At 45.2% G+C, this 143,081-nt stretch overlaps 3 protein-coding genes, 2 non-coding genes and 1 pseudogene across 10 annotated transcripts; all 6 read right to left on the bottom strand.

Annotated features, from left to right (window-relative positions):
• Positions 1-9,139: 9,139 nt before the first annotated feature.
• CPA5 (carboxypeptidase A5) lies at positions 9,140-33,260 on the bottom strand. 5 transcript variants are annotated; one of them, XM_055284017.2, is made up of 13 exons: positions 33,116-33,260; positions 32,297-32,316; positions 31,484-31,678; positions 30,239-30,320; positions 27,957-28,091; positions 18,149-18,247; positions 16,593-16,694; positions 15,291-15,392; positions 14,837-14,947; positions 14,323-14,413; positions 10,300-10,499; positions 9,882-9,966; positions 9,140-9,463 (listed from the first exon to the last, which is right to left on the bottom strand). In XM_055284017.2, exons 3-13 carry the CDS (start codon positions 31,597-31,599, stop codon positions 9,276-9,278), a joined length of 1,311 nt encoding a protein of 436 aa, XP_055139992.1. In that variant the 5' UTR covers positions 31,600-31,678; positions 32,297-32,316; positions 33,116-33,260; the 3' UTR covers positions 9,140-9,275. The 5 variants fall into 5 exon arrangements, with proteins under 5 accessions (XP_055139992.1, XP_055139991.1, XP_055139994.1 ...); XM_055284016.2 differs by having other exon boundaries at positions 33,125-33,260; XM_055284019.2 differs by lacking the exon at positions 32,297-32,316 and having other exon boundaries at positions 31,484-31,671; positions 32,876-33,260.
• A 298-nt stretch (positions 33,261-33,558) lies between these two features.
• Positions 33,559-33,662, bottom strand: LOC129485602 (small nucleolar RNA U13). The gene has a single exon (XR_008658738.1). It is a non-coding gene; the product is annotated as a small nucleolar RNA U13 (small nucleolar RNA).
• A 21,813-nt stretch (positions 33,663-55,475) lies between these two features.
• CPA4 (carboxypeptidase A4) lies at positions 55,476-87,635 on the bottom strand. Of its 2 annotated transcripts, XM_055284021.2 has the most exons (11): positions 87,479-87,635; positions 81,897-81,978; positions 81,320-81,454; positions 79,818-79,916; positions 75,541-75,642; positions 74,200-74,304; positions 73,205-73,315; positions 71,695-71,785; positions 69,075-69,274; positions 67,938-68,022; positions 55,476-57,192 (listed from the first exon to the last, which is right to left on the bottom strand). In XM_055284021.2, the coding sequence occupies exons 1-11, from the start codon at positions 87,544-87,546 to the stop codon at positions 57,005-57,007; spliced, it is 1,266 nt and encodes a 421-aa protein (XP_055139996.1). In that variant the 5' UTR covers positions 87,547-87,635; the 3' UTR covers positions 55,476-57,004. The 2 variants fall into 2 exon arrangements, with proteins under 2 accessions (XP_055139996.1, XP_055139997.1); XM_055284022.2 differs by lacking the exon at positions 79,818-79,916 and having other exon boundaries at positions 87,479-87,546.
• LOC129485605 (small nucleolar RNA U13) lies at positions 60,281-60,384 on the bottom strand. Its single transcript, XR_008658741.1, has one exon. It is a non-coding gene; the product is annotated as a small nucleolar RNA U13 (small nucleolar RNA).
• Positions 87,636-90,925: 3,290 nt separating the features above from the next.
• CPA2 (carboxypeptidase A2) lies at positions 90,926-113,333 on the bottom strand. Its single transcript, XM_055281459.2, has 11 exons — positions 113,181-113,333; positions 111,105-111,186; positions 110,312-110,446; positions 109,331-109,426; positions 106,938-107,039; positions 104,876-104,974; positions 103,386-103,496; positions 102,207-102,297; positions 100,446-100,645; positions 97,935-98,019; positions 90,926-91,164 (listed from the first exon to the last, which is right to left on the bottom strand). Exons 1-11 carry the CDS (start codon positions 113,249-113,251, stop codon positions 90,977-90,979), a joined length of 1,260 nt encoding a protein of 419 aa, XP_055137434.1. The 5' UTR covers positions 113,252-113,333; the 3' UTR covers positions 90,926-90,976.
• Positions 113,334-117,349: 4,016 nt separating this feature from the next.
• Positions 117,350-124,198, bottom strand: LOC129484032 (large ribosomal subunit protein eL29-like; annotated as a pseudogene).
• Between the last annotated feature and the right edge of the window lie 18,883 nt (positions 124,199-143,081).

Here is a 143,081-nt window from a genome sequence, read left to right as displayed (position 1 = left end):
CTTCCCACTCCATGTGATGGTTTCACATTGGTCCAAGCAAGGCAAGGGCAAAGATGGAGGCCACTGGGCCGAGGGCTGGGTAAACAGAGCACCAGGACCTATCGCCATGAGAAAGAAGCCACCAGGCTGGGATCTAGATTCAAGAATGAGTCATGGGCAAGTGCCAGAACGCAAACAGTGGGAGGCCTGCAGCAGCCGCGCTGACTGTGGCCCACAGCGTCCCTCCCCATTTCTTCCTTGCTAAATAAACCAGATTGTGTGTCGGCATCCGCCCCCAGAAACACTGCCATTGCCAGCTCAGGGACAAATTCTGACTGGTCTAAGACAATTGAAGAAATCTCATTGGCTTTTGCAAGTCACTGGTTTAAAGGTGGGCACATGACCCAGCTTTGCCAATGAGACATGAGAGGAGGCCTATGAGGAAGCTTCTAGAAAAGGTTTCCCCACTCCCAAAAAGAGGGCACCTTTCTCTGGATACTGTCAGGTCTGTTGCCTCACCTTCAGACTATATATATGTATATATATGTTTATGTATATGTTTAGGTCTATATATATATAGGTGTTATATATATGAAAGAATGTACATTTCTTTTTTGTTAGTTGGAGTTTATGTTGTTGAAAAAAGCATTCTAACTGATGCAGCTATTAAGCTTTTAAAGTGTTTGTATTTTCAGAAAAGGGGACCAATTCTAGCCTATCAGAGCCTTTATGTAAAATGCAGAAAGGCACCTGTTTTGGTCCACGTTCACACTGCTGATGAAGATATACCTCAGACTGGGCAATTTACAAACGAAAGAGGTTTAATTGGACTTACAGTTCCATATGGCTGGGGAAGCCTCACAATCATGGCAGAAGGCAAGGAGGAGCAAGTCACATCTTACATGGATGGCAGCAGGCAAAGGAGAGAGCTTGTGCAGGGAAACTCCCCTTTTTAAAAACCATCAGATCTCATGGGACTTATTCACTATCACAAGAACAGCACGGGAAAGACCTGCCCCCACAATTCAATTACCTCCCACCGGGTCTATCCCATAACATGCGGGAATTCAAGATGAGATTTGGGTGGGGACACAGCCAGCCCATATCAGCACCCCTCCTTGTCTGGGCAGGTATAGTCCCTTTCTCTGTCAGCAGGATGACTTTGAGCAGTGCACAAACTAGACAACTATCCATGACAGCCCTGCTTCCAGAACATCCCCAAACATGGTAGACAGAGGCTCTAAGGCAATGCTTAGAAACCCCCAAACTGAAACTTAGAAAATGGATTGTCAAAGAAGCAAAAGGAGAACTGGTCCCCAGTGTCCACATTAGGGATCAGTAGGGGACAGTGGAGAAAGATCCCTGTAGAGAATATGATGGGTGCTGTCAGAAGGGCCGGATGCAATAGCTAGATGAGACTTCAGCTGCCTCCCTTCGGCAGGCACGTTCAGGGTTGGACATGACACAGTTATGCACATGGAAGGGAAGTCTGAGAAACTGCAGCAGCCGAGTCAGGGACTGCAGTGTATACCTCTCATTACCCTGCCTGGTAGCCTCTTCCATCTGATAACAGGACCTCCATTTTTCCCTGGAGACCACTCCTTGCCCACTCTGAGACCACATAATTCAGGTGGACTTAGACAATCCAGCCCAACCCCAGTTCTCCGGATGGGCCAATGAATTAATTTCTTCTTTTCCTCAAGCTTTTTCAAATTGGTTTTCTGTTACATGTGACTGGGGACAGTGCACAGGTGATACAAAGACATTCTCTAACTTCAGAAGAGAGCAAAATAAAACAGGAATACTTTCTAAGTGGTTTGCCACAAACTCGTTATAGGACTTTGGGCAGGTCACTTCACATCCCTGGGCTTCGGTTTCCTCATCTATTAAATGGGGGAGTTGGTCAGAATAATCTCCGTGGTCCCTTCCAGTGATGACACTTTACAATGCTAGGATATTTGGGTTTTTTTTTTTCTTTTTCTTTCGTTTTCGAGATGGAGTCTTACTCTGTTGCCCAGGCTGGAGTGCAGTGGTGTGATCATAGCTCATTGCTGCCTGGAATTCTTAAGTTCAAGGGATCCTCCTGCCTCAGACTCCCAGGTAGCTGGGACTACAGGTGCATGCCACCACACCCTGCTAATTTTTTTTTTTTTTTGAGACAGAGGCTTGCTGTGTCCCCCAGGTTGGAGTGCAGTGGCACGATCTCGGCTCACTGCAAGCTCCGCCTCCTGGGTTCACGCCATTCTCCTGCCTCAGCCTCCCGAGTAGCTGGGACTACAGGCGCCCGCCAACACGCCCGGCTAATTTTTTTTGTATTTTTAGTAGAGACGGGGTTTCACCGTGTTAGCCAGGATGGTCTCGATCTCCTGACCTTGTGATCCGCCCACCTCGGCCTCCCAAAGTGCTGGGATTACAGGCGTGAGCCACTGTGCCTGGCCACCCTGCTAATTTTTTAAGTTTTTTTTTTTTTTTGTAAAGATGAGGTCTCACCATGGTACCCAGGCTGGTCTCAAACTCCTGGGCCCAAGCAATCCTCCCACCTCAGCCTCCCAAGATGCTGGGATTAGTCATGATCCACTGCACCTGACACACTTAAATTTTTTACCCCAAAACAAATCAAGCCAGGGTGACAGGTCTGGGAAGGGTGGAGAGAGGATGCCATGTTTGCAGGGAGGTAAAGATTGAGCCAGGGAGGGCCTGGGGCTTGCAATAGCTGTGCATGTCCAGGGCAGTGCGGGTTGAGAGGGGCTGCATCCTGCTGAGGCTGTGGTAGTGGGAGGTCACCAAGGCTTGGGGGCATTGTGGGAGGCTGAGAGGATGAGGTCCCGTCAGTGGCCTCCTTAAGTTTTGCTTTTATAACTGAGTGTCCAGCAGAGCCTATTGGTGTGTTTGCTTTGAAGCTGCAGGGCTGTCAAAACTTTAAAGTGGCTAGTGGTATTTTTTCTCTAGAAGTAGAGGCCGAATTTTTCTCTGATGGAAGGGTCCCCTGAAGAGAGAAGCCCCCCAGTGTCCAGGGTCTTTAGACAATGTTGAGAACAGAGCCCCAGTCTCAGAATGGAGATCTGCCACTAAGAGGAACTGGGCCGGGGTGCACCTCGGGTACCGGGAAAGATGGCGGGAGCCTGAGAAGCTTCAGGAGCACCTGGAGGGCATCCGCACTGTGGGAGGGGGTATGGGCCACCCCAGCAGTGTGGGAGCCGGCTGAGGGTCAAGGAGAGTGAAGGCCTATTGGGGTGACCCGTGGTGGAACATGAACCACCAGCTCCAACACCAGAGACATCCAGCGTCCAGCTTCCATGTTTTATTTTCTATATTGTATGTTCCTTCCATATCCCAAGTAAAGTTGTGGGAACTGTTACCCCGTGGTCTAGCCATGCTTTGGGGAATTGAGAGAGGTGGGCTGACAGGGCAGGAAGGTGGAGGGAGAGCCGCAGAGCTTGGCAGAGCTGGTTAGGAGAGAGCAAGAGGTGAACTGCAGGCCCCAGAGCAAGAGCCTGGTAAGGGACGACCAGAGGGAACGGATTCCCACGCTAAGGACATCCTAGAAGCTCAGGGAAGAAGAACCGCAGTCAACCAAGCAGGCTGGAGTTCTTCTTCAGGGGACCCCTCCACAGAAGGACATTTTTTGCCCCCCAAGTTTGAGATGTGGGACAGGCCTGTCCCACACGGGCAGGCCATGCTGGAGGACAGGGCAGGAGAAGTCTGCTACGGAAGGGGTATCAGCAGGACCCAGGGCTGCAACCCAGGAAGTGGACCTGCTGCCTGGGAACATTCCACAGAGCCCAGCCGGCCCGTGTCCCAACATGCCTGGGACTGGGTCTGGGAGCCGCAGCAGACAGGCCTGGCTCTGGAACGTCAACAAAGTGACAGCAATAAATAATGGGCGAGGGAGGCGTCCGGAAGGACAAATCCAGGCAGCCTGTTTGGCCTTCAGGGTTCTCCTACCCCACGTACTTGGGATAGTCCTTGGAAATGATAACACGTTTCCCAAATCCGGTCTGGCTTGCCCGTCCTAGCCTCTGGCCCTGGGACCCCGCAGGCCTTCTCCCGCCTGCTGTTGACTCTGTGCTGGTGTGGTTCCCACCACCAGTCTGGGAAGCTCCAACAGGCCCCATGTTCGCTGCATTCTCTCCCAGCCTGTGCTGACCGGCTGCCTGGGCCTTCTTGTTTTCCTAAAGGAGCATTTTTACATTAAATTAAATGTTCTCAGTAAAGTCTTTTTCTGTCTGGCCCTGTTTCTCCCTGGAGTGGTCAGAGGGGCCATGGAGGAGGATCGGGGTGTGAAGGGCCCCTCACTGCACTCTCTGGATCCCTGCCAGGGCCCAGCCCCCGCGGCCTCCCGGCCAGCCTGGCCTCACACAGGCCCCTCACATTCCAAACTGCCTGCCTGGTTTGTTTTTTTAAGAAAGCAATAACCGCAGCACATTCGCTGTGGTTCTTTATAGCTTTCCATATGTAGAATTGCTCTTTCTCTCTTCAGTTTTTCCAATGCTTTTTTTCTTTTAAATAAATGCTCATAAATTTTGCTGGTGTAAAGGATGAAAAAACATACCTAAAAAGAGCAGTTTGTTGGAAAAAGAAAAAAAAAAAAACACCACCAAGCAGTATGTTGAAAAACGGAGCTGCTGTTTAGCATTATATACTTGAGAAAATGGGGGAAAAAACATTCAGCGTTTATAAACAGGAGAAGGTTCTTCTGTAACAGCTCTACAACTTGCATGTCTACGTCTTGAGCTTTTATTTGATAAACTTAAACCCCCGCCATCATCTCTCTGGGCTTGCTGAGGAGACCCAGAGGGGTGGACCCTCAATCTGTGGCGGAAGGAAGCTGCAGTGGGGCTGGGACTAGAGCATCCCCCTGGCTTTAGTCTTCTCCCAGATGTTAAATTCAAGTGGGGCCTTGTGCAAATCTTGTGATCCAGAGGCCCCTGTCTTCATAACTGCAAAAATGAGCGGGTTGGGCTAAAACATCTGGATAATTATATGGCTTTAGGATTAAGTCCTTGATAAACTAGAGCAAGAAATGAGTTCTGAGGCCTCTTCAGATCCTCCCTGCCCCTCAGAGAAGCTGCTGCAGACTCTGCTGGCTCCTTCCAAATATCCGTTCTTCCCTTCCTCCTTGCCCACAGAACTCCAATTTTCTTTGGGGCAGCAACATGCCCAGCTATGGAGCAATTTCCCAGCCTACCTTGCAGCTAGGCATGGCCACATGACACAGTTTCAACAAATATGGTAAAAGGCGAAGTCTCTGGACCCGCCACCTTGGCTGGCTCACTTGTTTGCCCCTTGCTCTTCCTGCCTGGAATTCCGTCACAAGGGAGGTAGAGCAGCCAGCCGTCTTGAAAGTAGAGGTCAAAATAGATCAGAATGGTGAAGCTCTATTTCTGAAGAGATCAGAAGGGTCTGGGTCCCCAGTATACCCTGGAGTCACTGTCCAGCCCTGGACTGCCCACCTCAGATGACTACTTGTTTTATGACAGAAATAAAACCCCTATCTGGTTAAGCCACAGTAAGGTGGACTTCTGCCACATAGAGTGAAACCTAGTCCTAATTTTACTAGGCTGAGGAGAGACAGTCCTTTAACAAATATAGAGAATCTTCTGTGTGCCCAATGCTGACAGGTACAGAGAGAGTGAGCAACGCACACACGGCCCCTGCCCTCATGTAGCTCGCACATGATGGGGGCGACAGACAACAGTAGACTAAGAAGTCAATTAGTTATTGATTATCATTGCATTGCTCTGAAGGAAATAAATGAAGTCCTGGAAAACAGAATAATAGGAGAAGATCTACTTCCAGTGGGTGGCCCTAGGACTTGTGAGGAAAGGATATTGAAGGGGGAGAGAGGGAGAAAAGAATGTTCCAGGAAAGCAGCACACACAAAGCCGCCGGGCAGGAGCATTGGTGTTGAGGGAACTCAGAGGAGACAGTGAGGTTGGAGCTGATGAGCAGGAAGGCAAAAGGTACTGGCACAAGGCAGGAGATGTAGACAGATCCACCGGGCAGCACCTTGGGCCTTTTAAGAAGACCTCCATCTGGGGCCAGGCACAGTGGCTCATGCCTGTAATCCCAGCACTTTGGGAGGCCGAGGAGGGCAGATCACCTGAGGTCAGGAGTTCAAGACCAGCCTGACCAACATGGAGAAACCCTCTCTACTAAAAATACAAAATTAGCCAGGCGTGGTGGCACATGCCTGTAATCCCGGGTACTCGGGAGGCTGAGGCAGGACAATCTCTTGAACCCGGGAGGCAGAGGTTGTGGTGAGCCAAGATCGCACCATGGGCAACAAGAACAAAACTCCGTCTCAAAAAAAAAAAAAACAAAAAAAAACCCTCCATCTGGACAGCAGTTTCAGCCTCAACTTTTGTGAGCTTGATGGCTGTACAGAGATCTGTCCAAGCTGGCTGTGAGAACAAGTTCCATCCCTGATCCTGCAGAGCCTTGGCCGTGAGTTGGGCTCAGGTTCTGAGGGCAGATGATGAGCTAGCAGCCTGCAGGTCAGCCCCAGCCCTGCCACTCAGGACCTGTGTGCCTTTCAGCGACCATCCTGTCTGAGCCTGAGTCACTTCCTTGGCTGAAAATAAGGACAGTAATAGTCCTGCCTCTGAGAGCTGTGAGGAGGCGACATGTTGAATCCCCTAATGCACTTGGCACCATGCCTGGCACATTGTAAGTGCTAGAAAAGAGTTTATTTCGGCTGTTACTGGGAAGCTCATCAGAGCCCAAGGCCTTCTGCCCCTAGGCCAGTTCTTCTCCAATTTGGCATTTGAATCTCCTAGGTCCCACCCCCCAGAGACTTGGATTTAGTAGGGCTGGGATTAAGCTCCCAGGTGATGTGATGCCTGTGGTCTGCAGACCACACTGCTTTAGGCTAGGGCCAAGGCAGCCCCTAGGAAGTACTCTAGAGAATGAGTGGCCTCCCTCTGTGGCAGCCATCTCCAGCCCCAGTGGACATTGGCAGAGTAGGGAGACCCAAGGCCCAACTCCCCCCGGAAGATTGGAATATATTCTTCCTGGGAGGCAGGGGAACAGGGATCAATGGGTATTTGAAGAGACCTCAGAACTCCTTGGGCAGTTGGTAAAAATGCAGATTTGGGGTGTCTATCCCCAGATATTCTAATTCAGTCTGGAGATGGAACTAAATCCCTTCCTGTTAAACAAGTCTCCATGGATTCTGCTGCAGATGGGCCACTGGCTGTGCTTGGACAAATGGTGACAGTGGTTTTGGAGTTTGACAAACCCAAGTTCAAATCTTTCTCAACCATTTTCTCTCCATGTGGCCTGTATGGCTTTTAAAACATCTCCAAACCTTGCTTTCCTTATCTAAAAAAATGCACTTATTAATACCAGGAATACCCTCCCCAAGAGGATAAAATAAAAATAAAAATATTTGTATAGACAGCATAAAAGTTATAATCACAGACTCCACTGTGCAAAGGTATAACTTGCTTTATTTACCTCTAGCTTGTATTAACTTAGCCCGTGACCTCGAATTTCCACTAGCAGCAGAAAACTTTGGGTTGGAAATTCTAGCTAACTCAGACGAATTCCAGCTTTAAAAAAAAAAAAAAAAGTCTCCTATGGGAAGCTTCAGCTAAAATCAAGATTTTCTCCTCCTCTGCTGCTGGCTGTTCCCCTGAAGATGAGCTGGGTTGTTCAGGGGTTAATTACCCTCACTTCCTCAGGGCTTCCATGTGGCATAGATGGCCTTGGGCATCTACATGCTCAGCCAATGCCCAGCCAGTGCCCGCTGTGCCACCATGGCCACTGACTGCACAGCCCCAGGCTTGGCCTTCTGGCCTCTATCCTAGGCCTCCTCACCTGCCAACCTTCTTTCTTTGCTCAGAGCTCTCCACAGCTGCACCAGCCCCATGGCTGCCTCTAATCTTCTGTCTAGTCTCCTTCTTCAGCCATTAGTCATTTACTGCTTAGACACCATATTGGATATGAACCTTACTTGGAGTTTTGATCATCTCCCATCCCCTTCTTCTACCAAATGGCCCAAGTACAACCAATTTCACAGGTTGAATGGAAAGGGAGGCTAAGTTAATATACACTAGAGATAAATAAAGCAAGTTACACCTTTACACAGTGGAGTCTATGATTATAACTTTTATGCCTTCTACACAAATATTTTTGTTTCACTCTGTTTTCTTCCCTGTCTCCGTGTCCTCCAGGGGTCGGCTAGTGGCCATCCAGTTTTACACACACACACACAGACACACACACGCACATGCACATGCACACACACACACACACGCACACAAACACACAGCCTTGCTCTTGCAAATGCAAGTCTTGCTCTCACGACTAATGTTTCTGCCTCAGACTTACACAACCTCATTTGGCTCTTCCTGTTTCTAGGGGTTATCTGCCTTCCTGAGGGCAGAGCAAACAGCCCTGCTATCCCTGCTGCCCAGTACAGCCTGCCAGTCCCATCATTTCCCAGAAGGCAGCAGGCAGAATGAAGAGGCAAAAGGTACAAGGAAGCCTGGGGCTGGGGGAAGGAGCCTTATTAGTATCTCACGAGTGCCCCTTTAACTCTCTTAGGGGAAGTGCCTACTTAACACAGCTCAGGGATGACAACCAGGATGGTGTCACTGATGATGAGGATGAGGAGAAGTTCTTCTTCCTGGATATGCGGTGCTTTGATGTGCTGGCTTTGACTAGCTCTGACCCTGTGTTCCCAAGACCAAGGGAGCCTTTGAGGACACCTCGGGGGGAGCAGGTCATAAGCCAATGACTCATTCATGTTGGGTTGTGGGGTGAGTGGTAACCTCCAAAATGTGCTCCTGCTCCCTCCCTGCATGGGAAGTAAAGCCAACCGAGGCAGAGGAGGCCTGTCTGGGCCAACCTTTCCCTCAAGGTGGCAGAAATGCCCCCATCAGAAGTGCTCTTTTAGAGCAAACGTCGTCCCCTTCAGGAGCATCTTAAAACGTAAATATGCTGGGACAATGTGTGCCTTCTCTGTTCCGGGCCCTGAAAACACTGCAAGAGGAGAAAAGCTACAGCCTCTACCCCCCTATTTTCCTGAAGGTAGTCTGGAGAGTGAAGAGGCTTCCCCCACATTTCAGGCTCCCCTGCAGCATGAGAAGCAGCCTCTCGTCCCCTTGTCAGTACTGAGCCCATAGGGGTGGTAGCCAACACTAGAGGCAGCGAAGCCTGTTCAAACTTGTATTTATTTTCTAAGAGATCGGGATGAGGGCATGGGGATGGGGATGCATAATGTGTTTCAGGAGGAGCCGCAGACCTTGGGGAGAAGGATGGAGCCTCCTGCCCCGCCTTCAGTCATGCTGCTAGTAAGGGTGATTCAGGGTGTGCTCCATGATGGTCCGAAGCGCCATCCATGTCTCCTGGGCCGTGGGGATGATCTGTGTGGCCGGCAGCAGGAAGCCATAGTGCCCAATGTCCCGGAGCTCAAAGCTGAAGGCGTACTTGATGCCACTGTCATAGGCCCAGTCGACAGTGATCCCACTGGCCACATCTAGAAACAAAAGGTCCAAAATGTGTCCCCAAAAGGAAGAAGGGGATGTGGCTGCAAGGTACAGAGGCATCCTGGGTGGGAAGTGAGCCCTGGGAGCCAAACCCCCACACACCCCAGGCCACACCAGGCTTCCTGCCCAGGCCTCAAACGGGATCACATCTGTGCACCCAGCCCATTCTCTACTCCTGCAAAAAGAAAGCTCCTGCAGGCTACCAGGCTTAAGAACCTTGCAGTAAACCAGGCACTGGGAGCTGTGCACAAAAGCTACCAAGAAACAGCTGCCTGGGTACCACTGTTCACCCTCCTATCCAGTGTGGGAGGCAGTTTTGGGCCAGCCCAGCTAGATCCATGGCACTGCCCTGCAGCCAACGCCAGGCGGATGTGGTGTCTGAAGCAGGGCCAGGGAAGGCTCACTCACAGAGGGTGGTGCTGATGCTGCCAAAAATGTACTTGATCCCATGGACCTTATACAAGGCCTCCACCGCATCCTTGGCAAGATCGTACTGCAAGATGACATTGGTGGGGTGAAAGGCAGGGGCTCCCCGGGGCTCCCACACATTCCCTCACCCTCACCAGCTGGTGAGAAGCATGGATTTAGGAGTCCTAGAAGTTGAAGGTGGAGATGGCCCTTGTGAGAAGGGAGCACAGCATCTCCAGCTTTGAACTTGATCACACGTGAGAACAGCAAGCTCCCCCTACCCATCCCCACACCACGGGGTCTATCAGTCCAGACCGTTGCTTTCAGAGTAACAACCTGAGCCCTCTGGGAGTATGACAGATATGGATTTTCCTGAGAAGCAGTCTTTTCTCCCCAAGCCCTAAGCAGCCAGTCTCACCAACTCCTTCTGATTTGAAACGGGCTCCAGCGATCGGCCATAAGGGTACATGAGCATCTGAGAGTAGCTGTGGATGGAGATCAGAGCCTTGAAGTTGCCATGGGCTGTGATGAAGTTCACTATGGCAGCCACCTCCGGCTCCGACTGAGGGGAGGGCCCATGATAAGTCTCTGAGCAGGGGTTGCTGTTAGAACCATTTCCTGGAAGTAAAATAAAGCCACCCAAAGAGTCAAATCCCCACGTGCAACACAGACGGTGCTCACAAAATACCTGGTGTGTTCCCCTACATTTCCCAGCCTCCTTTGCAGTATGACTGAAGTCATGTGACTACTTTGACCAATGGAAAAGTGAGCAGAAATGACATGGCACTTCTGGGTTGAGATTGTTAAGAGCAAGTGTGACTTCTCCATGCTCTTTTCTGTCTGTGTGGCTGGAAGGAAAAAAAAAATCTAGATAGAAACAGCCTCCTGGATCCCTCTCTCACTGCGGAAGAAAGCTGCCAAGGAGAGTCACCTATTCATGTTGGACTTTGTGTGCATGAAAAACAAACTTTTATTGTGTTAAACCACTGAGATTGGGATGGATATTTGTTACTGCTGCATCCTCTAGTCTAATATGTCAGAGGACTGCAGCCGCACCCTACCCCACAGTTCTGAAGCCCTGCAGGGAGCCCCCTTGGCTTGTCCTGTGGTCCCTTTAGGAAGGTGGGCCTGGCTCAGAAGTTGCATCCAGAGGAAACTGTAAGTCTCTGCCCCAACCCCGGCTTCCCCTGGTGAGCAGCAAATGCCTTTAGGCTGACCCTTCCTGGGTGTGGCATCAGTTGAGGGCTCAGACTCGGTGTCAGCTGAAGCTTTGCCACAGCCATGGCCCCAGGTGCGCCATGAACTTGGGGTCTGGGGATATGGGAAACCGATATGGGAGGATAGTTCCCCATAGTTGCCTGAGGCTGTTCTGGAAGCCAGAGGGTGCAAAGAAGTCTTTGAAAATTCTTCTTGGGGACTTAAGATGAGGGAGAGAACAAAGAGGAGCAGGGCTTTTATTCTTTTCCCAAGTTTCATTTGTTTCCATTTCCCCCGGACTCTTTGCCTTCGCCCCATCTCTCTCTTCCTCTTCCGTTCCTCCTCTGCTTTTCCCTTATTCCTGAGGGGAGGGTTGGGCTGCGCTGAGCTGGTCAAGACTTTGTAGGCTAAGGACACACTTGGAGGGAGTCATCCCAGTTTCCTCTCTCTCTCCTCTTCCCTGGAATGGTGGCACCGTCCAGAGATCAGGGATCGCCTCAACTTCTGAAGTCTCCTGAGGAGGCCACAGCATTCCTCTTGACTCCTGGGGCTGGGGACTGGCCCATGGACCACTTCAGATGATGCTCTAGGAATGCAGCACACAGGTCCTCCCCAGGAATGCGCAGGAGGCCAGGCACGGGCCATTCAATTAAGGCAATAACAAAACCATCAACAAAATCGTCCAGCCTGAGTCACCGACCCAGACACACACTCTTGCTGGCCCCAGGGAGGCCCAGGGAGCGTGACCCCTCTCGGTTTGGTGGTCCTCACCTGGGATGGGGACCCTGGTTGGAAGGGGATGTGCCGGCAGAGCTAGGGGGTGGAAAGGCAGCCCCCAGGCTGGAATCAGCCCATCTAACAGCGGCCTTGTTTGTTATGTCTGCCGGGAGCTCCTGCACCTGCTCCACTTGATGAATGACAAACAGCAACAGATGCGCAGAGCGGGGGAGGTTGAAGGCTTTGTCTGCCTTTGCGGCCCACGCACAGAGAGCGGTTCCCCTGCCAACGACCAGGTGGCTTTGCCCAAATATGGAGAAACACTTCAGGCCATTAGTTCTGGTTTGAGCTAAGCAGAATAAACTAATCTTCCCCTGGCCAAATGGGAATTGGCTGCCTGCATCTCTGACGTTCACAGTCAAGGTCCTCTGAGTCCGCCTGTTTCACAAGTACCTGCTAATGGATTCATTAGCTATTTATTTTTCCTTCTCTAAAAAACGTAATTTGTAGCAAGGGGAAATCTTTGGAAGGACATGGTAAATTATTAAAAGCAGTGATCTTTGAGTGGTGGGATTATGGGAGCTTTTTGCCCCCTCTGGGCTTTTTTTCCATAATTGTTTTGTACATTGTGTGTACACATATTTTTTTTCCTGTGGTGAGACCCACAGAAGTTATTTCCTTTAAGAGGTAATTTATCTTTCTACTAGCCAGCCTATCTTAGGATCCATGGATACTCACTCCAGTCAGTGCTGAGGGGCCACATGGATGCCCCCGCTGAGGCAAGCATCTGTTCATTTGGAGGTGGAAATGCCTAATTTTGCATGGTCTTGTTCCCTTACACAAGCAGTTACAACCCCCACGCTAGGGCCAGGGGCCTCACTCTCAGTGCTTTGGGGCCATCCTTATTTTTCAGTGAGAACAGACCCCAAGAAGTCAGATTTTAAAAGCAATGGGCATCCAGATCTAAAATGTTCTATCTCATTGGTTGGGACACCAGCCTGTAGGTCTGATTATCAACAGCAATGACACCGTCCCCTGTGGAGCCAAACCCTGAGCCCCTGGTGAAGTGCAGATGCCACGTCTGGGGGCCGAGGGCTGTGTCTGTTCTGGAATCTCTGTCATGACTGGACCCATCAAATTGTCCTGCCCATCAAATTGCTATATTTCCAGGGCCCATGGACCTGTCTCTGAGCTTTCTGGAGGCCTCAATTTCCCAATCCCTGTGCCCCTTGCATGGTAAGGGAGATAATCAGGGAAGAACACCAAGGAACTCAGGAGAAAGCTGCCCCTCCCCCTCACTGGGATCAGACAGCTCTGCAGGTATACACCAGGGTCATAAAGTAATGGGTCAAAAATAAAAATCAGGCTCAAGCCAGCCTTGTTGATAAAGAATTGGCTGGAGGCCAGGTGTGGTGGCTTATGCCTGTAATCCCAGCACTTTGGGTGGCCGAGGCGGCTGATTGACTTGAGCCCAAGAGTTCAAGATCAGCTGAGGGAACATGGTGAAACCACGTCTCTACAAAATTTTTTAAAAATACAAAAATTGGCTGGGCGCAGTGGCTCATGCCTATAATTCCGGCACTTTGGGAGGCCGAGGTGAGTGGATCACCTGAAGTCAGGAGTTTGAGAGCAGCCTGACCAATATGGGGAAATTCCATCTCTACTAAAAATACAAAAATTAGCCCAGCGTGGTGGTGGGCGCCTGCAATCCCAGCTACTCAGGAGGCTGAGACAGGAGAATCATTTGAACCCAGGAGGCAGACATTGCAGTGAGCTGAGATCATGCCACTGCACTCCAGCCTGGGCAACGGAGCAAGACTCAGTCTCAAAACAAAAACAAAAATTAGCTGGGTGTGGTGCTGTGCACCTGTGGTCCCGGCTACTTGGGAGGCTGAGGTGGGAGGATCACTTGAGCCCAGGAGGTCACGGCTGCAGTGAGCCATGATCACACCACTGCACTCCAGCCTGGGTGACAGAGTGAGACCTTGTCTCAAAAAAAAGAAAACAAGAAAAAAAAGTGGTTCATTCTATTGGACACTTGAAACTATTGCCCTGGCCTCCCCAAAGGGCAGATTTCAGGTCCTAGCTCTCGGGGAAAGAGTTCAGAGGCATTTCTTCGTGTTGTGCTCCCTTCAGGGCAGGGCTAGGGATATTTTAGGAGCACCATAAACTCTGGATTTTGAACAACAAGCAAGGCTACTTTGTACCTCCTTTAAGCCTTTCTCTGTCATATTTAGGATTTGACTCATGCAGTTAGTCCTCATTTCAGGAGCTGGGGGCTCCCCTAAATGTTTCCCATGAAGGTTTGGCACATGTGTACATTGAACACACACACACAACCTCTCCCATACCCACAGCCAGTCTGAGGTATGTCCTTGCCTGTCCCTGGCTGTGACTCATGCATATTAGCTGACTACATTGTCCCGTGCCTCCCAAGTTGAGTCGACATAATCTGACTGAGTGGGAGAACCTGCCATGGGCCAACACCTCTTCTCCAACCCTGCCCCAGGACAGCAGGTTGCCATACCTCCAAAGCCTGACTTCCAATTCCTGTTGAGATCCACGCCAATGCAGAAGATTCCAGGTCTGATGGACTTGTTCTTCCGCCATAAGCGGTTCTGGGAAAGCCCAGGTCAGGTGACCTCATTCGCTGGGCCCATTCCCAGGGATGGGAGCCTCTGATATCCTGGCCTATGGGGTAGGGGACCCTGGTGGGGCAGGGAGGAGCAAAGGGAAGGAATTGCCAGGACAGGATGACCCTGGCATGGGGCTGGGCCAAGGATGCAGCTCAGATACTGTGCAGTTGAAGTCAGGGTCTGGGGAGAGGCCTGGGCACAGGCTGCCAATTGTGGCCTTCCCTGGGCAGCAAGAAAGAGGTCAGAGGGCAAGAGCCTGCAGGTGCAGTACCTGAGCAGCCCTCCTGCCCTTGGTGAGGGCTTCTGCAAAGAGGCTCTGAAGGGGCTGGTTCCCAAAGCACAGTGACCTTTTCTCCATCCCCCTAGAGCTGACCCCCTCCTTCCATCCTTCCCAGGTGCCCTCACCATGCTGTGGGTAAAAGCAAACCCATCAGGGTTTGTGACGAGCTCTATGAAGATGTCCATGGCATTCAGTATGTCTGTCAGGACACGATCTTTGCCATAATCACTGACAATCTGCAAGAAAGAGTGAGGAGGGATGGGAGGCCCTACTGGGTCTCCTGGGAGGTGGCACAGGACATTTTCACAGCCAGTGGCTGCAGGAAGGGGTGGCATGAAACCCCTGAGGTATATCTTTTATGCAGAACCAAAGGCTTGGATTTTAAACAACTAGAAGGCAGGGGATCAATGTGGGCTCCGTGCTGCAAAAGGTAAGAGTGCATGGTGGCTGCTCCAAAGGGCAGGATGGAGACAGCACCCTGAGTGTAATTGTTCAACTGAAGGTGCCCTTAAATAGTAAGTCCCTGCCCCAGTTGCAGCCCCCATCATGGGTGCACCTTGGCTACAGGTCCATGCTGACCTTATTGGCAGTCCAGATGCCGGTGGCGTGGGTGATCCACTCCCGGGAGTGAATTCCAGTGTCAATCCAGATGGCTGGGTGCCAAGAACCTCCAGTGCTGAACTGAGAAAAAGAAGCGGGCCCCAAACCAAGGTTTGAACTCAGACAGCTACTGTCTCTGGGCTACCTGGAGGGAGGCCCCCGAGGCATCCTCAGTGCCTGGGGAAGCTTTAAGCACTGGGTAAGAGGGTGTGTGTGCAGGTGCCTGTCCATGTGCCCAAAAGTGCACACGTGTGAGGGCCTTTGAAAATATGGTGGTGCCCTTGGGGAGCAAAGTGATCCATCCAGAAGCACAGAATTTCCCAGGGTTGAAAGTATCTTAAGACCAGAGTTTCTCAAACTCTAGTGGGCTACATGAGTCTCCTGGGGATCTTATTCCAGTGCAGATTCTGACTTAGTAGGTCTGGGGATGGGTCTGAGGTTTGGCATTTCTAATAAGCTCCCAGGTGATGTCGATGCTGCCATGCAGGGGCCGTGCTTTGAGTAGCAAAGGCTTCAGACAACATTAGAGAGAGAAGACCACGGCCCTGGAGAAATGGAAGCAGGGACAGGTTAAGTCAAATCCCAAGTTAGGTGGGTTCACTTGGCTTTTCTGAGGAGCCCACTAGAGAATCGTTGAGAGTGGCAGCAGGCACCTGTCCTTCCTGACAGCTGATGCTAAATGCCCTGCAGGGTTCACACTCCCGGGTGCCCTTTTGGGCACAAACTAAGAATTGCTTTCTGATGGGCTCTGCATTCACCTCTCCTATTTCCTTCATGACCCAGGGAACTGCAGGGTCCTGAGCTTGCTTGAATTCTGTTCCAGTGGCTCCTGTGAAGGGCTGGGAGGCTTCTCTATAGACTCAGGCATGTCTGCAGGACTGTCTGAGCCAGGTGACCTCGTTAGCAAATGGGCCTTCTGTGTAACTCTCTTCCCATAGAACAGATGAAGCAACTGAGGTAATAGAATGCCAGCTCACTCACACTCACACCCCAAGTCCAGGGTGACAACTGCCACTCTGCAGCCCCAACTCCTTAGCCATCCATCCTCCCACCTACTTCCTGACCAAGGACAGGCTAGGTCACCACACTGTCACCTCTTCATACCTACAAGGGTGGATCTCTGAATGCCACAACCCCAAAGTTTATGGGTCACCAGGAGACAGGAGTAGACACATTATCCTTCTCCCAAAAACTCCCACCCAGCCACTACCCCATATGAGCTCAATCTTATGCCAGAGGCCCTCAATGTAGAGTCTACAGGTTGATGCTGTTGGCTTTTACCTTCAGGACAAGAATTGACCGGTTTTCAAAACTGTTGCCAATCTGAATTTTTGAGACAATATCGGAATGCTCCGTTACAAAGTTGTCAATCCAGCTATATATCTGAAAGGAAAGAAGTGTGTAAGATTGGCAGTTAAGCAGGAAGAGGGATGAACACCAGGGCCTCTCTGAATGTTCTCCCTGCCCCTTCCCACTCTCTTCAATGCTTTGGATATTTAGACCCTCGAGGGTCTAAAAGAACTCAGATAAAGAATTGCAAAAATAGAGCACTCCCTCAGAGCTAAAGGAAGTGAGTTGTGATCTTGCTGGATTCCCAGGCTCCTTGCTCTGTGCAGAGCTATGCCTTTGCCTGGGAGAACAGTGTGTGCTGAGCCTGCTGAAATCCCCAGGCTTGACCCACATGGCTCTCTCTGGTTAGAAATTCTCTCTTGCCTCCATTCTTTGGCCCATTCAATCCATTTGACAGATCTGACAGACCTTGTAGTGTTTTTTTATCTTCTTGCTCCTTTTAGACTGTAAGCCCCTTGAAGGCAGGGTTCTTGTTTTATTTATCTTTGGCATCAATAAATAGTGACAGACTGTATTATTTCATTCTCTTGTTCTTTCAATACATTTAATTGAATTAAATATGTGAAAGAAAATGGATGCTCTATTGCATGACTTGTGAAGTGGGAAAAGCAATGATGATAATAGATGGATGATATCAAGAATGTCATGTCCTTTGACACGCAAAATGAGACACGTGCCTTGAGTTCTTTTCTGGAGTGGGCATCCCTGCACCCTCTGTGTACATTTTCCTTTATAAACAAGTCACTTGCCCTGGCTGGCTGTAACTGTGATCATGAACTTTCTCCAAGTGAAGGCATCTCCCTTTTATTCTACAAGCATGGCTGTCCAATGTGCCTGGCTTCCTGCTCCTTGTATTATATACCTCAGCACCCATGGCTGGGGCCACTGAATACCAGGACTGGTCACGGAGAGGCTGAGAGCCCTAGGTCCCTAGCTGGAGGATTGGATATGTGTAAGAGTTAAAGAAAGAGGAAAGAAACACAAAATGTGGCTTCACAGTCAATGACAGGTTTATTTTAGAGAAATAAACCCGGGAGGGGCTTCTGGCTGATTTTGTCCTTTTTATAACTATAAGGACTGGATTTGGGCAGTTTTTTAATCAAGGGGAACTTAGAATGGTGGTGTTTGTTCAAGATGGTGATGCTCCTGCTCTGTCAAGATGAAGGTAGCTCCTACCTGCTCTATTCTGGCCCATAATGGGTCCCTGCCTTAGTGTTCTGCCTAGTAGACCCATTACTCTGCACTGTACCTCCCTAGGGCCGTACAGTTGAACTACTGTCCCCTCTATCTGAATTCTGGCTTCCAGATCTCTTTGAATATGACTCTCTGCCTAAGAGACTTTTACCTAATGTCTGCTGTACAGTCCCTAAGTGTCAGTCACAGTTTCCCATAAACCGTGGAGTCCTTCACTAGTTTCTGACTGAGTCAGGAGACCCTAAGGGGCCCAAAGACACAAGAGAGCCCAGAGCTTGACCGGCCATACCTACCTCCTCCAGGGTGTGGTATGAGGAGTAACTGAAGCTGCTGGTGCTGCGCTCCAGCCGGCGGGATTTCGCCATGGCCTCTCTTTCCTCATCCAGCAGCACCTGGGTGATGGGGAACACATATTGGAAAGGAAGGGGAGAGCTGGGCTGGCTATGACTCTTCTGAGCCCTGCCTCCGCTGGCTGTGCATAAAGACAGCAGCAACACAGGAGAATGAGCCACCGTGAGTGTGAACTGCACAACAGAAGGAAGGTCCAGGTTGCTGGCTGATTCTTCTGCCTGGCAAGCTCGCAGTCATGCTTCCATTTCCCAAATGATCACAGGGCAAGGAGTCCAGAGAGCTGGGTTCTAGGTCTGCCTCTGCCACTAACTGGCTGTGGAACTTACTGGGCCTTAGTTTCCTCAGCTTGAGAATTGGCAAAGCAATATCTGCCTTGCCACCTCATAGGATAAAATGCAATAATGGATTTGAAGGTGTTTTGGGGAGAAAAAAGGTGCTCACAGTCTACTGCCAACATTGCTTTTGCACTTAATAAACACTCTGTTGAGTCAGGACCCAAGCTGAACCATGTGCACTGACGCCCCTGGGGGAAGCAGAGGGTTCCCCTGACCCCCAACATTAACTCCACTTCCAGGAAACAGCCTAGACAACTGGCACGCAAGCCATTCAGAAAGCCAGGCATGGCCAAAGTCAGTCCAAATCATTATGATTAATGTGCCAATGGTCTTTCACTTACCTCCTAAACACAAGTGTGGATGAGCCAAAAGCAATGTCCTTGGGTATCAACGTGGAGTCAAGCATTCAAGCCTAACATGGTACTTCCCGCTGCCCGTACAGAGGGCAGTATAATGCCTGGTTGGGTTAACCACTCACTCACTGCTCAGACCACCTACATAATCTTGGGACATTTTTCTCTGCTTGGGTCACAGTGAGATGAGCTAGTGTCCTTCACCCAAGCTCATGCCCTTATAATGGCATCCAGGAGCCAAGGCACCCCAGGATTCGGCACAGACTGTCCAGTGTGGGAAGTACTCAGATCCTCTGCCACAGAGGATACTGAGAAAGCATCCTCATTAACCCAAGTTGCCCTTTGTTTGCAGCACTGGGCCATAACTAAGTCTTGCCAATAACTTATTTGGGGCTAGAGCCTTAGTTGACCAATCTTCTTTATCTTCATGATCTCACTTGATCTAGTCAGATGACCTGATAACAGGACAGAAATGAGCTATTTGTGTTTTAGAGCTAAAGCAGATTGGAGTGGTAAAGGGACTTAATGGCAAAGCTAACAAGTGGTGGAGGTGAGATAAGAACCAGGCATTCTAGTCTGTACCCTTGGGTTCCTTAAGGCCAACTATCAAAACTAAAGGCCAACGGTAATAACACATATGCAGGTTGGGCATGGTGGCTCACACCTGTAAACGCAGCACTTTGGGAGTCCAAAGCAGGAGGGTCGCTGGAGCCCAGGAGTTTGAGACCAGCCTGGGCAACAAAGCAAGGCCCCATCTCTACAAAAAATTAAAATTAAAAAATTAGCCAGGCTTGGTGACGCATGCCCGTAGTCCCAGCTACTTAAGCTGAGGCAGGAGGACTGCCTGAGCCCGGGAGTTGGAGGCTAGAGTGAGCTATGATTGAGAGTGAGTTATGATCGCACCACTGTACTCCAGCCTAGGCAACAGAGCAACACCCTATTTCTAAACACACACACACACACACACACAGAGAGGCACAAAAACACACAAACACAGATATATTTATGTCTGTGAGTATGCATATGTATGTGGACAGAAAGAGCATGCAAATGTTAACAGCTAAAAACTCCATTGTACTATTCTTTCAATTTGAAAGTTTTTACAATAATGAAAAATCACGCTCAGGGGTCTGAGCATAAGAACACAAGACACTAAAATGCCAAAAATATAAACCAAAATGCTCACAATGCCTGCTAAGATAGAAGAAGGCAGATTTGGAGTAAATTTTTTCTATCCTCTATTTTTACATTTTGGCAATGTGCTTATACTACTTCAATAAGATCTTTTTTTTTTTTTTTTTTTTGAGGTGGAATTTCTCTCTTCTTGGCCAGGCTGGAGTGCAGTGGCATGATCTCATCTCACCGCAACCTCCGCCTCCCAGGTTCAAGCGATTCTCCTGCCTCTGCCTCCCGAGTAGCTGGGATTACAGGTATGCACCACCACGCCTGGCTAATTGTTTGTATTTTAGTAGAAACAGGGTTTCTCCATGTTGGTCAGGCTGGTCTCGAACCCCCAACCTCAGGTGATGCACCCACCTCAGCCCAGAACTTTTAAATGAATAAATAATAGCAAAACCAAAAGCCCTAATGGCTACTGTGGAGTCTTCCCCCCCCCCCCCCCCCGTCAGGAAGAGCAGTGTCCCTCCCCCCCCACCTGCCACAGATGAGGCAATGCCTAATGACTCACTCATCCCTGAGGCCTAGTCGGCTCACTCACAACGCTCAGGTTCATAGATTTAAAAATGGGACTGGAAATTGATGTTTGGGGCTCACTTTATTTTTGAGCACCAACTCCATGCGAGGCAATCACAGTTGCGATGTTTTCCAGCTGCACTGGCTGGCCAGGGGCAAAGCCGGGATTGCTGGGTAAGTTAGATACGGCTGGAGGAGCCCCGGTCCTCTCTGGCCCTTCGCAAACACTTCTGGGAAGCTCTAACAAAAGGAATTTGTCTTCTTCCCAGGAAGCCGACCCAAATCTCAACAGCCTACCATGACCAATGTGTGCCCGGTGCCATCAGCTGTGACGAGCAGCTGCAAGGAAGACAGCAGCCTGCCAGCCGTGAGGACAAGGCAAAGGGTCTCCAAGGATCTGGTGGAAGCCTGAAGTTGGGGTGAAAGTGGAGGACAGGGAGGAGAAATCGGGAAAAAAAAAAGGACCAGAAGACCCAATTTTCCCCACACAGCCTGGGACACCCACAGGAAGACAGGACCCAGGAGGCTGTCCTTTGTTCCACACAAGAGCTTGGAGGCAAATGGGAAGTCAGCACCAAACTGCAAACAACTTTCCAGACACCCTCACAGCCTTGTGAATGGAGGTGACACCCTCTTTCAAACTGGGAATTCTCAGCCCTCACAGCTGGCCCCACTTCCAGGAACAGGAATCTGCCTTGGCCTGGAAAATGCACCAGTGTTTGCTCCATTCCTGGGGCTGGGGGAAGGGGATGGGTGACCGAAGAATGCGGTCTGGCCACAGGCTGAGGAATGCCTAATGACAGCCCTGTCAGCCTTCTCAGGAAAAAATAACAAAACAAAGAAACCAACCAACTCAGAAGTAAGCCATCTGCCTCCCTGGAAGCCATAACCTGACAGGGAAAGCAATACCTCGGTGTAAATTAATTTACGATGAGTCAGGAAGGATGAGGGCCCTAAGGGAAGAACAGTCCTCCGGGTTGGGTAGGGGAGGAGGCAGCGGGCCCCCAGTGCTGAAGCTGAGGCAGAGGAGAGCAGGATCTCTCACAGCCGAACTCCAGCCACAGATGCAAAATGGACACAGCTCGTGGAAACAGAGTGGGTTGGGGGCTCTGGGACAGCAGCCGCTGCCTCTCCTCCCAGGTTCCTGGCCTTCTCTTCCAGGTCTAACATCTGCAGTTAGCAGCTCTGTGGCCAGTAGCAACTCCAGTCCCGTGGCACGGGATGTGGGGGGTGGCTGCCCATCTGATGTTTTCAGAATGGACCCCCTCAGAAGTCAAGGCCAAACCACAAGGCTTCCCAAAGAGGCAAAGTTAAAATGCCACACAGACAACAGTGATGACCGCTGAGGGGACAGATGGCTTGAGAGTGGAGTCTGAGGGTGCGGGAGCTCAGATTAAACCCTGATCCTGCCACCAACTCCATCAAATTACTAACTTCTCTGTGCCTCAGTTTCCCCTTTGTAAAATGGCGGACATGTTATCACATACTTTATCATGTACTTTAAAATGTTCTCATGAGAGCCAGGTGCAGTGGCTGACACCTGTAATCCCAGCACTTTGGGATGCCAAGGCAGGTGGATCACTTGAGGCCTCCGGAGTTCGAGACTGGCCTGGCCAACACGGCAAAACCCTGTCTCTACTAAAAATACAAAAATTAGCCGGGCGTGGTGGCACGCGCCTGTAATCCCAGCTACTTGGGAAACTGAGGCAGGAGACTTGCTTGAACCCAGGAGGCGGAGGTTGCAGTTAGTGGCGATTGTGCCACTGCACTCCAGCCTGGGCGACAGAGCAAGTCTCCATCACACACACACACACACACACACACACCAATGTTCTCATGAGGATTAGAACGGTTAATACATGCTAAATGCTTAGACTTTTGCCAGGTATGTAGTAAATGCTAGTGAATGTTAGCTATGATGATGAGGAGGAGGGTGACAATGATAAGGAGGGTGATAATAACTTTGAGGTGACTCCAGGGCTCTGTGATGGAGCATTACAAGGCATGACCAGGAAGTCTGGGTTCTCCAGAGGTAAGATAGCTTCTGTAGGACTTGGAGGGCAGAAAGCCCCCATTAATGGTCATCTGGGTGAGTCAGTCAGCACCTGAATTTCAGTGGCCCAACAGAGGGGCCTGGGTCCTCTTCAGTCCCTACCCCCATGATGCAGGCAGGCTCCACCTCTCTTAGGGTTTTGCCCGTCACTGCTCCTGTCTTCCCTGGCTTCTCCTGCAATCTTTCCTGTTGTCTTCTTCTCCTCTCTGGAGCTGCCACTCACCCTCAGACCAGCCAACAGCATTTCTACCTTTAAAACTCGGCTGTTCAAGCCAGGCATGGTGGTGCACGCCTGCAGTCCCAGCCATTCAGGAGGCTGAGGCAGGAGGATCTCTTGAGCCCAGGCGTTCAAGGCTGCAGTGCGCTATGACTGTACCTGTGAATAGCCACCGCACTCCACCCTGGGCAATATAGCAAGACCCCATCTTAAAAAAAAAAAAAACTCTGGTGGTTCACGCCTATAATCCCAGCACTTTGGGAGGCTGAGGCAGGTGGATCACTTGAGGCCAGGAGTTTGGGACCAGCCTGGCCAACATGGTGAAACCCTGTCTCTACTTAAAAAATAATAATAATACAAAAATTAGCCAGGGGTGGTGGTATATGTCTGTAATCCAAGCTACTCAGGAGGCTGAGGCATGAGAATTGCTTGAGCCTAGGAGGTGGAGGCTGCAGTGAGCCGAGATCATACCACTGGACTCCAGCCTGGGTGAGGGAGTGAGACCCTGTCTCAAAAAGAAAACAAATAAAAAATAAAAACTGTACTCTTCAGCTAGCAAGATAATAATTTAAAGAAGTAAAAAATTATATAGGCAATGAGAAAATGGTAAATGTCAACAAGAGTGAAATGGGAAGGAAAGAGGAAGTTGGGGAAGTGGGGAAGAAGAAGGGTACAATTTAAAATAAGATGAGCAGTCTGGTGTGGTGGCTCACACCTGTAATTTCAGCACTTTGGGAGGTTGAGGTTGGCAGGTTGCCTGAGCCCAGGAGTTCAAGACAAGCCTGGGCAACATAATCAGACCCCATCTCTACAAAAAATACAAAAATTAGCTAGGTGTGGTGACATGGGCCTGTAGTCCCAGCTACTTAGAAGGCTGAGGCGAGAGGATGGAGTGAGCCTGGGAGTTCGAGGCTGCAGTGAGCCATGATTGTGCCACTGCACTTCAGCCTAGACGACAGAGTGAGATCTTGTCTCAAAATAAATAAATACAATAAAATGAAAAGCCTTATGACCATTGCAAGGGCTTTGGCTTTTACTCCAAATTAGTTGGGTTTTTTTTTTTTTTTTTTTTTTGAGACGGAGTCTCGCTCTGTCGCCCAGGCTGGAGTGCAGTGGCGCAATCTCGGCTCACTGCAAGCTCCGCCTCCCGGGTTCACGCCATTCTCCTGCCTCAGCCTCTCCGAGTAGCTGGGACTACAGGCGCCCGCCACCACGCCTGGCTAATTTTTTGTATTTTTAATAGAGACGGGGTTTCACCATTGTCTCGATCTCCTGACCTCGTGATCCGCCCGCCTCAGCCTCCCAAAGTGCTGGGATTACAAGCGTGAGCCACCGCACCCGGCCATTAGTTGGGTTTTAAGCAGAGGAACAACATGCTTGAATTTGCAATAGTTTTAAAGGACACTTCTGGCTGCTGTTTTGAGACTAGGTAATAAGGAATCAAGGTGGGGAATGGGGGAGAGCAGTTAGAAAGCAACTGGAAGAACCAGGTGAGGGATGAGATGGCGCATGGGCCCTAGGGGGTGGTGTGGGATGTGCTAAGATCCATTCTGAAGGCAGCGATAAATCTGTTGTTGATGGGGGGTTTGAGGAAGGGGTGAAGAATGGCTCCCAGCTTCTGATCTGAGTGACTGGAAGGATGGTGTTGCCATTTCCTGAGATAGAGAGGGCTGTGGAGGCACCGATGAAGGGCCAGGGGAACTTGGTCTGGACCTGGAAAGTTGGAGATGTCCATTGGACCCCCAGGTGGAAACACTGAGTAGGCGGTTGGATCCAGGAAAGGAGGTGCTGGCTGGAGACAGAACACAGAAGTCCTGGATGCCAGGAGAAGAGACAGGCTCCAGGAAGGAGAGAGTGACCAGTTGTGCTGTTGGAAGAGGAACACTGAGAGTCGGCCGTCGGGTTGGATCTGGAAGTTGCGTGTGACATTGTCGAGGGAAGCTTTGGTGAAGTGAGGGGGTGGGCAGCCTGCCAGCAGAAAAGGATGGAGATGACAGGGAGAGTCAGTATTTTCAGGAGTTTCAGTCTACGGGGAAGCATAAAAATGGCGTGATGGCTGGAGGGGAGAGGGAAGGGATCAAGAGAGTGTTTGTTTAAATGGGAGAAATAACTGTATTTGCATGGTGATGAGAGTGATCCACTAGGGCGAGGGAAATTGGCAAAGCAGTATTTACACTCAATTGTATTCTGCTCTTGATGGTCAAAGTATGGGTGATTTTTGTTTTCTCCTTGTGCTTTCCACTATTTTCCAAATTATCTAACATGAATATTTATTAATTTTGTAATCAGAAAAAAAGCCATTAAAAGCCACAGAGCTGATTGCTCAAGTGAAGTTTTTCCATGGTGACTCATCCTAGGGAAAAAAAAAAAAAGCCAAAGGGCTGAAAAGAACGAGGAGGTGAAGAAAAATTAAATGCAAATAGAGCTCGCTCGGAATCAGATAATTTCTTGCCTGGCCCACTGCAATTTCCTCACCACCCTCCTGCCTGTCAATCTCTCCTTGGCCCTGTCCCCAACTCAACACTGTCACTGTCAGGGTGGTTTTTCTGAAATGCAAATCTGATCGTGTCAAACCACCTCCCATGACCACCCCCTAGTTGTCAGGATAAAATCCTGACCTCGTCACATGGTGGAGGGCACTCTTTGTGATGGGGTCTGGCTTCATCGCCAATCGGGGTGGGGGCCCCCCTTCCTCTGGCCAGCCCCCCTCACCTGCTCTTCAGCGCACCGTAATTACCGCCTTCTCAGAAGCACGGCGTGCAGTGCCTCTTGTATGCGCTCCCATAGCAACCGCCCTCACTCCATCAGCCGCTCATCCACTCCATTGTAACCACCGATTTACTCCCCTCCATCCCCGGCCCCCGTGACCCTCCAGCTGTCCTGGATACAGGGCCAGGTTTTTTATCTCTGTGTTTCCAGCCCCTTGCCCGATGCACAGCACACAGTAGGGCTCTCTGTGTCTGGGAGTGGAATGAATGGCCCTGCCTCGTGTTTCTCAGGCATCCCTCTGATCACAGGGCAGAGGGAAGGAGAGATTCCAAAATCTCCCCTGCCTCTGGCCAAAGTGAAAACCAGCATCGAGGTTTTCCAGCCTGGTCCTAGCCACCAAACACCACCACTCCTCTTTCCTTTCCTCCTCTTGATGAATGTCCATTAGTTCCACTGACATTTATCAAGCCCCAACGAAGCAGCAGGTCCTGTGGTAGGTGCTGGGATAGGAAGATGGATATGTAGCGTGGAGCTGAACCTTGGCTGAGGGAAGGGGGCCAGAGGAACAAAGACCCACATGTGAATAAGGTCGTGCCTGTCCTGAACTCTCCAACCGAGCAAGCCATTCAGCAGACAACCACCGAGGGCCCACCCTGCAGGGGACATTGCCGAGTACTTGGCTGAGGGGATCCAGAGGACAGGGAGAAAATCAGGCCCGTGAGTCTGTATCTGAAATACAAGACGGGACGCCAACAACCCGAGGGGTGCAAAGTCCTTCCGGTCCTGTTAGCAAATCTCAGCTTCCCTCCTCCTGGACCCCTCCCCATCAACAACCCCTCAACACATCAACACATCAGCCACCCCCACCCCCAGCTCCCTCTAAGCCAAAATATGATCTCAAGTATGGCAGTGAGTGCTTGATCCCTGCAGGAAGAGCGAGTTGGTGAAAATCCTGCCTGGCTGGATCAAGGCTAAGAGGTCAGAGCATTTTCCTGAGAGGGAGGGCAAAGCCCTAGAGGGACTCGGGGCTGCGGATGTGGGGAAAGGACAGGCTAAAGCCAGAGCGGGAGGCTCAGAGGGGACTCTGGGGCCGTCCCTGATGTGCAGAAATCAACAGAAAGTTTTTAGAGACCTCTGTGTGTCTGTTTGCCAAATGCTGGGGAGTTCCCAGGGTGGGGCTGAACCAGGGAAATGGAAACTTCAAAACAGAGGCCTGGGCTAAAAATGAGAATGCAGTTCTATTTCTTTTGATGTGGTAGCCTCTTTTGTCTGCGGGAGTTTCCCCATTTTTGTTTGTGGGGGATTTCATTAGAGAAATATCCCCCCCACACACACGTTGAGCGGGAAACAGATGTGCCTGATGAGGGATAAAGGTCTTTGAAAGGACCAAAGTGCCCCAGCCCTGCGCTCGCATGGGAACGGAATGCTGCCTGATGCGTTGATCCCCTGACATACGGTGTCAAGTGTGTGCGCTCCGGGAGGCTCTGTGTTCCCACAGTCGGAGCCCTTAGGGGAGATTAGCGCCATACAACAAGGTTGGGAATGAATCTTTATGGATACAGTTCCACAGGTACACGGCCAGCAGCAGCAGCTGCAGAAAGATGCAGCCGGGGAGGCTTAACCAATGAGCGGTACCCACAAAGATCTCTAGGAAGGAGGCTGTGCCACCAGCACCTTTCAGGGGCTCTTTAGGATATGCTGGAAAATAGAACAATTGAAACAGAATTTCATGATGTTCAGAAAAGATGCAGGGAAAGCAGCAGGGAGACTGGGGTGTCCAGGATGAAGGCTACCTTTGTCCTACCCAAGAGCAGGTCTGTAGCTGCCTCTCCCAAAGCGGTTCCTCTGGGAGAATCCTGCCTGGGGGAGATGCCCCGTGCAGACAGCCATGCAGTGGAGGTTGGGGGAAGTCAACCACACCAGTGCTCTGTGTGCTTCTTTCACCATTTCCCAATCCTCTGAAGTAAAGCCGTTCCCCCAGGCATTGGATGGCTCAGACACAGCGGGAACAGGAGGGAGTGGTCAGATAAGCAAAGGAAGAAGCTATCCAGAGGCACCTTCCCACGGTGCCTGGGGAAGACCCCGGCTACATCCTCCTGTCTCTCTTCTCCTCGCGCCTTTGCTGTTTATTAGCTGCAAATCCCTCCCCAGGAGGACTCATCACAGGCGCCCTCTTCACTCCCACACTGAGTGCTTCTCCCATGAACTCTGTCCTAGCTTCAGATTCTGAGAAGCGTACAGCTCATTTCCTTCCACAGCATGTTCACAAACACACCGATGGAGACCCAGAAACCACATGTCCACTTTTAGCCCTGAGAACATCTCCTCCATGTTGGGCCCCAACCAGAAAGGAAGGAGGAAGGCAGAGTCCCAGCTGGGGCAGGGCCTCACCTGGATGTCCTTTATCATGATGCTGTAAGCAAGGCCATGGGACTCCAGATAAGCTTTGATGTCGTTCAGTTCGGAGAAAGGAACTCTCATATCCACGGGGAGGCTGGGCCTGGCTGGGCCACGCCAGAAGTCCACCTTGTTCACCAGGGAAAGAGAGAGAGCTGCATTACTCCATGTCCTTCCACACAATCCTGTAGGTGACCACAGAGAGCCAGAGAATCTCTCAGCCAGTAGAGACCCTCTTTCTACGCAGGAGATGGGGAGGGGGTGTGATGTCCCAAGGCCCCCCAGCGGATGCCTGAAACAGCAGATAGTACTGAACCCTAGACTGTGCTCTTTCCTATACATACAGATTTGGGATACAGGTTTTTTTGTAATTTTTAATTTTTGTGGGTACATAGTAGGTGTATATATTTCTGGGGTATATGGGATATTTTGATACAGGTATACAATATGTAATGATCACATCAGGGCAAATGAGGTATCTATCACTCAAGCATGTATTCTTTGTGTTACAGACAATCCAAGTACTCCAAGTACACTCTTTTAGTTATTTTAAAATATACAATTAAATTATTATTGACTATACTCACCCTGTTGTGCTATCAAATACGAGATTTTGTTCACTCTATGTTTTTGACAGACCTATAATAAAGTTTAACTTATAAATTTTTTTTTTTGAGATGGAGTTTTGCCCAGGCTGGGGTGCAATGGCATGATCTCAGCTCACCACAACCTTTGCCTCCTGGGTTCACGCCATTCTTCTACCTCAGCCTCCTGAGTAGCTGGAACTACACTTGTTTGCCACCACGCCTGGCTAATTCTTGTATTTTTAGTAGAGACAGGGGTTTCACCATGTTGGTCAGGCTGGTCTTGAACTCCTGACCTCAGATGATCTGCCCACCTTGGTCTCCCAAAGTGCTGGGATTGCAGGCATGAGCCACCACACCTGGCCCTAACTTATAAATTAGGCACAGTTAAAGATTAAAAACAATAGCTTAATAATAAAATAGAGCAATTATAACAAATGCCAGCATCACTACTCTTGTGTTTTGGGGCCATTATTAAGTCGAATAAGGGTTAGACGAACAGAAGCACTGCAACACCTTGACAGTCGGTCTGATGACCGAGATAGCCACTAAGTGACTCACGGAGGGGAGTGTGGACAGCGTGCAAGTGCGAGACTTCATCACACTACTCAGAACAGCTTGCAATTTAAAACTTATGAGTTGTTTCTTTCTGGAATTTTCCATTTAATGTTTTTGGTTGACTGCCAATCAGCAGGGACTACTGTACACCTAAACAGGCCCCAGTCGCGTAATGAAACCCTAAGACTGAGCGGAAATACTGGGACAAACAAAATCCCCAAGGCACTGAGGTTCCTTCCCTAATTCCAAGTCCTGTTGCCTCCACACCTCACTCATACTCATTGCAACTTCGTCTGGATCCAGAGAGCCCTAAAGAGTCCTCAAGGTGAGGCCACTCATCATCTGGGACATGAACACGGACAAGAACACTGGTCAGGAAAGGGAGGCATCATTGTTCCCATCCCCGCAGAAGTAGGAGAGGCCGAATCTGGGTCTCTAGGTCAGCCTTTTGCAATGCCTATTTTTCAATTAGTAAAATGGAGAGAATGATCATAAAGCATCATGAGTCCCAGTCGACGGGACACTCAGACAAGTAGGAGCAAGGGCTTTGACCACATCCAGGAATATCTGGTAGTTCCAACGGCCCCCTAACAAAACCCTTCTACGTAATAGTCAAAGTCAAAGAAAATGTTTTCCATTGTGAAAACCTGCAGAGGACAAATGTTCTCAGGAAAGATGCTCAGGCTGACAGGGATGAACCCAGATAAAATACAGGTTTGCCAAGCTAAGCCATTTCACTTGGGAGGCCAATGTATCCAATCTCCATGCTACGTGGCATCCCACCCAGAGACATTGTACCCTCCCACCTGTGTGGCTTTAGGAAATTCTGTGTGGCTTTAGGAAATTCCTGCCGTTTGGAGATCGGTGCCCTGATGGGTCATGCAGCAGCTCCCTATCCAGGAGAGAGTGGGTGGCTAGAGGAGACACAGCCTAAAAAGCAGCCCAAATTTCTGGGCAGGTGTCCCTGATTTTTCCCGAAGAGGAGCTGTGCACATGTGATTTCCCACAGATCTGTACTCTTTGCAAGGACCTCAGGAGGGCAGGTTTGGGGTAAAGGGGGGCAGGACAAGGAGCTAAAGGTGTGAGCCACTGAGGAGGGGGTGGGGGGTGTCCTCAAGCCTGAGGAGTCCTCACCTTCTGGGGCTTCAGGCCCTCCAGATCCCTGAGAAGTGAAAGCTGCTTCTCATCTTTGGCCAGGACTCGAAGAACCTGGTGCCTAGAAAAACACAGGAAGGGGCGGAGGAAGCTGCAGAGAAGGATCCCTGGAAGGCTGTGGCACTTGGAAGGGGCAGACTGGAGCAGAGGCCCAGCTGAGGGCCAGGCGGGAAGGCCAGTAGGGACCACATGAGTGGAGGCTGAAAGAGCCCTGAGCAGGCAGGACTCGCAGGCAGCTCTGAGATGCACATGGTCCTTCAGTCTAGAACCAGTGGGCTCTCCAGCCCCAAGGACAGACCCCCCCCGGGGGCTAAATAAAGCCTGTCAGTGCTACTGCTGGACTGAAGGCCAAGCCAGGGGAAGAAGAAAGGGAAAGGAATGGGGAGGGGGGCGGTGTGTCAAACAAAAGGAATGAAGGGGAGAAAGGAATAGACACAGGGGCTGGGGGGACCAGTGTGGCCCCAAGGGCTCTTCGCAAGGGGGCCCCAAGGCCATGGTCTGTCTCAATGCCCGGAAGGTGAGATCAGACAACCTCACCCCACCTGACATGGAGGAAGCTGAGCTCCTTCCCTTCCCGATGGAGGTGGGTGGAATTTTCGTATCCAAGAGGCCTGTGGTGTGGGCTCTGGGGTGCGACACCCGGGGTGGGGTTGGTGCCCTCACAGGCCGGCTCTGAGACCGTGGGTGAGGAACCCCATCTCTACACTAGCTGTGTCTCCTCTTCTCTACTGTGGAGCACTGTGGGGCATCCACCTGTGGACCTTGGAGAGGCTCAAAGTCCATCCACAGAGGGCCTGGTGTGTAATACTAGAACTTCCTGTCATTCGAAGGAGGACAACACCCACATCCATTTTTGGTAGGGGTATGTAGTCTTGTGGGGGCTACAACTTCTCTGAGAATCGGAGGAAAGCTATGAATGCTTCCTCCACGAAGAAGCCCCTGTTGTATAGGAAAATTGTTGCATGTGGTTTCAGGGGATTCTTGGAGCCCTGGGGCTTCCTCCTGGACTCTGGATTAAAACTCCGGATTTGGGGAGGACCACCAACGAGCCAGCCCCGGAGCATGAGAGTGGGAGGCTGCAGAGCTGGAAGTGGGTTCAGGACAGGAACCCACATCCTGACTCTCCGCCTTGATCAGGCACCAGCGGGGCAGCCACCTCCTGCTGGGACATCCAGTCCCCTCCTCCCAGCCAGTCCTCCCTCCCACTGCGGAGCAGCCACTCACCCTGTGAAATTCATTTGGCCCAAAGCTGCTGCCAGGATAAAGCTGAAGACCAGGAGTGTCCGCCTGTCCACAGGGGATGGCCCAGGGCACGTCCCTCCTCCAGGGGTGCCCTGCATACTTCTTCCTCCTGGTGAGCTTCAGGGGCTTTCCTTGGGCACCATGGCCCAGGCCTCAGGACAGCACAGCACCTAGAGGCTGGAAGGCCCGTCCTGAGAATGAGCATTAGGCTGTCTGGGGCACCTAGCATGTGGCTCCCACATGCCAGGCCTTGGGAGAGCTAGGGCTGCCCCTCCCCAACCCAGCACATCCTCTCCTGGGAAGGGGAGAGGGAAGAGAGAAGGAGGAAGACAGGCCCTTAGCTTTTCTTTTCTCTCAGGAGGTTGGCCAGGGCAGCCCCTTGTGAGCATCAAAGCTTCCATCTCTGGAGAAAGAGCAGAGTAGCCAGCAGCCCTGGGATACTCCTCCTTTCCTCCCTCCTCTACAGCATCTTCTCTTTTGCTCTTCTTCTCCCCCTAGCCCACTCATGCTTTCCCTGGGCCATATCCTCCTTACACATAAGGTGTGGATGCCATTGAAAGACCACTGGGCTCAGAGACAGAGACTGGGTGCTCACTTCTCATCTAAAATATCTGGGGCAGCTGCCCTAATCTCTAAATCTCAGTTTACTCATCCATCAAATGGGGTTAATCATACCTCCCCTCCCTACCTCACAGGGTTTGAAGGGGTATAGATGAGACAACTTGAGTGAATTGGCTTGGCAAAGCCTGCAAAATGCAATGTATTATTATTTCAAAGGCATTAACTTTTACTCACAGCTGCATTTGAGATCAGTCCTCCAGTGGCGATGGGGAGAAGGGGAAGAGAATGGAGAGGAGAACAAAGGAAATAACTATATATTGTATGAGAAGGAATTCAATCAAGATTCCCGTTTCTCTGTCTTCAGGTGGTCATCATTGTGCTAGCACAGATAGTGGGTTTTCTGCTAGACATGAAGGTCACCGCAGTCATTATTATAGTTCTCAACAGACAGCAGAGTCAATTTCTCAGTCCTGCTGAAGCCCCACACAGTTCCCTTTATAGTTTGGGAATAGCAGGAGTAAAGCAGGGGCCAGCACACAAAGCAGTCATGTTGGAAGGAGAAAGTGAAAAATGACGCCTGAATGGCAAATGATGAATCTAACAGAAAATCCACAGGGGGTGGGGGTAAGGCAGAAGCTGAATCCAACCAAGTCCTTCAGCAGAGGACGTCAACAATAGGCCACTTAACTGTCACTGGTGATTCTCAGAAGCCCCCCCTCCCCATCCAAACTATCTCAGAATGGCCGATTAACTGGCTATGTGTGCAAAGAAGGGAGCTCTTTTATCAACAGAATGCCCTGCTCCCCCACCCACCTGCCCTACTCCATTATTTTCTAGTTCAGCTGTTCAGACATGCCAGAGTCTCCTAGAACCCTGGCTTTAGGGACTCTCAAACAGTAACATTATCAAAGGGTTTAAGGACGTAGAAAAGAAAGCAGTTATGCTTTCCACTCAAGTAACATTCAGCTTCAGCAGCAATGGAGATAAAAGGGCATACTGGTAAACAATAGCTCAGGAATTTAAAAGGAAAAAAACAGAGATAGTGCTAGTCACCAAAAGTACCCAGCGTCTTCTTGTTCAAAAACATCATTTTAAGCCACCAATAATGAGACAGCTATCCCTGTACTTGGCTTAAGGGTGGGAAAAGAGAGAGAGTGAGAGAGAAAGAATAAGAGCAAAAGAGAGAGAGGGAAGCAGTTAGGAATTTTTGAGAACTCTATGACACAGCTTCCAATAGAACTTTCTGTGATAATGGAAATATTCTATGTCCACACCCCACAATAGGATAGCCACTAACCTCTTGAAATGTGGCTAGTGTGATTGAATATTGATTTTGGAGTTGTATTTAACTTTAATTAATTTAAATAAAATTTAAATAGCCGCATGTGGCTAATGGCTACCATATTGGACAGCAGAGTTCTCTGGGAATTCACCCACCCTGAAAGCACCATCTCCAATGGCTGGATTTGTTTTTGGTTTTGCTTCCTCTAAGTTCATGTTAGACGGGTAACGTGCTGATGTCGTAACAAGGTTTGAGGGTGACACATCTCACACACGCATGCGTGAGCACCCAGTTATCACACTTATGAACTGCAATTATCAGCTTATGGCTGGATTTGAAGCGGAGACACATAGCTATGCTTGACCTAATACCTCATGTTGGCTTTTCACTTATAATTAATTACTCACCTAATCATTTACTCAGTAAATGTCCTCTGAATACCTACTATGTTCCAGGCCCTTGCTAAAGTCTGGAAGCAAAATAGAAAGCAACACATATCTGGCCCTTACATTTCTAAAGGGGTAAGTAGAAAATTAATTTAAATAGCCTGCAGATAATTGGTGACCCCACGACATAATGGTAGCCCATCTCACTCCAGATAAATGTAAAACTATAGATGGTGTTTGTGTTACAAGGGAAAGGCACATTGTACCATGAGGACGGGGAACATGGGCTCCATATAGACTGAAGGAGAGTTTCCCTAAATTAGAAATTTTATTGGAGGACTTTTATTTCCTGCAGGTGGGTGGGTTAGATACCTAAACAATCTTGCCCAAATGAAAGAACTCAAATGCAGGATGAAATATTTTTAGTAACAACTTTTTAAAGCCATCGCCGGGTTAGCACAAAAATAAGAATCTATAGATCCCAAAAAGAAGGACAAGCCAGACAGACACCCAAGAGGTAAGCAAGCTTTGCCTCAGAGAACTTCTCAGAACGCGGGTGTCCTTGATTTTGCTACCGGATGCATGTACCGTGTATCTAGAATCATCTTCCCTCTGCTTCAAATCTATCTTTTCAAACCTTCCTTTAGTGAAGGTTTCTGTTTTTACTTATTTGAAAGTTCTTGGCCAGGTATGGCAGCTCACATCTGTAATCCCAGTGCTTTGGGAGGCCAAGGCAGGAGGATCCTAGGAGTTTGCTTGAGCCCAGGAGTCCGAGACCAGCCTGGGCAAGTCAGGGAGACCCTATCTCTGCAAAAATAAAATAAAATTAGCTGGGCATGGTGAGGCATGCATCTGTAGTCCTAGCTACTCGGGAAGCAAGCAAGCAGATTGATTGAGCCCAGGACTTTGAGGCTGCAGTGAACCATACTCCAGGCTGGGTGACAGAACAAAAACCTATCTCCAAAAAAAAAAAAAGAAAAGAAAGAAGGGAGGGAGGGAGAGAAGAAGGGAGGGAGGGAGAGAAGGAGGGAGGGAGGGAGGGAGGAAAGAAGGAAGGAGAGAAAGAAAAAAAACAGAAAGAAGAAAGAAAGAGAGAGAAAGAGAAAGAAAGGAAGAAAAAGAAAAGAAGAAAGGAAGAGAGAGAGAAAGAAAGAGAAACAAAGGAAGAAAGAAAGAAGGAAAGAGAAAGAAAAAGAAAGAGAGGGAAAGATAAAGGAAGAAAAAGAAAAGAAGAAAAAGAAAGGAAGAAAAGGAAAGAAAAAGAAAAGAAAGAAAGAAGAAAGAAAGGAAAGAAAAAGAAAAGAAAGAAAGAAGAAAGAAAGGAAAGAAAGAAAGAAAGAAAGAAAGAAAGAAAGAAAGAAAGAAAGAAAGAAAGAGAAAGAAAGAAAAGAAAAGAAAAGAAAGAAAGATTATTTTGCTCTCATCCTTGAAAGGGTTTTTTGGGATAGAAATTCTGACTTGATTACTGTTTTCCTCTCAGCACATTGAAAATATTATCCCACAGTCTTCTGGCTTCCATTTTTGCTGCTAAAAGGTAATCAGTTTGTTGACTTACTCTTCTTCAGAAGGTGACCTCTCTTTGTTCCTGGTTTCTTTGAAGAGCTTCTCTTTGTTTTTGATGTTCCGCAGTTTTATCATCATGTATTCTTCAGATACACCATCATAAGTCCAGGTATGGATTTTTTTTGTTTTGTCTTGCTTGAGAATCATTTGAATTCCTGTATCTGAGTGTCACTCACTTTCCATTATTTTCCAAATTTCTCAGTCATTATATTTTTAAACATTGCCCCTTTTCCTCTCTATTACCTTCATCTGGAACTTTTGACTGGATAGATGTTAGACTTCCTCATTCTAGCCCCCAAGACTCGTAAGCATTCTCTTATATTTCCATTGTGTGGTCTCTCTGGGCTACATTCTGGATAATTTATTTGTAAAAAATATTTGTGTCTTTATTCCAGTTACCTGATTCTTTCATTGGCTGAGTTTAATCTGCAATTTAATTGATCTGTGAAGTTTTACATTTCAATTGCTACGGTTCACTGATTCTGCAACCTTTTTTTTTTTTCACATTTTTAACACTGCTAAAATCAGGATACGTCTTACAATTGGTGGCATCTTGCAATGCTAAGGTGGCACATAAAATCATGGTGCATCTTATAAAATCAATCCTGTTTTGTAGTCAATGCAATATGATATTCATTTTTCATTTTTGGAAGTTCTGTTTGATTCTTTTTTTCTGATTCAAGCCCAAATGACTTGAATTTCTTATCTATTGCGGGATCCGGCCAGCAGCCTGCAATGCAACGGGCTCTCTTTGCTCCTAGGCAGATCGGCAGGTTGAGAAATAATAGACACACACAAGATAGTGAAAGCTGGGTCCAGGGGGAGTCACCGCCTTCTGGTCCCGAGGTGCCAACAATGCACTGGATATACCAGCATTTATTATTAAGTTTAGTGAGGGCGGGGGTAGGTTAGTGAGGGATTTAGGGTCATTTGATTATGAGGTGAGACGGTCACATGGGGATGATGTAATTCTTTAACATAACAGTTGTATATAGAAGTACAGTACATTTGTATGTAGAAGTACAGTATACAGAGATAAGAATTTACAATATAGTGTGTGCATCAGTAATTTCTAACAGAGCCTTAGGACAGAAACACAGTCTTTCCATAACCTATGATTAGCAAGATATTAATCAGCAGTAACAATTGCAACAAAAGCTGGTTACAAACAATCCATGGAAGCAGGACGTGAAGCTAGACAACCGGTTAGACCAGAAATTCTCAGAAGGGAGTATGCCTTAACCCTAAAGAGGCCTAGAAGAGCCATGGCAAGATGAGGGCGTTTATAGCCCTGTCTTATCCATATGGACAGGCACCCCCCGGCCCCATGCATCCGTTTATAGGCTTTCCACAAGGGTCGAATTCCATTCCCAGAGCTATGAACATCTGCCTTCCTGGGATAGGAATCTTGGTGATGTGAAACCTCCCTGACTGCACTTCCATTCATAGGCTCCCTGCAGGGGGAAGCACATCATGTGCTGTTGGCTCGTTCTGGCAGTCCAGCCTGGCATTGTCTTTACACAATCCTGCGTGCAATTTTGTATTTACAATAATCAGGAGCATTTCATCTTTTATTCCATAGCAATAGTTTCAGGGGGTCTCCCTACACTTACCTATTTTAGAATTTCTTGATTATTTCTTTAAACGTAAAAGACAGATATTTTATATTCTGTGTTAGATAATTACAATTCCTAGATGTTTTAAGTCTATTTCTGCTGCGTATTCTTTCCGCTGGTTCTCACTCATGGTGCATTTTCTCTCATGCCACGTATCTGTGAACCAATCATTTTCCTTGAACATTTATCTGTGAGAATCACTTGAGGCCTGGGTTGAAGGTGTGTTCTTCCAGAGAAGATTTGCTGGGGACACTGCCAACCTGAGACCACTCTAAATTAAATAATTTAAGATTTTTTTTTTGGACTGCATAGTTAGCACAAACTTAAACCACAAACTCACTTCAGGGGCTTACTTATGGTTATGAAATCTCAGGAAATATTTTTCCCAGCATCATCTAACACCAAAGTTTTAAGTCCTGGACAAGACTAGCATGTTATCTGCAAGTGGGTCATCAGAGTTAAAGTGTCTTTAAGGTCCTGGAATTGTTGGGAGAAAGGAGAGATATTGATAATTTTTTAGATTTTGGTAAATATGCATATTCGAATAGCTAGAGCAACAACTAGAAAAACAGGCCCAGTGCACATAACTTTCAAATAGGTAGAAAGGGTAAAGATGAAAAGAGATGAAGAAGGAAACATAAACCAGAAAAAGATGAGGAAAAAAGGTTTACAAAAAGGAATTTTAAAACGTAGAACATAAAAATACTCCAGAATCTAGAAAAAAAAAAAAAAGTAGAACAAATTGAAAGGGCATAAAAAGAAGAAACTTGCCTAAATATCGTTCCAATAATACTAAATGTAAATGGATTTAACGCTTCAATAAAGGACAAAAATGATCAATATGATTTATTTAAAATACTAGCTATATGGCCAGGCATGGTGACTCAGGCCTGTAATCCCAGCACTTTGGGAGGCCAAGGTGGGTGGATCACCTAAGGTCAGAAGTTCAAGACCAGCTTGGCCAACACGGTGAAACCCCGTCTCTACTGAAAATACAAAAATTAGCTGGGCATGGTGGTGGGAGTCATCCCAGCTACTCGGGAGGCTAAGGTGGGAGAATTGCTTGAACCCAGGAGGCGGAGGTTGCAGTGAGCCAAGATCATGCCACGGCACTCCAACCTGGGCGACAAAGCAAGACTGTCTCAAAAAAAAAAAAAAAAAAAAAAAAAAAAAAACTAGCTATATGGTTTCACAAGAGGCACTCTTAAAACATAAGAACAAAGAGAGACTCAAAGTCCAGGATGGAAAAAAGATATTCCAAGTAAATACTAATAAAAGAAAGCATGTAGCCAGGTGCAGTGTCTCATGCCTGTAATCCCAACACTTTGGGAGGCCAAGGAGGGACGACCACTTGAGGACAGCAGTTCAATACCAGCCCAGGCAATATAGGGAGACCCTGTCCCTACAAAAAATAGAAAAGTTAACCAGGCATAGTGGCATGCACCTGTGGTCTCAGCTACTTGGGACACTCCTTAAAAAAAAAAAAATCAGGAATAATTCTAACAAGCAATGTGCAATCCTCCCTGTTCTGAAGTAAGCAGGTATATGCAAACCTGCCCCCAAAGTCTTAGGAAGCTGAGAGGTCCAAGAAAGAGGCCGACAAATCCGTTTTTTAGAAAGAAACATTTAATAGGGACTTACAAGCAGAAGCCATGTCTGTGTCTCAGGTGTTGGTGAGACAAGCTGGTGGATTCCTGCACCACTACCACCGAGACCCATGGCCCATACACCACAGGGACAGGATAACTCCGAAGGCATGTGTAGGACAGTTGAAGGGTGATAGCATCAAGGCTGTACCAACTCCAGGGCAGGATTCACGGCAAGCACATACTCCACTCAAGGAACAACAGACAAACTGGAAATCCTGAGGCCTTCCCCGATCGGGGGGCAACCAGAAGTCAACATGGCAGATTAGCATCCAAGATGGAGTTGCTTTGGCCTCCACACTTCCTGGAGACAGTTATAAAACTATTGGAAAATGCTAACATTCCAAACGAATTTAATAGTATACTCTATTCTTTTTTTTTTATATACTTTAAGTTTTAGGGTACATGTGCACAATGTGCAGGTTTGTTACATATGTATACATGTGCCATATTGGTGTGCTGCACCCATTAACTCGTCATTTACATTAGGTATATCTCCTAATGCTATCCCTCCCCCTCCCCCCACCCCACAACAGTCCCCAGCGTGTGATGTTCCCCTTCCTGTGTCCATGTGTTCTCATTGTTCAATTCCCACCTAGGAGTGAGAACATGCAGTGTTTGGTTTTTTGTCCTTGCGATAGTTTGCTGAGAATGATGGTTTCCAGTTTCATACATGTCCCTACAAAGGACATGAACTCATCATTTTTTATGGCTGCATAGTACTCCATGGTGTATAAGTGCCACATTTTCTTAATCCAGTCTGTCGTTTTTGGATATTTGGGTTGGTTCCAAGTCTTTGCTATTGTGAATAGTGCCGCAATAAACATACGTGTGCATGTGTCTTTATAGCAGCATGATTTATAATCCTTTGGGTATATACCCAGTAATGGGATGGCTGGGTCAAATGGTATTTCTAGTTCTAGATCCCTGAGGAATCGTCACACTGACTTCCACAATGGTTGAACTAGTTTACAGTCCCACCAACAGTGTAAAAGTGTTCCTATTTCTCCACATCCTCTCCAGCACCTGTTGTTTCCTGACTTTTTAATGATGACCATTCTAACTGGTGTGAGATGGTATCTCATTGTGGTCTTGATTTGCATTTCTCTGATGGCCAGTTATGATGAGCATTTTTTCATGTGTTTTTTGGCTGCATAAATGTCTTCTTTTGAGAAGTGTCTGTTCATATCCTTCTCCCACTTTTTGATGGGGTTGTTTGTTTTTTTTCTTGTAAATTTGTTTGAGTTCATTGTAGATTCTGGATATTAGCCCTTTGTCAGATGAGTAGGTTGTGAAAAGTAAGAAAACTCAATGTCATCACGCCACTGTGCTCCAACCTGGGTGACAGAGTGAGACCCCATCTCTACAAAAAGTTAAAATTAGCCAGGTGTGATGGTGTGCACCTGTGGTCCCAGCTACTTGGGAGGCTGAAGTGGGAGAATGGCCTGCACCGGGGAGGTAGAGGCTGCAGTGAGCTGTCACTGCACCACTGTACTCCAGCCTGGGTGACAGAGTGAGACCCTGTCTCAAAAAAAAAAAAAGAGAGAGAAACTCTTGCACATGTCACCAGAACATATGTACAAGATTGGCTGAATAAATGGAATACAAAGAGCAGAGAAAAGGAGTCAGCTACAGCGCCATACATCCACATGGTTGAAGCTCAAAAAATGTAATGTTGAGCAAAAGAAGCCAAGTCAGAACACACTGTGTTTCCATTTATATACATCCACAAAGCAGTATATTGTTCAGGAATATGTCCATATGTGGTAATTATAAGGAAAAGAAAGAAAATTATTAGCATGATTACTGGTTTTGTCTAGAAAAGGAAAGGAAAGGGAATACATTTGAGGGGCATGTGCAGGCTACTCGAATAATGTTACGTTCTTGTTCTTAAGCTGAATGATAGGGTAAGAGTGTTAATTTAATTTAATTTTTTTTTTTTTGAAATGGAATCTCACTCTGTCACCCAGGCTGGAGTGCAGTGGTGTCATCTTGGCTCACTGCACCCTCTGCCTCCCAAGTTCAAGCGATTCTCCTGCCTCAGCCTCCCAGTAGCTGGGATTTCAGGCTCCTGCCACCACACCCGGCTAATTTTGTATTTTTAGTAGAGATGGGGTTTCACCATGTTGGCTAGGCTGGTCTTGAACTCCTGACCTCATGTGATCTGCCTGCCTCGGCCTCCCAAAGTGCTGGGATTACAGGCGTGATCCACCGCGCTCGGCTGTTAATTTTATTTTTAACAGCCACTGACGTTTTATACGGGATCTTGTATGTATGGTATACTTCACAATAAAACATATTTTAAAGGAAATATGGGGAAGTTAATTTACTTTTTATAGTGAGAATCAATCAAAAATGCCCAAAACTGAAAAATCAAGAAGTAGCACTTTACCTAGTCTTATGAATGCTGAGCAAAAAGGCTGGAAGAACTCAATGTGGTTATTGCCAGAGAGCAAGACCTGGGAAGAAAGCAATGAGCAGGACTCTGTTGCTTTTTCTAACAAGTCTTGTAGAACTCTGACTCTTCATATGATGTGCTGTGTAACCCTTTAAATTAAAGCGAAGTTGTAAAAGTGGCATTTAATACCTACAGTAGTCCAACTTATAGAGACAGCAAGCAGAATGGTGGTTGCCAATGGGCAAACGGGAAGTTATTTAATGAGGATATAGTTTCAGTTTAGGAAGAGGAAAAAGTCCTGGAGATGGATGGTGGTAATGGTTGCATAGCAGTGTAGATATACTTAATGCCACTGAACTCTACACTTAAAAACAAAATGGTACATTTTATGTTATGTGTATTTTATCAGACACACAAAATCAAAGCTAAAAAACCCCAGGCAAACAGTAACATTTGAGCTGAGTTAGGTAAGATGTGAAGGAGTTAACTCGACAAAGCGTGATGGGGAGATTGCAGGAAATCTGATTCTAGCCCTGAATCCCTTCCTCGTTAAAGGTATTAATTCCCATGTCTGGCTGGGGACCACCCTGGGGGTCTCCAGAGATTGAATGAGGTGCTCCAACATCCGCAAACAGAACTTCCAAACTAAATTATGTTTTAGTCTCCAAAAGTCCCCTTTGAGTGTTTTAGGAAAATAAATACATCGAGTGTAATCTTTGAAAAAGAACAACAGGAGCATCATCGCTCCCTTTCTAAAAGGATTCTTTGATTATCGAGAGGATTTGCCACTGTTTCTTAAAATGAAAGCTCCCCTAGTGCACTCAAAATGTGATTTAATTAACAAAAAAACAGGCTTATCCCACCTTTCAGAAATATGCCAAGCAGGTGCTTTCAGGAAAGGGAATATTAAAAATCCAAGAAAACAATGAAACGCCTAAAAGGTAGGTTAATGCCGCTCTGGATTAGAGGTTTGAAATCTACTTTCTCATGCAAAATCCCAGTCTGGGGCCACCCACCGCGGGGAACCTGAGCCTACTGACCACATCTCCCCAGTTTAGCTAATCATGCCTTGCGCCTCCATCACACACCATAGATTCTAATTCTTTACAGGCATCTGCAAACACAGTCTTCGTGGGCTGGAGCTGTGTCATATTCATTTGCGCCATCCCAGGAACCCTTTGTATAGCCAGGCCACTGCCCAGGACCTATTTGTTGACTGATTTGTTGATTCACTCATTCCAATGACTCCCCAAATCTTAGGGGAACAAACCTTCATATCCGGGACCTTCACCCTTGCCTGCTCTGCTCAGCTGTGCCTCCATCAGCCCAGAGCTCCTAAACCTTTGCTCTGAGCTGCTCCCCATGTTTTGTTACTGGACCTCACTCTCAGCCCCACAACCAGCGACCTACCTCTCCTGGGGTCATCCTCAAATGCAGGCCTCTAACACCAAGGTCTTGCCTCCCTCTCCCCCAGGACGTACGTCCCTGCCCAGATGTAGGCCCAGCAGTTGATGATAGACTCTTGGGCAACCCTCTGCCACTTGGCTGCCTCCATCCAGGCACCCAGCTGGCCTCCTTTCAACTGTACTACACCCACACCTTCCCAGCTAGCTGGGTGTCTGGTAAATTGGAGTCGAGAATTAGAAGAATTTTCAATCAAATCCAGTGATTTCCAAAGTGAGGCATTCATTCCTACCAGGGGGTAAAGGAAGAAACTATTAAGACTTATAAGCTATATTTTTATTCTGTCCTTTTTATTTTAATTTTTATGTTTTATAAAATATATGAGTACAGTGGCATTTGTACAGAATTTATAAATACATAATTACATATGTTGGGTATGACAAGCTAGATTTTTAAAAAATTATAGGAGTGCAGGATAAAAAAAATCTGAAGAATTCTGCCTAGAGTTCTTACATCGATTTATTTTGTAAACTTGCACAGCACCGTGCCTTTGTTTCTATAAGTACCTCTTCTCTCACATAGTGCTGGGTGGCAAAATCTGATTTTTAAAATTAAAATTTATTTAAATTCATGTTGATAGATGTTGCAGAATTTCACTGTCCTTGAAAGCTATGTATTATGGAGTGAAAGGTTATTTACTGAGCACCACTATGAGCAAGGTTCTGACTTTGTAACCTCATGTCTGGTTGGGAAAAAGTGGGCAAAAGTTTTACACTTTTTGATCAAAGTTCACTTTTTTTTTTTTTTTTGAGACAAGGTTTTGCTCTTGTTGCCCAGGCTGGAGTGCAATGGTGCGGTGCGATCTCAGCTCACCGCAACCTCCGCCTCCCGGGTTCAAGCGATTCTCCTGCCTCAGCGTCCAGAGTAGCTGGGATTACAGGCATGCGCCACCACACCTGGCTAATTTTGTATTTTTTAGTAGAGACAGAGTTTCTCCATGTTGGTCAGGCTGGTCTATGAACTCCCGACCTTAGGTGATCCCACCCACCTCGGCCTCCCAGTGTTGGCATTACAGGCATGAGCCACCACGCCCGGCCCAAAGTTCGCTTTGAAATAACACTAGACTATTTCACATGTAGTGCAGGCACCTTATAACAAAGTATTCCCAATTTCTTTCTCCTGCCCCTTATGACATCGCTGAAATTTATTTCACTTATTCATATGTTATAATCACACAATATATTGCTACTATTATTGCTTTAAACAAAGTTATCTTTTAGATAAATTAAGAATAAGAAAAATAAGATATTTTATTTTACTTTCATTTATTCCTTCTCCTTCCCTTTCTTTATGTAGATCTGAATTTCTGAGTTACTATTTTCCTACTCACTGAAATGCTTCTTTTAACATTTCTTGTAGAGCAGATAATGCTGGTGATGAATTCCCTCAGTATTTGTCTGTCCGAGAAAATATTTATCCTTCACTCTTTTGTTTTGTTTCGTTTTTGAAGCAGAGTCTCACTCTGTCACCTAGGCTGGGGTGCAGGGGTGCAGTGGCGCGATCTCGGCTCACTGCAACCTCCATCTTCCGGGTTCAAGTGATTCTCCTGCCTCAGCCTCCTGAGTAGCTGGGATTACAGGCGTGTACCACCCTGCCCAGCTAATTTTTGTATTTTTGGTAGAGACGGGGTTTCAGCATGTTGGCCAGGCTGGTCTCAAACTCCTGACCTCAGGTGATCCTCCTGCCTCGGCCCCTCAAAGTGCTAGGATTGCAGGCATGAGCCACTGCACCCAGCCGAGCCTTCATTTTTGAAGGATAATGTCACTGGGTATACAATTCTAGGTTGATAGGTTTTTTTCTTTCACCACTTTAAATATTTCACTTCACTTTCTACTTGCATGCATAGTTTCTGACAAGAAGTCTGCTGCGGTTTTTATTCTTGTTCTCTATAGGTAAAGTGTTCCCTCCGGCTCTTTCAAGACTTCGATTTTTTTTTCAATTTGATTATGTTGTGCCTAGGTATAGTTTCTTGATATTTATCTTTCTTGGTTTTCTCTGAACTTCCTAGATACATGTTTGGTATCTATTTATTTTGGAAAATCCTCAAGCATATTACTTCAAATATTTATTTGGCTCTGTTCTCTCTTCTCCTTCTGGCATTCCAATTATGTGCACATTACGCATATAAAAAAAAGAAAAAAGAAACTGTCCTACAGTTCTTGGGTGTTCTCTTCTGGTTTTTTTCATCTTTTCTCTTTTGCATTTCAATAGGAGAAGTGTTTGTTTTCCCCCTTCAATTTCACTGATTCTTTCCTTGGCTGTGTCCAGTTTACTAATAATGAGCCCATCAAAAGCATTTTTTGTTGCTGTTACAGTGTTTCTAACACTTTCCTTTGATTCTTTCTTAGAGTTTCCATCTTTCTGCTGCTTGCATTACTCATCTGTCTTTTCCCTTAGAACACTTAACACATTAATCATTGTTATTTTCTTTTTATTTATTTTACTTTTTTTCTAGAGACAGGGTCTCACTATGTTGCCCAGACTGGACTCAAACTCCTGGGCTTAAGCAGTCTTCCTGCCTCAGCCTCCCAAGTAGCTGGAACTTAGGCATGAACCACCACACTCAGCTCTAATCATTGTTATTTTTAATTCCCTGTGTGATAATTCCAGAATCTCTACCATGTTCAAGTTTGGTTTCTTTTTCTCTTCAGATAGCTTTTGCTTTGTTTTGTTTTGTTTCTCCAGAGACGAAGTCTTGTTCCGTTGCCCAGGCTGGAGTGCAATGGCACTATCATAGCTCACTGTGGCCTCGAACTCTTGGGCTCAAGTGATCCTCCCCAGCAGCCGGCTGAGTAGCTGGGACTATAGGCACGTGCCACCACACCCAGCTACAGACAATGTTTTTGATTTTGGTTGGGGGTTTTGTTTTGTTTTGCCTTTTAACATACCTTGTAATTTTTTTTTTTGAAAGCTGGACATGATATATTGACTAATAGAAACTGAGGTAAATAGGCTTTCAGTGTGAGACTTTATATTAGTCTGGCTAGGAGTTGGGCTGTGCTTAATGTTTTCTGTAGTTATTGGTGCCAGAGGCTTCCAATTCCTCAGGGGTCTTCGGTTTTGTCTCCCCAGTTGTCTTTTGGCCTCCCTAAGTACTCCTCCTCTGAGAAAGTCAGCATCTTCCAGTTCTTTCAGCTTTAATCCAGTTTCATTACACCTCTTGGTGTGGTGGTAAGATGTGGGAGGAGAAAAATGTTCTATCATCTTATGATTGTGAGATGAGTAGGTCTCTGGGCTGTGACTTTCACGAGTGTTTCTTAGCTTTTTCCTCTCTCTCCAGGGTGAGATAGGAATATTAGAGGGACTGGATTTGGATAATTTCCCTTCCCCCAAGTAGATAAGGCTCTGGTAAAGTCTTCTCCTAGCAGAGTAGGTCTTTGTTATGAAGAATACTCGGACATTTCAGAATGGTTACCTATCCTCCACCCTGCCAGAAACACTAGAGAATTTTTCTTGGTTCTTCATTATGAGAACCTGGTGGAGTTCCTAGGGGTAAGATCCACAAACATATTGGAGGAGCCCCTAAGTCTACAGGCCCCCAGGAGTTTCTCACTCTCAAGCAGGTTCACACTCAGCCTCCAATTACATCAAAATTACCATGTAAGTGTTTTTACCAGCTTATGGCTTTAACAGCTTCTGCTCTCAGAAGGTTGGCCTGTCTCTCCAGATTTGGGGGTGGCAGGTACCTTGGGAGTTCAGTTCTCCGACAGGTCCAAGAAAAGTCATTAACTTTCAGCATATTCCGCTTATTTCTTGTTGAAAGAGTTTCCAAGAGTTTCCAAGCTCTTTACATGTGAGCACTAAAGCCAGAAGTCCCCAAACCTTTTATAATAGGCAGTGAGCCAACTGCCCTTTGCTCTAGAAGGAACATTACTTTTATTATAAGAGACAGTAAAGAAATCTGCCCTTCACTCCAGAGGGAGATATTGTCTATCTTCCAAGGTTGTTTGTTATTCTAACATCCTTGAAAAGATCATCTGGAATAGTCTAGATATGCAGAAATATAAAAGGCCCAAGGAGAACTGTCTCCCAACGGATGTATAAAACATTGGGAAAATGGTGCCGGAAATAGACGTTAAAATGGTAGTCCTCAACCTTGGCAGTCCGTTAGCACCACCTGGACGGATTTTTATAAAACCAATGCCCAGAGATACAGTCTCCATTGGTCCGGGGTAAAGCTCCAAGTGTCAATCGTTATTAAAAGCCCCTGTGTGATTTTAATGTATAGCCAAGGTGGAGACCACCTGTCTAAAAGTTGATGAGGTGAGATATAATTAATAATATATTTTTTAGCTCAGTGCTTTCCAAGCTTTGCTGTGCATGTGAATTACCTGGAATTATGTTCAATGCAGATTCTGATGCAATAAGGTCTGGAGGAGGGCCAGAGATTCCGTTTCTGACAAGCTCCCTGGTTTTGCCTGATACTGTCATTCTATTTGAGAAGCAGGATTTTGGCTCACTGGAAACAGACTTCTCATTATAATCTGTGTCTACTGCTAGACTTGCATACTTAAGGCTTTATATAGATAGATATACATACATACAGATAGATAAATAGGTAGATAGATAGATGATAGATGATGATGATAGATAGATAGATAGATGATAGATAGATAGATGATAGATAGATAGATAGATAGATAGATGATAGATAGAGGTATAGATATGTTCAGGAATGTATCATGTAGGGAAGGAGAAGGTAGCCTGACTCTGGAAGATGATTCTTGCAATGAGAGTAAGGCCAACATGTATACATATGTAACAAACCTGCACGTTGTGCACATGTACCCTAGAACTTAAAGTATAATAAATAAATCAATAAATAAAGAGTAAGGCCTATCCTTTCCCAGGACCACAGAAATGCCCTGGGCATTGAGATCATGAGAAAGTTGAGAGATGCTTCAGGATGTTGAAAACAAAGATTTAGAACACAGTGCCGTCAAGTCCTAAGCAACAACTTCCCTCTGAGCCTTATATTGCTCAAGTATCGATGGTAGCTGTTGGGGAAGAGTATTCGGATCCAAGTATCACAGAAATAAAAAGTAAAATCTTAGTATTGCTGGAGTAAAAGCCGTTTCCAGTATGAGCGGCCTAGAAGAGCACTGATCAATGTTGTTTCTATTTCTTGCATTGGGAGTAAGGGAAACATCTCTGGCCATCTCCCTCCCGATCTCCTGATTTAATTTCCAAAGGTTATGATACGGTTGGCTTCCACGACCGCAGAGCTGGCGTCTGGGCTCTCCCATCTCTCTGCAGTGCTGGCAGCAAGAGGGAAGGCCTCTTCCAGGGCCAGCACTGCTCATGAACAGGCCTTCCACGGCCCAGCAAAATGGTCCACTTTCCAGCTTGAATGAGTCTCTTTCTGGCTACACGTGTCCTTCATTTCTTTTCCAAAGTAAACAGAAGACTCCTAGATAGGAGTCAGGTTCCAGAGAGCCCATAAGGACATGCAGAGACTTGCCTGTTAAATACTGATTGTATTGGTGGCCCTGGCACAGGAGGGAGGGAGGAAGATCTAGTGCCTTCTTCTTTAATGTCTCTTTAACCAAGTTAATACCTGTCCACCCGTCAGCTGCCTCTGGAAGCATTTCAGAAATACCACTTCACAGTGAGGAAACAGGTTATCCTTTCCCACCAGGCCTGGTGTCTCTGAGTTTTCTAATACAGATTTGCTGAAATGGGAACAGAAGGTCTTTGCTTTTCCTGACCTCTGTGCTTCTCACATCCATCAGAAAGAACAATGCCACGGCGAGGTACTCAGAGCTGAGGGAGGAAGATTGCTGCGGCCAGTGAGCCAAGCGGAAAGAATATCCCGGGCTTCCTTGGGATCCGATGTGGACTTGGTCCTGCTGCAGGTAGTCATTCAATACCTCTTTATGATGCACCACTATATGCTTAGGTGCTGAGGATTCTAAATGAATAAAACCTTGGCTCTGCCCATGAAGAGCTTATAAGCCCAAAGCCGATGTTAATGGTAAAGCTAGGCCGAATTGCTTAAATACTCAAACAGAATACATCTATTTGCTTGTTGAGAGAAGTGGACATTTTGTCATCCAAGGATGTGAGAGGCTAAATAAAGATGGGGATAGGTGGTTCTATGGGCTGTGAATCCCTATGAAAAGACATAAAGTCCCTTGGCCAGGCACGGTGGCTCACGCCTGTAATCCCAACAATTTGGGAGGCCAAAGCGGGTGGATCACGAGGTCAAGAGCTCGAGACCATCCTGGCTAACACGGTGAAACCCTGTCTCTACTAAAAATGCAAAAATTAGCCGGGCATGGTGGTGAGCACCTGTAGTCCCAGCTACTCGGGAAGCTGAGGCAGGAAAATCGCTTGAATCCAGGAGGCAGAGGTTGCAGTGAACCGAAATCACACTATTGCACTCCACCCTGGCGACAGAGTGAGACTCCATCTCAAAAAAAAAAAAAGACATAAAGTCCCTAAAGGTTGGAAATAGAATCTTCAGCCCATTCCAGATGTCCATAACTGTCCCGATGGCAAACCTGAGCCCAGACCCATAGTGGGAGAGCCTATAGGAACAGCAGGATGCCCCTCAACCGGCGAGGGAGACCTGGCTTTTGCTCCCTGAATTCCCTCTCATGAGTGCACAATTGAAAGTCAAAAGGTTTCAGGAGCCAGGCACAAAATACAAAAGTATGAGACCAGAAGGACTGCAGGAGCTATGTGTATTTTAAAGACATTCAAATTCAAAACCAAAGTCAGCAAAGCATCTCCTGCCCTCTTGCTACCTTAGCAACAATCTGTAGAGCCGCTCTTGACAATCTGCTTTGCCATTTCCATCGCCTTAAGTCTGGGCATGTTCCTTTGCCTCTTCAGCACTTCAACTGCCTCAACAGTTAAATAAGGATTATAATACCCAGCCTGCATCTATCACTGGGTGATTGGGATAATTTAATTATCCAACAGCTATAAAGCACTTTAAAACTATAAATCACTACAAAGCTGTAAGCAATTTAACCAATATCAAGCCTTCCTTATCTCTGAATATTTAATTTATGCTCTGTCTCTCTTAGAACTTAGGGACATACATTCCAATATATTTTCCAAACTTCCACTGATATATTGATTGGAAAAAGTACTTTTTTCCTGTTGCCCTGACTTGTTGAGAGTATGGCTTCTGCAATTGTTACCTGGCTGCCCTGCAGCAAATCATATCAACAAATATTTACTAGCTGCTGAGCTAAGCCTTGTAGGAGATACAAAAAAGCATGAGATTCACTTTCTACACTAAAGGAGCAAATTGCCCAGCTGAACCACAGAACCTGTGTATTCTAGAGGAGGAAAAACCGCCTGTGCTCCCTGGATGCCCCCAATATACCTGAAGCTTTACTTCAAATACAAGAAACAGCTGGTGTTCGTGATTTAAGGCTCAGTACAAATAGCAGAGAGAACTTATTTTACAAGCTGCCTGGGTTGGCAAAATTCCAGAATTCATTAAACAGAAAGATAAGGATGATGATGATAATGATAAAAATGATTCTGCATAGTCTTTCTATAGTAACATAAAAGAAGTGCAATCTACATAGGACATTCCAGAGTTGGAACAGGCCCTCAACATCACCCCAAACTGATTTACAACAGGGCCTTTCCAAGACCTGTAAAACCCAGTGACCCCCTATGTTTGATGTGTTGTGTTTGGAAGCGCTGGACCTATGAAGGTTTCAGGCAGTGATTCTTTGTCTTAATTTCATATAGGAAACTCGATATCTATAGAACCTGGGAAAGCTCCCAGAGAAAGAACCCCAATATTTCCAAACCCAAATAATACTAAAAATTACTTAACATCCAGCTAGTGTTTTTCTGTGATCTGTTGACATCTTTGTTATTACATTTCATGAACAATCTGAAGCAAATAAGTCTCTCACTTTAGGGAAAATGCTGAAGACCTGATTTATAAATGAATTTCCACCACTCAGTGAGAATAATTCTTTTTTGTTTGCTTGCTTGATTGTTTTTGAGACAGGGTCTCACTCTGTCACCCAAGCTGGAGTGCAGTGGTGTGATCGTGGCTCACTGCAGCCTCAACCTGCTGGGCTCAAGCCATCTTCCCATCTCAGCCTCTTAAGTAGCTAGGACTATAGGCACGTGCCACCACACCTGGCTGTTTGTATTTTTTTGTAGAAACAGGGTCTTGCCCTTTTGCTCAGGCTGGTCTCAAACTCCTGGGCTCAAGCAGACTGCCCACCTTGGCCTCCCCAAATGCGGGCTTACAGGTGTGTGAACCACCAGGCCCAGCTGAGAATAATTCTTTTATTTGTTTATCTTTTTTTAAATTTCACTTTAAGTTCCAGGATACATGTGCAGAACGTTCAGGTTTGTCGCATAGGTAAACGTGTGCCAGCTGAGAATAATTATAACACATACCAAGAGCTTCTACTGCCAGGTAAATAACTGAATGCTTTAATATTCGCTTAGTTAATTCTCTTGTTAAGTCATTGCAGATACTATCGTTATTCTTTTAAAGGTGAGAAACTGAGGAGCCCAAAGGTTATCTCATGAGCCAAAGTCATATGTGTCGGTGAAAAAGTTGGTCCATTCCACGGCTTTCCACCACCTGTGACCCTGAATACAGAAGTGGCTATGGTCTGCTCCCGGCCTCCGGGGGGTTACAGTCCAATGAAAGGCTCTGGTGTCAACTGGACAACAGCTAATCCCAAATATATCCCTCATTCTGTCAGCTACTTCACAAAGATCTTCTTTTGGGCCCCAAGAGAATTGGGTGCAACACCTGGAGGTGGCTCAGAGAAAACCATCCTCCCCATTACTGCAAAAAAGAGAACTCAAGACATTTTTCCCCATTATTGATAGAATATACTTTTTCCATCCTCCTTAATGTCTTACTGGTGGAAAATTCCCTACAGACTGATCTGATGAGGTATGAAAGCCTTTCAAACTTAAATGTGCTTCAGAAATTTAAGTCGCTGCCAGGCACTGTGGCTCATGCCTGTAATCCCAGCACTTTGGGAGGCCAAGGCAGGAGGATCACTTGAGCCCAGGAGTTTGAGACCAGTCTGGGCAACATGGAAAGACCCCATCTCTACAAAAGATTTTTTTTTAATTAGCCTAGCTACTCCAGAGGCTGAGGTAGGAGAACTGCTTGAGCCTAGGAGGTCAAGGTTGTAGTGAGCTGTGGTTGTGCCACTGCACTCCAGTCTGAGTGACAGAGGGGAGATCCTGTCTCAAAATAAAAAATCTAGCCCACCTTTTTTACATGTTTTGGGGAAGGAAACAAAGAATACAAAAAATAAAGTTAAGAATAGTTTATAATACTATCTTCTCTAGCTTTCCAAATCTAGACAGGCTCCCCTACCACCCATCACTCTCCTGACAGTCTGTTTTCTTTTATTTATCGCAGCTCTCCTCACCCAAATTAACTTCTTAATTTAGTTGTTTACTTGAGTACTTCCGGTCTTTCCAACTACAGTGAAATTTCATGCAATAAAAGATTTTGTCTTCTTCTTTGCAATAATAAAATAATAAAACTGTCTCAAGAGCCAGGTGTGGTGGCTCGTGCCTGTAATCCCAGCATTTTGGGAGGCTGAGGTAGGAGGATCGCTTGAGCCCAGGAGTTTGAGGCTACAGTGAGCTATGATTGCCCCACTGAACTCCAGCCTTGGTGACAGAGCCAGACCCTGCCTCTAAAAAAAGAAAAAAAGAAACTGTCTCTGGCACATAGTAGGTACTCAATAAATGCATGTTGAATAGTACAATTTTTGTTTAAAATTAGTATCTTTATAAACATTTTTAAAATTGGTTTTCAAGTCCATAGAAATAGATTAATTACAATCCATGGTTAGTGGCACCCTCATCATTGATCTATGCATGGTCCTCTTATTTTTTGAGACAGAGTCTTGCCCAGTCACCCAGGCTGGAGTGCAGTGGCGCGATCTCGGCTCACTGCAAGCTCCACCTCCCAGGTTCATGCCATTCTCCTGCCTCAGCCTCCCCAGTAGCTGGGACTACAGGCACCCACCACCACACCCGGCTAATTTTTTTTTTTTTTTTGTATTTTTTTAGTAGAGACGGGGTTTCACCATGTTAGCCAGGATGGTGTCAATCTCCTGACCTCATGATCTGCCTGTCTCGGCCTCCCAAAGTGCTGGGATTACAGGCATGAGCCACCATGCCCAGCCACATGGTCCTCTTCTAATTATTTATTTAGCTACTTAATTAGGTTTTAAAAAAAATCATATAATAGGCTGAGTGCAGTGGCTCACACCTATAATCCCAGCACTTTGGGAGGCCAAGGCAGGAGAGTTACTTGAGACCACGAGTTCAAGACCAACCTAAGCTACACAGGGAGACCCTCATCTCTACTTAAAAAAAAAAAAAAAAATCACATAATAAACACCTGAAAAAACAGAATCTAAGACAAAAGCTAAGGTTCGTCCTCTAACCATAGGGCCCTGTCCCTCTCTCATCCTCTACCTCTCCCCATTTGAAGGAATCATCATTCAGGAATCCCAGGTTCTCCATTTCCCGTCGTCTTAGTCTCCCTAGAAGCAGAACGCAAGATGGAGATTCTTATGCAAGTGATATGAAGGGGAGTAGTCTCAGGAAGAGTGAGGAAAACAGGCGGGGCAGGAAAAAAAGCTAAGCAAGGGTGACTTGCCTGAAATCATCTGGAGCTCTAGCCCAACCCCATGGGAGCTCTGGAACATTTGTTGCGCCAAAGTGTTGATCCCACCTTGAAGCAAAGAGCTAGCTGTGTGTACGCCTGAGCCAGTCTGTCATGGGTGGACATTTGGGATGATGGTAAAAGAAAAAACATGTGCACAGCCTCCTAGGTGAAGCAACCCCCATTTGGCCAAGAGCAATTCTTTAGAGAGGGATGTAGCCCTGAACATTGGCAGCCAATACTTAACAGTCGCTGGGATCTGTGCACTCAGCCAGGAAGCGGGGTCTGGACAGGTCCACTATGGCTTGCTTCTCTTTTTATATAGTTTCATCGAAATTTGTATATCTTCTATAAAAGTATGCATAAATTTTTTTCAGGTGTTTGGATCTTTCTAGAAAGGAAATCATACTAAATTTTGTTTTGACTGTAGTATAATATCTCGGTATGTGAATATACCACACCTTTTTCACCCATTCTCCCACTGATGGTCTTCTGAGTTATTTTTAGGTTTTTACTATTGTGAACAATGTTGCTATGAACATTCTCACCTATGTCTCCTGTTGTACGATTGCAAGAATTTTTTGAGGCCATGCCTAGGGTGGAACAGCTGGATCATAAGACGTAAACTTGAGAAGATGTCAAACTGTTTTGTAAAGTAGTTTTACTAATTCAGCTGCCCACCAGTAAGGTATGAGACCCTGCCATTCACATCCTCTCCAACTTTTTGATTTTTGTAAATTGAATGAGTATAAAATGGCATCTCATCTCATTGCAGTCTTGACGTGCATGTCCTCAATCACAAATCATCCTTTCATATGTTGATCAGATATATCTGCTTCTTTTTTTTTTTTTTTTTTTGTTGGAGACAGGGTCTTACTCTGTCACCAAGGCTGAAGTGCAGTGGTTTGATCATAACTCACTGCAGCCTCAAACTCCTGGGATCAAGCAATCCTCCCACCTCAGTCTCCCAAGTAGCTGGGACTACAGGTGCACACCACCACCACACCCAGATAATCTTTTTCCTTTTCTTATACAGACATTGGAGGCGGGGTCTTACTATGTTGCTGAAGCTGGTCTCAAACTCGTGGGCTCAAGTGATCCTTCCACCTCAGCTTCCTGAGTAGCTGAGACTATAGGCGCTTGCCACCACACTCAGCGGATTTTTTATTTTTATTTTGTTTTTATTTTTGTTGAAACAATGGTCTCACTTTGTTGCCCAGGTTGGTCTCTAACTCCTGGGCTCAGGCAGTCTTCCCACCTCGGCCTCCCAGAGTGTTGGGATTAGAAGCATGCGCCACGGTGCACGGCCTGTGCCTCCTATGTGAAATGCTTGGTTATACCTTTGGCGCATTTTTCTATTGGGTTATCTGTGCTTTCTTTATTGATTTGTTGAAGTTCTTCATAAGTTCTTTGTCTGTTGTTTGTATTAGAAATATGGTGAACATCCTCTCCTGGCCTTTAACTTGTTTCTCTGTTTCTATAGTATCTTTTAATGAACAAAAGCTCTTAATTTCATTACAGTATCTGACATTTATGTCTCATTTAAGCAATCTTTCCCTTGGCTGGGTGTGGTGGCTTACACCTGTAATCCCAGCACTTTGGGAGGCCAAGGTAGGAGGATTGCTTGAGGCCAGGAATTCAAGACCAGCCTGGGCAACATAGCAAGGCCCCATCTCTCTATAGAAAGAAATAATAATAAAATTTTAAAATAACTCTTTCCCTTAAGGAATCTGCAATCTGAGGAGAGTGATCACAATTAGGCCCAGGTTAGAGGCCAGTCACAGAGGCAAGCTTGGTTATGCTTACCGAGGCAAAACCCTATCTGAGGCAGTCCTGACCAGCCAGCACAAGTGGCCAGCTGGCTGACTGGCAGGTGTGCTCTGGCTATAGAACTGGATATATCGTGCTATTAGAGCTGGGTGCTATTAAAAATTCTAATCATAGACTTTAATTAACTTTCCTTGCTCTGACGCCCGCTCACTAAGCAACCTTCTGATTATAATTTGGCTTCCCATGTATCTTGCCTACAGGGAGAGAATGTACTGCTCAGGCCGACGTGAGGATCCAATCCACTCACCAGTTACATGCCACGATGTAAATTAATAAATTCACATTCTGATTTTATCATCTGCCTCATCTGAGGTCTGTAGGCGTGAGTCAGCATCCCCTAGTTTAATCAACATGGACACTGAGACGATCAAGCTTTTGAGCTGAAAAGCTAAGAATTAGACCCAGGACCAGAGTGAAATCACCAAGGTAACATTGCCCTGGAGGCCCCTTAGCCTGATGAAGGAAGACTTCTTACATGTCATGCGATACAGACAGGGATTAAAGTCGACTTCTGACATTATAAAGAGTTGCATATTCAGAACCATAGCTTGGTTCCATTCAGGTGAAGGCAAAGAATAGGAGATGATCATGAAACTCACACTGAATATTTATTGGCTTATAAGCACACACCAGATGCTGTACAAATCCTAGGGAGGAGGTTAAGATTTACAGACACGTTTGGAAAAAGCAAAAAAACAAAAACAAAACAACAACAACAAAAGGACAGATGGTACGTGCTGAGGTGAAATGAAACAAGAGGCAGCTGGTTGATGAATTCTTGCTCTACTTAGGAACTCATGGTCCAGGACACAAAATAGACAGACACACACACACACACACACACACACACACACACACACACACACACACAAACCAGGACAAGGAAACACAGGATACACCACAGCACAAACGGGAATGTGCCAGGGCAGTGAGATTATCCAGGCCAGAGCAGTGATTTAGGACCTGTAAGATGAGGCCTAGATCTTTGAAGTGAGTTCAAAAGGCAAAGAGGAGGTGAGCTCATTAGGACAGATGGGGATAATTTCACCACCCTGCAATTTAGATGGTCATTTCACCCAGCCTTCCTGGGTGAGCAGTACCTACAGTGACACAGATCCCCTCCTGCCATGCTGGTCACACTGAATAACAAAGGGAGGAGAGGAGTAAGAACTATAATATCTAGAAATTTTCAGCACAGTGAAGGGAAGTGATCTTCTACTTAGTATTCAGGCCTAAAAAAGGAGGGGAGGGGACCGGCACGGGGGCTCATGCCTGTAATCCCAGCACTTTGGGAGGCCAAGGCGGGCAGATCACCTGAGATTGGGAGTTTGAGACCAGCCTGACCAACATGGAGAAACCCTGTCTCTACTAAAAATACAAAATTAGCCGGACATGGTGGCATGCGCCTGTAATCCCGCCTGCTTAGGAGGCTGAGGCAGGAGAATTGCTTGAACCCAGGAGGCAGAGGTTGTGGTGAGCCAAGATCGAGCCATCGCGCTCCAGCCTGGGCAACAAGAGTGAAACTCTGTCTCAAAAAAAAAAAACAAAAACAAAAACAAAACAAAACAAAACAGGAGAGGAGGGAGGGAGAGACCTTCACTGATATCCCTAAAAGATTTGGTGCTCAAAGGAAAATATTTTCCAGGAAGACTGCGAGAAATTAAAGGAACTTCTATGTCATCTTTGAGACCCACCTGAAGACAAGCGGTGTCTCCCACAGTGCCACCAGAGCAAGGTCACTGGCTTGGCTAGATGTGGATGAGGGTAGAGAATAATCTCAGATGTTCTTTGGTTCTAAAAATGAGGTAGAGAGAGACATGCCGCCCAGGAAGGGGTGATGCTGAGTGCAGCTGCCCAGCCAGCAGGGTGGAAGGAGAAACAGACAAAAGGCTCATCAAAAACAGCGGGACCAAAATCGAGCAGGCTGGCAGAACCACTTCTTGCAGGGACACTGCCAGGACACACGACTCCAGGGAGCTGGCTGAAGAGGGGCAGGCCTGTGTGCTCTACAAACCCAGAGGGCTCTGACTCACACAGGAAGGAATGAGCTCCTTTAACAATGGCCTCAGTGTGTGCACGTGTGGGTACAAATAAATGTAGACAGAGCGGGACCATCGCCTAGTAGAGGTTGTCCCGCACATGCTCCATGATGGTCTTCAGCCCCAGCCAGGTCTCCTCTGCAGTGGGGATGATCTGGTTAGCTGGCAGGAGGAAGCCATAGGTCCCGGTGTCTCTCAACTCAAATGTGAATGCAAATTTGATGCCGTTGTCATACGCCCAGTCGATGCTGCTCCCGCTAGCTGGATCTATAAGTCGGAGGACAAAACACTCTTGAAGCCCAGTTCCCTCCTGGGTTAGATGGGAAGGGGCCAAGAGCTCTGCCTGCCTGGGGTTCCTGTAGGAATCCAGAGTTTGCTCCTCAAGTCATCAGTCCTATGACAAAATCATCAGCCTGATCCCTATGTCTCAGGCCATCCTGCATTGGCCTGAGGTGCACACTGGTCTCAAACCAAGAGATCCAAAACCCCTACTCCCACCTTATTACTAACACTGTGTCCATCCTGTAAGTCCCTCAAAACCAATCTCTATACAGAGTATGGTAGGCAGCCTCCAAGATAGCCCCAGTGATACTTGGATCGCAGAAGTCAGGTCTTTGTGCAGCTCCCTCGCTAGTGTAACTGACAGGATGCTGCAGAAATGAAGCCGTCTGACTTTCAAGGCCAAGTCATAAAAGACACTGTGGCTTCTGCCTTGCTGTCTCTTGGATTACTCACTCTGCATAAGCCAGCTGTCGTGGTGTAAGGACATTCAAGCAGGCCTCTACAGAGGTTCATGATAGTGAGGAACTGAGGTAGTGAATGAAAAATGCAAGCTGATATGGTTTGGCTGTGTCCCCACCCAAATCTCATCTTGAATTGTAGCTCCCATAATTCTCATGTGTTGTGGGAGGGACCCAGTGGGAGATAATTGAATCATGGGAGTGGTTTCCCCCATACTGTTCTCGTGGTAGTGGATAAGTCTCATGAGATCTGATGGTTTTAAAGGGAAAACCCCTTTTGCTTAGTTCTCACTTGCTCTTTGCCCTGCTACCACGTAAGACATGCCTTTTGCCTTCTGCCATGATTGTGAGGCCTCACCAGCCACGTGGAACTGCGAGTCCATTAAACCTCTTTTTCTTTATAAATTACCCAGTCCCAGGTATGTCTTTATCAGCAGCGTGAAAATGGACTAATACACAAGCCTTAGGTTGACTGTGGCCCTGGAAGACATCTTGACTGCAGCCTCATGAAGGATCCTAAGCCAGAGCCATCTAGCTAAACCATTGCATTCCTGCCCTACAGAAACTGTAAGAAAATGTACGTTGATTGTCTTAAGCTGCTAAGTTCTAGGATTTTTTTTTAACATGGCAAGAGATAATGGATACAGAGAAGGGAGCACAGCCCTTGGGACTTACCTTTGCAAAAAGGCTTATGAAGGGCAAGAGGTCCATTTTTCTGCTTCTTACCAGTCAAACTCTACTAGCTTAGAAATTGCCTAAGAGTACAAAGCATAGATAATTTTTTCTTTTTTCTTTTTGAGACGAGGTCTCACTCTGTCACCCAGGCTGGGGTGCAGTGGCATAATGACAGCTTACTGCAGCCTTGACCTCCTAGGCTCAGGTGATCCTCCCACCTCAGTCTCCCAAGTAGCTGGGACTACAGGCACATAACACTATGCCCGGCTAATTTATTTATTTGCAGAGATGGGGTCTTACTATGTTGCCCAGCTGGTGTCAAACTCCTGGACTCAAGTGATCATCCCACCTCAGCCTCCCAATGTGCTTGGATTAAAGGTGTGAATCCCACACCTGGCCTGGATGACATTAAATAATAAAACGATGTCAGTAGCAGCTACCATTTGTTGAGCATCTACCATGAACCCCGCATTATATCAGACACTTCACACTTATGATCTCCTAATCTTCAAAAACTCAGTGAAGTAGGTTTTACTGTCCTTGTTTTACAGATGAGGAAATCCAAGTTCAGAATGGATAATTCACCTAAGGAAATACAGATGGAAAATGGCGAAGCTGCAATCTAAACCCAGGTCCATCTGATAATAAAGCCCAGGCTCTCCTCAACCAACCTCAGATCTAGTGAATATATTAACAAGCCTGTTACATGGAAATATGGGTCCTTTGGCTTTTCCATGGTTCCTGAGAGCTGTGTGATTCCTCAATAGCATTTGTGATTTTTCTAGGGATGCTTCCAGTGAGACTCCGTGCTCCCTCCCTGTGTGGTTCCCATGGCCTTTCTCTACCTTAAGAAAATGCTGAATGAAAAGTAATGGTACCAGAAGTTTCTAGAAGTTACTTATATGGCAAGTGCAAGTATTTCAGAACACATTTGAGATTCAGGAAGGAGGCAAAAAGGCTTCTGCTGAGCAGTCAAAATGACAAAGTTTGTAAACTTCACCTTATTTGGGTCCCTGCTGAAAGTCTACCTACTCTTTAAAAACAACAACAACAACAAAAAATGGGAACACACTATTAACACTGTTCTGCACACGTATTTTTCAATTAACAATTGGTGAGTATTCCCTTTTAGTGCACATAGATCTACCTCATTCACTTAAGGGCTGTGTAGTGCTGCATTGTGTGAACGCACCAAATGTGTATTTATCCTGCATTCTCTAGGTGGACATTTTAGACACTTAACAAGGGTTGGGACTCAGAAAGTGATATCCCAAAGGCTGATGTTTTGACATGCTGAGGGCCCTCAGAAGCCGCCCCCGAATCAAGGTCCCTCTAACTTCTTGTTCCCCATACCTGCCCCACCACCAAACACAGGGAGGGACTGTCTGTCTTTGGATCCAAATTTCCTCATCTGACCGAGAAAGCATCTTTCCAAAAGAAATGCGATTGTCTTAAACACCCTCCCTAGAGGTCTCATCAAATAACCAAGAAAGATAAACCACCAGAAGAGATGAGACTGGGAATCATCACCACACCCAGACAGACGTCATCTATTCTTCTGAGGGCAGCTCTGAGAGATTGCCTGGAGGACTTTATCTGCTTAGTAAGACAACCTTTGTTCCTGTGCAGCTCTGCCCCCTCACCTTCCTGTAATGTCTGCCTCCCACCTCCCCAGTCCATATATCTCCTTCCTCCTGTATGAAAAACGGTATACAAGCTTCTGTGCCCCATTGGGTTATTGGGAAATCATTCTCTTGTGATTCCCCTGTGCCATGCACACTAAGATAAAATTTTGTATGCCTTTTCTCCTATCAATCTGCCTTTGGTCAGTTGATTTTTCAATGAACCTTCAGAAGGCAAAGGGGAAGTTTTCCCTTGGCCCCTATACACGTCTTTTGTGACTATAGATAATGCTGTCATGAACACCCTTTCTTCCCCCAAGTCTGATGGATAATGCACCAACATTGTAACAAGATTGGAGGAAGGCATATGTCACACATGAGCATGAAAACCCAATCACCACGCTTCTGAACTACAAAAAGTAAATGAAACTACCTTATCCACGAGTCAGGTGAACCCAAAGAACTTGTTTCCAAGCTCTTCCTGGAGCAGAATCAGGGAAGAGGAGGGGAAAGCGTTGCTAGAGGCTGTTGGCCTGAAGCAATACAAGCTACTGAGACAGTCTGGCAGGAGAAAGGAGACACAAAACTCTACAAAGCAAGCACAAGAATTAAAGAAGCAAAACAGACCGGGACCATTTAGCAGAAGGTCCAAACAGTCCAAGATGGCAGAGTAGGCCATTAGCATATATGAACTGGGGTTGAGAAGTCCACTTAACCATGAAGAAAGGGGCTTGAATCTCTTCTCCATGCTCCGTTTTAGAAGGCAGAAGAGTGTAAAATCCATTTTAGAATTATTTTCCTCTAAAATGGCGATCTAGGAAAAGGTCCAGCACTTGAAAGGACAAACATCGACTGTGTATGTAGCACACACCATAACCTATGGCGTTGGATAGAGTGCTATTATACAAAAATTGATTGCTTTTTTTGAAAAAACAAGGAGGACAGACAAGGCCTATAAAGAATATGGAAGATGGGCTCTTAGAAAAGGTGGACATTTTGGCTGGGCACCGTGGCTCACGCCTGTAATCCCAGCACTTTGAGAGGCTGAGGCAGGCGGATCACCTGAGGTCGGGAGTTCAAGACCAGACTGACCAACATGGAGAAACCCCGTCTCTACTAAAAATACAAAAATTAGCTGGGCGTGGTGGCACATGCCTATAATCCCAGCAACTCGGGAGGCTGAGGCAGGAGAATTGCTTGAACCTGGGAGGTGGAGGTTGTGATGAGTGGAGATCACGCCATTGCACTCCAGCCTGGGCAACAAGAGCGAAACCAAACTCCATCTCAAAAAAAGAAAAGAAAAGAAAAGGTAGAAATTTTATGTCTCCTGGACAGCCCTCGGGAGAGCCTTCCTCCTCTTCTGTTGGAGCAATCTGATGAGTATCTCCCGGTTTTGGCAGTTTATGCTGTGGAGGAGGGAGAAGAATGTGTCTGATGCAGGAGGACAAGGCCATTATTTAAGCTGGTGTTTGACCCAAAGGCCGGGACCCTGGTGACCCCCAAAGATCTTTGGAGAGGACATCCTCAGAGGGCACCTACCAAGTCTCATTTAACTGTCTTTGGCCCCTCACTCCATTCTAATTAAGCAGAGGATGCAGAAACTCTCCAGGTGTGTTGTCTGAAGAGTTCCCACTTAGCAACACTAATATCAAGAAACCATGAATTATTAATGGATTGTTGCTGCAATTAGCAACACAAACACCAACATCATCTGATGGCATCTGAAACAGAGACAAGACTGTTGAGATGGAGTCCAGAGGAGGGCCCGGGGGGTGGATGGAGGATCTTCCTAAAAGAGGGGGTCTGAAGCAAAGCCAGTTGAGACTGAGTCAAGGTGGAGGGGAGAGTGGTCGGAGAATTGAAGAGGAAAGAAACAGCAGTGAGTATGCAAAGTTCTAAGGGTGGACCAACTATTAAGACACTATTATAGAAAAGCCAACAGAGGAGAAAGAAGGGCGAGGTGGCTCACGCCTGTAATCCGAGCACTTTGGGAGGCTAAGACAGGCAGATTGCTTGAGCCCAGGAGTTTGAGACCAGCCTGAGCAACATAGTGAGACTCTTTCTCTACAAAAAAAAAAAAAAAAAAAAAAAACAAAAATTAGCTGGGCATGTTGGTGTATGCCTGTACTACCAGCTACTCAGGAGGCTGAAGTGGGAGGATCACCTAAGTCTGGGGAAGTCGAGGCTGCAGTGACCTGAGATTGCACCAGTGCACTCCAGACTGGACCAGAGAGTGAGACCCTGTCTCATAAAATTTAGAGAAATAAAAGGAGGGCACCACCTTAAGGGGGATCAGAGTTGCGCCTCCCATGTTTATACAGCCATGCATCACTTCACAATGGAAGTATGTTTTCATCATCGTGCAATGTACTTACACAAACCTAGATGGTATAGCCTACTGCACACCTAGACTATATGGCGTAGCCTATTGCTCCTAGGCTACAAGCCTGCACAGCATGTTACTGTACTGAACACTATTGACAGTTGTAACACAATGGTGAGTATTTGTCTGTCTAAACAAATCTAAACATACGAAAGGTACAACAGGCCAGGTGCACTGGCTCGTGCCTGTCATCTCAACACTTTGGGAAGCTGACAAGAGAGGATTGCTTGAGCCCAGATAAAGATCCCTTCAGGTATTTTCTTCTCACAGTCTACAAGATATGCTCAGCCATAAGGTGTTCACCTCCATCTCATCCTTTCCATGCTCTCGCATGCAAGCCCTATATTCAATACTTTTTCAACCTTCTATCTCCCTTCGTAGATGCTACCCCTCAAATCCCGCCACTCTTTTACCTTCAATTTTTGTTTGTTTGTTTGTTTGAGACAGAGTTTCACTCTTGTAGCCCAGGCTGGAGTGCAACCTCCACCTCCCAGGTTGAAGCGAGTCCCCTGACTCAGCCTTCCAAGTAGCTGGGATTACAGGTGTACATCACAACGCCCAGCTAAAGTATTTTAGTAGAGATGGGGTTTCACCATGTTGGCCAGGCTGGTCTCAAACTCCTGACCTCAGGTGATCCACCTGCCTTGGCCTCCCAAAGTGGGAGGATTACAGGCATGAGCCACTGCGCCCAGCCTCAACACCAATTTTAAACCCCAACCAACACTCATGCTCTGATCTAATTAAAAGTTCTCTCATCATGTTTCACCACCTTACTTCCACTCACATAAAGGGAGACCCAAATTAGTTTATAAATGGCAGCACATCAAAAAACCCTCCCTCCAAGCAAGATATGCCATCATTAAGGGATATCATAATGATACCCACTGTCTCCCACCTAAAAGAGTTGTAGAGGCTGCCCCCTTGCCTTTGGGCACATCCTCCCAACAAACAGAATTAGTTGCCCTAAGAGCACCAACCCTAGCAAAAAACACACAAGTTAATTTATACACCGATTCTAAATATGCCTATAACATCATCCATTCCAATGCCCAAATTTGGAGCGAGCAGGGCTATCTCACGGCTGAGGGAACTCCTATCATTAATGGAAAACTAATCCATCATCTAAAGGCAGCTTTACTTCCAGAAAAGGTTGCAGTTATCCATTGCAAAGGACATCAATCGTATAAAAGCCACATTTCTTTAGGGAACCGTGAGGCTGACTGTTGAGCAAAACATGTCTCAACCAATCATCCAGTTCCCCAATACCTATTTCCCCTCATACAACATATCCCCTCCTTTTATCCTAAACACCAAATACAGCAACTAGTTACGGCAGGGGTACAATTCAAACCCCCATACTGCTTCATACAAAACAAATTAGTCCCACCTAACCCTGAAAAAACAACTCTTTTATGAGACATTCACAATCTCTTCCACAGTAGCCATTTCCCTCCACAACATTTCATAAGTTCTCATATACACATAACCCCAGATATAAAGGAGCAGTTAAAAGCCATTTCCCATCAACGCTCTATTTGCTACAAAGCGTCACCCTATTCCAACACTAAACCCCCTTCTTTCCCAACCCATCGAGCCAGGGGACACCTTTCAGGACAAGACTGGCAAATTAATTTTACCCATATGCCCCAGTAAAAAAGGTTCAATTTCTTTTAGCTCTGGCTAATACCTTTTCGGGATGGGTGGAGGCTTTTTCCATCCAACAATCGAATTTCTATTGTCGCCTCCAAATTAATAACACAAATCATCCCCAGGTTCGGGGTGCCTCTTTCTTTTCAATCTGATAATGGCCCTGAATTCATTTATCAAATTACTCAAATACTTGCACAGGCCCTACTAATCACCTGGAAGCCACACATCCCCTATCACCCTCAATCTTCAGGAAAGGTTAAAAAAATGAGTAACATTCTAAAAAACACCCTCACCAAGTACTCACTCCAAACACATACAAACTGGGTTACACTTTTACCTTTGGCCCTTCTAAAATTCAAGCACTGCTACCTAAACTTCCAATGCTCAGCCCCTTTAAACTCACGTCCAAAAGACCACTCACACCTTTTGTTCCACCTCAGAGTCAAGCCCCCCCTCTACCAACCCCTCTCGTTTCCCCTCTTCTACGTACCATCCACCATTTTATTTGGGAATATGCTAACAAATGCCTGCCACAACCCGTAACTGACTCCTCTAATCCCTTCCTACAGCCAGGAGACTGGGTTCTGGTAAAAGATCCCAGTCCTACCCCCAACTCCCCCCTCACACCTAAATGGAAGGGACCTTACCACATCATCCCTACCACACCCACGGCAGCAAAACTCCAAGGACTCCCCAACTGGTTTCGTTACACTTCTCTCAAGAAAACAGACTTCCCTTCACCACATACCCAAACAACCAAGTCTAAAATCCCTTCAACCTTCTCAGTGTCTCCATAGGACCCATTTCCCTTCACCTCACCCGAATCCTGAAGAAAAAGGAAGAGAAATCCACATAAGCCGCTTACATCTCTTTCTCTCCCAAACTTTCATCGCTTCCTAACCAACCTCATTACAGCCCTTCAGTGGTACCCTTACAGAATTCCCATTATACATCCTGAACAGCTCCTTACTGTGCTATGGGTCTTATGGCTTCAAGGAACTTTCCAGGACTTTACTCCTACCCAAATAACTTTTTTCTCTTTTTCTTGTTTATTTCAGTATAAATTCCCTAATCACATCAACCTTACCAATACAACCACTCCTAACTGCTCTCAAACTAGAACTCTCTATAAACCTTACATGATCCCTCTTGCTGCAAGCTAACTGTTCCTTTGCTCCGGAATGCTGAATGTGCTTATCGCTGTCTTCCTCAGCTTACACAGCTCTTCCTACAACCCTTCATGACCTTTTAACAGGTAACGTAACCCTAATTTATAAATTCCACAAAGGAGCTTCCTTTTTTAAAAGAGCTGACACCCTGGTCAGCGATTATCCTGCTTCCAGGGCCAATCAGGCCAACAAATTATTTCAAACCTATTACAACTCCCTACAACACCTCAAGCCCCAAGGCCCTCCCATTAATGGGCCCATAACTAAACACACCCCCATTTTACAACAAGCCTCACTTTGCTTTTCAGCCTCTAAGGAAAATTTCCCTGTAGGGTCCTTAACACCTAACCAATGCAACCGCACTCATTATTATTAAACACGCTCTGACCATCAAACTAATGAAGTTGACTACCAAAGATCACCAGAAGCAAATGGAGCATTTTTAACTGGCTCTTTTCACAGCCTCTCCCTCAACCAATGCCTCCAGCCCAACTTGTGTTGTCCCTGGTGCCCACCTTTTTCCATGGTTGGATATCAATAGTGCAACATCCGACTGCATTATTGTGTAAAAAATAACTCTTCCTATATCTCTACCATAGTGGGTGTCTCCCTGGCCTCCTCCTTGTCCACCCGGAGTAATGAACCACAGGAAAGAAAAAACATCCCATCTTTAATTCCCTTGTTTTCTTTCCATATCTCCATCTGTATTTACAACAAAGGCTTGTTCTTTTGGTGTGGCACAAACACATATCTTTGTCTCCCCACCAACTAAACTGGAACCTGTGCCCTAGTTTATCTTTCTCCCTCCATTAAACTAGTTCCTCCTAATCAACCTTTACCCATTCCATCTGTCCAATAGGTTTTAAAAAAGAGGGCCATCCACGTCATTCCTTTGATGGAGGCCTTAGGTGTAACCTCTATACTTGGATTGGGAGCAGGCAGATCGGCCACGTCTTTAACATACTTTAAAAAACTCTTTCAACAGAACTACAGGGTTCTTTAAAAAATATAACTGAAGCGTTATAAAAGCCCAAGACCAACTAGACTCCTCAGCTGTAGTCCTCCAAAATAAATGTGGATTACATCTTATAACAGCTGAAAAAGGGGGCCTCTGCCTCTCATTGAGTAAGAATCAGGCCTAGTAAGAAACACTGCTGAAAAACTTTTAAAAAGGGCTAAAAATCTAAAGGAATAGCTAAACAACCAAATAAATTCTTGGTTTGGAAACAAAATCACAACACAGGTCATCCCATTCCTGGGCTCTCTCCTAATAATATGCCTAAGACTAATGTTCTTACCCTGCCTAATCAACCTTTTTCAAAGATATTTAACTGACAGAATCCTGCCCATCTCACAGACTACTACCCAAACATCTACAGACAGCGTTACTCCTACAGTCAGTCCGAGACCAAAAAACTCTCCGTGCCCCCCTCAGCAGGAAGTAACCAAAAGGAACATGCTGCCCTTCATCCTTTTATAACTATGAGGTCTGGATTAACAGAGCAGGAGCATCACCATCTTGGGCAAACACTGCCATTTTAAGTTCCCCTTGACTAAAAACTAGCCCCAGCCGGGCGCGGTGGCTCACGCCTGTAATCCCAGCACTTTGGGAGGCCGAGGCGGGCGGATCACGAGGTCAGGAGATCGAGACCACGGTGAAACCCCGTCTCTACTAAAAATATAAAAAATTAGCCAGGCGCGGTGGCGGGTGCCGGATGCCGGTAGTCCCAGCTACTCCTCAGGCTGAGGCAGGAGAATGGCGTGAACCCGGGAGGCGGAGCTTGCAGTGAGCCGAGATGGCGCCACTGCACTCCAGCCTGGGGGACAGAGTGAGACTCCGTCTCAAAAAATAAAATAAAATAAAATAAAATAAAATAAAATAAAATAAAAATAAAAAATAAAAACTAGCCTCAAACATCAGCCTAATGGGTAATGTCAGCATGACCAGAAACATTCCAACTCTAAGATAAACCTTCCCTCCGACCAGAAACATGCCAACCCCAAGATAATCTCCCCTCTGACCAGAGATATTCCAGCCCCGAAATAAAACTCTCCTTCACACAGAAACATTCCCAGCCTGCGATAAGCTCCCCCTCCCTAAACCTTTAAATACCCTTAGTCTGTAAGAGAGAACACTCCTGACTGAAATTAGCCAGAAACCCCTCTCAGGTTTATTCCCAGAATAAACCTGCCTTTGACTGTTAAGCTGCTTTTTGTGTTTCTTTCCTCTTTCTTTAACTCTTACAAGAAGAGGGCTTGTGCCGGAAAACTCCTCCTTATAATAACCATCAGATCTCATGAGAGTTACTCACTATCATGAGAACAGCACAGGAAAGACCTGCCCCTGTGATTCAATTACCTCCCACCAGGTCCCTCCCACAACGTGTGGGAATTCAAGATGAGATCTGGGTGGGGACACAGCCAAACCATATCAGATGGGGTCTTGCTATGTTGTCCAGGCTCAATGTTTGTCCATCTCCTTTAGGAAGATGAGAGAGTCTCCCCCAACTCCACTACCACCATCAGTTTACCAGCTGAAAGGTGGGTTTCCCTTGAAAATGGACGGATGGGCATGAGGAATTTTTGATATGATGTTGATGAAGGCGACTGCATTGCAACAGCTGTCACCACACAGGTGTGACATAGTTGTCTATTACCAACAACAAAAACAATCAGATGACAAGTAAGTCTAACTTACAGCTCTCCTCCCACTCCATTTCAAGTTTCCTCTCAAAGTGCCTTCTAAATAACTCATAAATAAGCGAGTACTTACAGACAGTGGTGCAGGTGGGACCCACTTGGTACTCAGTGCCAGACACAGAAGCCAGAGCTTTGGCTGCATGCCTTGCCACCTTGTCCTGGGAAGGGGGAATCCATGGAGTGAGAAAAAATGGATCCTGAAGCTTGACCTTCCTCAGCTGCTCTGCTCTGGGATGGTTTGGAAGATTATCGGCCCCTCCCCTGATTTCCTTTCTGGTCCCTTGTTTCCCCTTCACCCAGTCCCAAGGCCCAACTGTAAACTGAGGGAGGTGGCATGGTTCCTTCAACTCCTTCTCCCACCACACCCCCAGTTCTTGACTCCCAGTTTGGGGGAGGAGATGAGGAGGGAAGTGGAAGCCTGTACGTTATGTACTCAAACTGGAAGAGATGGGGGTTCTGGGGCTGCTCACTGACCCACTAGGAATCTGGTAAAGGCACCACCGTCTTCACTTATCCTGAGAAGGGGGACATCATGCACACATGAGGGAAGGCCAAGTATGCTCAAGAGAAAGCTCTCAAAGAGTTGGGTGTTGCAGAGGAGAGGAGGAGAAGGACCACCATAGGTGGATGATCCCTGCGTAGAGTGCCTGCCTGAGAGGCCGGGTGGGGGTGGGGGAGCAGAATCAAGCCCGCACTTTGCCATGAGCCTGGGAGGGGCTGCGTCTGCCTGAGGTTTAAGGGCTGGCTGTGAGCCTGAGCAGCCGCCTGCAGTCACCCTGCAGATGCCAGGCCTGCTCCTGATGGTCCACGTTCCGGACGAGACACAGAGCACCCCAGGCCATGGCCTTCACCCTCCTTAAACTCTTCCTTCACTAGAGTGAGGGGCTCTCCCCCTTGCCCACCCGGGTGCCACCCACAGTCCTTGGCAAGCAGCGGGTCCACAATACATGGCAGTCAGAAAAACAAGGGAGAAGGAAAGGTGGGGCAGGTATGGTTCTGGGAACTCATAGCAGACCCAGAAAAAAGGACACTGTTTTCCTGTCCCCAGCAGACGACAGCATATCCCAAAGGGCAGGGAGAGAAGACTGGACCTTCAATGAAACATGCCTAGGCTCCTGGACCCTCCCTATAAAGCTGCAGAGCTACCACCTTAGCAGCGCCAGGAGGGTCAGGCGGTCCCCAGGCTGGGTGGGAGGCAGCTGTGACTCACCAGTTCCTCGGCATCTGGGGCCTTTTTGACTGAGTACCCATATGGATACATCAGCAGCTGCGAGTAGCTGTGCAGGTCGATGAAGCACTTGAAATTCCCATGTTTCTGGATGAAATCTACCACAGATTTCACCTCCACTTCCGAATTGGCGTGGGGTCCATGGTACACTTCGGAGCAAGGGTTGTCGCTGGCTCCCTTTCCTATTGGGGATAGCCCAAGAAGAAACATTAACTCCTAGTCCAAGAACACAGAAATGCAAGACACTCCACCTAGAGAGGGGCCGAAGGCGTTGGGAATGGGCAGGCCACGGCGAGACGGCCCAGAGCACCTAGTCCACGGTGGGTGTGGACTGCAGAGAAGGCATGGAAGAGGGAGGGTTGGGTGTTGGGTCTACTACAGCTGAGGAGAAAAACTGTTGGAGTTGACCTTGCCTTGTACCAATAGCAGTTGTCATAAATAATTAATATCACCCTTGAGAATGAGTTGTAATTAATAAGTAGTCTAGATAATTAATATGAATACCAATAAATAATGAAAATGACTCCATTTATTCTGATGTCAACTTATTCTCTGGTTCAGATCTTAAAGGCCAAGTGTGCCAGAAATAATCAATTGTTGTGGCTAAAATCTCTTGATTATTTGACAGGTATTTAGAAACACTACCTTCTGTATTACTTCATAATACAGTTCCCTTGGGTTTCTAGGGTGTGTGTGCACACGTGCATATGTGCGTGTGTGCGTGCGTGTGTGTGTGTGTGTGTATGAGGGTGACTGAAACCACCCCAGTGGTGGGAATATCTGACTTAACTTTGAAGCTCTGAGTTCCCACATTTGTATCAGTTCCTTTCCCACAGTCATTATTTTCCCCCAATGGTTTGTGTGGTATTTCTATACAAGTAAAAGAAGTACATTAAAAACAAACCATCAAGGCTGGGCACAGTGCCTCATGCCTATAATCCCAGCACTTTGAGAGGCTGAGGTGGAAGGATCACTTAAGCCCAGAAGTTCAAGACCAGCCTAGGCAACATGGCAAAACCCCATCTTCACAAAAAAATACAAAAATTAGCTCGGCATTGTGGCATGCGCCTATAGTCCCAGCTACTCAGGAGGCTGAGGTGGGAGAATCGCTTAAACCCAGGATGTCGAGGCTGCAGTGAGCCGTGATCACGCCACTGCACTCCAGCCTGGATGACAGAGCACGACCATGTCTCAACAAAACAAAACAAACAAACAACCCATCAGTATAGCCACGGGACAGTGAAAGAGAACTGTCTGGATTTGGAATTGGAAGGTGAGTTTAGATCAGAACTCTGATCACCCGTATCATCTTGAGATTGTCTCTGAGCTTCCACCGTCTCATTTCAGATCATAAAATTCTCTCGCTAGGTGAGAAGAATAAATATGATAAATACTGGAAGGTACTTGGTACACAGTCGGCACTTTTGTGGAGGGTGGGTTTTAAATCGCTGGCACTCAGAGGCCAGGTCTCCTAATTCTCTTTCCCTTTCCATGACGGCCAGCTGCTAAGGTTCATATCTACACATCTAAGGGTACTGGAGTGGAATTTTCACAGCATGGTCTTGCCCATTGGGGTGACAGTGCTAATTCCTCTCTTCTGAGGTGCTGCCAGGAGTCCTTCCGCCTGCTCACAACTTGCCCAGGCAGGGCTGGTAGGGTCAGGGATAAGGAAGCTTCCCTGTTTTGTATGTCTTAGAAGAGAGTGTTTTTAAAATATTAGCATAGATGGCAATCTCAATGTAAGATGCTCTGTCCCACCATTCTCTCAGGAGGACAGACATTACTATCATTCCCTTTCAAAATCACAAAAATATATTTTAAAAAACAACAACCAGGCCAGATGCGATGGCTCATGCCTGTAATCCCAGCACTTTGGGAGGCTGAGGCAGGCAGATAACCTGAGTTCAGGAGTTCAAGACCAGCCTGGCCAACATGGCAAAACCCTGTCTCTACTAAAAATACAAAAATTAGCTGGGCATGGTGGCACGCACCTGTAGTCCCAGGAGGCTGAGGCAGGAGAATCATTTGAACCCAGGAGGCGGAGGTTGCAGTGACAGTGAGCCAAGATCCTGCCACTGCACTCCAGCCTGGGCGAAGGAGCAAGACTCCGTCTCAAAAAAAAAAAAAAAAAAAAAGCTGGGATAGGTGGCCCAAGGCTATACTCCCAGCACTTTGGAAGGCTGAGGCAGGTGGATCATGAGGTCAGGAGATCAAAACCGTCCTGGCCAACATGATGAAACCCCATCTCTACTAAAAAAAAAAAATAATACAAAAAATAGCCGGGCGTGGTGGAGTGCACCTGCAGTCCCAGGTATTCAGGAGGCTAAGGCAGGAGAATCACTTGAACCCAGGAGGCAGAGGTTGCAGTGAGCCAAGATCGCGCCACTGCACTCCAGCCTGGGTGACAGAGCAAGATTCCATCTCAAAACAGCAACAACAAACAAAACACTAAGTCAGAGCCTAAGGAGTGCTCCTCAGTCTCTCAGTGACACAGCAACGGAACCAAAGTGGAAACGGGCTCCGTCCCGGTCAGCTCAGAGCACTGGTAGACCAGGCGAGCCCAGGGACAGCAGGATTTGAGAACTGTCTCCCCACCACCTACCTGCAAAACTAGCGTTCCAGTTTCTATTTGGGTCAGTACCAATGCAGGAGCTTCCAGGATTTCGGGACCGCGTCTTCCTCCATAATCGGTTCTGAAAAAGCCACCAAGGAGGTGACAAACAACCAGAGGCAGATCAGATCACCGAAGAGGGCTAGGGTGGAGATGACATGCAGGCAGGGCAGGCTGCTTGCAGTTCTGCCAGGAGGGCCCTGGGGCTCCTAGTCCTCATTGAGCAGTCGTCTCTCCTCCCGCAGAGAGAGGAGTATTTCCCCTTCTGGCTCTAAAAGAAGGACTTCTTCCAAATGTACTGATGAGACCTTTATATGCTAGAACCAGTCAGATACCACCTGAATCCACTGAATAATTTTTGGCTTTGGCAGAAGTGGGCAAATGGACACTATATGCCTCGATGATAATAGATGTAGCTGGAAGCACACAGCCCCTGTTTCTTGCTTGCCTAAAAAATTCCCCTGAATCCAATCAAGCTCTAGACCTGGCAATCTGTGAACAGGAAATACAGGGGATAAGGGAACAAACTAAATGGCATAACAAAGAAGCCATCAGCCAAATTCAGAATGTGAGACACTGTACAAGACAAATTACTTGGCTTCTCCCCTAAATGAGTGAGACTTTAAAAGGTGTGTGTGGGTGCTGCTGTAGAATAAAAGAGACTGCAGAGACACAGCACCAGGTGCATGTGCAGACCTTGTTGGGTCCTCACTTGAACAAATTGACTCTTAAAAACACTTTTTTTTTTTTGAGACGGAGTCTCGCTCTGTCACTCAGGCTGGAGTGCAGTGGCGCCATCTCGGCTCACTGCAAGCTCCGCCTCCCGGGTTCACGCCATTCTCCTGCCTCAGCTTCCCTAGTAGCTGGGACTACAGGTGCCCGCCACCACACCCAGCTAATTTGTTTGTATTTTTAATAGAGACAGGGTTTCACCGTGTTAGCCAGGATGATCTCGATCTCCTGACCTCATGATCCGCCCACTTCGGCCTCCCCAAGTGCTGGGATTACAGGCGTGAGCCATCGCGCCTGGCCTCGGCCTCCATTTTTAAGATAATTGGGGGTGTTAGATGATATTTAAAAACTTTCATTATTCCTTTAAAAGTGATAGTAGCGCCATAGGGTTTTTTAAGGTGGTTTTTTTTTTTTTTTTTGCTATCATCAGTTAGAGATGCATACTAAAGTAGTTTAGGGTGAAATAACATAATGTGTTGAATTTGTTTTAAATACGTCAGGAAAAAAAATGTGTGGGAGGGCAAGAGATGAAAAGAAGATTGGTAAAATGTTGGTCATTGTTAAGACCCAAGATAGGGAGTTCATTAGACTATTTTCTGTAAGAAAAAATATCCCCTGGTGATTCTCAGCTCTGAGGATGACTAGAAGATGACATCCCAAGGAAGCTCATTAGGTGCACATTTATGGAAATTCTCTCCAAGGTCAGACAATTAGTGGCAAAGCAAGGAATTCAACAGTCCCCAAGCCCAGCCCATTTGGGAATACTCACTTGAGTTTGAGTATACACATATCCATCAGGATTGGCCACAGGCAACAAGAAAATATCCATTTTCTCCAAGATGGAGGTGATAGCTGGATCCCTCTGGTAACCAGATACAATCTAAGCAGAGACAATATGCTTGTCAGCTATCCCACCGCAGGATGGGCCATTAGGGCTGAACCATGTATCTTCTCAAGATGCCTGGCATCCAGCTAGAATGGGTGCTCCTAGAACAGCATCCACCCTCAAAAGCCTCCCTGCCACCCTCAGAGGCTCTGCTCTCTGCAAAGCCCTCTGAGTCCTTCAAAGCCTGGAGAGACACGGCTGCTTGGGGACATGGCTGTTAATGGCATCAACTGCAGTGAGTCCTGGGGTACGTGCTTTATTCCTTCCTTCCAGGAGAAAGGAGCCACACATTGTAATAGTTTTTAGGAATTTGAATCTCCAAGGAAGAGGGAGGGAAGATGTGTCCTCCACATGCACCCCTCCTCCCCTCCCAGCAGACTTTCTTTCTTTCTTTATTTATTTATTTTTTTTTTAGGACAGGGTCTCGCTCTGTTGCCCAGGCTGGAGTGCAGTGGCGTGATCTCGGCTCACCGAAACCTCCGCCTCCTGGGTTCAAGGGATTCTCCTGCCTCAGCCTCCTGAGTAGCTGGCCTCCCAGCAGCCTTTCTAGGAGATGGAGATGGCGTGAGGTCCCCGAGGGCCTGTGGGGCCTCGTCTGGGTGTTGCTCTGCTCCCTTTCTGCGGAGTGGACTGCACTCAGAGGCTCAGGCCCACCTCTGCCGCATATGAGCTTGCGCACCACCAGGAACGCAATCATTTGGCCGCAGTGAGCTGACCAAGGGGTTTTGACCATTTGCTTCTCCAATCTGAAAAGGCCCCCAGCCGACTGGGTCTTAGCAGAGAACCCTCCCACCTCGTGCCCCAGGCCCAGCCACGTGGCATGCTTCAGGGGCACCCCGGCACCATCAGCATTCTTGGCTAATACCATGCGACATGACCTTCCTTGCCGTCCAGATTGCAGTGGCCTGGGAGATCCACTCTCGGGAATGGATGCCTGCATTCAGCCAAACGGCCGGCCGCCGCGCGCCTTTCCCAGTGCTGAACTGCAGAAGGGAGAAAAGGCTCGAAAATGACCGCCTGCCCGCATCTCTGCTCACTTCTCCTCTCTCCAGCTCTCTCCCATTCATTTAATTCATTTAAGATAATTCAGAGACCAAATGTTCCTAAGGGCACCATCTATTTATCGAGCTTATCCGTGACCTGGAAGCTTAACTGGTTGGCTGCGGGGCCAAGCTGCAGCTCCAGGCAGCCTGAACCTCTCCAGCATTAGGAGCAAATGGGAGGGGAAACAATCGTTACTGTGTTTTATGATGCCGGTGCCATTAGAGATAATGTTATGTCTCTTGAAAGACCTCAAATGGTATCCCAACAGCGAGAGACATAAGGGTACACAAACCAGGCTGTTTCGGTCGGCATGATAAATGAATTTGCTTTTAAACTAAGAAGAAGGGGGGCTCGCTATAGCTCTTTGTAAATGGCAGCCATGAATCCTGGCTCCTGCCTTTGCCATCGTGTTGGGCCCCCTCGGGTCAGAGCTTGATGCTAATGAAGCCAGGATCTCCAACAGATTGGCAAAATATTTAAATGTAATTATCCAGCTCCGTGGCAGGTCTCCTCTCCCACTGGTAATTTGCTTAGTGCTATAAGCCTGAGTTCTTTGGGATTTATACGAAGCTGAGGGTTTGGCAAATTCTTAGCACCATCAGTGTTCGGTGGGTTATATGCCCAAATTCCTTCTTATTCGTTCAGCTGGATTTTTATGTAATTTATGTCATTATCATAGCTCTCTACCTCCTTTGCCAATACAGTCTTGAATCTGTTAGAAATATTTGGAAATTAGGCTTTGTGCAGCCAAGGATCAGAGGCTGGGCTTAAAATTATACCAACCCTCAAATTCACTTCCTAGGTTGATTTTCCAATAAGTACCCCCTGAAAGCAGAATAGAAGTCAGGCCCACCCCAACTTGTCCTGCTATTTACAGAGGTGAGAATGAAAGTAAAAGACTGTCCCATCTGAGAGCTTTCTGGAATACTAATTACCTCCCTTTGATCCTGCCTTTCAGCCAAAACTTGGAATGGGATGTGCTCCTTCTAACTCCCCCTACATTAGACAAAAGCAGGGGACTCTCTCAGACCAAGTTCCAGCCCAGGTACAATGTGTCCTGACCTCGCTTTCCTCCCTGAAGTCAAGGAGTTCAAAAAGCTGCCCTTTTCAGAGGTCTGAGGCTGGGTCCTGGGCATGAGGACCCAGGAGACCCTTCCAAGTGCATGTGGCCTCACCTTCAGTACATACATCGGCCGGTTTTCAAAGGAATGTCCAATCTTCACCCTCCTCACCAGGTCAGGAAAGTCTGCGGCAATGTTGTCCATCTCGTGGTAAATCTGAAGCATGAAAGAGTGAATCCAGGGACATTTTAAAAATCTGCTCAGCTCTGGCTGGATATCTGTGATTTACTTTGTTGATCATAACTATCTCTTCTGGGACCCTAATCTTGGAATTGACCATATTATCGGCATGGAAACGCTGATTATGAGACCTGCCTGAATAGTCCTTTTCTACAATTTTCTAGAGAGTAGCACACTTGTTTGTTCACAAAATTGTAGTCCACTAAACTAGAGTACAGAGGCTTTTGCAATATTGCTCTAACACTGTGTCCTTTGTCACTGTACTAGACTGGACAGTCAAAGACAAGGGGCCAGGCACAGTGACTCATGCCTGTGATCCCAGCAATTTGGGAGACTGAGGCGGGAGGATTGCTTGAGGCCAGGAGTTTGAGACAGCCTGGGCAACATAGTGAGGCCCCATCTCTACAAGAAACATTTAAAAATAAAAATAGTTCATAAAAAATATGGAAGAGGGAAGAAAAGAAAGAAATCTAATAATTTAAGAATAATAATAATAAAATAAAATAAAAACAAGCCAGGTGCAGTGGCTCATGCCTATAATCCCAACACTTTGGGAGGCCAAGATGAGAGAATCACTTGAGCACAGGAGTTCGAAACCAGCCTGGGCAACGTAAGGAGACCCCCAGCTCTACAAATAATGAAACAAAAAAAAATAGCCAGCTGTGGTGGCATGTGTCTGTGGTCCCAGCTACTCGGGAAGCTGAAGTGGGAGAATTGTTCAAGCCTGGGAGGTTTAGGCTACAGTGAGCCGCGAATGCACCACTGCACTCCAGCCTGGGCAACGAGGGAGACCTTGTCTGAAAAATAAAAAATAAAAAATAAAAGAAAGAGCTCCAAGGCTCTTAAAACAGTACTCTCCAAAATTCTGTGATCACTTTCTCTACTCAAAAATAATAAAAAATTAGCATGCCCCATATACATATACACACATATACACACACACACACAATGATACAAATATATTGTGTACATTATTAAACAATTGAAATGGTTGTGTTAATAATAAACAGAAATATATGTTGAAATATAAATAGAAGTTGTAATTGTTTCTTCCTTCATCCCAGTGGACTATCTTGCTTACATCCTGTGGATACATGTGCCCCACTTTGGAGATAATTTCTCTAAAGGCTTTGTGAGTGCAAGTGAAGAAAGGTAAATAAACGACTAAGAATACCCTTATTGCCGGGCACGGTGGCTCACGCTTGTAATCCCAGCACTTTGGGAGGCCGAGGCGGGCGGATCACGAGGTCAGGAGATCGAGACCACGGTGAAACCCCGTCTCTACTAAAAATACAAAAAATTAGCAGGGCGTGGTGGCGGGCGCCTGTAGTCCCAGCTACTCGGAGAGGCTGAGGCAGGAGAATGGCGTGAACCCGGGAGGAGGAGGTTGCAGTGAGCCGAGATTGCGCCACTGCACTCCAGCCTGGGCGACAGAGCGAGACTCTGTCTCAAAAAAAAAAAAAAAAAAAAAAAAAAAAGAATACCCTTATTTGCTTTCAGGAAAAAAGTTCGATTTAAATAGAATTTATCCATCTTAGTTTTCAAACCACTTGAGGGCCAAAAGAAAATAAACAAATGTATTTGTTTCGGCCTTAAGACTGGAAGAAGGAACTATACAGAGGAGGAAAACGTGTAATTAATATAGAACAAAGTCAAGCTTAAAGGGTTTATCAGACTTGCCGTCAATATGGTAGACTGAGCAGAAGCAAGAAACCACCTCCAAATACATAGGCAAACCAGGTAAAATACAAGGAAAATGATTCACAGCCCAGTTTAAAAGCTAAACAAGAGGAAATTGTAGGTGCCAGAAACAAAGAAGGAACTAACTAGGAGGCTGGACGGTGGGAGATGATGCCACAGAGCCCCATCTCTGCCTTGGGTGCTACAGGCTTAGGCAAACCTGGACTAGGAGGGGAGCCATAGGACCCAGCATGGCACAAGGAGCTGGAACTTGAGAGCTAGGAATGGGCAATTTGGGCCACAAAAAGGGCCTGGAAATTCTACCCACTCTACCCACTGACCCTAGAGAGTGGAGGAAAAGCAGGATAGCTGCCTTGAGCTCTGAGAGAAGAGACCGTCATCCAGGAAAAGTTAAAACGCCAAGCTGGGCCGGGTGCAGTGGCTCATGCTTGTAATCCCAGCACTTTGGGAGGCCGAGGCGGGCGGATCACGAGGTCAGGAGATCGAGACCACGGTGAAACCCCGTCTCTACTAAAAATACAAAATATTAGCCGGGCGTGGTGGCGGGCGCCTGTAGTCCCAGCTACTCGGAGAGGCTGAGGCAGGAGAATGGCGTGAACCCGGGAGGTGGAGCTTGCAGTGAGCCGAGATTGCGCCACTGCACTCCAGCCTAGGCGACAGAGCAAGACTCCGTCTCAAAAAAAAAAAAAAAAAAAAAACACCAAGCTGTGTCCAGGTGTGGGGTGCAAATTCACACTGCCCACCACTACCACAACACAGACAATGGCTTTGGAACCAGAAACTCTGGCAGAGACAAACATGGAATTCCCACTAGAGACCTAAGAAAGACTAAGTGGTTGTAAGAGCCAATATGAGCGTTCTTTTTTTTTTTTTTTTTTTGACAGAGTCTCGTTCAGTCACCCAGGCTGGAGTGCAGTGGCGCGATCTTGGCTCACTGCAACCTCCACCTCCCGGTTTCAAGTGATTCTCTTGCCTCAGCTTCCCAAGTAGCTGGGACTACAGGTGCCTGCCACCACGCCCAGCTAATTTTTGTATTTTTTTAGTTGAGACGGGGTTTCACCATGTTAGCCAGGCTGGTCCTGAACTACTGACCTCAAGTGATCTGCCCACCTTGGCCTCCCAAAGTGCTGGGATTACAGGTGTGAGCCACCATGCCCAGCCTAGAATATGAGTTCTTTAGCTGTTTTTAGAAAGAACTGCATATGACTGAGCTAGGAGGGTGCTGGCACACCAATCCACAGCGGAGAGCGTCACAGTGAGGACAAGATTGCTGTAAGCCAGGCTGCAAAGGGCGCCTCAAACCAGAGAAAGCAGTGGTGAGCCAGTGAGACAGTGAGGCTCCAGCAGTCGGCAGGTGAGGGGATGGCCCCTCCAGGGTCTTGGGTGACATTTGCAACTGGTTAGCTCAGCTGGCGAGGGCTCCATGTTCATGAGGCTGATGTCATGGGCTTGATCCCTGTGTGGGCTCTGAGCTCTGCTTTCGTCCATGGCCCGAGACTGAACTTCTAACTTTATCCAGCTGTTTTGCAGATGTATGTCACTGGTCACAAGAGGGATCAAGGAGCAGTGCCATTGGAAGTGTATACAATAAACAAAGCTACCAACAAGCATGGGAAAGAAGTGGAAATAGTCAACCTTTGAAATCCTCCCTCAAGAAGAGAAACGACTCAAAGTATACGCCTTGTGAAATGCATGCCAACAACACCATGTCTGTATATCAAGAACAACATGTATTAAGGTACACTAGGGAGAATACTAATTTAGATGTGGGGGAGTGTTCTTGCGCTAGTTGTCTGCAGATGAATGAAGGAGACACTGAGGGGTGTAAGAGAACTGTACCGCATTCATTGCACAGTTCTATTCTACAGCCTCTCTTGATTTCTTAAGTTCCAGTATCCTAGGAAATTATTCTGCTTCAAGTTTTTCATTTGAAGGTTTGGCTTACCTTGAAAGTCAGTCATCTATATCAAGTGGTTTCTAGTTAAACACAGCACCAAAATGCATGATGGAACAAATATATACATTATAAGTAGTCATGATAAATGAGTGGAAATAGTTGGTTAACCTTCGAAATCACCACTTGTCTACTTGCCTGGAATAAGTAACATTTTATTCTGGGTGAGTAAAATAGAGGGATTATGGTAGGGTAGAATAAGTTGAATTACAAGGACTAGAAATGATTGCAATTATTTTCATGGTATTCTGAAGGAGTTGCTTAAGGAGAGAAGGATGGTTGAGGGAGGAAATAGCCAGGCTGTATTTCATGACACTCTGAGGTGCTGGTAGGAGTTAAGCAATCCAAGAATTAGAAAGGAATTGAAGTGTACACATTTTAGCCCCTCAGTGCGGGGATATTGTGCTGAAGACTAATGTCTCCTGGAAGTAAAGAGAGAGGTTACAAAATTCAGGAGGCAGAGAACCTTGATCTTAACCCACTCTGAAACACTTACAGCTTCCAGGGAATGGTAAGCCCCGTAGTTGAAGTTATTACTGCTCCGTTCTTGCCCTTCATTCTGTTGCATTTCATCATCTTCATTGTCTAAAAGGGCCTGAAAACACACAGCAATGTTGTGAAGTGATCCATTGCAGATGCAGGTTTATGCTTTTTCTGCCATATCTTGGCATATGGGTCAGCCAAGATGGTGGCCCTTTCAGCATATCAAGCAACACAAATGTCAAGGTTTAAAAGGGGGTTAGATTTCTTTCATATCTTTATAAAATTTTATTTCTTGGCTGGGCACGGTGGCTCATGCCTGTAATCCCAGCACTTTGGGAGGCTGAGGTGGGCGGATCACGAGGTCAGGAGATCGAGACCATCCCGGCCAACATGGTGAGACCCTGTCTCTACTAAAAATACAAAAATTTGCTGGGCGTGGTGGTGCGTGCCTGTAATCCCAGCTACTTAGGAGGCTGAGGCAGGAGAATCGCTTGAACCAGGGAGTCAGAGGTTGCAGTGAGCCGAGATTGCACCGCTGTACTCTAGCCTGGTGAAAGAGAGAGACTCAGTCTTAAAAAAAAAAAGATTTACTTCTTGGGGCCCAATTTACATGGCCTCATTCAAAACCCACTTACTCCCTGGAAGCAACATATGCACTCTTTGGCTATCCTATAGTATGAACTCTGCAGACATCAGCCCGCATCTGGTATCCAGTGCCTCTGAAATACACAGCTTGGGAAACCATTCAGAAACAAAGAAATTCTTATAACCACTCGTACTTTGAAGGTTCCTGGCAGATGTCTGTGACATGTGAGGATGATTAATAAGCTCATAGCTGCTAACGCCATCAGGAAACTCCCAGGCCAGATCACCAATTAGTCCATAACCCACCTCGGTGAAGGAGAGAACATGAGCCAGACCCTGTCCTGATGTTCAGATACAGGTCGTGAGGCCAGAGGACGGTATTCCCTCTGCTAGGGCTACCCACGACATTCCCCCTGTCTCAAAGGGTGCCTCTGTGGCTGGTCCCCAACACCCTCCCCCTGCTCTGCTCTTGCCACCTGGAAGGACTTCAAAGAAGGAAAGAAAGAGGGACTTATGACTTAATGGCAGATGTAGGATATGCCAGGCACTGTTAGACATTTTACATACATTTAATCCTGAGTCTTCTCAACAAATCACATGACGCAGGTCTCACTATCACCATTTAACTGATGAAGAAACGGAGGCTGAGCAGGTTAATAACTTGTCCAAAGACACGGCACAGAGCACCAGTAGTTAGCAAAATCAGGATTTGGATCCAAATCTGTGTGGTTCCCTGGCCTATTTATGCCCTTTCTACTACAAAATGTTGTTCCTCTAACAAGTCACTGCACTTTACCTCCATTTGCCTCCATTTCCTCATCTATAAAATAGAAAAGGATAAAACCAGAACTTGAAAATCGCTCCAGTCTACTCTGGACTGGCTGCCTGGTCCTGTGTGAGACCAGGAGGCAGGGGGCATAGTCTACCTACCTGCAGGTCCTCAATTGTCACTGCGTACTCTAAGCCCTGGGATCTCAGGAAGGATTTAACTGCCTGCAGACTGACAGATGGGACCAGGACATCCACAGGCCGATTGAAGGTGGAAGGAGATTTCCAGAAATTGAGCTGAAGGGAACAGAAATGAAACCAGGTTAAAGGACAGTTCAGGTAATATGTACAATGAGCTTATTCTTCTAGAACACTGCCAAAAGCCAGGGTGATCCCTGAGAGGCTGGGCTCTGCCCAAGGGCAAAGTTGGCCCATTTCACAATTGTGTCTGGTTGGACCTGCCCAACAAGCAGTATCTGACAGCGACCAAGAGTCATAAGCGGATGGCAGCTAGAAGGATGGAGCCTATACTGTTCATGCATCCCCTCTCCCAGGACACCACAGCTGTGATGTGCTCCCTCTCTCCCATCGGCCCCCTCAACTGTGTAAATGGCAAGTGGACTCCCACAGGATTATATTCAGAGACTTCTCGGAAATAAAAATAATAATACCAGTAGAGCAAGAGTCTTCTCCCACCAAAGTTAGAAAACACTCAGGAGAGCTAAAAAGAACCAGGTACCTTCAAGTTGTTTGAATTCACTAGTTGACTCAATTTGCTGATCTCGTCTCCATTTCTGACAGTAATCCTAAAAACTTGGTCCCTGGGGAAGAAGCAAAAAGAAAAAAAGAGCAAAAGATAATGAAGAGCTTTCAGCTGGCAAAGAAACCCCAAGTCTCCTATCCCAGACGTAACCAGGCCAAAAGAAAGGAAATGGTCTAGTCTTTGGTTTTAATGTATAGCCATTAAAAATGAGGCTACATGGCAACTATGAAAAAGTGCTTATGGCATAACTTTAAGGGAAATATTAAGTGAAAGAGCAGGACACAAAATTGTATGTATGCCATGATTATAAGTATGGAAAAAGCAGATGCATTGGAAGAAAAACAGACAGCGGAAATATACCAAATGCTGACAGCCCTTATGTTCGGGTCGTGGGATTATGGATGACTTACTTTTTTCCCCCTTGTATCTGTTTTCTGTAATGTGGTCATATTACTTTATAATGAAAAACACATATATTTTACAGGAAGGAATGTGCCTGAGTTACACGCAAAGCTAACTCAAGACATAAAGAAGCACTTCTTCACTGTCAGGGCTGAGGACTGAAACTGTGATGGAACCTCCGTGCTGGAAAGAAAACAGCATCTCCATGCTGGGAGGGTGAGCTGTGCCCTCTTAAAACACAGGCGAGGCTGGGTGCTCGCTCAATCCCTTCCAGCTCCAGAACCCCACACAAAGGCTCGTTTGGGTGGAAACTGACTATGGCCCATGGTGCTGAGGCTGGATGTGGGATCCACTCCTCCCCACGGGGTGAGAGGGGACCCCTAAAGGACACAGATGGGGCCGGCCAATCTCAGTCCCCTTTGTCATTTGTCTTGAGCTTCCTTCATATACGTGATTTAGCTTCTGCAGTGGCAGCAGGGGTAGCGGCCCCTGAAGTCCTGTGTGTGGGTGGGAGAAAGCGGGGCCTGAAATACTGCCTTTATGCTCTCAGCTGGCTGAGGGAGACAGGGGAGCCATTAGGCTGTTGCTAGGTGACGGCTCCAAAGAATCCGCACTCGATGTTGTCACTGCGTCATCTCTTTGACACAAGTGAATGCAGAGAGCCGCTGTGAGCCCAAGGACCTGTTGAGAGTGAATGGCTGTCACAGGGAGCTGAGTGTGCAGCCTCATGGGGCAGCTCCTCATCAGAAAACCGGTTTCATCCAGATGGCCCTTCAGGGTTTTGCTGGGTTCTGGAAGGTTCTAGGGGCTCTCCAGTGGGTCTAGGCCAGCCTTAAGGAGTCAAGGTCCACTGCAGAGCCGCTCCTGCTGCAGGTGGCTGGTCTGGAGGAGATGACAGTGCTGAAGTTTCCCTTTCTCCCAACCCACCTGGTCCCCAAAGGGTCCTGGAGGTGAGCGGGTAACTGCACCCTGTGGGCACTGCCGAGGGCCCTGAAGAGATACCACTGGATGGGCAGGTCTCAGTCTGAACTTAACAGGCTTGCCAAGAGTTGGACCTACCGCCCTGGGAAGATGAGGCATCAAACCTGATCTTTCCCTGACCTCAGCAAGCACCATTGAAAAAAAGAGACCAGTGTAAGACAGAATGGAGCCAGCTACTGTGGCTCAACTTGTGATCCCAGTGCTTCAGGAAACCGAAGTGAGAGGACTGCTTGAGGCCAGGAGGGCAAGATCATCCTGGACAAAATAGTGAGACTTTGTCTCTACAAAAAAATGAAAAACAATTAGCTGGGCATAGTGGTTCACACCTGAAGGCCAGCTACTCAGGAGGCTGAGGCAGGAGGATCACTGGAGCCCAGGAGTTCAAGGCTGCAGTGAGCTATGACCACACCTCTGCACTCTAGCCTGGGCAATAGAGCAAGACCCCCATCTCAAAAAATTAAAATTAAAAACAAATAAATTTAAAAAACAGAAAGGAAATCTTTACTCCTCGATGGGGACAAGGGCCCGTCTGCTGAACTCGTGCTCTATCATAACCTACCTCCAACACTCCAAAAAGAGATAGCTTTAAAATGGGGATTCTATACTTGGGAGGCTGAGGCAGGAGGATTGCTTGAGCCCAGGAGTTCAAAGCTGCAGTGAGCTATGATTCCATCACCACACTCCAGTCTGGTTGACAGAACAAGACCCTGTCTCAAAAAAAAAAAAGTGGGGGGAGCTTCTAGAAAGATCTTGTGTGGTGAGATACTTATTAGCACAACTAAGCATGTGTAAAATGCAGCACTGGCTACAGCAATCACAAAGAGGAAAAGGAGGAAGAAGGGACAGGAGGAGAAAAGAAGGAGGACATAAGAATAAGAAGCTCTTTGAGTATGAAAATCATGTTACACATTCACCCAACACATGCGTTTTAATTTTTCCAAAGTGGTGACTTCACAACAGAACTTGTGCACATTCTTGGGCACAGTGCCAGGACAATGGGACACCGTGTCTCTGACTGGCCCTGGGGATGATTAAATCTGCAAACCCATTTCATCCTGCTCTAATCAGCCGAGCTACAGAGGTCAACGAAATAGCTGTAGCATGCAAAGCGGCAGAGCAGAAGAGCGGGTGCAGAGTGAAGCCCATTCCATCTGCCTCTTCTTCACCTCTCCCTTCTACCCCACCTCAGACCCAGCCCAAACTCACTGTGTACTTTTGTATGCTTTTGTACACGCTGTTCCCACTGCCTGCAATCCATCCTTTTTCTCATCTGTCAGGCCCATCTAGTCCCATCTAATCTTTAGGACCAACCCACATCACTCCTGAAGCTTTTCCTGACCAGAGGAAGCAAAGTCCTAACAGTCTTCAGATAGTGCTGAACATTGGCGGTTGTGGTAGTGGTAGCATTATCTTTTTTTTTTTTTTTTTTTTCAGACAGAGTTTTTGCTCTTGTTGCCCAGGCCAGAGTGCAATAGCATGATCTCAGCTCACTGCAATCTCCGCCTCCCAGGTTCAAGTGATTCTCCTGCCTCAGCCTCCCAAGTAACTGGGATTACAGGCATGCACCTCCACGCCCAGCTAATTTTGTATTTTTAGTAGAGGCGGGGTTTCTCCATGTTGGTCAGGCTGGTCTCGAACTCCCGACCTCAGGTGATCCACCTGCTTCAGGCTCCCAAAGTGCTAGGATCGCAGGCGTGAGCCACTGCACCCAGCGGTAGCATTATCCTTATGAACAGAAGCACAGCAACACCCAAAAGCAGGGAGGACGTTGCGGGGTGCCATGCGAAGGGCAGCCTTTTTCTTGCCCTCACTGTCCTTGTCTGTATTTGGAAAATGCCCTCGTCAGTTCATGAGACTCAAGATGGTGGAGCACGTCCTATCTCCACTATCTAGAAATTCACTCAAAGACCTTGAGCTCTTTCTGAAGATGGAAATTGGCCTGGGAGGGGGACGTGTTGGGATTTACAGGTGGCCATGTCTGCCCCTCCTACTCCACACAGGTGTTCTCACAGCTCCTCTTAACTTGATCCTCTCCAATAGCCAGGGCGTCCAGCTGCTGCCATTGCAATGGCTGGAACTCCCGCTCTCTCACCCTCACAGGCGTCTGTGCTTTGGACAGTCAATACCCACTTTGGTGACTGAGCATCTATCCCTCCCCTTTCACCATGCTGGCAGCCAAGTGGCCCGTCCTTTGTGCCTTTCTCATCTGCCTCCCTAGCCAGGCTTAGCAGCCACCACAAAGAATATTAAGAGATGGTTTCATAGAACTCTTAGATGCCTGCCAGCTACTGTTGATGCTGTAACCAGCTCTGCAACTGGTTCCTGTTCTCTGCCTGCCTGGTGCCTCTAGGCATCCTGGCCATTGTCCCATCCTGAAGATCTCTGAAGACCAGGGCAGAAGACTCCAGTAGAGCAAGAGAGACAGGAGATAGGTGAGGCAGATGGAAGGGAGGGGAATGGGTGGTGGGTGATGGGGAGAAACCATCATCCTCATCTTCAGCAGCCAATCCAGAGCCTGGCTTCCCAACCACTTGAATGCTCAGAGGCCAGCTTCCCCATGCTCTAAATGTTCCCCTTGCTCTAAATGTTCCCCTTGCTCTAAAAGCTGGGTGTCTGGGACACCTCTAGAGAGCCCAGGAAGAATTCCACTACCTTTGCTAGGTTTCCTACTATGGTGTGAGAACGGATTTGGGGATGAGAATGACACTATCAGTTAAAACCATCTGCAGTCAGCTCAGGCACACAGCTTTTTCTGTGCGAAATTCCTGCAGAGAGCATTCAAGGGCCTGGCCCAGCTGTCGCAGCCCAGGTGCCCACCGCATTGCAAGAGAGGTCTGTATCTTGCGAAATAGAGATTTTTCAGCCACATGAATAGCTGCAGTGGGAGCCGGACAGTTCCATGCGTCAGCCCACACGGCAGCAAGTCTAGTCACTACACACCTACTGCTGAGCCGCCTGTGGGAAAATCTTCGCTGGCCACCTGCTACGCCTAACCCCTCTGAGCTATTTGGCAATAGAGACGCAGGTGTGAACAAAAGTCATCATCATAAAACTTAGTCAATCTCGTATAAGTAATTACCTCACAAAACAACCCCAAAGTCTCATTAGCCAGATAGTAAAATAGAAAGTAAACTAAGCCAAGAGATATAGGATTTTATTTGGAGATGAACTTGTGTTATAGCAAAAGGGTACGAGTTTTATGTTCAGAGTTCCAGCTCCCCTGCTTCCCAGCTAAGTGGCCTTGAGCATGGTCCTTAACATTTCTAAGGCTGATTTTTTTCATGTTTAAATGGACAAAAATAACACCCCTGCCTGGCAAAGTTGTTGCGTGATCAAAAAGATAATGTACATGAAAGCTCTTTGCAAATGGTAAAGTATTATGCAGTAATGAGTTATTATAATTCAGTCTTCTAACAGGGCACCATGGTATCCCTTTTATCTCTCTTACCACCTGAATGTCCTCTCCCCTGCAAACCTCAAAGCATTCTGCGTGAAGCGTGTTGAGCACGTGGATGTGTGTGTACACACACACGCACACACATACACGGTGTACAGGCATGTGTCTGCATGTCATTTTCATAGCTGTGTCTAGGCAAGACATGTGAAATCTCCGCGTCCCAGAAGCCAATAAGAAAGCACCAGCTCAGAAGAGGGTATAGCTCAGGGGTAGAGCATTGAACTGCAGATCAAGAGAAGTCACCAGCTCTGCAAAGCCTTCGCCATTAACAAAGAAGTGAAACCAACAAGCTTGAGACCCAGGGTTTCCCTTTACACATGGCGGAAATTGGAAACAAACCATTTCTGGTAACCAGTAACTCTTAGTAATTAATAACGTAGCTCTTAGTAACCAGTAACTCTTAGTAATTAATAAGGTAGAAGTAAGAAAGTAGATGCCTGGAACTGACCTTATAAATAAGAACTAGGCAGAAAAAGAACTGGCAGGAGATGAGGGAGCTGGGGAGAGTCTGCAATGATCATCTAGTCCTGATTTCACAGATGAAATCGGGTCTCAGAGAAGAGAGTGGACTTGTCCAGGATGACACAGGGGCAAAGCTGGAACAAGAGCCCAGGTCTCCTTCCTCCATGTGAGCTATTATCAGCCATTCATTTTCAGTTCCATTTGGCTCCCATATTTCTGAAATAACCAAATAATAAGAAGTCCAAAAGGAACTTACCCAAAAAATTTTTCTCGGCCACAGAGGCTGGACCCAATAAGGGCCCCAATGAACAGTATCCACCTCATGTCCCCGGGGAATCAGTCATACAGTGGCTGAGTCAAGCTGTATTTATAAAGAGTCTGAGAGTGACTCAAGTCCTCAAAAATGCTAATGTGATTCCCAAGCACCCTTGCAACTCTGACTGTGACAGGCAGGCCCTACCAATGCCTCTCCCATTCCTTTCAAGTGATAAAGGTTGAGCCTCTCGATTTACAAGGTCAGGAACTTGCTCCAGGAGCTGAAAAAGTCTGTGCCAAGTGTACCATATTGCTCATCACTTGGCATTTAAATAGTGTTTTTTCAGTGAATAAGAAAGTTCCACAGTGTTGGATGGAATTTATCCTGATAGGAGAGGTCAGATTATAAACCTGGCATAGAATTACCTCTAGAATAAAAAAAAAAAAAAAAAAAGTTACGACTATCAAAGCAAGACTGAGCTGGCTTCAAGACCACATGCTTGACAAGCCCTGCCAGAGAATTTCACCCGGGCAGGTCAGGATGCGGAAAGAGGTTTGTGGCCTCTTTTATGTATCTGAAGCCTAATTCTTATGACTCCACTAAGAAAATAGAAATGTATCAGGCAAATGATATAGAAAGGATGTTTTAGTCTGAATAAATTATCAGTGTTCCTTGGGGTCTGAACTATAGGGAATGCTTAATGGTTTTATCAATTATAAGATTTTCGGCGGGGCGCGGTGGCTCATGCCTGTAATCCCAGCACTTTGGGAGGCCGAGGTGGGCTGATCACGAGGTCAGGAGATCGAGACCATCCTGGCTAACACAGTGAAACCCCGTCTCTACTAAAAACACAAAAAAATTAGCCGGGCGTGGTGGCGGGCACCTGTAGTCCCAGCCACTCAGGAGAATGGAATGAACCTGGGAGGCGGAGCTTGCAGTGAGCCGAGATCGCGCCACTGCACTCCGGCCTGGGCAACAGAGACTCCATCTCAAATAAATAAATAATAAGATTTTCTTATACTTCCTAGACTGTGGGTCTGGTGTCCTTTCCACCAAGTCACAGCTGAATAAATGGAAGACACTCATGATCTCCATAACGTCTTCAGGGGCTCTGGGACCTTTGAGTCTGTCCTGGGAGCCCCAGTTCCCACAGCCTTTCCCATCCCACCCTCCCTACGGTCTACATGCTTTCCACACCCACACAAAGGGAGTGGACACAACCAAGGGTCATAGCTGAGAGAGTTACAGAAAACTATCCTGACACGTGTTGAAATGTAAGACCTAATTCAAGATTATTATGATTAGGACCAGGGCTATTTCAATAGGAAAGACTCATTGTGCTTAACACTGAATACGGCAAAGAAAACAGAGAGGATCAGTGGGATTACTAAGAGAAGACATCAAGGTAGGGGGATTCTTGCTAAAGGCAGGCCAAGGACTTATACATCAAAGGTGGGGATGAGGAACTTGATCAGATATCAAGGTGGGAGGGATAACTTCGCAGGATCTTTGCTCAGGCTGGCTTAGCCAGGGCTCAAGAACCTAATCAAAAAGAGGGTGCAGAATCCCAAGGGTGGTCCCAGAGAGAGCCTTTGTTAGGAGCTGTGGAGCTGGAAGCCATCATCTCCTCTTGCTCCCTCAGGGTCCTTTTGTCCTCTAACACTTAAACTGAATTCTACACCCACCCTGTCCACCACAAAGCGTGGGCTCAGTGTCACTGAGATCGATGTCAGCTTTGAAGTTAGCAACAAGAACAACTGAGACCCAAATCTGTAAAAGATGTGAAGTGGAAGAATCAAGGACCCAGAATTCCAGGCAAGCTGAAATTTAGTTCTTACCTTTTTCTCCCAGGGAAAATCATCCACATGAAGAAAACCTAAATCCCTAATGGGAGTCAATATCTAAAGAGAAACTGTGCGCAACCTGAGACCGAGGCTTGATAGGGCAACCAGGAAAAAGGAATGTCGTTGGCTTGGGTCCCCACCGTTTGTGTGTTTGTTTTTTTGAGACAGGGTTTCACTCGGTCGACCAGGCTGGAGTACAGTGGTGCGATCATAGCTCACTGAAGTCTCAAACTCTTGGGCTCAAGTGATCCTCCCAACTTAGCCTCCCAAGCAGCTGAGACTAAAGATGTTTGCCACCATGACAGGCTTTTTGTTTTGTTTTGTTTTGTTTTTGTACAGATGGGGTCTCACTGTGTTGCTCAGGCTGATCTCAAACTCCTGACCCCGAGGGGTCCTCCCACCTCAGCCTCCCAAAGTGCTGGGATCACAGGCCTGAGTCACCATGCCCTGCCCCACCAGTCTTCATAAAGCAGCACACCAGGAAAGGAAAAACCAAAGGCAACAATGGAATCAGGTATAGCACCTGGCACAAGGCCCGGCATAGTGCAGTTGCTTCATGAGTATTTATTGAATAAATGAACTTGAAAGTCCATTGCTAGCCCTAAAATGCTACACTCTTAAGATGAAGGAGCTGACACATGCTACACCATGGATGAACCTTGAAAACATTATGCTAAGTAAAAAAAAAAAAAAAATGCCAGCCACAAAAGGGCAAATACTGTTTAATTCCACTTATATGAAGTACCTAGAATAGGCTAATTCATAGAGACAGAAAGTAGCTAGTAGTTGCCAGGGGCTGAAGGGCAAGAGGAATGGGGAGTTATGATTTAATGGGGAAGAGTTTCAGTTTGGGATGATAGGAAAGTTCTGGAGATGGATGATGGTGATGGTTGCATAACGTTGTGAGTGTACTTAATGCCACTGAATTGTACACTTAAATATGGTCAAAATTGTAAGTTTTGTGTATAATTTAACACAATAAAAAACTGTCAAATGGGGCCAGGCACCATGGCTCATGCCTGTAATCCCAGCACTTTGGGAGGCCGAGGCGGGCGGATCACTTCGGGTCAGGAGATCAAGACCAGCCTCACCAACATGGTGAAACCCTGTCTCTATTAAAACTACAAAAATTAGCCAGGCGTAGTTGCAGGCGCCTGTAATCCCAGCTACTCGAGAGGCTGAGGCAGGAGAATTGCTTGAACCCGGGAGGCAGAGTTTGCAGTGAGCCGAGATCGCACCATTGCACTTCAGCCTGGGTGACAGAGTGAGACTCTGTCTCAAAAGAAAAAAAAAAAAAGCTGTCAAATGATGTTGGGAGCACTCTGCTCCAGATGGATTTTTTTCTTTAATATTATTCTTTTTAGAGATGGGGTATCCCCATGTTGCCCAGGCTGATCTCAAACTCCTGGGCTCAAGCAGTCCTTCCACCTTAGCCTCCCAAAGTGCTGGGATTTCAGGTGTGAGCCACCACGCCTGGCCTCAGGATGGATTTTTTAAAAGATGAAGGGGTACAATGCCATGACTTGCTATGTTTGAGGGCAGCAGAAACTGGAGAAATGGTGCTGCCAGATCAGGCTTAGAAAAATAAACAACACAACCCAACTTTGCTTCAAACCAAAGAGATTTTAATGGCTCTTGTTTCTTCCCCAGGGCCCTAATAGAGGTGGTCTCGCACATGCTCCATGATTGCTTTCAAGCCAAGCCAGGTCTCCTCGGCTGTGGGCAGGATCTGGCGGGCTGGCAAGAGGAAACCGTAGCGCCCTGTGTCTCTCAGTTCAAAGGCAAATGAGTACTTGATGCCATAATCATAGGACCAGTCAATGCTTCCTCCACTGGCTTGGTCTGAAGGGCAAATGAGAATAAAGTTTGGTTACGCGACTCCCACTAGCCTTCACGCAATGGAACCTCTATATTAAATTCTACTATCATAGGTAAGCCAGGCCCTTAGGTGTGAACTGTAAGAGGGGGGAGAGTTTAGTAGAGGGTCACATTTATGAAAAAATACAATAATTTGAAAAGCAAAAGGTGTTATTCAGCGGACACTGAACTGAGCCTTCCTTCAGTGCTCTTAGGAGCCTCTGGCTTTACCCACACCATCCTAAGTGGCTCTTCTCCACCTTAGGTAGGCCACACCACTTCCTTCTTTAGAAGGTACAGACATAGTTTTCTCTAGTGGGGGATTACAAATGCGGTAAGAGATTCGGTCCCTACCCTCAGGGGACTTTGAGCATTAAGGGTGGAGCACTCTCTGCTCTGCTATCAGATTGCATGTCCGGCACCTCTGTGTGGTGGGTTCAGCCAATACAGTAATGTGCACCTGAGATCTGTGTGGCCGCTGATGTGACAGATGATGAAGGAAGATGGCATTAACTTACGAGTCAGTCATGACTCAGAAAAGCTGAGCAATGGACCAGCCCTGTGGCCCCTCCCAGGAAGGGCAATTAGAGGTCACGGGAGGACTTGGCTGAGGCACAGATGGTGGAAGCCACCTAGTCCCTAAGAATGGGGCTGGAAAGACCAGGGAGGTTGTACCAGAAAAGAGTAGGACTAGAGGTTAATATTGTGAATTAATATTGTCAACTCCCATGATTTTTGTCTTTGCCTTTGCCCAGCAGAGCAGCTTGGAAATTAATGCCTGGTAAATAATAAATACAAAAAGGTTGCTGATTTGAACTGAATCTTCTCTGGACCAAAATTACCAACTCATACCTTTTGGTGTGGCTACATGACACAGACAATCACACTAACAGGTCCACTGTAGACAGAATACTGGCCTCAGATAGAATCCCAACTCTATAAATCATTACCTGGGTGACCTAAAGCAAGTCATTTATTTCCAGATGCTTTACCTGTCACATAGGGATGATATTACTACTTGTTTCACAGAGGGGAGAGAATTAAATGGCATAATGGTTGTGATGACACTATTGGCTGTGTCAATGTGCTAGGCACTATGTTAAACTGGTTCATGAATCTCTAGGTAGGTACTAGCATTATTCCCATTTTACAGATGAGGAAACTGAAATTAAGAGATTAAGTGGCAAGGTGTCGTGGCTCTCTGTCAATACTCTGGGGACCAAGGCAGGAGGATCACTTGAGCCCAGGAGTTTGAGACCAGCCTAGGCAACATAGCGAGACCCTGTCTCTACAAAAAAATTTTTTTAAAAAATGAACTAGGTGTGGTGGCACATGCCTGTGGTCCCAGCTACTCAGGAGGCTGAGGCGGGAGGGCTGCTGGAGCCCAGGAGGTCCAGGCTACAGTGAGCCATGATTCTGTCACTGTACTCCAGCCTGGGCAGCAGAGTGAGACCCTGTCTCTAAAAAAATAAATAAAATAATAAAATAAAAACAGGGATATTAAGTGAAGGAGCTAGGATAATGTATGTAGAATAAGCATTCAATAAATGTCAGTTATGTTTGTAACTATCATTGTCAATAAATGACCAGGATCCAATCAAAAAAGTTAGGTCACATTAAGGACTGGAGTTATCTGTGGGAGAGCATTCACCAGGAAACTAACAATCAACGTTTATATAGTGCTTTAGAATTAGGGAACACTTGTATTCCACATAATATCTTTTGAGCCTCTCAACAACCTATTTCACAGATATAAGAAACCAAGGGAGAATAAGGGACTGGACCATGGCTACTTGGTTCCAAAGTGGCAGTGCTATAACTCAAACCCAGGGCTCTGTACCCAAGCTCTGTGGGGCTTTTTTTGTTTGTTTGTTTTTTTGCGCCCCCCCACCCCCATGCCTCTCTGAGAAATAATTCAAAGAACAACTTCTGGGCCAGATGTGGTGGCTCATTCCTGTAATCCCAGCACTTAGGGAGGCCAAGGTGGGCGAATCACCTGAGGTTAGGAGTTCACGACCAGCCTGGCCAACATGGTGAAACCCCATCTCTACTAAAAATACAAAAATTGGCCGGGCATGGTGACACGCACCTGTAATCCCAGCTACTCAGGGGGCTGAGGCAGGAGAACTGCTTGAACCTGGGAGGTGGAAGTTGCAGTGAGCCAAGATCACCCCATTGCACTCCAGCCTGGTGACAGAGCAAGACTCTGTTTCAAAAAAAATTTTTTTTTTTTTTGAAAAGAACAACTTCTGAACCAAACACCTACTGTAGCACAGCTCCTCAAAGCCCTTTCCAGATGGGAAGCTGCCCAGGAAATGTCTCACCCACTACAACCATATAGCCATCTCATGGGTGAAGTGAGGCAGGTGTTCTGCCCAGAGCTGCATACTGACCTGGGGCAGGAAGCAACAGGTGCTGCGTTATAACTAGTCCTTAGAGGTAGAGCTTGTCCAAGCTGGAATGAGGCCAGGATAAAAGTCAGCTGTGGACAATGATGCAGCTAGAACTTGGTGGGCCATTCACAGTCGGGCTCCAAGATCATACAGCAAATCCTATACCTGTCCAATATCTGTTTGTTGGAAATCTCTTCCATTTCTGTGACCTCACCAAAGAAAACATACTAAACCTCAGCCTTCCAAGGTCTATCTTACTAGTAAATACCTCCAGATAAGGTGGATGTAAAGCTAGATTCATTGTAATAAAATGGCTGAGACCTATGTAGGGGTCTCGGGGATACACAATGCTATTCGGCTGACACTCTGAACTCCAGCCTCCACTCAAAGGCTGCTAAGCAAAGGCACTAATTCCTCAGTATTAAGCTGCCATCATGTCTCAAGCTAGGTCCATCCTCTGTCCCCACTGCCACCACTCAGAAGACCCTTCTCCCTGGGGGTATCCTTGATGAAAGTGAGGACAATCCCATGTGGAACATGGTTAAAAAGGTCTCAGCAACTGTGAGCAGATCAGTCTTCCCAGAGAACCGCCTAAAAAATATGTAACAAGAGGCCAGGTGTGGTGTCTCATGCCTGTAATCCCAGCACTTTGGGAGGCCAAGGAGGGCAGATCACGAGGTCAGGAGATTGAGACCAGCCTGACCAACATGGTGAAACCCTGCCTCTACTAAAAATACAAAAATTAGCCAGGCGTGGTGGCACGTGCCTGTAATCCCAGCTACTCAGGAGGCTGAGGCAGGAGAACTGCTTGAACCCAGGAGGCGGAGGTTGCAATGAGCCAAGATCACACCACTGCACTCCAGCTCGGGTGACAGAGCAAGACTCCGTCTTAAAAAAAAAAAAAAAAAAACCAACATGAGCGCCGAAGCTGTTCATTCCATTTAACTTGACAATCTTGCCTCAGGAATATATTCCAAAAAGATCATCTAAGAGAAAAAGGAGTTGGTACAAACATGTTTATAGTAGCACTGTTTAGCATAAAGATGAAACAATCCAAAGACTCAATAACTGGGATATAGCAACATCATGGAATAACAAAAAACTAGAATGTAAATTCATAAAACTTTACAGGAAATGATGCTAATTTTAAAAAGCTGAACATACCGGTAATCCCAGCACTTTGGGAGGCCGAGGTGGGTGGATCGCTTGAGGCCAGGAGTTCAATACCAGCCTGGCCAACATGGCAAAACCCCATCTATACTAAAAATACAAAAATTAGCCTGGCATGGTGACACACACCTGTAATCTCAGCTACTTGGGAATCTGAGGCAGGAGAATCTCGTGAAGCCAGAAGGCAGAGGTGGCAGTGAGCAAAGATTGTGCTACTGCACTCCAGCCTGGGTGACAGAGCACGACTCTGTCTCAAAAAAAGAAAACCATGAGTAGCACGGGTGCATTCCCGTGATTCCCGCCATCACCCCTCCTATGGCTGTGGCTATATCCACGCCCACAACACATCCAAAGACATGCTCCTCTCATTCCATCCTGAGCCACAACTTCTGCCCACCTCTGCTCGTCCTCCTGTCCCCAGCTCTGGAACCTCATTGCACTGGTCATTTCTTCTCTCTCCTGTATCTTCCACCTCTCCCTCTTTATTTGTTCTTTCCCACAGTCAATAAATATATCCCTTATCTCAAAAAGAAAAAAGGCTTCCATTCTGCTCTCCTTCCCTTATCCACTCTTCTGAAACTGCTCTGGGTTAAGGTCACCAATAAGCTAGTGATGAAAATTCAATGGAAAATGTCCTGTCCTTATCTTAGTTGACTTTTCATGGCCTTCACCATTGTTGACTGCTGCCTCCTTTTTAATAATTACTTCTCCCCTGGTTTCTGACATCCAGGGTTCTCTGCCTTTCTGCCTAGCCCTTGCTGCTAACCCCTTCTGCTGCCTAACACCTTGCTCCCTGCTTTGCCCAGGGTTCCTCTCACTCCAAATGTTCCCCCTGCTCTACTGGTCCAACCACCCACTCTATGCCAACTCTTCCCAAATCTCTCTCTCCACAGAATCCCAGGGCATGTAGTCCGAAACCTACAGACCATCTCCATTTGAATACACTACAAGGAGCTCAGCGTCAATATGTTCACAGCTGAACTCATTATCTTTGCAACCTCACCCCTCTTTCACCTTCCTGGACTTCTCCCTCAGTGAGTGGCACCGCTCAATGACTTTCAGTGAAGACCTCTCCCCATCCAATAAATGACAAAGCTTCTTGGGTTTACCTCCTAAATCCCTTCCATCGTCACTGGTCCTGCTGTAGTTTGGGCCGTCGTCTCTCACCTGAACTCCTCCTCCTCTTCCTATGGGATGTCTCTACTGCAGTCCCTCATCACTCCATCCGCACTGCTGCTATGTTTTAGCTAAACACAATGCCTCGATTCCCTCACCGTCCTGCTGAAAACCCCCCAATGGCTTTTAGAATCCTCTAGGTTAAACCTTAACTCCTTACCATGGCACACAAAACCCTGAACTTCCCCAACTCCCTTTTCTCCCTCTTTCATTTCAGCGATCTCAACCTACTTACAGCTCTCAGAACCCGTCGTGCAATTTTATACTTCTATGCCTTTGCATATGCTGTTGGCTATGAGAATGCCCCATCCTTTTTTTCCTTCTCTAGCTACCTGGCAACCAGTCTTTACAACCCTATCCTCTTCCTACATGAAGTTTTTCCTGACTCCGCTTCCATCAAATCTCCCGACTTTCTAATACTTCTGTACCAGGTATAAGCTACGATTGCACACATCATACAAAAGTTCATTTGCCTTCCTGTTCATCTCTTCTATTAAAGAGTTCTGTGTGGGCACATTATGTCTCCAGTGCTTGGCATAATGCTTAACATATAATAGACGCTTAATTTAAAAGTCTGTTAGAAGGGGTGGCCAGGCATGGTGGCTCATGTCTGTAATCCCGGCACTTTAGGAGGCAGAGGCGGACAGATCACTTGAGGTCAAGAGTTCGAGACCAACCTGGCCAATGTGGTGAAACCCTCTCTCTACTAAAAATACAAATAAATAAATAAATAAATAAATAAATAAATAAATAAATAAATAAGCTGGGTGTGGTGGCGCGCGCCTGTAATCCCAGCTACTCCAGAGGCTGAGGCACAAGAATCCCTTGAACCTGGGAGTTGGAGATTGCAGTGAGCCGAGATGGTGCTACTGCACTCCAACCTGGGTGACAGAGCAAAACTCCATCTCCAAAAAAAAAAAAAGAAACAAACAAACAAAAAAAACAGAATGGGTGCCTATTAAAGGCATTGCTTTCCAAAGGATCCTTGGGCATGGAAGCACTAGGGAACTCCTGGGCATGGAACTGTGTGGTCCTGAGTTTCCAGCTTTGTCCATAAGGAAGGGACCATGCCTTTGAAGGATTCAGAACCTGCACAAGGGTGCTCTCGGATTTCCCAAAGCATTGCAGTAGTTTCTTGTTTTTATCTCAATCAACTGGGGAAGAGGAGGGCCTAGAAAGTCTGATGGCAGGCTCCCCAGACTTATTCCTCACACTGCCGCTATTCCTGACTTCTCCTCTTCCATCTCCACATACTCTGCATCAACACATGGCTGCAACAGAGTCTATCCACAGAACCACCTGGGTCCTCTTCAAGAGTCACACCCATTCTGCCCCCGCAGTCCATGGAATTCTCAGGGCATGAGCCCCTCTTAGCCTGGAAAGGGAAGATAATAAAAGAGCCAGGTCTTAGGCCAGGCACAGTGGCTCATGCCTGTAATCCCAGCACTTTGGGAGGCCGAGGTGGGCAGATGACCTGAGGTCAGAAGTTTGAGACCAGCCTGACCAATGTAGAGAAACTCCGTCTCTATTAAAAATACAAAAATTAGCTGGGCATGGTGGCACACACCTGTAGTCCCAGCTACTTGGGAGGCTGAGACAGGAGAAGTGCTTGAGCCCAGGAGGTGGAGGTTGCAGTGAGCTGAGATCAAGCCACTACATTTCAGCCTGGGCAAAAGAGCGAGACTCCATCTCAAAAAAAAAAAAAAAAGAGGTCTTGATAAAGGCTTATTTTTAGATAAAGAACGTCTACAGAATGAGAGTGAGCTGTAAGGATCTGAACAAGCACAGGAGAGGGCACAAAACATATACTTGGGGAGCTCTTTGTTCCGGCCATCACACAGTAAGTATCTCATGGAGGAGACTAGATTCACTGAGGGAAATTGGGGAAGGTTGTGTTCCATGCATGAAGACCTATCCCTTTCAATAAAGGCATTTAAAAGTTTTGGCTCAAACTCACGCGGTGCCTGCCATCTTAGTGGGTCATTCATGAAAACTTTCAGCACATTGGATACTTACAGATGACAGAGCAGATTGGTCCCACTTTGTACTTGGTGCCATGCAGGCTTGTCAGTGATTGGGCAGCCTTTTGGGCCACTTCACTCTAGAGTAAGAGAACCAAAGAAAAGTAGACAGATAACACTTGTCTCTTGGGAGATCAGTTGCCCAACAGCAGAACATAGAATGCTCTAACTAGACTGTCTAGTTAATTGAGGTGAAGGCACAATACCCTTTTTATTTGAAACATTTTCACTGGGAAGTATTCACAAGTTCACTTCTATTGGCTTTGAAAATACAACATGAAGGTCCTCATTGTCTATTTGATCATCCTGGTGTTTGCAACACTCAAGGATTCGTTATTTTGCCACCAGTTCTTGTTCAGGGGTGTGGGTAGAAATAGGGTAGATTTAAGGGGTCTAAAGAGAATGTGGACTGACCCCAGGACATATGTGGGAAGTTGACTTTTCTTTTACTAGATCCCTACATTGGCTTATTTCCCTATGGCTGTCTCTTTTTCCAAGAAGTAGAGCTCAGAAAAATATTTTCCATTATTTGAGGGTTCCAATTTTGACTGATTGAGGCTTTACTGTTCTTGTCAGGGATAAATGTAAGGTCTTGAACTTGGGTCCAGGAGAACAACTGTACAATTACCAGATGGGGGAAACCTGGCTTGGTAGAATCCTTGGAGAGCCTAGGGGTTACTCTTGTCAATGAGCCCAACATGAGTCAACATCACAGGGCTACTGCCAAAAAACTAATGTGATCCTCAACTGAATTTGCAGAAGTGCACGATCTGGCTGAGGGTAGTTATGGTCACACTCTGCTCTGTGCTGGGTAACCCACAACACACATTTCACATTCACTTCTGGGAGCTACCTGCTATAGTTTGGATGTGCATTCCCCTCAAGCCTCATGTTGAAATCTGATCCCCAAGATTGGCGGTGAGGCCTAATGGGAGGTGTTTGGATCATGGGAATTGATCCCCCATGAATGGCTTGGTGCAGTCCTCACAGTTAGGAGTGAGTACTTGCTCTATTAGTTCCCTCGAAAGCTGGTTGTTAAAAAGAGTCCGGCACCTCCCGACTCTCTCTCTTGCTTCCTCCCTCACCATGTGATCTCTGCACACGCCAGCTCCCATTTGCCTTCCATGAGTGGGAAGCAGCCTGAAGCTCTCACCAGATGCCCAATCTTCCAGCCAGCAGAATCATAATCCAAATAAAACTTTTTCCTTAATAAATTACCCAGTCTTAGGTATTTCTTTACAGCAATGCAAACAGATTAAGATGCTACCCTTGAAGAAGCATATTCAGAAAACAGCGACCAGAATAGTAAGGGAACTTGAGCCCATAATATGAATGCTTGAATGAACTGAGGTTATTTAGAAGGTGTAAGAGCTAGGAGAAGCAGGCTGGTGGTCTTCAAGTAATTAGTGGATTCACCTCTCAAAGGGAAATACACTTGCTCAGTAGAACCAGATGATAAACCAGGACTGACAGGTGAAAACCATACAGAGATTTCGCTCTCTATAAAGAAGAACGCTATCAACCTTCCCCAACACAGAATAGGCTCCCCTGGAGGCAGGAAGCCATCTAATCATAGCCTAGATTGACTATCTGCTAGAGGTTTGAGCACCAGGTTTAGATAATTTAAGGTCATCTAGGTCTAAAAAAGGAACATTTTAGAACATTCTTTTTCCCTGATATGACCTTGAATGGTAATACTCACCATCAAAACCTCACAGCGCTCAAATCTAACTGATGAGATGAAAGGCACACTTGAATTGGAATAATCTAGTCTATTTCTGCATGGGGCTGCTGACAATAATCTACTTGAAGGTAAATTAACAAAAATAAACCCAACTCTGGGCTTATTTCTGACATATGGGTTTCACAAAGCAAGCCTAAAAGCCAAATTGGAAATATTTGCACATTCTTTTTAGCTGGGGACAGCTCTTGCTCAATTGTACACAGCCTCCTGAGATGTCACCATCTGATCTAAGGCTGGGGCCAGTTGGCTTATTCCTGAAACAAGAAGGGTGACAGAAGGTATCAAGTTAGGGAAGTGAATGTTTTACCCCCAACATCATACACCAGTGCATCGTCGTGGTAGATCACAGAGCCAAAGGCCCCAGAAGAGTATAAGACAAGTTGCTGAGAAGCAGAATTGCTCAGCTTAGAGCGTTTGACGACAATCGAAGAGCCTCATATCCAAATCCAAGGGTTTTTTCCCCCATATGCAACAGAAAAGCATGTTCTGGGAATTTATGCTCAAACCAGGCTCCTGCTCATCTAGATTAAGGTAACAATAACTTCATGAATTCTATTTCCCAAAGAAACTTAATTTAGGAAAGTTCAAAACCAGTCTTTCAAACCTTTGGCTGCATCATAATCTTCTCGGTGGTTGAACTTATGTTTCATTCATCATTGTAATGGTACACCTCCACTTTAGGGCATGACTTTATGCCTGAAACTTACTTGACCACACAATGGATGTCTGTTGCTGGGCTGAAATTAAGTTTCAGAAACTCACCAGCTCATCAAAGTCATCTAACTTGGTACATTTGTACCCATAGGGGAACATCAGCAGCTGGGAATAGCTGTGGAGGGTAATGAAGGCCTTGACTTTTCCATGACTCTTGATGAAGTCCACTATGGATTTCACTTCAACTTCAGAGTTGGCACTGGGTCCATGGTATGAATCAGAACAAGGGTTGCTGCTGGCTCCAGGTCCTGGGGAGATGCAGAAGTAGCCCAGTGAGGACAGTGAACTCTAAGAAGACACTGTAGGGAGGAGGTCACCATGCATCACTAATTTTCTCCTCTGGAAGTCGGGGCAAGATTGTTATTGTGTTAGATCAAGTCTCTTCCAAAGGTTATAGTCAGAAAGCCTAACTGAAGTGATTCTGGACACATCTCTTCTTCAAAAAATACACATCTCTTCTTCAAAAAATACTCTATACAGTAGAAAGAGCCATCTAATTAGATCATCTCCTCTCTGTAGGAGTTATTGGAAGAAAAGCTAGATTTAATATTATGGATGGAATTCCTGCATTGGGTGGGAGTTTAGCAAGTTCATTTTCTGGGATCTCATCCAATCCTTAGAGTCCAAGAGTAGAAGATTCTATGCATCTGTAATTCCAAGGCACAAAGCCACAAATGCAAGGAACCTCTGGCACCCTTTCTGCAGTGGGGAAATCATGACTGCATTTGACAACAAGGCCACCTTTGGCCTTGATTGTCTCAGCAACCAGAGTGGCTCAAGACCACTGAAATGGGTCCATGGTAGGCCTGGCCAGGGCTCTCACTGCTAGAGAAACTTCCAGGGGATGAGTAGGGGTTAGGATTCCCTAGGGTCCCCATGTGATACAGACAAAACGTCACCTTATTTTAAAATTATTTAATGAAAATAATATTGGGGGGATTGACATTGAACTGTGGGCCATTGCTCAGTATGGTGCTTTAATTATTTTTCCCCTACACTAAAAAAAAAAGAAGAATTGTAAAAGCAATGAATGAAGTTGCCACTCATCCATATCCTGTAGCAGTTCTCTAGTATGTCCTGTCTTAGCTCTATAACTCTAATTAATTAATTTGTCTTACAAATACATAGTGATTGCCTTCTACGTTGCAGACACTGTGCTAGGTGTTAGGAATACTACAGTGAAAAAGACACAGCTCCTGACCTCAATCTTATCATAGCCTAGTGAGGGGGAAAAAATTTAATTCTATGGTTACTGAAACATAAGGGGTTTTCACCAGTGGCTGAGGGCATAAAGGAGCCCCTAACTAGCCTGACACGGAACTCCAAAACATAAGAGCTGTCACAAAGCCAGGGCAGCAAGCTCACATTTTATATTTGAATCTGTTTTGAAAGTCAGTTTCTTCATCCTGTGTGTATGTACTTCTTTTTAGTTTTCTTTCTCGAAGCATCCATAGATGATGTAATGCTTCTCCTTGGAATAGATCCTAACCCCCTCTAGTGGCTGGCTCAGGGCTTTCCGAGTCCTCCCGTCACTGCGCAAAGTCTTGCTCCCGCTGCACAGAAGGCTAACCGGGCGACAGCTTGTGGGAAAACCAAGATGTGAGACAAAATATATTAAATGCTGCTCAGAGCTCTGTGACAGCACTGTGCTCCTGTGAAGGGAATTTAGTTAAGTGTTTTTCAAAGAGGTTTTTAAATGGCTTAAATCCTGGATGGGCTTAGCCAGCTGATGCACTGCAGGGCCATTTGAACCAGCTTGTGGGCCAGACCACGGGCTGACCATCCCTGGGGGCAAGTCCCTGCGCTCACCTCCAAAACCTGCATCCCAGTTCCGGTTAGGATCCACACCAACACAGAGGCTTCCAGATACCTTGGACCGGGTCTTCCGCCACATACGATTCTTTCAGATCCCACCCAAAAAGCACATGGAAAAAAAGAAAGAGGGTCATTCAGCCTGATCAGAAGGTTCCTTTAGAATTCTGTCAATTTCCCTAGTTCTCTGGGACACTCCTTTCCCTTGGCTTGGGGAGGTGTTGGACAGTCCTCATACAGGTTCTGCTAGGAGTTTCCCTGCCATCTCACCAAAGTGAGACATGAATACGCCCCCATCTCCTCAAACGAACGCCTGCCAAACACGTGCCATGGAACCCTAGTTCTGTCCAAGACCAACAGCAAGAACCAAAAGCAGAAGAGAGGGTTCTGCAGTGAGACTATTTGGAGAAAATATGGAGCTAACTTGGTAAACTTACTTCAGAACTTCTAAGGATTGTTAATGCCTTGTTTTTTATAAACCTCTAAGAAACGGATATGGTGGGCGGTGTTTCCTGGTCTTGACAATGGAACCCTTGATTCATATGGTATCTCATGGGATGAGTACTAGTATTAGTATTAGTTTCTTTGAAAATGTCTTTGAAAATGCTACCGTAGTTAGCTCTCTCTAAAAATAAACTTGAAGCTGTCATTCATTTTGAATATATGTGGGGTCATGGTTGCTACAATAGTGGATTGTAATGAGATTTTAAGGGAAAAAAAAAAACTACGTAACTCTTTTTAGTGATATTACTGAGGATTTCTCCCACAGATTGTAAGTAAAATGCTAGATGCACTGTACTGCCCACCTAAATCCTACTGCAATCTAATTGTCAGCAGGTAACATCCGCCTCCTCTTTTCTATCAATCCTACCACAAAATAACGCAGAGATAATTGGAACAAATCTCCTAGATGACTCACGGTGAACATTGAGCTCTAATAGCCCAGCCTAACAGCTGAAATGGGCCCTGGCTGAGGCAATATGTAAAGACATCATGTGTTGGAATAAGAAGTGATTATAAACACTTCTCTATCCCTCATTTCCGGGCGACTACTGAGAAATTAGACATTCCATTTTGAGTAAATCAAGAGAAGAATGAGTACTTTTATTTTGCTTTTGAAGTTCCTACACATCTCCTTAGGTCCTTGTTGAAGAAGGGAACAAAATCCAGGCTTACTTTGGTTTGAGAGAACACGTATCCATCAGGGTTTGTGACTGGCAGGAGGAAGATATCCAGGGTGTCCAGAATGGAAGTGATGGATGGGTCCTTTCCATAATCAGAAGCAATCTGAGCAAAGACAAGATACATGTCAACCTCACACACCACTTTTGTCGGGAACACAGGACAGAATAGTAAGGTAGTGTGTTTTTTCCAGATGTGAACCAGGGATCACTATTGATCAAGGAAAGTCTTCTAGGCATCCAGCAGTCCGGTCTCCTGCAATGTTAATGTGTTGAATATGCTAGCGTCTATACTTTTATTTCTAATCAGAATAATTTACTTCTATTGAGTAAAAATCAGATATCATATATCTACTCTCTTTCACAAGCAGTAACATTCTTCCTATTCATCCCAGTGAGACATTTTGCAATAGTGAGCAGTGATATATGTGACTTATGTGGACCTATGCACCAAAGAAATTTTGTTTGATATTCCTTAATCCCTACATGGGATAACCTTCCAAAAGAACTCACAAGCAACAGCAGATTACTTAAATATGCAGAGACATTGCTAAAGACACAGAGAACCAGTTAAATTCCATTTGGGGAATTACATTTTTACTTGCCATTAACTGCAGTTGAGTTGAAGTTTCTGCTGGATTAAAATTTATTCATTTCCTGTGCTCAGCCATCCTAAGACATTATTATTCAACTGTTAAATATCCATTTCATAATACCCTAAAGGTAACCGCATTTTAATTGAAGGGAAAAATGTATCAGTCGGTATGCACGTGGTTGCACATGCTTGAATGATCTGATGTGGATTGATTTCCTCTGCTCATGAATTAACATTCTGATTTATAGCATGTCATTTTTGAATTACTTAAGAAATACCAAACTAGGTCATACCTAGCCCCATGTCCTGACTCTAATGCCAACAAACTTGTGAAAGAGAGATCTTACTACACCCTACCTTCAAAATCAAATTTGGGAAATTTTCAGAACAACCCAAACACCCTTAGCCAACTCTACTTTGGATCTGTGGGTTAACTCTTCTTATACCTGTTTGTATGTTCCAGGTGACCCCCTTTCATGATTTTATAAATTTCTAGCATATCACACCTCAGCCCACAGGGTTCCAGGCAGCAAAGTGATTTTTCTCTAGTCAGTTCTTAAGCTGAAATCTGGCTCCCAAGGGTCTCCCTGGCCACCTGTTCAATCTCTTTAGCTTACTGAGTCTTTTTTTTCCCCCTCTCTCACTCAACAGCAATTATCACATCGTGGTGTCTTTTAACACAGCGCACAGTGGCCTGCCCAAGGGTAGGAGCCTGGGGTGCTGGATGGGGCAGTACCAAAAAAGTCTGGATGGGTTGACTGCCAGCCCATGTGACAAGAGAAGGGTTTTGGCTGAGAGCGCCAGCCATCAGGACCACTGGGACTGTCACGGATTTTGGTGGGACTGATCCCAGAAAGGCAAAATAAGCAAGGAATGTTAGGCAAAATGACCTTATTTGCTGTCCAAAGTGCCGTAGCTTGTGTAACCCACTCTCGAGCATGGATCCCAGCATCCAGCCAGATAGCTGGCTTATCTCCTCCGGTGCTGAACTGCAAAAGCAAGTGTGGCAATGTGAACGGCTCCACCACCAGGGCACCTGGTTGCCTCCTTTCTACCCTAGACCATCCTTCTCTGTCCCTCTCTCTGTTCTTGGTGTGATTGACAGAGAAGGAAATACAGACAGTGATGATGTTGACTAACTCTCATTTAAGGAGAATTTTCTTTTGTCCCTTTCTTTGAATGCAAGTGTAAATGCAGACTGAGGGGCATAGACAATTCTCCTCTGAAGTTTGTAAAAAATCATTGTAGATGATGACATGAAAATATCTTCATATGCTGAAAATCAGAAAAAAACGGATTACAGGATTTCATTTTTATTTTTAAAGAAACTAGTTCATTTATACACACACATGCATATAAGAAAAAAGGAAAAGGAGAAGGAGGAAGAGAGAAAAGGAAAAAGAAAAGAGAGAAAAAAGTAGAAAAATATACAACAGATTGTTAATAGCTATTATCCCATAGTTGTGGAATTAGAATTATGAGGATTTTTTTTCTTTTTTCTTTTCTCTATTTTCCAAATGTATGCACTGATAGTGTTTTTTTATAAAAATGCTTGTGATAACCTTTTGAGACCTTCATAAAAACAGGATAGCAAGCCTCTGGAGGTACTTTCCAGAGTTTAAATTTTATGATCTAAGTGGCTTAGTTTTATTTGAAACAGTGGCTTTGCCAATTGGATCAGTAAATGGGGAGGAAAAGATTATTTTTGCACCATCAACTTCTATCTCTGTGCAGCATTCTAAACACAGCAGATAAGGTAAATGAGAAATGCAAATCCTTGCTAAAAATTACAGTTCATGGGTTCTAGGAGTTTTAGTTAAAAGTGTTTTGTGCCTTTTCCTCTAAAGAGCTCAAATGTAAAAGGCAGGCAACTTTCAAAAACACAACATCCTCCACCGCCGAACCACCCCGGAAAAGGGAAGGCCAGGGGAGACCAAGGTGGAAGAGAATCTGGGGTTTTCTGACCCAACTCGGCGCGGGGCGGGGCGGGGGGGTGCGGGTAGAGGAAATAAAAAGAAAGAAGGGAGGTAAACATCAGCAAATGTATCCTAGTGCTATAAAGTAGGCAAATCACTCCTCTCAGGCCTGCTTTGGGAAAAACGCTCTGGAGAAATCCATCTGTCCCAGTTAGTCAGTTGGTTCCCAGCCAAAACGTTTCCAAATTTAGCGAGGAGTTGTGACATTGCCTCTTTTTGATTTTTTTTTTCTCTTAACAAACTCTTTCTAGGAAATCTGGGGAAATGATTTTCGCTGTTTTTGAGGACAAAGTGCAAAGCTTGAAATTATGTGCACAAAGACTGTCAGAGGTTACGAGATGGCGTAAAACCCTAACCTTTTTTCATCTATATCCTTTTTCAAAAGATCTTCCTTCAGGGCATTTGTCTTTGCGGTTTAGGGTTTAGTTGTCCATCATCCTTCTGCATACGACCAGAACTCTTCTTTAAAAAACAAAAAATAAAAAATGCAGCTTAGGCAATTAGTGCTTTTTCTTTTTTAACTGGTGTGCGTGTGTGTGTGTGCGCGCGCGCGTGTGTGTGTATGTGTGTGTGTTTAAAGAGGAAAGAAAAAAAAGAGAAAGGGAGGGGAGGCAGAGAACTCCCAGCTTGATTACAGCCCCCAGCCCCCAACCTCCCCCGGCCCGCACCTCCCCCTTCCTCGGCTCCTATTGGCGCATTTGCCCCGGTTCCCCGGGAGCTCATCTCTCAGGACGCGAGCATTAATTCACTCCTGCAGACCTGCGTCAGCTTGCTCAGAAACAGAGAAAGAAAAAGAAGGGGGCGGGGGTGGGGGAGTGGATACTCAAAACCAGCAAGGACCGGTTAGGAGGAAAAGAAAAAAAAAAAAAGTAATAAAAAGGAGCCGCTCTGTAGCACAGGCTGGGACTGCCGGCTAGCCTGGGAGGAGAGAGATTCTAGAAACATCGAGAGGAAGAACCGTCCCTGCACCGTGTACCTTGAGCACGTTCATAGGCCGGTTCTCAAAAGAAGAGCCAATATTCACTTTGCTCACTAGACCAGGGTGCTCAGCCACGAGGTTATCCATTTCTTGGGAAATCTGAAATGTTTCAAGTGAATAAATAGACATTTGCGAGTGAACCATCTGTTGCATGAGATCTGATCCCCTGGTGATTTTCCCCATTCCCTTGGGACACAGCGGAGCGGGCAGCGCGGCCCGAGCTGTAGGATTGGAGGGTTTGGATCCAGCTGAGTGCTGCTGAGTCTATCAGCGTCTGCAGGGGCTGCAGCCCAGCCGGCTCTTTGCAGTTTTGTGCAAAGCAAAATGGCACACTTCCCTGAGGTACTTATGGCTTTTGGCGACCCCAGCCCTGAGGTGGGGTTTCTCGCCCTTGCTAGCAGAGGAATACAAATGGTAGTGCCCCCTCAATCCCAAAATGGATGTAGAGGCGATCTCTACAAAATGTCTCCCGGCTAAATCAGGCCCAGGGACAATGGGGTTTCTGCTGCAGACGCACTAACGCCACCGGCTACTCCAGCTCCTATTTTCAAGGCGATTGAAATTTTATGCATCTGGAGAGCCCAATCTGTGTCCATTGCTGGGATTGAGACGTGTCCGGGCGCGTTTGGAGAGCTAGCGGGAGGAAGTCAGTCCCTCCAGCTGTTGCTAGTATTTGCACTCCGTAGGAGACAGACATCAGTTTGTCTGGGAGAGAGGGAGGGCGTCTTGTTTGCTTCACTTCCTTTTCTTTCTTATTCTCTGTGCTGGTCCACAGTCCCCTATCTGAAACCCTTGAGGCCATATATATTTCAAATAAGATATTTTTTTCAGGGGAGAATTTTAGATAGGTAATAGGAAGTATATATTATGTATTACACATGGGACATTGCTCCGTATTCAAGCACATTAATATTATTTCTGTCAGTGAAACAAATGAGCAGTGAGGCAGTTCAGGTCAGATTTTGCTCCCAAATGAGTTTAGGTCAAATCAGGTTTTCCCATCAAATAAATTAAGAGAAAAAAATGTTTAAGGCTTTTTGCATTTAAAAACTGCCAACTTGGAGACTTGGTGCCTACCAGATACCTCTTCTCTGGCTCTTTCCTACTCCCCATGCCACCCCTTAGCCCTACAACCACCATCCCCTGCAGCCCCTTTCCATCCCTCGACTCTTAAGTCAGTGCAGATAGATTCCCGTGGGCCTGGAGAAGAGCTCTGTGCCACAGAAGTAAATGCAGCACTGCCCAGGATCCCCACAGCAGCATGGAGTAGCAGATGCAGGAAGGGGATAGTCTCCACAGAAACAACAAAGCCCAGGAAAGACAGCAGAGACTCCATGAGGCTTTGGGGCCATGAGGTCTTAGAGAGGGCATCCCTGTGAGGCAGAAGAATAGAGTCTGGAGGCAGGGAACCTAAGGCCAATTCAGGCTGACTCCCTAGAACTAAATCAAAAAGAAAACCCCAACTTTCCATGCCCAAGTAACAAAAGGACCAGGGGCTACTCCCTTTGCACCAACCCCCACTTTTTGGCATGGCAGATGAAAAATTGAAAGTACCTCTGATTGGTCCCCTCCCGCAACAAGTCAGATTGGTTGCAAGCCAAGTCTTCATTTGCATAGGAGTATAACTTTGTAACTTCCCTTCAGCCTCTGACTGGCCACTTTCTGCAACCAATCAGACTGATCGCAGGCTACTACTTCATTTACATAGGGTGTACACCAAGTAACCAATGGGAAACCTCTAAAGGGTATTTAAATTCCAGAAAATTCTGTAATGGGCTCTCGGGCCTCTATGCTCAGGCTGCTCCCGACCTATGGAGTGTAATTTTGTTTTCAATAAATATCTGCTTTTGTTGCTTCATTCCTTCCTTGGTTTGTTTGTGCGTTTTGTCCAATTATTTGTTCAAGACACCAAGAACCTGGACACTCTCCACCAGCAACACTTGGATGGAAATCAGAAGCATCAGGGTGGCCCCTGATTCCATCATCAGTGGCAGCCCGAAAACACAGCTCTCACCTGGCTCTGTGCCCCGATTGCATCGTCAGTGGCAGCCATGATGGCTTCCCTGGCTTTGTGGGCAGCACAGGTCAGAAGTCAGCAAGGGGGCTGAGGGCAAGAGTACCAGCCTGAGGGGGCTGCTTGTGGGTACCCTTTAGACACTCCACAGTGGGTGGCTGTTGAGATGGGCAAGTGGACTTCAGGTCCTACATGAAGCAGGAGTAGGTGTGAAGCCAGTGACACTGGTCCTGGTTGTGAAATCCTAAGGAAACTTGGAGAAGTTAGAAAATAATAGAATAATTTCTAGGCCATTAAATCACCACGTGGAAGTATGAGCTTTGTCCTTAGAGGAGAGAATGGCCCGTCTCTGTGATGTTCATTTTGAAATACCTACCTCTTCCAGGGTATGGTAGGCCCCAAAATTGAAGTTACCACTCCGTTCTCTTCTCCTATTAAAAAGCATTTCTTCATTCTCTTTGTCCAACAGGACCTAAGATAAAACAATTCTCTGATTGGTTTACAGCAATGCGTTTCAGTCTGTAATTGTGAAGGAAGGGGCAACACTCGGGTCCCCAGTACCAAGCTTTCCTCTTCTTGTCCTGTAGGCTTTGAGGTTATGGCTTTCCCTTATTCTGGCCCCACTGTGAAAGGGGATGGAGCATTCATGGGACTTCCTACCAGCCAGATGCTGCAGGTGTGCCGGGGTAGGTTTGCAGGCACAGTCTTATGGCTCATCCTACCTTTCTGAGAGCTCAGGGCCTGAGTTAAGAGTTAACCTCTAAACAAGAACTAAATCAAGCCAGACGCGGTGGCTCATGCCTGTAATCCCAGCACTTTGGGAGGCTGAGGCGGGCAGATCACTTGAGGCCAGGAGTTTGAGATCAGCCTGGGCAACATGGTGAAACCCCGTCTCTACTAAACATACAAAAATTAGCTGGGCGTGATGGTGCATGCCTGTAGTCCCAGCTACTGGAGAGGCCGAGGCTGGAGAATCGCTTGAGCCTGGGAGGCAGAGGTTGCAGTGAGCCCAGATCGTGCCACTGCGCTCCAGCCTGGGCGACAGAGTGAGACTCCTTCTCCTCCTTCTTCTGCCTAACACCCTTTGGTTTGCACTTTATATTTCATGCTGTAGCCTGTCTTTTGCCCTTTCCCTTAAATTCTTTGTTACCATATTCTGCATGTGCCAAATGCAAAAGAGAGAGAGACAGTGCCCTCCTACCCACCTTGCAAGGGAAGCCCAGACTGCTGGAAGGTCCTAGTGGCACCCACAGGTCCCTTCCCTGCAGAGAGTACTCAAGCATAAAAGAAAATAGAACTGAACTGACGTTCATGTGGCCCAGCAAGCTGCAGGAAGGCGAGTCCATGGCATAATTACCTGCACATCTTCAATCATGATGGAATAGGCAATTCCCTGGGACTCCAAGAACACTTTGACTGCCTGGACGCTGACGAAGGGAACTCGGACGTGGGCTGTCTCCCCTGGGGTGGTGGGTGATTTCCAAAAATCAAGCTGAAAGGGATAAAAGTCCAAGCCAAGGAAATGAATGGGCTCTTCTGGGGAATGGACAGTTCAGCACTGATAGATTTCTAGAAATCAACTTGCATCCATTTTATCTTGAGCCCACAAGTTTTGGAATCATTGTGGAATCACTATGATACTGCAACAAGGCCTTTTAAATATCCACGTGTCAGCAAATCCATTATATTGTTTCCCCTGCCCCTATGGCTAGATATTAAAACTGGCAGAAGGAAAAGATTATTAAAACGATGGCAGTTTTTTTAAGCTGGTATTCTAGTGATCCAATTCATTTAATAATGGGATATAAATGCTATAAATTATTTTACAAGGGAAATATGCACTAAAGGTGTTTAATTTTTGAAAGTAACTTTCACATTTGATATATCTTTTCGTTCTTACAATAAACCTGAGAGATAGAAGAACGGCATATTTATCGCCATTACTCTGAGTGAGAAAATGAGACACAGGGAAGGTAGGTGACTTGCCCAATGTCCTGTAGTTGGGACTAGAGCCCAGGTTTCCAGAAACCCAGCTGCATGAGTTAGCATTTCACACTATGTCATGGGAGTCAGAATACAGTCGAAAATAGATCTCAATCATGTTTAACTGTATTCATTCTGGGAACAGCAACTCCCACTACATCAAATACCTGGAGATGTTCTTGAGCCTCCAATTGTAGCAGATTTTTAATTTGTTCTTCATTGCTTGGTACAATCTCAAGAACTTGGTTTCTAAAGAAAATTAACCACAAATATGACCTTAAAAGCAAAACCTGGACACTGTTTCCTGTTGCTTTCTGCGCCTGTTAGTCTCTGCGTATAACAGATTAATGCAACAGTCAATAATCTCTGTGACAATCCAGAAACTAATAAATAGTATACTAAACCCACACTGCCAGAATGAGAAGGTGATAGAATGGCGTTATTTCCTCCCAGGAAATGTTATCTAAATAATAATGAATAGGTGTACCTGCTCCTAGCAGGAAGCCTGCCATTAAAGTTACCTTTCCCTTAGCTAATGAGTCAAATAACACCTGCTGCTGGTGGAGTGTTATAGCTTTTAATACTTGCCTGTTCCTGTTGTTCAGAAGTAAGTTTTTAAAAAGTGGAATAATTTGGTGCTTGTAAGAGGAAACAATTCATACGTGGGTAGACCTAAGGTTTTGTTTTTAATGGTTTTGGGGGTTTTGTTTGTTCTTTGTTTTTGTCAACTGAAAATGTATCAAGGTTCTATCCCCAGACCCAATTCATGTGGCCCAAACATGGGGCATGGCCAGAGATAGTTGGGACCCTGACAAATTATGTGCTATGCCTCTCTTTACAAACACACACACACACACACACACACACACACACACCCTTAATAGGGAATGAAGGATGAACATGAAAGAGAAATCTCAAAACAATCAAGCACATCTCTTTAGGAAGAGTTCCCTTGGTGACAGAACTTCCCCTTCTAGCGTTTCTCCAAGTAGGCAGACTTCCTAAGCCACTGCCCCAACTGTTTGTGCAGTGGGGAAGGAATCAATACAATGAGCCGTGTACAGGGACCAGAATATGGATCTTCTGAAACCAAGCCCCATGCAATTTCCTACAAAATCCAGTGGAATAGAGAAGTGATGGAACGTGAGCTCTTCGAGGCTCATCTGTCACAAATGGTCTGAAAATTCTTCCATCGAAGTCTCATTAGTTTTGGTTAATGCATGGACTCCCAGGAGTCCTCCTTTATAATGGGAAGGCACTGAGAAAAGTAATACAATAGGGTCATATTTCCCGGTGTGTGTTCTAAAGAATAGTAGTTCTTTGAGTTACTCAGTGAAAGAAAAGAAAAGAAAAGAAAAGAAAAAAAGAAAAGAAAAGAAAAGAAAAAGAAGGAAGGAAGGAAGGAAAGAAAGGAAGGAAGAGAGAAAGAAAGAAAGTAAGAGAGAGAAAGAAAGAGTGAGCAAGCTGGGGGCAGTGGGTAGTTTATGATTAAAAAAAAAAGAGTACATGCTGTAACCTAGATCCCCTCTTATAGATTTATAATGCACACTGATTTAGCCAAGGCTCCTAGAAATCCTATAGTTTGTTTAATCTTCTGATTCCCACAGTTATTTGACCAGTGGCTTTTTGGAACCAAACTTATTTGACTGCTTTCTTAGTTCCCTGGATCACTCTTCAAAAAATGCTGCCTAAAACCCTTCATAGAATCATGAAGCAAAGTACTTTGGAGCAAAGATGAGTCCTCCAAAGCCAGGAGAGGAGGAGTTGAGCTGAAATCTATAGCCCTGGCCTTTCCACTTCATGAGGTTCCACCGCCTAGATGCTGAATCTAAAGATCGGGGGTCAGGGCACAAGGGCTAATGTGGATGGTAAAGCCCAGAAGAGCAGGAGGAGGTGGGAGAGTAGCGTTGACACCCGCTGAGTTGCCTGAAACAAATGGTCACACAGCTGTATTTTCCCTGATGTCTATCATCCCTATAGTCTGATCACTGGAGGGAAAAATGAGTGAGGACAGAGAGAAATAGGGTTATGTGTGTTCAGTTTTCACTTTTGTCTTTTCCTTTAAATGTCATTCATCTCCTTTTTGATCATCCACTCCTATTTTTCCCACTATTGACTTATCCCCACATCTAAGAGAACTTCTCTGAAAACACTGAACACTTTACCCATTTACTCTGTAACAATCAAAGGCTCCATCAATCAGGTAAGTAAAATTCAAAGAAGCACCAGAAAGCATAACTTACCCCACAAATGTTTCTAGACAGTAGATATGCCCAAAAAGGGCACCAAAAAACAGGATCAACCTCATGGCCATGGATTTTCCTGGAGTCCAGAATTCAGAGTCCTTCCTGAACTTTATTTATAGGGATGGCAGCTGAGGGTGATCTGCTGGCCCTCTGAGAACTCATGTGAATTCCCACATGGGAAAATTCCCACCTGCATGTGAAATTCTCAAGGTTGTAGACATCCACCTGTGTGATATCACCAATCTGTACATGTTCCATTCCTAGGATAACAAACTTTGATGGAAAGAGAACAAAATTGCTAGAGCATACCAAGGGCAATATAGTTATGATTGAGAACATAAAATGCCACTAGCTACCCTGTGATAGAAGCCAGATTAATAGACCTAGAGGTTAAAGTCTTTTCTGGGTCTCTGACAAAAAAAAAAAAAAAGGCCAGAGCATTTATAGTAATTACTCAGGCATCCTGTCTATCACATTCCATTACTTTGCTCATTTGTTTATTTTTATAATGTTTACCTTGAAACACTGCAATCACTCAGTCCACATCTGCTGAGTGTCCCTGTAGATGTGGCCCATTCCAATCCTCACTCTATATTAAAACAAAACAGAAGGCCTTTTAATATCCAATTTTGCACTGTCTTGAAAGTGATCCATCTGCATTTACACCAAACTGATATCCCTCTTTCTGTGCTTTTTTCCAAAATGAAAATGTCTTTCTGATGACATTTCCTATAACAAGCAGCAATGAAGTTGCTTGTTATAAAAAGTATGAATTAAAAGAAAGTGTTTTCTTTAATCATCAATAATTCTTCCATCCAAAGAAAACCATTTGGCATGTATCTTTCCAAATTTCTTTCTCTGCTTTCGAGTTTTTTTCTTAAACAAAGATTAGACCATATTGTGTATACTGTTCTTTAAACAAAGGTGATCTTCTCTTGTTCATAAACATAGATCTACATTAATCTGACTTGTTCTTCATTGCTTAAGAAGAAAATATAACTGCTTACTTTTAGAAACCATAGTTTATTTAATTTTAGTTGTTCATACACGTTATATTAAGCCTAGAAAGCCTCAACCACAACAAGCAGCAAGGAAATTTTCGTCTGTCCTTTGTGTGTCAAATTTATCAGCACACACTTTAAATCTCTGGGTTTGCATTCTCAAATATCTGCTTTAAGGGGAAAGGTGTATACACAGTGTTTCTGATTTTAAGAATGACTGGATTAACTTGGGTTTTCATTCTCTTGGTAGTCAGAGAGAAGACAGAAACCAAAAGGCAGAGGCCATAATTCATCCTCATGTCTCCAGCATCTATCAAATAAATAGTAGTTCAATAAATTGGAAGTATGTACTTGGAGAATCAATAAAAGCTTCCTGGAAAAAATCAAGTTTCAGGCTGGGTGCAGTGGCTCACGCCTGTAATCCCAGCACTTTGGGAGGCCAAGGTGGGTGGATCACGAGGTCAGGAGATCGAGACCATCCTAGCTAACATGGTGAAACCTCGCCTCTACTAAAAATACAAAAAATTAGCCGGGTGTGGTGGCGGGAGCCTATAGTCCCAGCTACTCAGGAGGCTGAGGCAGGAGAATAGTGTGAACCCGGGAGGCAGAGCTTGCAGTGAGCCCAGATCGCACCACTGTGCTCCAGCCTGGGCAACACAGTGAGACTCCGTCTCAAAAAAAAAAAAAAAATAGAGTTTGAGCTGAGCCTTTGTGCTAAGGTAAATGTGAAAAGAGCCTGGATTTCTAGTAGTAAGAAAATATAAGCTAGACAGGGAACCAGGGGAGAGCACATGATACACAGCTGGGTTAAGGAGGAAACTTGGCCCAGCAGAGCAGAGACTTGACCCTGGGAGTGGTGGGGAAGGTAAAATACCAGAAGGTGGGCTAGAGGGCAAAGGATCTCACAATCCAAACAGAGGAGTTCACACCAGATGAAATGGAGAGCCTTGGAAGGTTTCTAAGCAGGTAACTGATTGATGAGGGCAATGCTGAAAATGGTGAACCTTGCAGGATGGTGCCTGGCAGAGATCCTCTAAGCAGGGAGCCAAATATGAGCCTCTTGGGGAAACCCAGATTTAGGATGATACATCTGGACTTGTGGATGGCAGAGGAAATGTCTGAGATGGGCTTGAAGAGAGATTTCAGTGGAAGAAACACTAGCCTGTGGTGAGTAATTAGCGCATGACTGGATGTAGAAGGAGAAGGTGGAGAAAGGAAGTTCCAGCCCGTGTTAAAGGAGGGACAGGTAGCCACCTCCACGGCTGCCCCCACAACATCTCCCCATCCATTGTGACACTGTGTGAAGTTCCACTGTAAGAATTTGTTTTGATTATCTCCCCTACTGTTAAGCTTTCAAAAAGGAATTTCTGTTGAGAAATGCTACTCAATGATTGAATCCACTCTCAGTGCTAGGAACATGATAGCTTTCTTTCCTTGCTGGGAAGAACAATGGAGGGGGGTGTTGAGCCTAGAGCTATAATGGGGGTCCAAAAGATGCCTTGCCCTCACCTCACTCCTGAGTCCAAAGGACTCAAAGATGATGCCTGAGTGAGAAAAATAAACATTCCCTGGATGGATGTGTCAAATAAAAATTATAGAAGGCCATTGTTTTGGACTAAGATTCCATACCAGACCCCAGCAGACCAGACTAAAAATCAAAGCAGAGCCACCCACGCTAAGGACCCAAGATAGGTTGTTAACTGACCTGAGAAATCAGGAGAAAGAGATAACAGGCAATTTCCCAAACAGGCCAGTTTAAATCTTCAATAGGCATGATAATGAAGTTCCTTTGCTTTAGTCCTTACGCAAAAAATGTGGCCTGAAGTCACCTGATGTTAACCAACCAGTTATTTTTCTATTGTAGTTTCTCACTGTCCCCACCTTAAAAGAAAAGTAGCTTTGGAAAGACTAACAGTCTTTGTTTTTTGCTTCTGCATTATCCAGCCCGTCTTTGTCTGTAAGGCCAAGCCCTTCTGCTTAGCTCATGAGAACACTCATTGTGTTTTATGGGATGAAGTGTTACCCTATTCTAGAATGGCAAATAAAGCCAACTGAGATCTTTAAACTGAATTTGATGTAATTTTGTCTTTTGAAAGGTGAAAATTGTAATTTTAAAAAATAAATAGAGGAAGTTAGAGAAGGAGAAAGCACAAGCCTTCATAGGAGATTGTAGGAAAAACTTAAGAAAGCTCTGTTTTCTGTTTCTGACAATATAAACTGATCCGTATCAGAATAGGGCATCATCATTTCTACCTCCTCACCACTACACAAGCTGGGTGAAATCTATTTTTTTAAACAGTCATATTGAGGTATACATGACATATAATAAACTGCATGTATTTATTTTTAAATTTTTATCATTCTCTTAAGAAACTCAGTCTATAAACTACATACATTTAAGACATGCAATTTGATATGCTTTGACATAGGTATACATCCATGATGAAATCATCACCACAATCAATATCACGTATCACAGATCTATCATCCCCAGTAAAATCTGTTCTTGAGAATCACTAAGAAAATCTCCAGCTGGAAAGAGATCATTGAAGCCTCCTTGCTTTGTAGAGGAGGAAATGAGGCCCCCAGAGGGGAAGCGACTTACACAAAGCCCCAGGGCTGATCTGGGCTAGAGCAGGCACCGGGAGCTCCAGCCTCAGAGCTCCTGGTTCACTGCTTCATCTAATTAACCAAGGTAATTCTACTCGGCTCTAGGAAAAGACCATTTTAGACCAAATGCTTCTTCATCAACCTATCCCCCAGGAAGCTGTAATTCAGAAAGAGAAAGATGATAGCTCTCTTTAGAAAAGTGCTTTAATAGCATATTACTCCCTGTGAAGATGATGTTAGGCACACTTCGACTTTCTTGCCGTTTAACCGCAGAAGGTGAGATAGCCTAACAGTAGGGTGAGTAGGCCACTATATGGGACCATAGGAGAAAGAACCACAGATTGAAGCCTTCAGTAGAGTTACCAGACTCTAAAGCACTTCAAACTCAAAACTCTGAATGCCTTTGCCTGTAGAAACACGGTTATTTGTAGTGCTTTTTGTGCCCCTGCCTCAGATTTATTTGTACAAATAGCACTGGAGGACATCAGCCCCGTGCAGATGGCAGCCCAGGGGTCACACTAGTCCTTCTGTTCTCACATTGGCAGACAGAGGTCTCTACTCTGGAGTCTTTGTGAGAGCCTGGGCACCTTTTGGAGCCTAAGCTGGAACTGAAGCTGGAGCTGCAGCCTAAGCCTGGCTTCGATACTTGGCTTTGGCCTTTGGCTGGCGGAGTCTGAGACCCTTGGCAATGCAGGCACAAGCACAATTCCCAAGCTTGTGTTGCAGAATTTTTGCTCCTCAATTCAGCTAAAACTGGCTTCTTGTCACACAACCAGGAAAGATTAGGCATGCAGACACATTGAAGGGTGAGTAGAGTGGAGTTTACTGGGCAAAAAAGAAAAACTCTCAGCAAAGTGAGAGGGGGTCCTGCTAACAGGACCCCACCTCACAGATTGATTTCAGGCCACCACGCATGAGCTGAAGATGCCAGGTTCTTCCCCCAACACAAGGTGTGAGCTTCCCATGGCACCACCCCATCCTCCCAGTGCACAGGCAGTTCCCCAGTCCATTGCAGGCAGGTGCAGACAAGACCCTGGGCAGGTTCCCTCATCTGCACAAAAGCATCTGATGTAAACACTTGTGGGGCAGGTCGGAGATTCTCCAGGGACCCCTCCCCATATCTGCCTGCTGCATCTATTATTTCCCCCTCTAAAGAAGTCCATCTAACTGCCTTTAGAATAAGGATAAAGATAAGGATAACAGGCCGGGTGCAGTGGCTCACGCCTGTAATCCCAGCACTTTGAGAGGCTGAGGGGGGTGGATCACGAAGTCAGGATATCGAGACCATCTTGGCTAACACAGTGAAACCCCGTCTCTACTAAAAATACACAAAATTAGCCTGGCATGGTGGTGGGCGCCTGTAGTCCCAGCTACTCAAGAGGCTGAGGCAAGAGAATGGCGTGTACCCAGGAAGCGGAGCTTGCAGTGAGCCGAGATCACACCCCTGCATTCCAGCTTGGGTGGCAGAGCAAGACTCCATCTCAAAAAAACAAAACAAAAGAAAACAAACAAACAAAAATAAGGATAAGGATGAAGACCAATCTTAACTGCTTCATGCTGACAGGGGGCGCTGTTTTGGGAAAATGGCAGTCAGCTCTCCCTCAGAGGCCTATCAAAGAGTCCCCAGGAAAAGGGGCCATCGTCCAAGTCCCAAGTTGCGTGATCCTTTGGAGCTTGAGGGCCTGAAGGTGAGAAGAGACAACCTGGGTTATTAGAAAACATGAATCAAAATGAAATAAAGGAGGGTAAGAACAGTACAAAAACCACAAGGCCTTTTACCAGTTTGCACAAGGAGAGGCAGGCCAAAAGCCAGACTGATAATAAAAAGCTTTTACCCTTTTGCCAGCATGTCAGGCTTCTGGGTTCTCTTCCCCCAAGCCCAATCCTAAGCCAATGAGTTTAAGGTTTGGAAAATAACTTTTTCCAGTTTGGAAGATGTATCCAAGGAGAGTATATTGTAGTACAGAGACACAATTACCTATCAGTGAAGAGAGCACAGAGGAGGAAAAAGGAAAAAAGAAGGCTTTCTTTTTTTTTCAAAGGAGCCCCAGGGGTTCAGGATGCATTTGAAAGGGGTACAGACTGAAGATGAACGGCTACTCATCTAGAAAGAGGGGAGTGAGGCATCCCTAGGTTCCCTTCTCTTCCTAGAAAATATCCAGGGTACATGAGGTAGAGAAAGTGAGGTGTTCCTCCTGGCAACTGTGACAGGGTGCCACCCATGGGTGTCAAAGTGGCTTTCACCCATGTTAACAGGGGGGCTTAGGGGGTGGGAATATCCACTCTTACCAACATATGCCCTATTTCATCTGCTGTCAGTAGTCTTTGAGTTTTCTAGACCTCGTTTATGCCATGGATACTAACATAACCTTTATCCATGAAACAGGAAGCTTGGCTTAATCAGCAGGAATCAGTCACACTCTGCTGTGCCTTTTAACTTCCATTATCATCTGTCTCTGGATCCCTCAGACCTGGTTTTACTTCCTAGAGCTTCAATCCAAAGCTTGGAGTTGAGTTTGGGACAAAAATGTGTCTCTGGAATGGGTAGGCAGTGTTGCATGGATTCCTTATCATAAGTTGAACGCTAAGCTAAAACTATGGAATCAAGCCCTCCTCGAACAAGGGAGAGAAAAGGATGTCCTGTGACATGCCCAGATAATTGGTGGCTATAGGTATGCTTGCTGAGATTTAGGTATGTGGGGCTTGGCTTTAGTTAACTCCCTTGGTCTTACTTTCCCAAAAAGGAAACCTCCGGTTCATGGGCATTCTATTTATTCCCATCACCTGGCAGGATTCACAGGATAATTGCTCAGAACTAGAGTATTGATCCAGATTTTTACATCATCCATCCCTTTTGTTCTTTCTGAGCTGCAGCCAGGGATTGCTGGTTAGTTCACAAGAATAAGCAAGGTTAGTATAAAATGTAGGCAAGAACTTAAAAACAACTAATGAGTCTAGAATTTAATGACAAATGTATGATAAATTTTAAAACATAATTTCTCTCTCTTCAGTCCTCATTTTGTTAAAAACATATCAAGATAGGACTGAGTTGTTTGCAAAATAGACTTTAGTCTGATACGTGGCCTGATTATTTGCATAAAATGCAGCAAGAATAATTATTTTTGTATAACCCTTTTAGACTGGCTTTGATGGAACTCTGTTCCACAAGCAATCTCAGAAAGGACTTTCTAAAGCTGAGCCCAGCCATGGGTTTGTACCTTCAAATACCTGTGAGTTGGGTAAACTCCTCCCTTCTTGAGGTCCCAAGAGCATGTGGTTCCTGGGCCTGTTGGAACGTGACATTCTTTACTCACCACAGGTTAGGAACCCTGTACAGTGAATGTGTAGACAAGGTATGAGGCCAGTTTTCCCAAGGGGCTTTTATCAGCTCTGCAAGTTGAGCATGACTCCTTAAAGGGAACCATACTCATCCAATCAAAGTTTTGGTAAAACAATCAGTTTCTCCAATTGCATCCTGTTGCAAAAGAAAATGGATTCTTTTTGCACTGAGGCAAACAACTATATTGCCATAAGTTAAGAATACTCACAACTAGTTTCCAAATCCTAGGCCTGGCACAGTGGCTCATGCCTATAATCCCAGCATTTTGGGAGGCCAAGGTGGGTGGATCACCTAAGGTCAGGAGTTCGAGACCAGCCTAGCCAACATGGTGAAATCCCATCTCTACTAAAAATACAAAAATTAGCTGGGCATGGTGGCAGGTGCCTGTAATCCCAGCTACCTGGGAGGCTGAGGCAAGAGAATCGCTTGAACCCAGGAGATGGATGTCGCAGTGAGCTGAGATCATGCCATTGCACTCCAGCCTGGGCAACAACAGCAAAACTCCATCTCCAAAAGAAAAAAACAAAACTAAATTCTAGAGAAGCCAGGCAGAGAAAGGGAGACAAACGTGCTCCAAATTTTGTTCACAGGAGGATAGCTTACTCAATTATTAAATGCCATAAATAGTTCAAAATAAGTTTCTTTGACTCTGAGAAAACAAGGATCAGCAATTTTTCAAGCAAAAGTCAAAAAGATTATTTTAATTCTCTATTAGTTTAGTCAATTTGGTTAATTCTTTTTTTGGTTGATATTCATGAACATTTCAGCTCTTCATGAGTCCTGTATGTTTTTCCTTTATTCCAATGTCATAATCTCCAAAGTTACCAGAAACCTCCATTTGAGAGCACCTGCCAAAATTCTATAGCTGATTATAATCATCTTTTGAAGAGGATCAAAACAAGACAAAATTGTCTGTGAATAACAAAATGTCCAGGGTAGTTACAGTCAGAAACATGATTGACAAAGAAATTTGGTTATCCCTGTGATTTACAATACATAACAACCTTAATTGCGATTGATAGCATATACTCAGGCATTAGAATTTTTTAAATCCCATATAATTTTGGAACATGTATTAATATTATGTCCTAAAATATAACTTGAAGAATATTAAACATCAATTTGGGAATCCCATGTACCTAAACATGTCAACTAATCCTGTTTGCCTCTCTTCTGAATGCTCCAGGGGCTCTCTGTAGCATCCAAAAGCTAGGTATCAATAAGACAATTTTAAAACCGAAGTTTGATTTTGGGAAGCCTGTTAAATATGTCAGAGGTTTAAAACACTTGATGTTATAAAACAGAATTCCAGATTACTATAAGTTATTTATTTTGCCAAAATGGTGACTCAAAAATTTTTTAAAAATCAAAAACCTTTTATAACACTTTTGAATGTAGTCAGTGTTCACACACAGAATTTATTTTGCAAGAATTAATTTTTTAGAAACCTTCCATAACTTGTTTAAACTTTTAGCTTTATCTTACCTAATTCAAAACAATCCTTTAACCCCAGGCAAAAATTTACATTTTGACAACATCTGCATTTTACCAATAATCTTTAAGCCTGTTTTTATTTCTCAAAGATTAAAGTCACATGAACTAAAAGGTACTACAGCTTTTATCTTCCCTTTAAAAACTATTTGATCCAAGTGTTTATCCTTCTTTAAGTCAATAAATTAGAGTTCTTTTTGTAGACATCACATACATAATACATGTATTACTAAACAGAGAGGTAAAAGAAAATCCAGTAGCCATAAGATTTTTCATTTGCCAGTCTCCTAAATGGATTATTGGCCTCTGGGTGGAGCCCTTTAAGAACAAGGCTAGGAAAATATGCCATTTTTAGGGCCTAATAAACAAATACAGCTGGAAGGCAAAAACAGATTTTGAAAGGGATCCATCCGCCTTTAATTTCTGGGGATCCATGAGGAAAACAGAAGTCTCTCCCCTCTCATGCATGCATTAAGAGTGGCAACGCAAATGGAGGAAAATATTTCAGTTAATAAGAAAAAACCCTTTTCCAGCAAAACAAGATTCAGGAAGAGAAAAACACAGCTGGGCATGGTGGTTCACACCTGTAATCCCAGAACTTTGGGAGGACAAGGCGGGTGGATCACCTGAGGTCAGGAGTTTGAGATCAGCCTGACCAACATGGAGAAACCTCATCTCTACTAAAAATACAAAATTAGCTGGGTGTGGTGGCACATACCTGTAATCCCAGCTACTCAGGAGGCTGAGGCAGGAAAATCGCTTGAACCCAGGAGGTGGAGGTTGCAGTAAGCTGAGATCATGCCATTGCACTCCAGCCTGGGCAACAAGAGTGAAACTCCATCTCAAAAAAAAAAAGAAGAGAAAAACATAAAGGCATTTTAAATACACTCATAACTTGGATATCCACTTTTAATTAAGATGAACACTCTTTAAGAAAGTCCTTTTAAATCCCTTGTTATCCAACTTTAGCCATGCCAAGCAGCCAATATTTCTGCCTTTCAAACTTTATTAAAAGCTCAGAGAAAGGAAAATCCAAGGCAGTTCATGGAGGGGAAGAGAATCAACAAATGGCAAAAAGTCATGCAGATGTCAAACCAGAAAGAACTGATTCCCTAAGCCAGGATTGAACCTAAGCTGCCATTGTAAAATGGCAGATGCTAAAATAAAGCATTGCCTTGTGGTTACAGGTCACACTTCCAAGGATGTAAAACAAGATGGAGACCTGCAGCAAAGTTTGCTAGTGACCATACAGAAAGATATGCAAAGCACACCAGATTGGCTACAGCTTAAGACAAATCTCACAAATCCTTTTTCATAATTAAAACTTTACAGAGAATATTAGCTGTGTTAGTTGGGGTCCTGGCCTAGTAAAATGTCCTCTAAAAAGAATAAAAAAGCTTCACTTAAAAGTTAACTCCTCACCTGGTGGAGAAAAAGAAAACAAAACAAAAAAAGCTTAAATGCAGGGCTGTGTTAACTGCTGACAGGGTGGAGAAAAGAAAAAGATGCCTTGGGAGGAACCTTTTATTCTTATGCAAATGGATTCCTGCAACAGGGAGAGAAACTTAATTGATGTCTGATGGAGCTGGACCCCTTGGCCAGGGAAGGGGAAGACTCCATGGATGCATAGCAGGGAAGGCTGGCCAGCCTGCCATGCAGCACCCTTGGGAGCCCCAGCCCCAGCCAGGAAGGGAGCAGGGAGCTGCTATTCACCCATCCATCCTGCACAAGCCTGCAGCCACTGGGGTCAGGTGGTGCACAGTTGCCTCTACCCTCAGAAGAAGTCTGAGGACAAAAAGGCTTAGAAGTGAAAGGGAAAAAAGATTTTTTGGTTCGCATCTTATCCTTCCTCAAGTCCCTGTTCAGGTGCCAAAATGTTGCAGAATTTTTCCTCCTTAGTTCAGCTAAAACCAGGTTCTTGTCACAAGACTGAGAAAGATTAGGCATGCAGGCACATTGAATGGTGAGTAAAGTGGAATGTATTGAGCTAAAAGAAAAAAAAACTTTCAGCAAAGCAAGAGGGGTCCTGCTAACAGGCCCCCACATCACAAATAGATTCCATGCCACCACATGAGCTGAAGAGGCCAGGCTCCTCCCCGCTGCACAAGGCGCGAAATTCCCATGGCTCTACCCCATTCTCCCAGTGCACAGGTGGGTCCCCAGTCCGTTGCAGGCATAAACAGAAAAGACCCTGGGCAGGTTCCCTCATCTGCACAAAAGCATCTGATGTAAACACTTGTGGGGTGGGTCAGAGGTTCTCTAGGGACCTCCTTATCTGCCTCCTGCATCTATCACTTGGGGGTGGATAATGTAGGCAAGTCGATTGAGCTTGCAGCTGATGCCCTTTGGGATCTTGGGCTTAATCTCCTTGGGCTTTACAAGGGCCTTGATAGCCTTGGCATGTGCATCTTCTTTAGGACCTTCTTGTGCTTCTTGGAAAAGCACATGTTCCTCAGGAACATGGGGTCCACCTCCTTAAAAGATGCATATCTTTGTGATGAGGGTTTCCTCATACCATTCCTGTGCCATTTTCAGGACTGGTTGTGTGTGGTATGGTTGTTGGACTTGGCCATGTCTGCACCATAACCTGTGGCTCCCGAAGTGATTGGCACTGGAAGAGAAAAGCTACTTGTAGTAAAATGAGTTCTACAGCACTATTAATAAACTATTAATGATATGTTTCAAAAGATTATGAATTAAATAGACTTTGGTACTCTCACAGGGAAATACATAAACTCATGGTTGGTGGAAGTAGGATGAACCTAGGAGGCAGAGGTGCAGTGAGCCGAGATCAAAGTTTAATCAACCAAACTTTAAACAAAATTTTTCATCATAGGAAGACAAAAATTGGATCAGTTTCTTGATTCTCTGGAACCATGAACAAGGCTTGATTCTCTGGAACCATGTATATTTAAAACCTTATGGGATTTTTTTTATTTTGACAAATGTACCAGGGCCATGTAAGATGTTAACATTAGGTGATCCTGGGTGATCTAGTGGCTGGGAAAAAAAAATTACAGGTAGCTGGGTGAAGGTATACAGGAACTCTCTGTATTATGTTGGCAACTTTTCTGAAAATCTAAAATTATTCCAAAGATTATTTCAAAATAGAAAGTTTATTTTATAAAATAAAACTTTCTGAAAAACCACATGCCAAAAACAATGAAAAGGCAAATAATGCACAAGGGGAAATATTTACAGCATGTATAATAAAGGGTTAATATCCTTACTATGTAGAAACCATCTACAAAACTCTATAAGAAAAATCTTGTAAAAAATAAATAATGAGTCTCTGTTCCAAGATGGCCAAACAGGAACAGCTCTGGTCTGCAGCTCCCACCATGATCAATGCAGAAGATGGGTGATTTCTGCATTTCCAACTGAGGTATCTGGTTCATCTCATTGGACTGGTTGGACAGTGGGTGCAGCCCATGGAGGGCAAGCCAGAGCAGGGCGGGGCATTGCCTCACTCAGAAAGTGCAAGGGGTCGAGGGATTTCCCTTTCCTAGCCAAGGGAAGCCGTGACAGACTGTACCTGGAAAAACAGGACACTTCTGCCCAAATGCTGCACTTTCCCCATGGTCTTACAACCGGCAGACAAGGAGATTCTCTCCTGTGCCTGGCTCAGTGGGTCCTGTGCCCATGGAGCCTTGCTCACTGCTAGTGCAGCAGTCTGAGATCGACCTACAAGGCTGCAGCCAAGCTGCGGAAGGGCAGCTGCCACTGCTGAGGCTTGAGTAGGTAAACAAAGCGGCCAGGAAGCCGGAACTGAGCAGAGCCCAACGCAGCTCAGTAAGGGCTACTGCCTCTATAGACTTCATTCACCTCTGTGGGCATGGCATAGCTGAACAAAACGCAGCAGACAACTTCTGCAGACTTAAAAGTCCCTGTCTGACAGCTCTGAAGAGAGCAGTGGTTCTCCTAGCACAGCGTTTGAGCTCTGAGAATGGACAGACTGCCTCCTCAAGTGGGGCCCTGACCCCTGTGTAGCCTAAGTGGGAGACACCTCCCAGTAGGGGCTGACAGACACCTTATATAGGCGGGAGCCGCTCTGGAACAAAGCTTCCAGAGGAAGGATCAGGCAGCAATATTTGCTGTTCTGCAATATTTGCAATGCTGCAGCCTCTGCTGGTGATACCCAGGCAAACAGGGTCTGAAGCAGACCTCCAGCAAACTCCAACAGACCTGTAGCTGAGGGACCTGACTGTTAGAAGGAAAACTAACAAACAGAAAGGAATAGCATCAACATTATCAAAAAGGACATCCACACCAAAACCCCACCTGTAGGTCACCAACATAAACGACCAAAGGTAGATAAAACCACAAAGATGGGGAGAAACCAGAGCAGAAAAGCTGAAAATTCTAAAAACCAAAGGACCTCTTCTCCTCCAAAGGGTCGCAGCTCCTCACCAGCAACGGAACAAAGCTGGACAGAGAATGATTTTGACAAGTTGACAGAAGTAGGCTTCAGAAGGTCAATAATAACAAACTTCTCCAAACTAAAGGAGCATGTTCTAACCCATCTCAAGGAAGCTAAAAACCTTAAAGAAAGGTTAGATGAATGGCTAACTGAATAAACAGTGTAGAGAAGACCTTAAATGATCTGATGGAGCTGAAAACCATGGCACGAGAACTTCATGACACATGCGCAAGCTTCAATAGCTGATTTGATCAAGTGGAAGAAAGGGTATCAGTGATTGAAGATCAAATTAATGAAATAAAGTGAGAAGACACATTTAGAGAAAAAATAGTAAAAAGAAACAAACAAAGCCTCCAAGAAATATGGGACTATGTGGAAAGACCAAATCTACGTTTGATTGGTGTACCTGAAAGTGATGGGGCGAATGGAACCAAGTTGGAAAACACTCTTCAGGGTATTATCCAGCAGAACTTCCCAAACCTAGCCAAGGCAGGCCAACATTCAAATTCAGGAAATATTGAGAACATTACAAAGATACTCCTCGAGGAGAGCAACCCCAAGATACATAATTGTCAGATTCACCAAGGTTCAAATGAAGGAAAAAAAGTTAAAGGCAGTCAGAGAGAAAGGTCGGGTTACCCACACAGGGAAACCCATCAGACTAACAGTGGATCTCTCAGCAGAAACTCTACAAGCCAGAAGAGAGTGGGGGCCAATATTCAACATTCTTAAAGAAAAGAATTTTCAACCCAGAATTTCAGATCCAGCCAAACTAACCTTCATAAGTGAAGGAGAAATAAAATCCTTTACAGACAAGGAAATGCTGAGAGATTTTGTCACCACCAGGCCTGCCTTACAAGAGCTCCTGAAGGAAGCACTAAATATGGAAAGGAACAACTGGTACCAGCCACTACAAAAACATGCCAAACTGTAAAGACCATCAATGCTATGAAGAAATCGCATCAACTAATGGGCAAAATAAGCAGCTAACGTCATGATGACAGGATCAAATTCACACATAACAATATTAACCTTAAATGTAAATGGGTTAAATGCACCAATTAAAAGACACAGACTGGCAAATTGGATAAAGAGTCAAGACCCATCAGTGTGCTGTATTCAGGAGACCCATCTCACATGCAGAGACACACATAGGCTCAAAATAAAGGGATGAACGAAGATCTACCAAGCAAATGGAAAGCAAAAAAAAAAGCAGGAGTTGCAAACCTAGTCTCTGATAAAACAGACTTTAAATCAACAAAGATCAAAAGACACAAAGAAGGCCATTACATAATGGTAAAGGAATCAATTCAACAAGAAGAGCTAACTATCCTAAATATATATGCACCCAATACAGGAGCACCCAGATTCATAAAGCAAGTCCTTAGAGATCTACAAAGAGACTTAGACTCCCACACAAAATAATGGGAGATTTTAAGACCCCACTGTCAATATTAGACAGATCAACGAGACGGAAGGTTAACAAGGATATCCAGGACTTGAACTCAGCTCTGCACCAAGTGGACCTAATAGACATCTACAGAACTCTCCACCTGAAATCAACAGAATATACATTCTTCTCAGCACCACATTGCACTTATTCTAAAATTCACCACATAATTAGAAGTAAAGCACTCTTCAGCAAATGTAAAAGAACAGAAATCACAACAAACTATCTCTCAGACCACAGTGCAATCAAATTAGAACTCAGGGTTAAGAAACTCACTCAAAACCATACAACTACATGGAAACTGAACAACCTGCTCCTGAATGACTAATGAGTAAATAACAAAATGAAGACAGAAATAAAGATATTCTTTGAAACCAATGACAACAAAGACACAACGTACCAGAATCTCTGGGACACATTTAAAGCAGTTTGTAGAGGGAAATTTATAGCACTAAATTCCCACAAGAGAAAGCAGGAAAGATCTAAAATCAACACCCTAACACCACAATTAAAAGAACTAGAGAAGCAAGAGCAAACAAATTCAAAAGCTAGCAGAAGGCAAGAAATAACTAAGATCAGAGCAGAACTGAAGGCAATAGAGACACAAAAAAAAACCTTCAAAAACTCAATGAATCCGGGAGCCAGTTTTTTGAAAAGATCAACAAAATTGATAGACCCCTAGACAGATTAATAAAGAAGAAAAGAGAAGAGTCAAATGGACACAATAAAAAATGATAAAGGGGATACCACTGATTCCACAGAAACACAAACTACCATCAGAGAATACTATGAACACCTCTACGCAAATAAACTAGAAAATCTAGAAGAAATGGATAAATTCCTCGACACATACACCCTTCCAAGACTAAACCAGAAAGAAGTTGAATCTCTGAATAGATGAATAACAGGCTCTGAAATTGAGGCAATAATCAATAGCCTACCAACCAAAAACAGTCCAGGACCAGACGGATTCACACCCGAATTCTACCAGAAGTAAAAGAGGAGCTGGTACCATTCCTTCTGAAACTATTCCAATCAGTAGAAAAAGAGAGAATCCTCCCTAACTCATTTTATGAGGCCAGCATCATCCTGATAACAAAGCCTGGCAGAAACACAACAAAAATAAGAGAATTTTAGACCAACATCCCTGATGAACATCAATGCGAAAATCCTCAATAAAATACTGGCAAACCGAATCCAGCAGCACATCGAAAAGCTTATCCACCATGATCAAGTGGGCTTCATCCCTGGGATGCGAGGCTGGTTCAACATACGCAAAGCAATAAACATAATCCATCACATAAACAGAACCAAAGACAAAAACTACATGACTATCTCAATAGATGCAGAAAAGGCCTTCAACAAAATTCAACAGCCCTTCATGCTAAAAATTCTCAATAAACTAGGTATTGATGGAACATATCTCAAAACAATAAGAGCTATTTATTACAAACCCACAGCCAATATCATACTGAATGGGCAAAAACTGGAAGCATTCCCTTTGAAAACCGGCACAAGACAGGGATGCCCTCTCTCACCACTCCTGTTCAACAAAGTGTTGGAAGTTCTGGCCAGGGAAATCAGGCAAGAGGAAGAAATAAAGGGTATTCAATTAGGAAAAAAGGAAGTCAAATTGTCCCTGTTTGCAGATGACACGATTGTATAGAAAACCCCATCATCTCAGCCCAAAATCTCCTTAAGCTGATAAGCAACTTCAGCAAAGTCTCAGGATACAAAATCAATGTGCAAAAATCACAAGCATTCTTAGACACCAATAACAGACAAACAGAGAGCCAAATCATGAGTAAACTCCCATTCAAAATTACTACAAAGAGAATAAAATACCTAGGATCCAACTTACAAGGGATGTGAAGGACGTCTTCAAGGAGAACTACAAACCACTGCTCAACAAAATAAAAGAGCATACAAACAAATGGAAGAACATTCCATGCTCATGGATAGGAAGAATCAATATCGTGAAAATGGCCATACTGCCTAAGGTAATTTATAGATTCAATGCCATCCCCATCAAGGTAACAATGACTTTTTTCACAGAATTGGAAAAAATTACTTTAAAGTTCATATGGAACCAAAATAGAGCCCACATTGCCAAGACAATACTAAGCAAAAAGAACAAAGCTGGAGGCATTACGCTACCTTACTTCAAACTCTACTACAAGGCTACAGTAACCAAAACAGCATGGTACTGCTACCAAAACAGATATATAGACCAACAGAACAGAACAGAGGTCTCAGAAATAACACCACACATCTACAACCATCTGATCTTTGACAAACCTGACAAAAACAAGAAGTGGGGAAAGGATTCCCTATTTAATAAATGGTGATGTGAAAACTGGCTAGCCATATGTGGAAAGCTGAAACAAGATCCCTTCTTTATACAAAAAGTAATTCAAGATGGATTAAAGACTTAAATGGGCCGGGCGCGGTGGCTCATGCTTGTAATCCCAGCACTTTGGGAGGCCGAGGCGGGCGGATCACGAGGTCAGGAGATGGAGACCACGGTGAAACCCCGTCTCTACTAAAAATACAAAAAATTAGCCGGGCATGGTGGCGGGCGCCTGTAGTCCCAGCTACTCGGAGAGGCTGAGGCAGGAGAATGGCGTGAACCCAGGAGGCGGAGCTTGCAGTGAGCCGAGATTGCGCCACTGCACTCCAGCCTGGGCGACAGAGCAAGACTCCGTCTCAAAAAAAGAAAAAAAAAAGACTTAAATGTTAGACCTAAAACCATAAAAACCCTGGAAGAAAACCTAGGCAATACCATTTAGGACATTGGCCTGGGCAAGGACTTCATGACTAAAACACCAAAAGCAATGGCAACAAAAACCAAAATAGACAAATAGGATCTAATTAAAGAGCTTCTACACAGCAAAAGAAACTACCGTCAGAGTGAATAGGCAACCTACAGAATGGGAGAAAATTTTTGCAATCTACCCATCTGACAAAGGGCTAATACCCAGAATCTACAAAGAACTTAAAAAAATTTACAAGAAAAAAACAAACAACCCATCAAAAAGTGGGCAAAGGATATGAACACACATTTCTCCAAATAAGACATTTATGCAGCCAACAGACACATGAAAAATGCTCATCATCACTGGTCATCAGAGAAATGCAAATAAAAACCACAATGAGATACCATCTCACACCAGTTAAAATGGCGATCATTAAAAAGTCAGGAAACAACAGAATGCTGGAGAGGATGTGGAGAAATAGGAACACTTTTACACTGTTGGTGGGAGTGTAAATTAGTTCAACCATTGTGGAAGACAGTGTGGCGATTCCTCAAGGATCTAAAACTAGAAATACCATTTGACCCGGCTATCCCATTAATGGGTATATACCCAAAGGATTATAAATCATGCTCCTATAAAGACACACGCACATGTGTATTTATTGCGGCACTATTCACAGTAGCAAAGACTTGGAGCCAACCCAAATGTCCATCAGTGACAGACTGGATTAAGAAAATGTGGCACAGGCCAGGCGCAGTGGCTCAAGCCTGTAATCCCAGCACTTTGGGAGACTGAATCAGGCGGATCATCTGAGGTTGCAAGTTCGAGACCAGCCTGACCAACATGGAGAAACCCCGTCTCTACTAAAAATACAAAATTAGCCGGGCATGGTGGCGCATGCCTGTAACCCCCAGTTACTCAGGAAGGCTGAGGCAGGAGAATTGCTTGAACCCAGGAGGCAGAGGTTGCGGTGAGTCGAGATCTTGCCACTGCACTCCAGCCTAGGCAACAAGAGCGAAACTCGGTCTAAAAAAAAAAAAAAAAGAAAAGAAAATGTGGCACATATACACCATGGAATGCTATGCAGCCATAAAAAAGGGTGAGTTCATGTCCTTTGCAGGGTCATGGATGAAGCTGGAAATCATCATTCACAGCAAACTATCACAAGGACAGAAAACCAAACACCACATGTTCTCACTCATAGGTGGGAATTGAAGAATGAGAACACTTGGACACAGGGCGGGGAACATCACACCCTGGGGCCTGTCAGGGGGTAGGGGCTGGGGGAGGGATAGCATTAGGAGAAATACCTAATGTAAATGACGAGTTGATGGGTGCAGTAAACCAACATGGCACATGTATACCTATGTAACAAACCTGCACATTGTGCACATGCACCCTAGAACTTAAAGTATAATAAATAAATAACCTATAAAAAAAGAAAAAAATTTAATTCTTTTGGATTGAAATTACTTCTATAAAACTTCATTCATTAAAAATTGCTTGTTTCATTTGACCAACCCTAAAAAAAAAATGAATGACAAAAATAAGCAGCTTTCTCTCTCTCTCACACACACACACACACACACACACACACACACAGAGAGAGAGAGAAAGAGAGAGAGAGAGAGAGATGACCAAACTCTTTTTTAAGTTCAATACCTGCAGTAATCACAGAAATGATATTTTAAAATATAAGATGCCATTTTTTTCACCAATCAGGTTAGTAAAGTTGTTAGGTTTTTTGTTTTTTGTTTTGTTTTGTTTTTTTGCTGTGGTAGGTTGTTTTTGAGGGGGGTTTTCTGTTTGTTTGTTTGTTTGTTTGTGTTTGTTTCTTTTGAGACAGAGTCTTGCTCTGTCACCCAGGCTGGAGTGCAGTGGCACGATTTTGTCTCACTGCACCTCTGCCTCCCAGGTTCAAGCAGTTCTCCTGCCTTGGCCTCCCAAGTAGCTGGGATTACAGGCACATGCCACCACACCTGGCTAATTTTTGTATTTTTAGTAGAGACAGGGTTTCACCGTGTTGGCCAGGCTGGTCTCAAACACCTGATCTTAAGTGATCTGCCCTCCTTGGCCTCCCAAAGTGCTGGGATTACAGGAGTGAGCCACCATGCCCAGCCAATGTGGTAGGCTGTTTTTTGTTTGTTTGTTTTTAATACTACCCAGAGTTGGTGAGGGTTTGAGGAAATGAGCAGTACAAGAAGTGTGTACACTGTTACAGCTGTTCCAAGAGTGGGATTTGGCAATTCAAAGGCAAAAACTTACAGACAGGTGCCTACTATTCTACTTTCAGGAATTTATTCTAAGGAAAATCACCATGGATACACACAAAGATGTACCTAGGATTTATGCTGTTTAAAATGATGAAAAATTAGAAGAATCCTAGTGTCTTCTAATTGCCAGTTGGTTGAATCAAGCAGAGCAAATTCACACCAGACATAAAGCTACCATTAGAAATGATATATATATAAGAGCCAGCCAGGCATGGTGGCACATGCCTGTAGTCCCAGCTACTGGGAAAGCTGAGATGGAAGGGTCCCAACCCTTGAGCCCAGGAATTCAAGTCCTTCCTGGGCAACATAGCAATAAGACCCTACCTCTTTAGGAAAAAAAAAAAAAAGTATATAAGAATGCTAAGAAATCTGGCCGGGCAGGGTAGCTCACACCTGTAATCTCAGCATTTTGGAAGGCCGAGGCAGGAGGGTCATGTGAGCCCAGGAGTTTGAGACCAGCCCTGGCAACATAGCAAGTCCCTAACTCTACAAAAATTACAAAAATTAGCCAGGCGTGGTGGCAAGCACCTGTGGTCCTAGCTACTTGGGAGGCTGAGGTAAGAGGATCCCTTGAGTCTAGGAGGTCGAGGCTACAGTGAGCCATGGGCACACCACTGCACTCCAGCCTGGGTGGCAGAGAGAGACATTGTCTCAAAAAAAAAAAAAAGAGAGAGAGAGGAAAGAAAGAAAGAAGAAAGAAAGAAAGAAAGAAAGAAAGAAAGAAAGAAAGAAAGAAAGAAAAAGAAAGAAAAAGAAAGAAGAAAGAATACTAAGAAATTTAAAGATGTGAAAAGATGTTCACAGAATATTAAATTGTTTGGGGTTTTGTAGCTGTTTTTAACTTTTAAGTTCAGGGGTTGATGTGCAGATTTGTTAAATAGGTAGACTCGTGTCATGGGGGTTTGTTGTACAGATTATTTTGTCACCCACGTATTAAATCTAGTACTCATTAGTTATTTTTCCTGATCCTCTCCCTCTTCCCACCCTCCACCCTCCAGTAGGCCCCAGTCTTCTCCTCTATGTGCCCGTGTGTTCTCATCATTTACTTTCCACTTATTAAATATAAGTGAGAACATGAGGTATTTGGTTTTCTGTTCCTGCAGTAGTTTGCTAAGGGTAATGGCCTCCAGCTCAATCCAAGTTCCTGCAAAGGACATGATCTCATTCTTTTTTATGGCTGCATAGTATTCCATGGTGTATATGCACCACATTTTCTTTATCCAGTCTGCCATTGATGCGCATTTAGGTTGATTTTGTGTCTTTGCTATTGTGAATAGTGCTGCAATTAACATGCAAATGCGTGTCTTTATGATAAATGATTTCTATTCCTTTGGGTATATACCCAGTAATGGGATTGCTGGGTTGAATGGTAGTTCTGTTTTTAGCTCTTTGAAGAATCACCACACTGCTTTCTACAATGGTCTAACTAATTTACACTCCCACCAACAATGTATAAGTGTTCCTTTTTCTCCACAACTTTGCCAGCATCTGTTATTTTTTGACTTTCTAGTAATAGCCATTCTGACTGGTGTGAGATGGTATCTCATTGTAGCTTTGATTTGCATTTCTCTAATGATCAATGATGTTGAGCTTTTTTTCATATGCTTGTTGCCTACATGTAGGTCTTCTTTTGAGAAGTGTCTGTTCATGTCCTTTGCCCACTTTTTAATGGGGTTATTTTTTTTCTTGTAAATTTGTGTAAGTTCTTTTTTTTTTTTTTTTGAGATGGAGTCGCGCTCTGTCACCCAGGCTGGAGTGCAGTGGCGCAATCTTGGCCCACTGCAAGCTCCGCCTCCCGGGTTCACACCATTCTCCTGCCTCAGCCTCTCCAAGTAGCTGGGACTACAGGCGTCCGCCACCACGGCTGGCTAATTTTTTTTTTTTTGTATTTTTAGTAGAGACGGGGTTTCACCATGGTCTCGATCGCCTGACCTCGTGATCTGCCCACCTCGGCCTCCCAAAGTGCTGGGATTACAAGTGTGAGCCACCACGCCCGGCCTGTGTAAGTTCTTTATAGAGGCCGGATATTAGACCTTTGTCAGATGCATAGTTTGCAAAATTTTTCTCCCATTCTTTAGGTTGTCTGTTTGCTCTATTGATAGTTTCTTTCGCTGTGCAGGAGCTATTTAGTTTAATTAGATCCCATGGTCAATCTATTTCTTTTTTTGTTATCAATAAGGCTTCAAGTCAATGTCATTTTTTGTTTTTGTTGCAATTGCTTTTGGCATCTTCATCGTGAAACCTTTGCCCGTTTCAACATCCAGAATGGTATTGCCTAGGTTGTCTTCCAGAGTTCTTACAGTTTGGGATTTTACACTTAAATCTTTAACCCGTCTTGAGCTGATTTTTGTATATGGTGTAAGGAAAGGGTCCAGTTTCAATCTTCTGCATATGGTTAGTCAGTTCTCCCAGCACCATTTATTAAATAGAGAGTCCTTTCACCATTGCTTGTTTTTGTCAGCTTTGTTGAAGATGAGATGGCTGCAGGTGTGTGGCCTTATTTCTGGGCTCTCTATTCTGTTCCATGGGTCTATGTATCTGTCTTTGTAAGTACCATGCTGTTTTGGTTACTGTAGCCCTGTACTATAAAGTCAGGTAGCATGATGCCTCCAGATTTGTCCTCTTTGCTTAGGGTTGCCTTAGCTATTCAGGCTCTTTTTTGGCTCGATATGAATTTTAAAACCGTTTTTTGCTAATTCTGTGAAGAATGTCGTCAGTAGTTTGATAGGAATAGCATTAAATCTATAAATTGCTTTAGGCAGTATGGCCATCTTAACAATGTTAATTCTTGCTACCCATGAACATGGAATGTTTTTCCATTTGTTTGTGTTATCTCTGATTTCTTTGAGCTGTATTTTGTAGTTCTCATTGTAGAGATCTTTCACCTCCCTGGTTAGGTGTATTTCTAGGTATTTTATTCTTTCTGTGGCAATTGTGAATGGGATTGCATTCCTGATTGGCTCTCAGCTTGACTGTTGTTGGTGTATAGGAATGCTACTGATTTTTTTGTACATTGATTTTGTATCCTGAGACTTTGCTGAAGTTGTTTATCAGCTTAAGGAGCTTTTGAGCTGAGACCATGGAGTTTTCTAGATATAGGATCATGTCATCTGCAAACAGGGATATTTTGACTTCGTCTCCTTCTATGTGGATGCCCATTATTTCTTTCTCTTGCCTGATTGCTCTGGCCAGGACTTCCAATACTATATTGAATAAGAGTGATGAGAGAGGGCATAGAGAAAAATCTACCAAGCAAATGGAAAATAGAAAAAAGCAGAGGTTGCAATCCTAACTTCAGACGAAACAGACTTTAAACCAGCAAAGATCAAAAAGACAAAGATGGGCATTACATATTGGTAAAGGGTTAAATTCAACAAGAAGACCTAACTCTCTTAAATATATAAGCACCCAACATAGGAGCACCCAGATTCATAAAATAAGTTCTTAGAGACCTTCAAAGAGACTTAGACTCTCACACAATAATAGTGGGAGATTTTAACACTCCACTGACAGTATTAGATCACCTAGGCAAAAAATTAACAGAGATATTCAGGACCTAAACTCAGCACAGGATCAAATAGACCTGATAGACATCTACGGAACTCTCTACCCCAAAAACAACAGAATATACATTCTTCCCATTGCCACATGGCACATACTCTAAATTCAATCACATAATCAGATGTAAAACGCTCCTCAGCAAATGCAAAGGAACTGAGATCATAACAACCACTCTCTCAGACCACAGTGCAATTAAAATAGAATTCAAGAATAAGAAAATAGCTTAAAATTACACAATTGCATGGAAATTGAATAATCTGCTCCTGAATGATTTTTGGGTAAATAATGAAATTAAGCAGAAATCTAGAAGTTCTTTGAAACTAATGAGACCAAAGATATAACACACCAGAATCTCTGTGACACAGCTAAGGCAATGTTAAGAGGAAAATTTATAGCACTAAATGCCCACATCAAAAAGTTAGAAAGATCTCAGTTTAACAACCTAACATCACAACTAAAAGAACTAGAGAACCAAGAGTAAATCAACCCCAAAGCTAGCAGAAGACAACAAATAACCAAAATCAAAGCTAAACTGAAGGATATTGAGACTTGAAAAACCAAAAAAGATCCAAATAAAAGAAATTAGAAAAGACAAAGGGGATATTACCACTGACGCCACAGAAATACAAACAACAATCAGAGAATATTATGAACACCTCTGTGTACACAAACTAGAAAATCTAGAAGAAATAGATAAATTCCTGGACATATATACCCTCCCAAGACTGAACCAGGAAGAAATTGGATCCCTGAACAGACCAATAACTAGCTCTGAAATTGAATCAGTGATAAATAGACTACCAACCAAAAAAAGCCCAGGACCAGATGGATTCACAGCCAGATTCTACCAGATGTACAAAGAAGAGCTGGTCCATTCCTACTGAAATTATTCCAAAAAATTGAGGAGGAGGGACTCCTCCCTAATTCATTCTATGAGGCCAGCATCATACTGAAACCAAAACTTGGCAGAGAAACAACAAAAAAGAAAACTTCAGGCTAGATGAACATCAATGCAAAAATCCTCAACAAAATAGTGGCAAACCAAATCCAGCAACACACCAAAAAGCTTATCCACTATGATCAAGCAGGCTTTATCCCTGGGATGCAAGGTTAGTTTAACATATGCAAATCAGAAAATGTGATTCATTACATAAACAGAACTTAAAGACGAAAATTATATGGTCATCTCAATAGATGCAGAAAAGGCTTTTGATAAAATTCAGCACCCCTTCATATTAAAAACTCTCAATAAGCTAGGTATTGAAGGCACATATCTCAAATAATAAGAGTCATCTATGATAAACCTACAGCCAACATTATATACTGAATAGGCAAAAGCTAGAAGCATTGCCCTTGAAACCCAGAATTAGACAAAAAAAAATTTAAGGAGCTTATAAAACAAAACATGCATTCAAAATGATTATTATTTTGGAAGGAAATACACCAAAAAGTTAACTCAGGGATTTGGCTATACAAATTGCTAAAAATTCTGTGTGGTGAACAGCAATTTTAATTTTCTTTTTTCATTATTAAAAAAATAGAGATGGGGTCTCACTATGTTGCTCAGGCTGGTTTCAAACTCCTGGCCTTAAATGATTCTTCTGGGCCGGGCACGGTGGCTCACGCCTGTAATCCCAGCACTTTGGGAGGCCGAGGCGGCTGGATCATGAGGTCAGGAGATCGAGACCATCCTGGCCAACACAGTGAAACCCTGTCTCTACTAAAAATACAAAAAATTAGCCGGGCGTGGTGGTGGGCACCTGTAGTCCCAGGTACTCGGGAGGCTGAGGCAGCAGAATGGCTTGAACCTGGGAGGCAGAGCTTGCAGTGAGCCGAGATTGCGCCACTGCACTCCAGCCTGGGTGACAGAGCGAGATTCCGTCTCAAAAAAAAAAAAAAAAAAAAATTATTCTTCTGCCCTGGGATTACAGGCATGAGCCACCACACTTGGCCAATTTTCTTCATTTTGTTTATAATTTAAGTAGAAAGAAAGTAAAGGTCAAATCTCCCACTGAAGTGATAAGGGAAACCACAGATTCACAGCATATTTTCTTATACATTGATTCCATCCTGGCTTGGCTTTCTAGCCTGGCTTTCCTTTTGATTATGAGTTTGTGATTTGGGTTCACCCTAACACTCCGTTTTCCCACTCATCCATCATCTTTTGGGTTCCCCAGAGCCAACCACCCTGGTGGCTCTCTGCTGCCCCCTCCTGCCCCCAGCAGACAACCACTGTGTCAGTTCCCTGGTCCCAAGGTACACCGGGTTCCCGCCTTGTACCAAAGACAATCTTGAGTCTAACATTCCATCATACAAATTCTTTTTTATATTAAGTCAGTTGGGAAGAACAAATGGATTCCACAAATAATTTGCTGTCTGCAACACCAAAATCCCTCCACGTATATTAACTATTTGTCCTGCTCAGGAGGAGGTAAATAGGGCCATCCGTGGCCATGTTGTGAAGGTGTGTCTTTTCGCCCTTAATCAGTGTGCTGCTCGTGATGACCTCAGTCTGGGATCTATGAATGGGTTCTTCATTTATGGAGTTCCTACTGTGTGACAGGCACTGTTAAGTCATAGAGCTCCGAAGATGAGTAAGAGATTGTGTCTGCCTGGAGCTCAATGTCTAGACCACAGCTGTCCAATGGAATGTTCTATATCTACGCTGCCCAACGCTGCAGCCACCAGCCATTTGTGGCTATGGAGCACCTGAAATGTGCAAGTGTGACTGGTCACACTAGTGACGTTTTAAATTAATTTTAACTTACATTTAAAAACTGAAGCAGAGTGAAGTATTTTTCCTTTAAATACCTACATACCTTATTGTTTTGGTAGGACAACATTTTAACTTGAAAATTTAGCACCCAAATTGAAATATGCCGTAAGTATAATACACACCAGATTTAAAAGACTTAGTGTGGACATTAGAATGTAAAATATCTCATTAATAATTTTTATATCCATTACATGTTCACATGATAATATTTTGGATATATTGGGTTAATAAAATATAGTATTAAAATTAATTGCGCCTGCTCTTTTTAAAATGTAGTTACTAGAAAACTTAAAGTTACATATGTAGCTTGCAATAAATTTCTATTGGATAGCATTGGTCTAGAGGGAAAAAAATGATATCTGAACAGTCTACTTGTATCATAATAGGTTCCTGGAAATGCATAGGAAAGCCTAATGCATAAAAATTAACAATAGGGCCAGGTGCAGTGGCTCACGCCTGTAATCCCAGCAATTTGGGAGGCCGAGGCCAGTGGATCACTTTAGGTCAGGAGTTCAAGACCAGCATAGCCAACATGGCGAAACCCCATCCCTATTAAAAATACAAAAATTAGCCGGGTGCGGAGGCACATGCCTGTAATCCCAGCTACTTGGGAGGCTGAGGCAAGAGAATCACTTGAACCCAGAAGGCGGAGGTTGCTGCGAGCCAAGATCAAGCCACCACACTCCAGCCTGGGCTATAGAACGAGACTCCATCTCAAAAAAATAAATAAATAAAAATAAACAATAGACTTACCTGATATAACAGGGTGAGGTAGTTGCTTCTCAAGAGCTAGACAAAAATCATAAAATTCCCAATTTCAACCAGCATTAAATAGTAACCTTTTATCTCAACTGTAAAAGTAATTCATGCGGCGTATTAACAATTAAAATATGATAGACATTACTAAGAAAGTTAAAATATTCCTAGAGATAATTAACGGTTTGATCTATATAAAGGCATATTGTTGTTATTGGTTATTTTTCTTTTTTTTTTTTTTGAGACAGAGTCTTGCTCTGTTGCCAGGCTGGAGGGCACTGGCACAATCTCAGCTCACTGCAACCTCCGCCTCCCTGGTTCAGGCGATTCTCCTGACTCAGCCTCCCAAGTAGCTGGGATTACAGGCGCCCACCATCATCACGCCCAAATAATTTTTGTATTTTTAGTAAAGATGGAGTTTTACCATGTTGGTTATTTTTCTCTGTGTGGGATTATATTGTATTTTGGAGAGAGCTCAATTGTATTCCACTATGTGAGTATACTGTATTTAACCAATCCCTTATTTATTGCACCCAATTTTTCACTATTTCAAAGTATCTTACAAAGAATACACATGTATATGCTGTTAAATAAAATTTGTGGGAGCTCATTGTTTTGGACTGAGCTCCTGCCCTAGGCCCCAACAGACCAGACCAAACCAGAATTGAGTCACTCATGCTAGGTGCCACATAATCAAACTAAATTTAGAAACCAGCTGGTTTTCCAAAGAACAAGAGATTCACAGCATTTAATCCAAAGAGGCCAGTCAACCTGAGTTGGCATGATATGAAAATCCCCTCTGCTTTAACCCTATAAGGAAAGTAACTTTGAAATGATCAATGCACTTTTTCCTCCTTGTTTTTGCTCTTTTCAGCCTTTTTCTGCCTATATAACCAACCCTCTCTGCTTGGCTCACCAAAGCACCTTTCTGTTTCATAGATGAGATGCTGCCCAATTCATAAATCACTAATAAAAGCCGATCAGATTTTTAAAACTCTATTTGGTGAAATACTGTTCCTTGACAATACCTTTGTGAGCTTTTATTTTTTCCTGCTTCTAAAATAATATTTTCATAGTAATATTAAAACCATTCAAACATCACTGAAAAATATACACCCCCAAAAAATGATTATTGTCCCCCTCTCCTGTCTCAATCTGTACCTCTGATAATAGTTGGCAGTTGGGGCCGGGCACAGTGGCTCACACCTGTAATCCCAGCACTTTGGGAGGCCTAGGTGAGTGGATCGCCTGAGGTCAGGAGTTTGAGACCAGCCTGACCAATATGGTGAAACCCTGTCTCTACTAAAAATACAAAAATTAGCCTGGTGTGGTGGCGTGCGCCTGTAGTCCCAGCTACTCAAGAGACTGAAACAGAATTCCTTGAACACAGGAGGTAGAGGTTGCAGTGAGCCCAGATCATGCCACTGCACTCCAGCCTGGGCGACAGAGTGAGACTTCATCTCTAAATAAATAAATAGATAGATAGACAGATAGCAGTTGGAAGTATATTTCACCAGAATTGTTTTTCTGTGTATATATTAACAAGCTTATCCTTTTAAAATAGACTATACATACGGTCCAATTTACTTTTTAACTTAAAAATATTTGGACACCTTTCCATGTCAATACATATACTTAGGCTACCAATAAATTATCATCAATAAGAAACCAGTTAAATTATGTTATAGCTGTACAATGGTACTATGCAGCCATTAAAAAGAAACGCGATAGATCTTTTTTACTTTTATTTGTTTTTAGAGACAGAGCTTCACTCTGTTATCCAGGCTGGAATGCAGTGATGTTGATCATAACTCACTGCAGCCTCCAACTCCTGGGCTCAAGTGATCCTCCTGCCTCAGCCTCCCAAATACCTGGGACTACAGGTGTGCATAATCACACCCAGCTAATTTTTGTATTTTTTTGTAGAGGTGGGGTATTGCCATGTTACCCAGGTTAGTCTCAAACTCCTGGACTCAAGCAGTCCTCCTGCCTTGGCCTCCCAAAAAAGTGCTGGAATTACAGGCATGAACCACCATGCCCAGCTGAGATAGATCTTTATGAACAAACATTGAATGATGTATAAAATATATTTGTAAGGAAAAAAAGGCAAGCTGTTGAATAGTATATGTTACAGTTTAACTTTTGTAGAAGAAAAAATATTTATCCAGTTATCCTTGGATCTCAAATCTATTTCTAAATTGAGACACCAAGAAATAAAGTTTGAGAAGTGAATTCAGATAGTGAAGGATATTAGTTTTTCCAATGTATTCAGCTCATACATTTTGAATAGCACATAGTGAGCCTTTGGATGAAGATAAATTGTATCTGAAAATATTTATCTGAATCTGGTTATAAGATTTGGAAAGCTTAAATTCAGATTACTGCATGTATTTATGTACAAAAATGGTCTGGAAATAATATGCATTGAACTGTGAGTAGTAATTATCTTTGGGGATGGAATTTTCTTTCTACTTTAACATAACCATTTTATTTGAATTTCTTACAATGCACATGGGTGCTTCTAATCAGAAAACAATAAAACACAAATGTCATTTTTTAAAAACAGACTCTGAGAATCTGGAAACCTAAGCACAGACAATACTATAGTGAATGTCCTTAGCTGTGTATCTAATTTTTTGTGTGTGCTACTAAAATGATACTGGAACCAACCCAAATATCCAACAACGATAGACTGGATTAAGAAAATGTGGCACATATACACCATGGAATACTATGCAGCCATAAAAAATGATGAGTTCGTGTCCTTTGTAGGGACATGGATGAAACTGGAAAACATCATTCTCAGTAAACTATCGCAAGGACAAAAAACCAAACACCGCATGTTCTCACTCATAGGTGGGAATTGAACAATGAGAACTCATGGACACAGGAAGGGGAACATCACGCTCCGGGGACTGTTGTGGGGTGGGGGGAGGGGGGAGGGACAGCATTAGGAGATACACCTAATGCTAAATGACGAGTTAATGGGTGCAGGAAATCAACATGGCACATGGATACATATGTAACAAAACTGCACATTGTGCACATGTACCCTAAAACCCTAAAGTATAATAAAAAAAAATAAATAAATAAATAAAATAAAATAAAATAAAATAAAATGATACTTCTGTTGCACGAATTCTTTTTTTTTTGGGATGGAGTCTCACTCTGTCGGCACAAGCAGGAGTGCAATGGTGCGATCTTGGCTTTCTGCAACCTCTGCCTCCTTGATTCAAGCAATTCTCCTGCCTCAGCCTCCTAAGTAGCTGAGATTACAGGCACCCACTATCACACCTGGCTAATTTTTGTATTTTTGTTGTTGTTAGGGATGAGGATTCATTACATTGGCCAGACTGGTCTCAAACTCCTGACCTCAAGTGATCCGCCCACCTCGGCCTCCCAAAGTGCTGGGATTACAGGCATGAGCCACCACGCCGGGGTGTTGGACAAATTCTGAATAGTGG

The sequence above is a fragment of the Symphalangus syndactylus genome, chromosome 6 (assembly GCF_028878055.3).
Source record: "Symphalangus syndactylus isolate Jambi chromosome 6, NHGRI_mSymSyn1-v2.1_pri, whole genome shotgun sequence".
Classification (NCBI taxonomy): domain Eukaryota; kingdom Metazoa; phylum Chordata; class Mammalia; order Primates; family Hylobatidae; genus Symphalangus; species Symphalangus syndactylus.
This window is presented reverse-complemented; position numbering and strand designations above follow the sequence as displayed.

Coding starts and splice junctions, on each gene's coding strand:
- CPA4 (XM_055284021.2), bottom strand. CDS start 87,546: ATGAGGTGGATACTGTTCATTGGGGCCCTTATTGGGTCCAGCCTCTGT. Junction 71,786..73,204: donor ATGTGTATACTCAAACTCAA/GTGAGTATTCCC, acceptor TGGCTTTTTCAG/AACCGATTATGGAGGAAGAC. Junction 68,023..69,074: donor CCCCAGATGCCGAGGAACTG/GTGAGTCACAGC, acceptor CCCCCTTCCCAG/GACAAGGTGGCAAGGCATGC.
- CPA2 (XM_055281459.2), bottom strand. CDS start 113,251: ATGGCCATGAGGTTGATCCTGTTTTTTGGTGCCCTTTTTGGGCATATC. Junction 109,427..110,311: donor TCATGATTGAAGATGTGCAG/GTAATTATGCCA, acceptor GTTTTATCTTAG/GTCCTGTTGGACAAAGAGAA. Junction 107,040..109,330: donor CCTACCATACCCTGGAAGAG/GTAGGTATTTCA, acceptor GAAACATTTCAG/ATTTCCCAAGAAATGGATAA.
- CPA5 (XM_055284019.2), bottom strand. CDS start 31,599: ATGCAGGGCACCCCTGGAGGAGGGACGTGCCCTGGGCCATCCCCTGTG. Junction 18,248..27,956: donor TCATGATAAAGGACATCCAG/GTGAGGCCCTGC, acceptor CCCATCACCCAG/GTGCTGCTGGATGAGGAAAG. Junction 14,414..14,836: donor TTGCTTTTACCCACAGCATG/GTGAGGGCACCT, acceptor GGGCTTTCCCAG/AACCGCTTATGGCGGAAGAA.